The sequence below is a fragment of the Phacochoerus africanus genome, chromosome 3, assembly GCF_016906955.1.
Source record: "Phacochoerus africanus isolate WHEZ1 chromosome 3, ROS_Pafr_v1, whole genome shotgun sequence".
In the NCBI taxonomy this organism is placed as follows: domain Eukaryota; kingdom Metazoa; phylum Chordata; class Mammalia; order Artiodactyla; family Suidae; genus Phacochoerus; species Phacochoerus africanus.
The window spans coordinates 29810710-29954484 of NC_062546.1; the positions used below are offsets into that span (position 1 = coordinate 29810710).

General features: G+C 48.7%; 1 protein-coding gene across 1 annotated transcript; it reads left to right on the plus strand.

Moving 5' to 3' along the window:
* The first annotated feature begins 35354 nt into the window (after positions 1–35354).
* STK35 (serine/threonine kinase 35) lies at positions 35355–81793 on the plus strand. The gene is made up of 4 exons (XM_047771453.1): positions 35355–35793; positions 36379–36979; positions 51214–51963; positions 77429–81793. Exons 1-3 carry the CDS (start codon positions 35488–35490, stop codon positions 51924–51926), a joined length of 1620 nt encoding a protein of 539 aa, XP_047627409.1. The 5' UTR covers positions 35355–35487; the 3' UTR covers positions 51927–51963; positions 77429–81793.
* Positions 81794–143775: the final 61982 nt, after the last annotated feature.

Sequence of the window (143775 nt, forward strand, 5' to 3'; positions counted from 1 at the left end):
CGTGTTGCCGTGAGCTGTGGTGTAGGTCACAGACACGGCTCGGATCCTGAGTTGCTGTGGCTCTGGCGTAGGCTGGCAGCTACAGCTCTGATTAGATCCCTAGCCTGGGAACCTCCATATGCCGTGGGTGTGGCCCTAGAAAAGACAAAAACAAAGCTCTTACCTAATAAATTCTGCCCAATCCCAACCAGTTGCCTGCCTTATATGACCCATTTTCAAACGATCCAGTGCAGCCTTTATTTTTTATTTTTTTGCTTTTTGTTTTTAGGGCTGCATCTGCAGCATACGGAGGATCCCAGACAAGGGGTTGAATTGGAGCTGCAGCTGCCAGCCTACACCACAGCCACAGCAACACCAGATCCAAGCCGAATCTGTGACATCACAGCTCATGGCAATGCTGGATCCTTAATCCACTGAGAGAGGCCAGGGATCACACCTGCATCCTCATGAGTACTGGTTGGGCTCATTACTGCTGAGCCACAGCGGGAACTCCCCAGTTCAGCCTGTAAAACCCTGTAAGCATCCTTCCTTTATGTCTCCCCTTGGAGATACTACCAAGACATTTTCCAAGGGGTTGTAGTCTCCCTTTCTGCAGAACATTTGACATACTTAGCGTTGCTTGATCGTCAAGTTTTCTGGCAGTCTTCGAGGGAATCCGTGATCAATAACTATAATAATTTAACCAGCACTAAGAACCATGCTGATTGTTTTACACACCAGTCCTGCTCTGAGAGATTTTTTAAATCACTATTTCCAATTTCCAGATGAAGAAATTGAGGATTTGAACTTGAGCAACTTGCCAAATAAAGTCACAGGGAAGACATGATAGATATCACCTTGAGAAACCAAGAAATCTGGTTCCGGAGCCTGAGAGCATAACCCCCTAATGTCTGCCTCTATTCTAGTTATAACTATAGAAAAATTACTCAGACAAACACAATATTTGATGTGCTCACAAACCTTCCACCTGGGCGGGGCTCGGCGGGGCCCTGTGCCTTGGCTCCGTCCCCTGTGTCCGCTGAGGTGGCTCTGAGCCTGGAAGCTGAGATCAGCTGGAGGCTCATTCTTTCACTTTCCCGGTGATTCATGCGGATGGTCAGCTGGGACCTCAAGCTGGCAATCAGCCAGAACACAGGCACATGGCCTCTTCATGTGCCCTGGGCTTCCGCACACTGGGGTGGCGGGGTTCCCATGGTGAGCATCCCCAGGGAAAGAGATTCCTGGGTGAATCCATCTTGCCTTTTATGACCTGGCCTTGGAGGCCCGGCAGCACCGCTTCTGCCGCATCCCCTCCGTCAAGGCAATCACAAGGCCCTCCCCGGGTTCAAAGGGAGGGCATGTAGATTAACCTTGTGATGAGGAGTGTCAATATCAGAAAACCATCATGCAAGACCAGAAATACCACGGTGGTCATTTTTGGAAATACAATCGTTCACAGACCCACATATTCAGCGCACCTGTGTATAAAATCTGCAGTAGTATATAACAAAAAAGCTATCGCTATTCCTGGGGATCACAGGGAGTCTTTAATATTCTGTGGGGTTTGGATTTTTGTAATACGTGTGTAAAAAAAGTTATGGCAACAGGAGTTCCCACTGTGACTCAGCGGTAATGAACCCATGAGGACGCAGTTTCGATCCCTGGCCTCGCTCAGTGGGTTAAGGATCTGGCATTGCCCCAAGCTGCAGTGTAGATCACAGATGAGGTATGGATATGGTGTTGCTGTGGCTGTGGTGTAGGCTGGCAGCTGTATCTCCAATTTGACCCCTAGCCTGGGAAACTCCATAGGCCACAGGTGTGGCTCTAAAAGGACACACACACCAAAAAACTACGGCAACATTATTTTTCAGAGCCTTAGTGTCCATTCTCAGGAGGCTTATGCTGAAAGTGAGTATACAGAGCATTATCTATTTCTTCTCCTATATCCATTTTCTGCCTCTTGCTGCTCTGTGTCGTGCTCAGGAGGCAGACCTCCACAGACTGCATCACCTGCACTCCTTTGCCTTCCATCTTCTGGTTGAGCTGATCCAATGGGAGCTGAAGATCCTCAGAGGGTGGGGTATTTATTCTCCCCTCCCCACTTGCTCATGGTTCTCCTGATGGCCATGTTCCCCTATAGCCATAGCATCTGTTGGACAGCCCCCTCCTCCACAGCCACAAGGCCAGTGTTCCAGTAAGAGTTCCTTCACCTTGACTCTTCACACCTAAGACTGGCAAAGCCTGCCTCTGAGGCTAGTCCCTGGGGTGCCTCATCATCCCTTATGGATTTCCTTAATCCTGTCCATCCTTTGTAATTGTCTCTTCATTAAAATCTCTTCAACTAAGCCCTTGAGTGCACCCTCTGTTCCCTGATTAGTAAGGCACCCCATGGAGACAAACATGCAAACAGTGACACTACAGTGTAATAATTGCTTTGAAAGACATGCGTAGAAAAAAAAAAAAAAATGTCCAGGTTTGACTGGAAGAATCCGAGAAGACTTCCCAAAGAAAGTGATCCTTAAATTCAGACCAAAACAATGAGTCAGTATTCATTTGTTTGTGAAAAAGAGAACTACCCAACCCTTTCCAAGGATAAAGAAATAAGCCTAGAGAGGTTAGGTGACTTAGTGGTCACACGGGAGTGGCATAGATTCAGGCCTTCCTGCTTAATCCATCACACTGCAGGGCAAGTTTGCTCTATCAGTTGAGATGATTTTAGCTGCAAGTAACCGGAAAATCAATGCCTGAAGCAATAAGGGAAGGTACAATCTTGTTACATAATTAGACTAGGGTAAGATAATTCCAGGGTGGATTAAATAAAATCAGATATTCAACAATCCATCAGAAGACCCAAATAAATGGATTAGAAGACTCAATATTGTTAAGTCAATCCTCCTTACATTGATTAATCCTTATGGATTTAATAAAGTCACAATCAAATTCCTATGAAGTTTTTTTCTTTTTTTATCTTTTCAAAAAATTTAGAAAAAAATTTTATTATAGTTGATTTACAAAGTTCTGTCAGTTTCTGCTGTACACCAAAGTGACCCAGTTTTACATACATATATATATATATATATATATATATACACACACACATACATGCTTTTTTTCACATTATTCTCCATCATGTTCCATCACAAGTGATCCAGTACAGTTCCTTGGGCTATACAGCAGAATCTCATTGCTTATCCATCCCAAATGCAATAGTTTGCATCTACTAACCCCAGACTGCCAGTTCCTCCCCCTCCCTCCCCTCCTTCAAATTCCTATGAAGTTTATGTGTAGAAATTATCAAGTCAATTCTAAAGTTTATATGGAAATACAAAGGACCTAGAGCAACCTAGAAAATCTGGAGGAAGAATATACGATCTCAATACTTAATATCAAGCTACAGTAATTAAGGTAAGGTGGTATTGATACCAGGATAGATAAATGGAACAAAATTGGGAGGAATGGACTGAAACACATGTGTTCATTTGATTTACAACAAGGGTGCTGCTGTACTTCCATGGTGCTGGAGAAATTGGATGTCCATACGGAAAATGATCTGTATGGGAAAGATGAATCTTACCTCACACCATACCTAAAAAACTAATGTGGCATGAATCACAGACCTAAATGTAAATGGTGAAAGAGAATTGGGTTTATAAAGGAAAAGATATCTCCATGATCTTGAGGGTAAGCAAATATCTCTGAAACTGAACACACACACAAAAAACACCATACTGAAAACACTGATAAATTGGACTTCATTAAATATAAGCTCTTATGCTCACCAGAGACATTATTATGCTAGTGAAGACGAAATCTACAAACTGGGAGAAGATATTTGCATTTCATGTATCTGGTCAAGGACTTAAATCCAGAACATAAATAAACTCCTACAAATCAATAAGCAAGACAAAACAGCCCACTTTAAAGAAGGAAAAAATAATTGAACAAGCACTTCTTAGAAGAGGTAATGGCCCAAAAGCACACGAAAAGGTCTTCAGAGAAATGCAAACTAAAACAACAGTAAGATACCACACCTCACCCACCAGAAGGGACAAAATATAAAGACTGACAATACCAAGTGCTGGTGAGAAGGTGGAACAACTGAAAATCTCACACTTCTGATAGGAGCATAAATTGGTTAAACCACTTTGGAGAACCATTTCGCAGTATCTACTAAAGCTAAAGAAATAGCTGTTCGCCCTAGGACCTAGCAATTTCAGTCCTAGGTACATGCACAGAGAAAGGAAGACACATATCCTCCCAAAGACAGGTGTATAGAATGTTCATATCACCTTTAAAAAAAAAATTGGCCCCAAACTGGAAATAACTCAAATGTTTATCAACAGGAAATGGATAAATAAATTGTGGTATCAATGAAACACTACGCAGTGGTTTGATAAACTACTGATATTCATAAAAACACGAATGAATCTCAAAGAAAACATGCTGAGCAAAAAAGCCCAATTCAGAACAGTATGTACTGTATGAATACATTCATATGAAGTTCAAGAACAGTTAAATAATTTATGGAGATAAGAATCAGAACAGTGGATATCAGCTCTTGACAGGGAAGGGCCATGAGAGAGCCCTCTGGAGGGCTGGAAATGCTCTGTACCCTGATCCAGTCGTGGTTACTTGAGTGGGTACATACATTAAAAATTTGCCAAGTGGAGTTCCCGTTGTGGCGCAGCTGAAACAAATCCAACTATGAACCATGAGGTTGCACGTTCGATCCCTGGCCTTGCTCAGTGGGTTAAAGATGTGGCGTTGCCGTGAGCTGTGGTTTAGGTCGCAGACGTGGCTCGGATCCCGCGTTGCTACGGCTGTGGTGTAGGCTGGCAGCTGCAGCTCTGATTTGACCCCGAGCCTAGAAACCTCCATATGTCATGGGTGCAGCTCTAAAAAGAAAAAGAAAAAGAAAAAAATTGCCAAGCTATAAACTTAAGATTTTTGTACTTTATTGTAAGGAAATTATACTTCAGACTGGAAAACATGTTACCCAAGGATTTTCACTCCACCATCCTCAGCGTGCAGACTCTTTTCCCATATCATTAGATGACAGCTATAATATTCAGGTAGCGTGTATAGTCAAGACTATATCTGAGGGAAGAGGAGACTGTTTCCTGAGTCTCCTTGGAAAGTAAAAACAAACAAATAAAAAGAGAAAAGTAAAGAAGCATTTCCCAGAAACACACACTATACTCCCAGCAGATGCCTCTTGACAGTTTATTGGCCACAATTAGATCACATGTCCTGGCTTAACCCAATCACTGGCAAGGGAAATGGGACTGTCTGGGTCCGAGTTTCCCTTTTCCTGGTCAGATGGGAAATCGAGGAACACTTGCTGAGTCAATAATAAATTCTAAGCTCATAGCAACAAATTCCTGAACAAGGAACTGGGCTTGCCCCACAGGGGTTATCCGCCAGGGATAAAGCAGTTTTTTATCCCTTACGACTTCTTTTTTAAAAATCTTTTTTCCCCCAAATGCATCTATCTCCATTGCTTTTCGGATTATGTGATTAATATTCACTAATATTCATTGTAAACATTCAACTAATAAGTGAAAATCAGCTATAATGAATTCTTCCCCTCCCCACACCATGATAGCCACTATTAAAAGTTTGATGCATGAATTTTTTTCTTGGTATATATGTTAGTTAATTTCTATATTTATATAACTGTTAGCCTAATGAAATAGGAGTGCACCGTATACATCAAAACACTATCATTTGCCTGCACAACAAACACTTTCCATCATTTTCTCTGCTAACAAACTCCATATTCTTCAGGTGTCTGGTATCCGAGTGCTTCAGGGAGAATAGCCCCTTCTTAGCTCCAGGAGATGAATCATGATTGGTATCAAAGAGTGGTTCTGACCCCCTGCTGCCCATCAAAAATACCTAGGGAATCAAAAATATACACAAAGCCCACCCCCAGAGATGTTGCTCACAATTGGTCTGCTGTGAGCTCCAGCATCAAGACTGAAGGTTTTGGGAGTTCCCTGGTGGTCTAGTGGTTAGGATTTGGTGCTCTCACTGCAGCGGCCAGGATTTAATCCTTGGTATCGGAACTGAGATTCAACATCAGGCCACTGTACTCAGTGGCAAAAAAAAAAAAAAAAAAAAAAAAAAGACTGCAGATTTTGTTAATAGGCAGAAGGGATTGAGAACTACTGGTCTGAACTCTTTTTTCTGGCTTTTTGCCTTTTTGCCTTTTCTAGGGCTGCTCCTGCAGCATATGGAGGTTCTCAGGCTAGGGGGCGAATCGGAGCTGTAGCCACAGCAACACAAGATCCGAGCCATGCCTGCGACCTACACCACAGCTCACGGCAACGCCGGATCCTTAACCCACTGAGCAAGGCCAGGGATCGAACCCGCAACCTCACGGTTCCTAGTCGGATTCGTTAACCACTGCACCACAGTGGGAGCTCCATGGTCTGAACTCTTGATGATGCTGCCACTCCTCTCTCCACTTACTGGCTTAAGAATGGAGCACACAGAGGAGTTCCCATTGTGGCTCAGCAGTAACAAACCCGACTAATACCCATGAAGACTCAGGTTTGATCCCTGACCTCCCTCAGAGGGTTAAGGATCCGGCATTGCTGTGAGCTGTGGTGTAGGCCAGCAGCTGCAGCTCTGATTCAGTCCCTAGGCTGGGAGCTTCCAGGAGCATCTCTGAAAAGTGGAAAAAAAAAAAAAAAAAGAATGGGGCACTTGGGGGTTCCCATTGTAGCTCAGTGGGTTAAAGACCTGATGTTGTCTCTGTGAGGATGCAGGTTCAATCTCTGGACTCTCTCAGTGAGTTAAGGATCTGGCGTTGCCACAAACTGTAGTGTAGGTGAAAGACGCCACTTGGAAACGGTGTTGCCATGGCCATGGCATAGGCTGCAGCTGCACCTCTGATTCGACCCCTATCCTGGGAACTTCTGTATGCCACAGGTGCAGCTATACAAAAAAAAAAAAAAAAAGAATGGGGCACACAACCCAGCTCTTGCCAGGAGCAATGAGGGGAAATCTGACGGAGGTTCTGGGAAAGTTTTCCTCGGTCACAGACATGGACATGCTTCCTGTCTTTTCTGCCTCCACACAGTGACAGCAGCATGTCATCCCTGGAACTGACATCTACGGTCATCTTGGGACCCTGAGGGGGATGAGACTGAGGGGATGAGACTGAGGGGATGAGCTGAAGAACTAGAGATGGCAGAGCAGGAATATGGAAAGGAATTGAGTTCCTTCCAAGTCAGGAAATCGAAGTAGCCAACTCGGAAAATCCTCTACTTCTCAACTTCTTGAGTGAAATAATAAGATTTCATTAATGTTTTCAGCACTTTGAGTTATGTTCAGCCATAAGTTTCCTAACAGTATAAAAATTGTTTATACTCTGCTTTTTAACTTAACCTCTTTTTTGAAACTTTTATTGCAGGTTTGCATTTCTTGCTCATTTGCTTCCAGCCCCCCATTCTGGGGATTCCCTGTTATTTATTTATTTATTTTGTCTTTTCTAGGGCCGCACCCACAGCATATGGAGGTTCCCAGGCTAAGGTCCAAGTGGAGCTGTAGCTGCCAGCCTACACCACAGCCACAGCAATGCTGGATCCGAGCCATGTCTGCGACCTACACCACCGCTCATGGCAACGCTGGATCCTTAACCCATTGGCAAGGTCAGGGGTCGAACCCACAACCTCATGAATGCTAGTTGAGTTTGTTAAGCGCTGAGCCACGATAGGAACTCCGGGATCCTCTGTTAGAAAGGAGGATTCAGAACTGGTCAGGCAGTTGCAGGGCTCCAGCTAGGATTCTGGAGAGCAGCTAATCTCCCCAGATTGGGAGTGTTGGGGCGCAGAAGGGGAAGAGCCTAGAAGGGGGAAGGCCCAGCTCAGCTGTAGGAACAAGGGGGTCCAGGGGTTGGGCCAGATGTGGTCAGGGTCTAGAGCCCCTGCAAAGGCCAGCAGGTAGGCAGGTCCTGGGCCCTGGGGGAGGGAAAGTGTCAAATGGAACTGGGGACCAGAGAGCCCATGGAGATAGGAACTGGCTTTCGGAAGCAGGGTCCTCTTTCAGTCCTGGCATATCTCACTTAGTATCAGTAATGGATGTTCTTAATGAAAATGCCAAAAGGAAACCTACTCCCATTATATTAAATGGGAAAAATCATGCACACATTAGCGCAAAACCCTCAACCAATTCCCCGAAATTTTACTAATGTTCAGTAAAATGTGTACATACACAAACCACATATGTGTTCATATATGTGTGTGTGTTTTTTAAAAATTCTATTTGTCAGGATGTAAGATGCTTAGCCTCACTTCCAGAGCATCATCAATTAAATGAACTGCAAAACATCCGCTTAGGGTAAAGTGACATGACCTCCCTCTCTCTGCTGACAAGAGCCGAGGTGCAGGAAGCTCTTGTTATCACTCAGTTGATTTTTTAAACTATATATTCTTTTATTTGATTCATCCAGGTGTATTTATTGGTGTGTAATTTTTATCACTTGCTTTTAGAAAAAGGAAAATGAAAACACTGTATCAGGATTGTATTTGGAAGCTTAGAGCAGAAGACATGAGAAAAGAGGCACGAACAACTAAAAAGGCTCTTACGTCTCATGTAACAAGGAGCCCTGGGTGTGCCTCCTCTTTCCTTCCTTTCTCTCTGTCAGAGTGCAAAGACTTTCATCTTCAGCTTTGCAAGCCCCAGAACTGTCTGATGTTTGCTGTAGCTCTAGGCAACACATCGATGTTTCAGGCAGAAAACATGGACTAGGGGTAAAAAGGCCAGAGAGGCCAAGTGAGTGAGGTCTGTTCATCTATGAAAGCCTTCCTGGGAGCCTCACCCAGTGACCTCGTCAGCCAGCATCCCTTGGTCCTAGAGGGTCTGGGTCACTTGGTTGCTTTTTCAATATTTCTACATGTAACTCCGATTTATCTATTTCATGTGGGTTAAAATGTGAAACTTGTTTTAGTCCCAAGTAATTTGGTTTAAAATAGTCTATTGAGGGAGTTCCCATTGTGGCTCAGGGGGTTAAGGATTCAATGTTGTCTCTGCAAAGATGCAAGTTCCATCCCTGGCCTCGCTCAGTGGGTTGAGGATCCAGCGTTGCCGCAAGCTGTGGTGTAGGTGGCAGATGTGGCTCGGATCTGGTGTTATTGTGGCTGTGGCATGGGCTAGCAGCTGCAGCTCTGTTTTGACCCCGAGCCCAAGAATGTACATATGGTGCAGGTGCAGGGGTTAGAAAAAAGAAAAACTCTCTCTCCATAGATAGATAGATACATAGATACATAGAGAGGTACATAGATATAGATATTTTCTATTGAGGTTTAGGGGTGTATTTTTATATGCTTTCCTATATAAAAATTTGCAAAAAAAAAAACATTGCTATTAAGAGACATATGTATATACCATTAAGTTTTCACATTGTAAATGAACAGTCATTTTAACTGGGGCAACATTAACTAGAGAAACATCCTGCAGGATATGCCTTAATACTGGGGAGGTTTTCCCTACATACAGTTCTACTTCATCTTTGGCAAGAGCTACCTAATAAAGAAGCTGTTGTGTGTGCCATATTTGATGTAAACTTCCCTCTATTTTTGGACATTTAGAGTGTCTCCAATTTTTCACAGTTATAAACAAAGCTGTATTGAACATCTTTGTACAAACATCCTTACCCATTTGTCCAATTGCTTTTGAGATAAATCAAATCCTTGAAATGAAATGGCTGGGCTGAAGTTTCTACAAATTAGAAATTTTGGTACCTATGGCCAAATTGCCCTCCAGAAAGGTTGTACCAATTCCACTACGTTGCCATTACTGGAGCAATGAACATGCATCACGGTGGTACGCTGGCCCACCTAGAGGGAGAGAAGGATGGATGCCTCGCTTAACACAGCCTTTGGAAGCAGAGAGCTTCATAATTCAGGCACCAATTACATTTGGAAATGAGGTTAGCACATGGAACTGACCCACTCATCTCTCTGGAGTTTCAAGGTTCCATTCCTGGGCAGATGAGACAATAAAACAAAACTGGTGAAACGAAGTTAATGTGGATCCAGGACACTTACACTGATGAATGATTCCATTTAGGACAGACTTTCAGGGCAGTTGCTCAGCTCTGACTTGACGGAGCATCAGCATCACGCTCAGTCCCAATGTTCCCAGGCCCCAATGTCTCCTTCCTGAAACACACACACTGATCCCATCAGCTCCCTTCTTAAAAGTATGTTATGATGCCCGACCCCAAACATGGTCTTGAGAATAATGTCTACCATCGTAATAGAACAACTGCAGTTATTCAGTACCTAATAATAACAGCATCAATAATAATAATATAAAAGTTAGCCCTTTTTTATATTAGTTAGTAAAACGTTAGGAATGGAGAGTTTAATGAAAACAGTATCAGTTTGAGATGATGAGAAAGTTCTGAAGGTTAGTGGGGATGGTTGCACAACCATGTGACTGTACTTAAGCCCTCTGAATTGGGGAGAGTTAAAATGATCAATTTTATTTACACATATTTTACTACAGTGAAAAAAATGTAAAAAAAAAAAAACCAAACCAAACAAAAAAAAACACTGACTTCCAGTTTCCAGGCCAGCATGTAGGAACTTAGAAATTGTCAGTCAAACAAGTAAAAAGCTGAGAAAAATCAACTAAAAACAACTCTTCTTAGATCTATAAGAGAACTGAGGTCACAGAGCAAACTTCAGTCCCCTGAACAGGAGAGACGGACAGATACAGAGAATCAGACTTACTGGAGCAGAAACCTCCAGAGAACCAGTGCCAGGGTACGAAAACCTGAACCGTAATCAGGGGATTCCAGGTAAGAGAGAGAAAAATTCTAGGGGAACCTAGTCATTAGGAGCATCCATGCTTCTGTGAGTCTCACCCCTGGGAGGTCGACCAGGTCCTCGCAGTGCATATTGGAATTTCAATGAATATGAGAGAGCAATCCCTTCATGCTTTGGACAGGAAGAGAGGAAATATGCCGTATTTTATTTATTTATTTATTTATTTATTTTTGTCTTTTTGCCATTTCTTGGGCCGCTCCGGCGGCATATGGAAGTTCCCAGGCTGGGGGTCGAATCGGAGCCATAGCCGCTGGCCCATGCCAGAGCCACAGCAACGCCAGATCTGAGCCGCATCTGCGACCTACACTGTAGTGCACAGCAACGCTGGATCCTTAACCCACTGAGCAAGGCCAGGGATCAAACCCGCAACCTCATGTTTCCTAGTCAGATTCGTTAACCACTGCGCCACGATGGGAACTCCTATACCATATTTTAAAATATGCCAGGAGTTCCTATCATAGCTCAGCAGAAATCTGACTAGTATCTATGAGGACGCAGGTTTGATCCCTGGCCTCACTCAGTGGGTTAAGGATCTCGTGTTGCTGTGAGCGGTGGTGTAGGTCTCAGAGGCGGCTCAGATCTGACATTGCTATGGCTGTGGCTAGGCTGACAGTTGTAACTCCGATTCGAACCCTAGCCTGGGAACCTCCATATGCCATGGGTGAGCCCCTAAAAAGACAAAAATAACATAAGAAAATAAAATAAAATAAATAAACAAGACCCCCCCCTTCAGGAAAAACTATTTTACCAGAGCCCAACCTATTAGGGTTTTCTCAGAGCCTACTTGGCCTGGGGTAAGTGAAATACAGAACTCAAGCCTTCTCAACCCATTCCACCCCATCTAGGGGAGGGAAAAACCTGAGGGGTCCTTGTGAAGGTCACAGCCCAGAGAAACAGGCTCACTAAAGACTGAAACCTAATCATGGGGCTGTACTGCTTTCCCTCCCCCTCCCCTCCACCATCACATCATTAAAAATCTGTTTACCAGAGTTCCTTTCATCCAGCCTGGCTTTCAACAAAAAGTTACAAGGCATACTAAAAGGCAAAAACACGGTTTGATGAGACAGACAAAACATCTGAACCAGACCCAGAAGGAGCAGGGATGTTGGAATGACCAGACTGAGAATATAAAAAAACCTTGATTAATGAGCTAAGGGCTCTAGTAGAAACAGTAGACAACAAGGAAGAACAGATGGGCAATGTAAGCCAAAAGATAGAAATCCTAAGAAAGAATGAAAAAGAAATGTTAGGGATTAAAAACTGTCACAGACGTGGAGAACAGACGTATGGTTGCCAAGGGGGAGGAAGGAGGGAGTGGGATGGACGGGGAGTTTGGGGTCAGTAGATGCAAACTCTTATATTTAGAATGGAGAAGCATGAGGTCCTGCTGTATAGCACTGGGAACTACATATAATCTCCTGCAATAGGGCATGATGGAAAATAATATTTTTTTACAAAAAGAGGCACTCCCCATGTGGGTCAGTAGGTTAAGAACCCAACTTAGTATCTGTGAGGATGTGGGTTCAATCCCTGGCCTTGCACAGTGGGTTAAAGATCCAGTGTTCTGACAAGTTGAGGTGTAGGATGAACAGTTAAAGATCCAGTGTTCTGGAGTTCCCGTCGTGGCGCAGTGGTTAACGAATCCAACTAGGAACCATGAGGTTGCGGGTTTGATCCCTGGCCTCGCTCGGTGGGTTAAGGATCCAGCGTTGCCGTGAGCTGTGGTGTAGGTTGCAGACACGGCTCGGATCCCATGTTGCTGTGGCTCTGGCATAGGCCAGCAGCTACAGCTCCGATTCGACCCCTAGCCTGGGAACCTCCATATGCCACGGGAGCGGCCCAAGAAATGGCAAAAAAGACAAAAAAAAAAAAAAAAAGATCCAGTGTTCCGACAAGCCGGGGCATAGGTTGAACACGTGGCTCGGATACAGTGTTGCCATAGCTGCAGTGTAGGCCTCAGCTGCAGCTCCAGTTTGGTCCCTAGCCCAGAACTTCCATAAGTCATGCAGGTGCACCCATTAAAAAAATAATAAATAAATAGATAAATAAATAAAACATATATGTATGTATAACTGAGTCACTTTGCTGTACAGCAGAAGTTGGCATAACATGGCAAATGAACTATACTTTAATAAAAAAAATTTTTAGGGAGTTCCTGTTGTGGCTCAGTGGTAATGAACCCAACTAGGATCCATGAGGATGCAGGCTCGATCCCTGGCCTGGCTCAGTGGGTTGGGGACCTTGAGCTGTGGTGTCGGTCACAGACATGACTTGGATCCTGCATTGCTGTGGTATAGGACAGAATCAGTAGCTCTGATTCTACCCCTAGCTGGGAACTTCCATATGCTGCAGGTGCAGCCCTAAAAAGAAAAAAAAAAAATTTTTTTTTAAACTCAGGCAGCTCTTCAGAAATGAAGTGCTCCCAGACTTCCATGAAGACTCATAATGTGAAAAATTCTCCAAATACAGCAAAAATGTTCAGATGTAGGGAGGCCTCCAAGTAATATGTCTCTTCCACATTTCACGTGGGTTGGGGCTGGACCGACTCAGACACTTGACACCATTCTCCTGACAGATGCTATCATCTGGTGCTGAATCAGAGGATTGGAGGTGTTGCCTTGACCTCAACTTCCCTTTTCCAACTTTAAGTTCATGTTCACAGTATTCCCAAAAGCCTCAGTAAGCCCAGCCCTAGGAAGGTAACCTAAGGACAGAGGCGAAAGAGTTTTAATAATTGCCCTGTCTTCTCCTGTTTCTTTCTCCAGTCAGCTCACTCTGCCGTCTGCTGGGCTTTGAAGTGTAACTCAAAGGCCTGAGCTGATTGACTCCTGAGCACCGATCCAGTCCAGCTCTCAGCCCAATTAGCAAGTGCTTTATCCTGAGACGGGGCAAGTGGGTCACTCAGCTCTCCAGCCAAGCTGTTGGGAGAGGAGGGGCTTTTGCACCCAGAGAGAGCAGGCATATCCTTCCACAGGAGGCTGAGTGAGGTGTACAGAGGGCTGAGGAAGCACCGAGCAGTCACCCAACCTGAAGGGAGGCTGGGGGTCAGGGAAAACTTCCTAGAAAACCCAATAGTTCGGATCAGTCTGGAAGGAAGTGTAGGAATTAACTCTACTACACAGGAGAAGGTGCTGCAGTCAAAATATCTGTGCAGGCAGAGTTCCCAAGGTGTGAGAGTTCAAAAGATACTCAGGGAACAAGCCCAGGAAGAGAGCTTAGAAATCAGTCAATAAGTGGCTCATCATTGCTCAGGGCATCAGACCCCCGGGGGATCTGATAGGTTCTACTGCAGACTCCAGCCCATATGCACACAAGCAGAAACGGACACCTGCTGTCCAGGGATCCCCGGATAAGGGTCCTTCACAGAAGTCAATTCTTCATTCACAGGTGCCCAAACAGGCTAAGAGAATGTCAAAGGGGCACTGGCAGCAAAGCATGGCCTCTGGAGCAATATTTTCTTTGGTCTCTCTTGTGCAGACTGGAAATTTACCTCCAGTGACTAATGGTCTTTATTTCAAAGTGAAGCAAGTGAACGCTGACTGAAAGCTTTACAAGTGTGGAGAAGGCTTGACAACTGATGTGTTTCACTGTAGGGCAACTGAGTGCCCAGCCAGATTTTTCTGAGAAGTCCCAAATGTCACAACAGCCCATCTTTTCTTTTCCCTGGGGTAGCTGGGTTTCTTCATAAAGGGAAGCTTCAATCTGCTGCTCGCAGCGGGGAAGGGGTGGCGGAGGATGGGTGGAGGGTGGGTAGGGGCTGTTGCTTAAAGAGCCTCGGTATAAATATTCTGGAGCTCTGCTGGGAACAGACTGGGGTGTCATCCTTCAGGGGGCAGCTTTTTAGTCAACCTCTATGTCTAGTCCAGTGCCCCCCCAACACACACACACCCTTTTCCCTATGCTGGACTGTGACCACTAAACCTGGAACCACTCAAGTTCGAAGTCTCCAGAGATCTGATCCCAGGTATTCTCCGAGGGGTGAATGCCTGACTGCAAGGAGTCAAAATGCCCCACGACAGAGACTTTGACTCAGTCCTCCTGCTTCACCTCCACTTGCTGTGCTACCTGGTTCTCCCAGCTCCTGAACCTCTGGGATTCCGGGGTGAATGGGCTGCTCCTTCATACACGTCCCTCCTTAGACGGGAGGATTGACCCCCCTCCATTTTGCAAAATCATTTGCCACACCTTAATCCAGATCCCGTCTTCACTTCCGATGTTTCAGGGTTGGAGATGTCTCCTGGTTTCATAAAGGCAGAGCAGGTGTTTGCATGTTCTCCTTGTTGTCTGGACTGGCTTTTTTGAGAAGAGAACAGGAGAGAAACAAGGCTCAGCGACTTCTGAATAAGCTTAACAATATCGAACTGCAGGAGTTCCCATGGTGGCTCAGCAGGTTAAGAACCCGAGGATGCGGGTTTGATCCCTGGCCTTGCTCAGTGGGTTAAGGATCCAGGATTGCCACAAGCTGAGGCGTAGGTCTCAGAGATGCAGTTTGGATCTGTTGTTGCTATGGCTGCTGCGTAGGCATTAGGCTACAGCTCCAATTTGACCCCTAGCCTGGGAACTTCCATATGCTTCAGGTGCGGTCCTAAAAACACAAACAAGCAAAAATATCGAATTGCACACTTCAGAATGGGGAAGATGCTAAATTTAATGTTATTTTTGTCAAAATTAAAACACAAAACAAAACTCAGCCATCTTGAAACCAGAAATACCCCGATTGAGTTTTCTGTGAATTTTGCACAACAAATACAAGCCATTTCCTTGAAAATCTATTTACCGGTAGAATGTGGATATTTGATTCCTCCTATACAATTTATTGAGACAATTATTGGGAATATCTGAAACAGTGGTTCTGGGAGTTCCCTGGCGGCCTAGTGGTTAAGGAGTTGGCATTTTTATTGCTGTGGCTCAAGTTGCCCCTATGGCCTAGAACTTCTGTATGCTGCAGGCTTGGCCAAAAACAAACAAAACAGCGATTCTCAAAATGCGGTCTTCACACCAACAGCATCAACATCACCTGGAAACTTGTTAGAAAAGCAAACTCCTGGGTCCTACCTTAGACCTACTAAATCAGAAGTTTTGCAATCAAAGTTTTAAAAGGCTCTCCACAACTAAATGTTGAGTATCAGCTTTGAGATGGTTGATTCGTAGCTAAAATTTAAGAATCACTCATCTGGAGCAATAAGGGGGTATGCGGAGAATGAAATCAAGCATAGGCTGAACATCAAAGGGAGGCTCCAACTCCATCCCAAGGAGAAAAGGTAAAGGGAACCAGAAAGGGGGAGGGGAGGTAATTCATCGACTGACCACCATGTGGCAGGTGCCGTGCTTGCCTGTCTACACACTTATGTCATTTAAATCCTCAGTCTCATCGAAAAATAAAGAATTTTCCCCCATTTTACAGATAAGAAAACTGAGACTTAGGGAAGGTGACTTATCTGGTTAAGGATTTCAATCAAGGAATTCGTAGATCCTTCTCTTTATTTTCCACACCTCCCTCTTTTAAAATTAACCCCAGAGTTCCCATCGTGGCTCAGTGGTTAACGAATCCGACTAGGAACCATGAAGTTGCGGGTTCGATCCCCGGCCTTGCTCAGTGGGTTCAGGATCCGGTGTTGCCGTGAGCTGTGGTGTAGGTCGCAGACACGGCTCAGATCCGGCATTGCTGTGGCTGTGGCGTAGGCCGGCGGCTATAGTTCTGATTCGACCTCTAGCCTGGGAACTTCCATATATGCCACAGCTGCGGCCCTAAAAAGACAAAAAGCAAAAAATAAAAAAAAATTGGATGTAAAATGTTACAATACAAAATTTTAGAGAAAAATAGGAGAGTTCTTCGACATAAGAACAAAAGCATGATGCATAAAGCGGAAAAAAAAGATAAACTGGGTCACTCAAAATGAAAATCTTTGGCTCTGAGAAAGAGCCTGTGAAAAAGACAAAAACACTAAGAGAAAATATTTGTGAACCACGTACATGGCAAGGGTCTGTTGTCCAGAATACATATAGAACCCTCAAAACTCAAGAGGGAAAAAAAAAATCTCATCAATTGGAAAAGGGCAAAAGACATCAACAGACATTGCACTGAAAAGGATACCGTCAGCAAATAAGCATATGAAAATATTTTCAACATCATTATCCCGAGACATCACTACACGACTATTAGAATGACTAAAATAGAATATACTAACACCAAATGCTGGTGAGGATGCAGAGAAACCAGAGATCATCCATAAATTTCTGGTAGAAATGTAAAATGGTAGAGCCACTCGGGAAAAGGTACCCTGACTTTAAGCATGAGCTTACTATACTAACCAGCAATTGCTTTGGGGGCATTTATCCCAGAGACGTGAAAACTTGGATTCACACAAAAACATGCATGAATGTTCATAGCAACTTTATTCATGATAGCCAGGAATCAGAAACAATCCTAATGTCCTTCCCCAGGAGAACAATTAAACAAATGCTGGGGCATCCATTCCAGGGATATCCCCCTCAGCCCCAGCAGGAAACACACACGCAACAACGTGGATGGATCTCAAGGGAATTATGCTGAGAAAGCCAACCTCATAAGTTTACATATATTCCCTTTATATAATATTATAATATATAATGACAAAATTACAGAGCAGGAGAACAGAGGTTTAGAGAGGGGAAGTGAAAGGAGGTGGCTGTGGCCTCAAAAGTTGTTGCATGAGGGATCCCTGGGATGGATCTTGATGCTGAGGGTGGTCACACAAGTCGACACATGTGATGGAGTTGCACAGGATTAAACACACATGCATGCATGCAAATACATGTAAAATTGCTGAAATCCAGATAAGACGGGCAGGTCGTATCACTGCCACTTTCCTGTTTGTGATAGTGTACTGAAGTTATGCAAGATGTTACCACTGGGTAAAACCACGGAAAGGGCACTCAGATTGCTCCATATTATTTCTTATAACTTCATGTGAATCAACAATGATCTCAAAGTGAAATGTTTAAAAAAGAATTGAGGATCACAAAGAGATTTTTTGTTAATGTGGGCTGTATCAACTGGTATTTACTGTATTCAAAACCAAAATGGAGATTTTTTTTTTTCATTTTTGAAAGATTTATTGAAGTAGAAGTGATTTACAAGGTTGTGATAATTTCTTCTGTACAACAAAGTAATTCAGTTATACATGTACACACATCTAAAATGGAGACTTTTTTAAGTATTTATTTATTGGAGTTCCCATTGTGGCACAGCAGAAATGAATCCGACTGGTAACCATGAAGTTGCGGGTTCGATCCCTGGCCTCACTCAGTGGGTTAAGGATCTGGCGTTGCCATGAGCTGCGATGTAGGTTGCAGATGCGGCTCAGATCCCACGAGGCTGTGGCTGTGGCTGGCAGCTATATCTCTGATTAGACCCCAGCTTGGGAACTTCCATATACTGCGGGTGCAGCCTCAAAAAAGCAAAAGAAAAAGTATTTATTTATTGACTTATCTTTAAGACAATAATAAACAAATTTGTTAATATAAACAAAACTTTTTTATGACAAATAAGCATGTTTTCAAAAAACAGTGAGAAGTAGGACATTTTACAAATGTACAAATTTCTTGAATGGCTGGATTCACAATGGGATTCTCATGCCCGCTTCTGTGCCCACATATTGTGATATCACCCCTTGTGCCGCTTCTGGAAAATTCCACTGTATGCCTGAGGAAAACTGAGAGTAAAAGATGCAAATAATGTCCGTATTCTTATGAAAAGACCATTATAAAATGGTCTCAGGGACCTGGCCCCAGAAGTCCTGGGACCACCCTTCGGAAACTCCTGCACCGTGATCATTTGTCCGCGCATGTGCTCCCGCACTGAGTCAGGACAAGGACACCTGCGTATCCAAGTGCCCTGTACAGTGCCGGGCAGGAAGCTGACACTGAAGAAATATTTGATGAACCAATGGAATATTAAAAGTGTGTTAGCCCTGCAGGGGAGGGGGTAGTGAAACAGAGAGAGAAGGAGGAGGGAGGGAAGGGCAAGGAGAACGGGGAGGGAGGGAGGAAGGGAGGGAGAGATCACCAGTCTGGCCAACAGTCTATTACTGTAGACTTGGAGTTGAGTCACGAAAGGTCAGCGTGTTCTGGCGTAGCTTGGCCTGTGGAACAAACATTGCTCTGAGAAGCCAGGCAGCTCCCGGAGCATGAAACATGGGTTGCTCAACGACCAAGTGGCCTTTTGAGAAAGGTCTCGCTGTGTCCATCTCTTGCAAGCTTGACCTTGAGGTCTTTCCGCCCCATTCAGTCCAAACGCAGGGAGGAGGGGCTTAGTGGGCTGGGCAGACACCTCATCAGCTTTCTCTCCTGACCTCTTATCCTCATGCCCCTAACTCCCTAGGTCACCCCCAGCACCCTCCGTGGCCCGTGTCGGTAGCTGCTCTGGGAAGAGGCAACAGCTTCTAGCGACCAGTCCAGACTACGAATTTCTTCTCAGCTTTCACCCAAGGTATCCAGCAAAGCACAGTTTAGTAGGGAGCACAGAAAAATGCAGAGGCTGGCTTAAAATTGCCACTGAAAAATGTTGGTCTCCACTTTGCATCAGACACTGAATCAGATGGGAGAAGATTCCGGGACAATGACGCTTGGCCCCATCTCAAGGAGCCCCAGGTCCCCTGGGAAAATGACTGGACCCCACAGTGGCTGGCAACAGGGACACTGGAGTGAAACGCATGCCCAGTGAGGAGAAATCACCTTTCCCTGGATCAGGGACAGAGGTGCATTTGATTGTGTCCTTGAGAGGAAGGAGAAGGCTGTTGCCAGGCAAGCAGAGGAATAGCACACCTGAAGGCACCCCGGATTAGGGACGTGATCATGCAGACCCCAGGTAACAGTGGAAGTTTATTTCTATTAGCACAGTCTAGGCTGAAGTGGTCTTCTGGCTCCTATGGTGACCCCACACCTATCCTTCCTGATGCTCCCCCACACCTGAGGCCCTGCTGCCATCTGTCTTCGTGGTTCAGGACCATCCCACCTGCCTTCCAGCCAGAGGGAGCCAGCAAGCAGAAGACTAGACGTGCTCCTTCCTCGTGAGGGCACAGTCCGGAAGTTGCACCCTTCGCTTCCACTCACATCCCATTTGCCAGAACAGAGTTGCCAAGGAGGCTGGGAAATGCAATTTTATTTAATATTTTTACAGTATTATCATTTTTATAAAAATCAAAAACAGAAAATAATAATTTTAGGAATATAGATATGTAGTAAAATTAATATTTTTTCCGCTCATTTTTTTATTGAAGTATTACAGTTTTATGAGAAATGCAATTTTAAAGGGTGAGCATCTACTGCTTTATAAGAAACTGGGGAACAACTAGAGGTTTCTGACCCCGCAGAGAGATGAGAAAGTGAAGGCAGTTTCGAGAAGCTGGAAGCTAGGTGTGTTTAGAAGTCATGGGATGGAGAAGGAAATATAATAGGAAAGGTGGGTTGGAGCCACATGGTGAAAAGGGGCCACTTCATTTCGTAAGTCAGTGGTGTCAAACTTGAGCACAGAATACCTTCCCACGAGGATCTGTGAAAGCCCCATTGCCGAGCTCCCACCCCCATGTCTGATTCAGTAGGTCTGAAAATATACATTTCCAACCAGTTTGAGGGGATGCCGGTGCTCCTGGCCCAGGAACTTTGAGAAATGTGGAGCCACAGAACGTTTTGGAGAGAGCAAGATGACAAGGTCTGTATCTCAGAAAGCCGATTCTATTACAGCAACGGGGAACGAGCTGTCCTCCGGCTGCCCAGCGCACTAGAGCTTCTCACCCTCTTGAACCTTAATGTTCCTGAGAAATTTCACTCAAGAAAAACAGGGATGATAAAGAGCTTACGAAGCAGAGTTCATGGAAGCCCACTGCCTGAGGGCCGCTCTCACACCTGAGTTTTTCCATCAGTAGGTAATAATGAGGACTATTTACCCACCTAGGGTGCCAAGGATGAAAAAGTCGGACACAAGGCGGTGGGGACTCATGCACTCACCTACACCACGGCTTGGAGAGAAAATCAGCGCAACCCCTGGAAGGCAATGCGACAGGCAAACCAGAATTTTAAATGTCCATACCCTTTGACCCAGTGGTTCCATTTCTAGGAATTGAAACTACAGATACACTCATGTTTACGTGCAGAAGACAGGTTATTCAATGCTCATTGTACTGGCAAGAGATGGGAAACAACTTAAATATCACCCGCAGTGGGCTGGTTAAATAATCATGCTGCATCTGAAAATGGAATAATGAGCAGCTCTTAAAAACAAGTTAGATATGAGCCAGTTTAGAATAATCATAGATAGATACATAGATGTCTCTCTCACTTTCTCTTGAGTGTATGTGTGTGTGTCAAGAGGTAGAACACTGTTGTGACATGCTGCCATTTTAAAAATATACATTTATGGAGTTCCCGTCGTGGCACAGTGGAAACGAATCTGACCAGCATCCCTGAGGACGCAGGTTCGATCCCTGGCCTCGCTCAGTGGGTCAAGGATCTGGTGTTTCCATGAGCTGTGGTGTAGGTCACAGATGTGGCTCAGATCTGGCATTACTATGGCTATGGCGTAGGCCCGAAACTACTGTTCTGATTAGACCCCTAGCCTGGGAACTTCCAGATGCTGTGGGTGCAGCCCTAGAAAGACAAAAGACATATATATATATATATATAAAAATGCAGAGCATATCTCTGAAAGGATTCAGAAAAACAATCTGCCTTTTGGAATAGGAGTTAAAATGGAGGTCCAGGTTGAGAAGGAAACTTACTTTTCACTGTAACCCTTTTGGTTTGCTTTTCTCCAACCCTGTAGATGCATTACTTATCTAAATAAATAAACATAGAAGCAGTGCTGTGTGCTTTACATGCTTTATCTCACTAAATCTTCAGAATAACCTACAGGGAAGTACTCACTATTCACAACGCACAGGGACACCAAGTCATTTGGGGCAGGGGCAGAAGGGGGTGGAAGGAGCCTCGATCCCTAGGGTTTGCCAATTTCCATGGTGTAAATATTCCCTTCCTGGCTGATTTCAAGCTGCCACTGCGATGTCGTTGAGCAGAGGTGGGGAGAGGTGGGCACCAAAAGCTTTCATGAGCCCAGGGGAAGTAACTCCAGCACAGCCATGGAGAGAACCTTGCACCCCCAGCCAAGGTACCATTGATTCCTCCCACCTTGGCCTGAAAGGGTTGTTTATCAAGAACAAAACAAATGTAAGCAAATATACCACTTCAGGACTCAAGAACAGCTTCTGGGGATCTTTATAGATGCTGGGGCATTTATTTATGGTATAAACAACCTGCCTGGCTTTATAATAAATTTGAAACAGAAACCCAGAAATTAAAATTAAGCATCTGGGTTTTACATTTGCAAATTACTTTGCCATTCTCTTTATGAAATACTGCACACAGCTATATAACCATAAGGCAATAAAAGAACAATAAATTAATCAAAGTTAGCATTCTGTCAGCACAGCCCCACGTTCTTACCCCAGGCTGGCTATCTAAATAGGAAAGTGGTTTAGAAATTTTCCCAGTGCTTTACTGGGAGAGGTGGGGTGAGAGGATCAAAAGACTTGGATCGGGGTTGTGGTCTAGTTCTGCCACTTGTGAGGTAGTCAGAGTTCCCGCCGTGGCTCTGAGGGTTAATGACCTGACATCTCTGTGAGGATGCGGGTTCAATCCCTGGCCAGGCTCAGTGGGTTAAGGATCTGGCATTGCCGTGGCATAGGCGCAGCTGCAGCTCTGATTCAACCCCTGGCCTGGGAACTTCATGTTGCAGGCGTCGCCATGAAAAGAAAAAAAATAAATAAATAAAGAGAGAGAGAGAGACAGGATAGTGCCCTCTACATAGATTTGTACAGAAAGGTTTGCCAAGTTTAACAGATGAGGTAAACGTGTGGTCTACACCTGGATATAAAGCTGGATGGTTTTCCTCCAAAACTATCCCTCAGAAAGAAGTAAGCAGGAGTTGCCATATATTCAAGTTCTTACAAAGCTTCAGAGTCTTTCTTATTCCGCAGATTCTCTCAGTTAAAAAATACTGTTTGCAGTTTATAGATGTCATCTGAAGGAAGGGATTTCAAAAAAAAGTTTTGGACACAGATGTAGTCATTACACTGGGAGTTGACCTCATATCCCTTGCAAAGATATAATCCAGGGAGTTCCCATTGTGGCTCAGCGGAAACCAATCTGACCAAGAACCATGAGACTGTGGGTTTTATCTCTGGCCTTGCTCAGTGGGTTAAGGATCTGGCGTGGCCCTGAGCTGTGGTGTAGTTCACAGATGTGGCTCCAACCCTGTGTTGCTATGGCTGTGGTATAGACCGGCAGCTGTAGCTCCAATTCAGTCCCTAGTCTGGGAACTTCCATTATGTTGCGGGTGAGGGCCTTAAAAGCAAAAAAAAAAAAAAAATTAATTTTTAAAAATGTAATCCATTAAATGTTAAGATGTGATCATAAATATAAACCATCAGGCCCAACAGAAAAATGATAACTGATTAAGACTGAGTGAACTGGGACTTTAAGGATCAAATATTTTAGCAACAGCATCAGGTAAAGGCTCAAAAAGTACTGGATCACAAGCTAATTAGATAGGAGTGAAATGCATGTGATCTAGAAAGTGAGCTGGGTGGTTCAGAAACCATCCCCAGCAGGAGTTTCTGTGGTGGCTCAGCGGTTAAGGAAACCGACTAGGAACCATGAGGCTGCGGGTTCGATCCCTGGCTTTGCTCAGTGGATTAATGATCCAGCATTGCTGAGAGCTGTGGTGTAGGTCACAGACTCGGCTTGGATCCCCTGTTGCTGTGGCTCTGGCGCAGGCCGGTGGCTGCAGCTCCGATTCGACCCCTAGCCAGGGAACCTCCATATGCCACAGGAGCGGCCCAAGAAATGGCAAAAAAGATAAAAAAAAAAAAAAAAAGAAAGAAAGAAAAGAAACCATCCCAGCAATAATAAATATATGAGATAAAAGATGCACAGGAAGAGATGGAACAAACTGTTTTGTAAAATGTCAAAGTGGGGGAAAAACCTAATGTTTCCAAATTAATAAATGATTATTAATATCTATTTAAATAATATGTCAATAACCACGAGTATGTGCATACCTAAAATCATAAATTAAATATTATAGACATTTGATGATTTCACCTAGAGCCTTAAGAATTTATATACTCAAGATGGCCCGCCAAACATTTTCTCTTTTGCAACCTTCCCATTGTGAAAAATGGGAGAGTCATTATATGTTTGAGGTCAACTAACACTGGGACATGTTAAGTATAAGCACTTACAACTCACTAAGGTCTGAGTGGTTTGGGACAAGTACTGTCAGGGTCATTCGTACTATTTTTATCATGACTGTTCTCACAGACTGGGCTCTTTGGTTGTGCTCCTGTAATCACTTACTGGGATTAGATTTCCTGATCTGCCATTTTCTAGCTGTGTGATCTTGGGCAAATTACTAAGCTCTCTGTGCCTCCGTTTTCTCATCTGTAAAACAGAGATAGTATCTCAAAAGGTTAAGAAGTCAATAATTTAGTATATGCAAGAAGTGTATGAATCAGTGCTTAGTAAATGCTTCTTTTTTGTCTGTGTGTATCTTTTCCTTTTTTTTTTTTTTTTAGGGCTGCTCCTGCACCATATGGATGTTCCCAGACTAGGGGGTCCAATCTGAGCTGTAGCTGCTGGCCTACACCACAGCCACAGCAACCCCTGATCCGAGCCGCATCTGCAACCTACACTGCCAGCTCATGGCAACACCGGATCTTTAATCCACTGAGCGAAGCCAGGGATCGAACCTGTGTCCTCATGGATACCAGTCAGATTCGTTTCCTCTGAGCCATGATGGGAACGCCTAGTAAATACTTCTTAAATATTAGTTGTTATGATTTTCATCAACAGAGAACTGTAACTGTTTAGAAACAGCAGTTTTCCTCACAACAGTGGATTTTGCTAGCAGAAAACTTGTTTCCACCTTAGGATCTCCAGCTCACGCACAGGGCCCAAGGCCCAGCAAATGCTAGTTGAACCAATAAATAAATTCTACAGAGAAATAAAGACAGTGGAGTTCAGGGCCCTGCACAGCACCTGGTTCCCATTCGCTGCAAGAGGCAACATTCTGAGCGTTGATACCTATGTCGAAGCCTCATTTCCCTCTGGCCACAGTGCGGTAAAGCCGGCAGACTGTGGACAGATTGCTCCCTTTTGCATCCTCACAAGACTGTATGTTCCTTCGGACAGCAACTTGGTCTCATTCATCTCAGTCCCTAATCCAGCAAACGCTAGGAGCTTAATCAGTACTCACAGTGCAAACAAGAGGTGCAGGGTGGTCTGCATTATTGCATGTTCTTTTTAAACTGAATTTTATTTTTCTTTTTACATCTACAAAAAGGAAAAAATTAATACCAAAAGCACATCCATAAAAAAGTTCAAATCTTACAGAAGGGTTGAAAGGATCACTTAGGGAGAATTCTTGGCATTGAGAAGATTATATATCCAAATATTTCCTTTATATATTCAGAAACTAACATGTAAGCACATGTAACACGCAAGTTCCATAAGTTTTTTTTTCTTTTGTCTTTGTAGGGCCGCACCCACGCCATATGGAGGTTCCCAGCTAGGGGTTGAATCCAAACTGTGCTGACCTACCCCACAGCCACAGCAACGGTGGATCCGAGCCATGTCTGTGACCGACACCACAGCTCACAGCAGCACCAGATCCTTAACCCACTGAGCGAGGCCAGAGATCAAACCCGCAACCTCATGGTTCCTAGTCGGATTTGTTAACCACTGAGCCACAACAGGAACTCCCTATTTATTTTTTTTTTTTGCACAGAGATAACTATTACTTAATTTTGGATTATCTGCTTCTATTGTTTTTTCTTTATGCATAAATACACATATATTTTAAATTAAATTGGGATCATACTGTTTTTTCCACTTAACAGTAGAATTAAATCATTTTATCATATCATTAAATATTTTTCTGCAACAGAATTTTCTTTTCATTACTCAATGAATTTATCGCACCTGTAGTTGTACAATGCTATATGTATGTATCTAAATAAAATTTGAGGTCATACCCTAGATCCTAGTTTACATCCGATTTTCCTTTAACAACGTGGTCCACACATGTCCTGTCATAGCACAGACAGAGCAAATCCCTTTTATATTCAAGTTGGTGGTATGTGAGTGTCTCTAATATTTTACTATTAAAAATGACCACCATAAAAATCCTTCTAGCACATATATTGTGCCACACTTGGGTAAGTACTTCTATAGGATAAATTGTAAAAACGAAATCACTGATTCAAAGGGTATGAATTTTAAAATATATTAATAAACAATGAATTAGCAAATTGCCTTCCTAAAAGGCTGTGTGTTTCCTACTTTGATCTCCAAGTGTGCTTTGGTGCCGTATGGTTGTGTACATGTCAACCAGATTCCCCAACAGTTTATTTTCAATGTCTCAGTACTTAACGGAATCGAGGACTTGGCCCTGCTCGCTCACTGTATTCCTTTATCCTTCTAAAAATCAGAAGCAACTCCTAAGAACTCAGCAACCAATTTTCTGCAGCAAATGCTCGGAGAAGAGCCTAACAAAGAATCTCTATGCCATTCCCAGAAGGGAGAGGAGGAAAGGTTGGAATTTCTGAGCCCCGAAGTGGCTGATGGGAAGAACATCTGAAATTAGAACAATCCCTCAAGTTTGGGAAACAGAGTGGCTGTCTCCGCTTCCATCTTTGCGTTCTGTGACTCAGACACTAATTAAATAGACAAAAGGCCATCTCTGTTGGAGTCTCACTGGGTGCACTGTCTCTAGTGTAGTGTCCCCGGGGTCTGATTTGGATACTTACTACTTGTAGCCCTCCAGAAGCTTCTAGGTAATAGAAAGAACCACAAACGGATGTCCTGGCCAGAAGCTGAACAGCGCCACCCAGCTGTCAGCCTCGTCCATGATGGCCCGGGCCCACTTTTAATTTCAATTTTAATCCAAGTAATAAATATACATGATTTTTTTAAGTTGCATTGAAGTATGGTTGATTTTCAAGGCTAGGATAATTTCTGCTGTAGAACAAAGTGATGTGGTGGTTCCTGGACCAGCAATATTATCACCAGCATCACCTGGGACCTATTCACACATCCATTCTCTCTGATTCTTTTCTCACATAGATTATCACAGAATATTGGGTAGAGGTTTTTTGTTTTTTGGGTTTTTTTTAAATCTTTTGCCTTTTTAGGGCAGCACCCTTGGCATATGGAGGTTTCCAGGTTAGGGGTCCAGTTGGAGCTGTAGCCACTGGCCTACACCACAGCCACAGCTACACAGGATCCTAGCCGTCTTCAACCTACACCACAGCTCATGGCAACGCTGGATCCTTAACCCACTGAGCAAGGCCAGGGATTGAACCCAAGTCCTCATGGATGCCAGTCAGGTTTGTTTCTGCTCAGCCACGATGGGAACTCCTAGAGTTCTCGTACTATACAGCAGGTACCCATTGGCCAATCATTCCATATACCTCAGAATGCATATGCCAATCCCAAACCCCCAGGCCATCCCTCCCCACCTGGATAATGTTTAAGAGTTAGTTACTGCCAAGAGTTAGATTCTACTAAGAGGCTTATAGCAAAAACCCCCTTCTCACCACCAAGTCCCATCCCATGAAGGAATAACTCATTCTATGGTTACTTCTCTGTACCTGATTTATGGTGTCACGCCAAGATTTTTAAATGTTAGCTCCCCCTGACCCTGACCTTTTTGTTTGTTTGTTTGTTTAGGGCCACACCCATGGCATATCAAGGCCAGGGGTCGAATCAGAGCTGTAGCTGCCAGCCTACACCATAGCCACGGCAAGGCAGGATCCAAGCTACATCTGCAACACATACCACAGCTCGCGACAACACCGGATTCTTCAGCCCCTGAGCAAGGCCAGGGATCGAACCCACATCCTCATGAATACTAGTTGGGTTCATTACCGCTGAGCCACGATGGGAACTCCTCCCCCACCACCTTTTTTATGGCCATACATGCAGCATATGGAAGTTCCCAGGCCAGGAATCAAATACAAGCCACAGCTGTGACCTAGGCAGAGCTGCAAAGACTCTGGATCCTTTAACCCACTGCACCTGGGATAAAACCTGTGCTTCCACAGTGACCTGAGCCTCTGCAGTTGGATCCTTAACCCACTGTGACACAGTGGGAATTTCCATTTTAGCCCTTTTCAATTAACTTACAGCTATGGAAAATAAAGATTCAGTTTTCTCTCTCTCTGTCTCTGCGCGCACGCGTGTGCGCGCGCACACACACACACACCCTCTCCAATTTTCCCCAAATAATTATATCATAATTTCTGGTTAAATCAATGTACTGTTGTTACATTACAATGACAATGTAATATTATTTCCAGCTGAGCATTGTAGTTTATGATGATTACAATGTTTTTCTTATAAATTGTTTTTGTTTTCTTGGCTTTGATAATCACCTCGTGTCTTATTTGCTTAGTTTTCTATTTAACAGCTCCAATCCATCCCCAAAAATCTTTGCCAGAACTCCCATCCTTTACAGTCACCTCAGCTTTGTGCTCAGTCTAGAGGCAGTACAGCCTAATGTGGTGGTGCCTGGACCAGCAATGTTATCACCAGCATCACCTGGGACCTAAGGAGCAATGCGAATGCTCAAGCCTGACCCAGGACTTGCTGGTCAGCCACTCTGGGGGTGGAGCCCAGCAAGCTGAGTGATGCTGAGATGCCCTCAAGCTGGAGAACACGGTTTGCATAACTGTTAAAGCCTGCACATCAAAACCCTAAGGCTCCTGGGGGGTCAGATTTTGGCTCTTCCAATTGTTTGTGATTACATCTGTGATATAACAGCCTCTGAGGCTCCATCTTCCTATTAATAAGGTGGGGACAAGCGTCTCTCCCTGTAAGTGATGTGAGCCCAGCGTGTTGTGTGAGGGAGCATAGCAGGCTCTAGTTTTTCTTGGAGGCAGCCCTCCTGCAGCCTAGATGTAACAAGCAAGGGGAGTTCAAGCAAAGCCTTTCCCTGGCCCTTCCCAGTATCCCCCGTGCAGACGACAGCCTCCATCCAGGCACCCACCCCAAGCTTCTGTCCTTCGGCACCGCCACAGCCCTTCGGAAGACCTCCTCCCATACCCGGCATCAGCTTCTCTTCCCCTAACCCCTTCCCATCCTCGGCTCCCCCGCTACAAATATTTCAAACCCCCTGATTTTCTGCCAGTCCCCTGCCACCTGCAGCCCACAGCCCTCAACCCCCCTCCCCACTCCCACTACCCTCTAGCAGCCCCCTCTCCCACTGTCCATGCCTTCCACACTCCCTGCTATTTTCCCACAGAACCCCCACCCCGCCCCTGCCTCCAGGCTGGCTGCCCCTTGAGTGTCCTCAGCCCCTGCAGCTCCGGGGATGGGACCGGAGCATCACCACTCTGCTTCCCACTGCCCTTCCTTGATCCCAGCACCCCAGGCACACCACCTCCTCGCGTGATCCCACCTCAGGGCCTTTGCACCTGCTCCTCCCTTGACATGAAATGTCCTGGGCGGTATGCATCCAGCTGATTCTTTTACTTCCATCAGGTCTCTGCTCAACAAGTCACCTCCTTAGGGAGGTTCTCCCAAACCCTCCATCCCCAAATAGCACCTGCTTTATTATCACCTGCTTTAGTGTCCTTTGCAGGGCTAATGTTATTTGAATCACATGATTCCACAATATCTTTTTTTTTTTTTGCCTTTTCTAGGGCTGCTCCCGTGGCATGTGGAGGTTCCCAGGCTAGAGGTCCAATCAGAGCTGTAGCCACCGGCCTACACCAGAGCCACAGCAACGTGGGATCCAAGCCGCATCTGCAACCTACACCACAGCTCACGGCAACGCTGAATCCTTAACCCACTGAGCAAGGCCAGGGATCAAACCCGCAACCACATGATTCCTAGTCGGATTCGTTAACCACTGAGCCACGACGGGAACTCCCCCACAATGTCTTATTTTCTATGTCAGCCCCTCAAAGGCCGGGGCCTACGGGAAGGGCCTAGAGCCTCCCTGCTGCTCCTGCCCTTTTCTTCCATGTCTCCTGCAACTATTATGTTCCAGTCATGTCCAGCGCATGTGAGGCTCCAGGGAACCGGGCATAGGCATGTTTGCTGACAGGGAAGCCGAGAAAGAAGGTCCTACATGTTCACATAAATGCCCCCATTAGGGAGGGCTGAGGGGGGTAAGACAGTGTGAAGAGCCTGGGGTCTCAGTTCAAATCCCAGCTAATCAAGCTCCTCCCTTTAGCCTCTTCATCTGTAAAATGGGGCTAAGGACAGTACCTCACAGGCATGAGAATTCTTTGTTACCTTCTGTGCCTGACAGAAAACTTTAATGAATGTTGGCTATTGATCATAAGAATAAGAACAGATTACCACTGTAACTTAAGAAAAACCAGGAGTTCCCATCGTGGCTCAGTGTTTAACGAATCAGACTAGTATCCATGAGGACCTGGGTTCGATCCCTGGCCTCACTCAGTGGGTTAAGGATCCGGTGTCGCTGTGAACTGTGGTGTAGGTGGAAGACTCGGCTCAGATCCCGATTGGACCCCTAGCCTGGGAACCTCCATATGCCGTGGGTGCAGCCCTAAAAAGACCAAAAAAAAAAACCCTACAAAATACACACACAAAAAAATTGTCCAGGAGTTCCTGTTGTGGCTGGTAGAAACCAACCCGACTAGTATACCTGAGGATGTGGGTTTGATCCCTACCTCACTCACTGCATTAAGGATCGGGTGTGTGTGAGCTGTGGTGTAGGTTGCAAACATGGCTCTGATCCAGCATTGCTGTGGCTGTGGCATAGGCTGCAGCTATGATTCAACTCCTGGCCTAGGAACTTCCATACGCCATGGATACGGCCCTAAGAAGGAAAAAAAAAAAGAAAGAAAGAAAGAAAAGAAAAAAAAAACAGTTGTCCAGCCATTAACATTTTTTCAAGTAGCCTGGCCCGTCTCACAGCACACAAAAGGATGCATTCCTCATGGCTCTCCCACAACTTCAGATCTAATCTTATTTTTTTGTCTTTTGTCTTTTTAGGGCTGCGCCTGAGGCATATGGTGGTTCCCCCGCTATGGGTCGAATCAGAGCTGTAGGTGCGGGCAACACTTGATTCGAGCGGCATTTGCGACTTAACCCACAGCTCACGGCAACGCAGGATCCTTAACCCACTGAGTGAGACCAGGGATGAACCTGTGTCCTCATGGATACTAGTCGGGTTCGTTAATCACTGAGCCAGGATGGGAACTCCAGATCCAATCTCTTTACAATTCATGTGGGGAAAGAGCTGGAAGGGAGGCTCTGCGGGCCTCATTCAGCCCATGGGGCCAGTGAGGACAGGAATGGAGCCAGGGCCCTGCCTGAGCGCGATGCAGCCTTCAGTCCTTGGAAGCACTAAGTGAAGACATGATACGGGTGTGGATGGCAGCATGGTCTTTTTCATCTTTTAATTCAACTTTATTGCCATATAATTTATACACAATAAAATTCTATCACCTTGTGCCCCTTAGCAGTCAATTTCCACCCAAAGATGACCACTGACAGGATTTGATGAGTGTAGCTTCTTGACTTAATGGAATCAAATAATATGTATTCTTTTTCTCTCATTATTTTTTCACAGCTTTATGTCAATAAAGCTGTGAAACTGAGGTCCAAAAATTGTACTTATTTAAAGTGTACAATTTGAAGTATTTTTATTTTATTATTTTTAAAAACTCTTTTAGGGAGTTCCCATCATGGTACAGCGGTTAACGAATCCGACTAGGAACCATGAGGTTGTGGGTTCAATCCCTGGCCTCGCTCAGTGGGTTAAGGATCCAGCGTTACTGTGAGCTGTGGTGTAGGTCACAGACACAGCCTGGATCTGGCATTGCTGTGGCTGTGGCGTAGGTCATCGGCTAAAGCTCCATTTGGACTCCTGCCCTGGGAACCTCCATATGCCCCGGGTGTGGCCCTAGAAAAGACAAAAAAAAAAGACAAAAAATAAACAAATAAATAATCTTTTAGTCTTTTTTTGGGGGGGAGGAGCGGGGTACACCTGAGGCATGTGGAGTTTTCCCAGCCAGAGACTGAACCTGTCCATGGCAGTGACAATGCCAGATCCTTAACCCTCTGAGCCACCAGGGAACTCCTGAAGTATTTTTAACATGTTCTTTCCTCTCCCCCAAAGTATCACAGGATAATTTCAAGATAATGAACATATCCGTCCTCTCAAAAAAGTCTCTCATGTGCCTTAGGGAATTCCATCCCCCCACCCCACCCTATTAACCTGCTTTCATCGTTATAAATTCATTCCATTTTCAAGAATTGTAGTAGAATCATCCACTGTATACCCTTTTGTGCCTGACTTCTTTCACTTAGCATAATTATTTTGATTCATCCTTGTTGTAACAATGGCTCATTCCCTTTTTCCCCACCAAACAGCATTTCTTGGTACAATACCCCAACTTGGTTATCCATTCATTTACTGATGAACACTGGAGTGTTTTCCAGTTGGGAACTTTTACAGAAACAGCCACTACGAACATTTTGATGCAAAGTTTTATGTGTCTTAGTGAACACACACGTTTTCATTTTGCTGGGCCATAGGGTAGATATATATTTAACTTTATAAGAAACTGCCAAACTTTTTTTTTCCAAGGTGGTTGTACCATTTCCCATTCTCACCCATTGGCTTACTTGACATCAATCATGTTCCTGTCTCACAACATCTGTACTTATTCCCTTTTCTTGAAATGCATTTCCACTAGTTTTAGCATGCCTGGCCTGAGGTCTTGGCTCACATGTCACTGTTAATAGACTTAACTGTGTCATTCCCCCCCCCCACCACCACCAAATTCATACTTGGAATTCACAATCCCCAGTACCTCAGAATGTAACTATTTGGAGATAAAGTCTTTAAAGAGGTGATTACGTTAAAATGAGCCAGTTAGGGGAGGCTCTAATCCAATATGACTGTGTCCTTATAAGAGGAAAAGATGCCCACACAGAGAAAAGGTCTTGTGAGGACACAGCCAGGAGGCAGCCATCTGCAAACCAAAGACAGAGGCCTCCAGGAGAAACCAAGCCTCCCAACACTTTGATCTTGGACTTCTAGCCTCCACAACTAAGAGAAAATACACTTCTGTTAAGCCACCCAATCTGTGGCATTTTGTCAGGGCAGCCCTAGCAAACTAATACAGAGGCCTTCGAATCACCATTCTGTAAACCATTAAAATAAATGACCCAGGCAAGAATCATCAATGCATGCTAAAAACGCTGGCTGAGGGTCTGATGAAGAACAGGATAGTTTCAAAACAACTTCCCACAAGATACTTAATCATTACAAAGGGAAAATAGTTAACTTTTCAGGGGAGTACCTAGGCAGACACCACCTCAATCAAACGGTCACAGTTAACACCATCAGTTATTATGGCCTCCTGATGTGCACACAACTTCTTTCAGTGCCATCACCTGCCAAAAATGCATAACCTGATTCTGATCATGAGGAAAAAAAAAAAATCCAAATTTAGGGACCTTACAAAGTAACTCACCAACACTCTTCAAAAATGTGAAGGTCCTGGGAGTTCCCGTCGTGGCGCAGTGGTTAACGAATCTGACTAGGAACCATGAGGTTGGGTGTTCGGTCCCTGGCCTTGCTCAGTGGGTTAACGATCCAGCGTTGCCGTGAGCTGTGGTGTAGGTTGCAGACGCGGCTCGGATCCCGAGTTGCTGTGGCTCTGGTGTAGACTGGCGGCTACAGCTCCGATTTGACCCCTAGCCTGGGAACCTCCATATGCCTCGGGAGCGGCCCAAAGAAATAGCAAAAAAAAAAAAAAAAAAGTTAAGGTCCTGTACAGCAGAAATTGGTAGGACATTGTGAGTCAACTATACTTTAATTTACAAAAATTTTTTTAAATGTTAAGGTCATGAAAGACAAAGAGAAGCTGAGTTAATGAACGGGCTTTCTAGATTAAAGGAAACTAAAGAGACATGACAACTAAATGCAACATGTGTTCCTCTTTGGCTCCTAGAGGGCAGCTATATTACTGGGACAATAGCAAAATTTAACTATGGAAGTTGTATTAAATCATATTATTGTTAAAGTTCTTGATGTTGATCATTGTACTGAAATTTTGCAACAGAATATCCCTGTTTTTAGGTAATACACACAGAAGTAGTTAGGAATTAAAGAGCATGATGTCTGAAACTTAAAGTTGTTTTGGGGGGAAAAAGTACATATACATATTGCATATAATATATGCACAAACATATACACAAGATAGAATGTGATAATGCAAGTAGTGAAATATAACAAATTATTATGACAATTTTAAAAGTATATGAGGGCGTTCCCGTGGCTCAGCAGTATTGACCCCAACTAGTATTCATGAGGACGCAGGTTGGATCCCTGGCCTCACTCAGTGGGTTAAGGATCCGGTGTTGCCGTGAGCTGTAGTGTTGGTCACAGATGTGACTTGGTTCCCGAGTTGCTGGGGTTGTGGCATAGGCCAGCAGCTGCAGCTCTGATTCAACCCCTAGCCTGGGAACCTCCATATGCTGCGAGTGCAGCCCTAAGCAGCAAAAAAAAGTTTTTCAGTGACCACACTAACAAGTGGCTTGACCGCAACCCTCAGGCACTGTTTAGCTTATTCTTCTCCTTCGTTACACACTAATATTGTCAAAAAAGACCCTGGGTATTAGTTTATTTAATAGTATCTGATAGTTAATGTGTGCAAAGCCTGTCCTAAGTGCTTTAACCATCTACCCTCAGTGAATTCTCCAACTACTACTCTTCTCATATTACAGATGAGGACTAGAGACACCATAACGTTAATTAATGGTGTTCCCTGGTGGTATAGCAGTTAAGGACTCAGAGTTGTCACTGCTGTAGCTGGGGTCATTCCTGTGGCCAAAAAAGTTTACTTGTGCGAGGTCACCCATATGATTCCATGAGGCACAGAACCTCAACTAAGGTAGAGACTGTCTTGTTCACAGCTCTTTCCCTGGCAATTTAGAACAAAAACGGTGCCTAGCATATTATAAGCACTCAATATCTAGATTCAGTTAACAGATATAGGGCATCTAGGAGACAATGGAGTACAAAGCAGTGAAAAAATATTTTAAAATTCATGCCTAAATGGAGCTTATATTGAACGCTCTCAGGCCTGCACCCAATTAGCCACCTTAGATATAAATATGTACGTGTATGTACATTTCATTTGGCGCTATCAACCCTGAAAATTAGGGCCTACCCATTTTGCAGAAGAGTAAACTGAGGGTCCAAGTGGGGCAATGTTTTGCCCAGGATCCGGGGGCTTAACAGGAGGCAGGGCGTAGATTCCAACCCAGCCCGGGCGGTTCCCAGGCAATCCTTATGCATTAATCAAACCGACCAATCCAATCACCCAATCAGTATTTATTTGGGCCTACTGCGTGCAGCTCCTCTTCCAGCGCAGGCCAGGAAGGGAGGAGGTTGTGCTGCGCAGGCGGCTTCGGAGACCGGGGAGTTACAGCCAGATCGCGGGAATTTGGCGCCCATTTTCTGCTGGTTAGGTGTTCTAGCCTGTGATTGGGCCTCGGCGCGGCGTGAGTACGCCCGGCTGCGGCTGGTCGGCCGACCTTGGCAGGGCCCAGGCGGCGCGGTACTCTTCCGGCCTCCCGGGGGATGGGCCACCAGGAGCCCCCGCTGGCCCGAGTGCGGGCCGGACGTGAGGCTTATATAAAAGGGTTACGTAAAGGGCTCAGCTGGCGCGAACACGTGGAGAGCCGCGGGAGCCCGGACGCTCAGTTCTCCCCCGAGAGCGCCGCTGCCATCACCCGTGCAGCCACAAGCTCCATTGCACGCTCGGCCCGGGCCAACGCCTCTCACGCCGCTCCGTACCGGAGGCAGCCCTGGCCCGGAGCGGACCATCCCCAACCCGGGGCCTTAGAGGGGAAACGGGCTGCCCGGAAGTGGAAAGGAGCCAGCCAGGTAAGGGTGCGGTCCGCGGAGTAAAAGCCAGCAGCCAGCCGGCGCGACCCCGGAGACTCCTGGGCAGAGCAGGGGGGCCCCCACATTAGCGCGCTCAGGAACGCCGAACTTTTAAGGCGACTCTTTCCACCCGCAGCCTTTCGGGACTTGGGTCGGTCCGCGGGGATCCGCTCGAGCTTAATTCAATGGACTGTTTACACCCGGGAGAACACAGGGAGGGACGCGGGGAGGGGCATCCCAGAGGGAGCCAAGCGGGGGAACAAGATCTCCACAGGCCGACTGGGCGCTTAAGGCGATTTTCTTAAGTCACGACCGCTGCAGGTCCTTGTTTTTCGTATTGTTATAGGATAAATCAACTGAACAGACGGGGAGGTTTTGCTTTTCTTTCCGGCTCCCCCTCTGAGCCATTGCCCCGTGGTTTCGTCTTTCCCGCTTTCCCCTCCCTTCCCCCGTTCAGTCAGCCGCCGTGGCTTCCGTCTTAAAGGGGCCGTGGCGGCCGGAGGAGGAGGAGGTGGGACGCCTTGCGGCCTACGCTCCTTGCCTCCCCGCCTCGGCCTGCGCGTTTAACCGGTCTTTCGCCCACAGGTCACAATCCAAGGTCCCGATCCTCCGCGTCCCGGGGCCGGACGGAGGGATGAGGCAGGGGGGGCCCGGGCAGCGCCGTTGCTGCTCCCCCCGCCGCTCGCAGCCATGGAAACGGGGGAAGAGGACGGCGCCCGCAGAGGTACACAAAGCCCCGAGCGGAAAAGGCGAAGCCCAGTGCCGCGGGCGCTCAGCGCGAAGCTGAGGCCGGCGGCGGCGGCCCAGGCCATGGATCCGGTGGCGGTCGAGGCCCCGGGCGAGGCCTACCTGGCGAGGCGGCGGCCGGAGGGCGGCGGCGGGTCGGCGCGGCCGCGCTACAGCCTGCTGGCGGAGATCGGGCGCGGCAGTTACGGCGTGGTGTACGAGGCAGTGGCCGGGCGCAGCGGGGCCCGGGTGGCGGTCAAGAAGATCCGCTGCGACGCCCCCGAGAACGTGGAGCTGGCGCTGGCCGAATTCTGGGCCCTGACCAGCCTCAAGCGGCGCCACCAGAACGTCGTGCAGTTTGAGGAGTGCGTCCTGCAGCGCAACGGGCTAGCTCAGCGCATGAGCCACGGCAACAAGAACTCGCAGCTTTACCTGCGCCTGGTGGAGACTTCGCTCAAAGGTAGGGGCGTCTCGGGCCGCCTTGGCTACTCAGGGCCTGGACCCACGAATCCGGTGGGCTCTGCTCAAAGTGACCCCGGGACCTCTTACCTAGACCCTGGTCTAGGCCATGTCACCCTGAACCAGACACACCCTCCTTTCTAAGCCAGGCATTTGGGCTGTCCTCTCAGCTCAGGATCCAGGATCCGTTCTCAGCACTGTCGTTAGCCGGTATTTTCATAACAAATGTTCATTAAGCGCTAACCATTGTCTCGGTAAGTGCTCAATAAGTGTGAGCCATTATTATGAAACGTGTAGCACTTTTAAGGTCGGATTTGAGAGTGGAGGGGGTTGGGTTCAGACTTGGTGGAAGAACTAACAGAGCCCCCCTTATACTCCGGGGCCTTTTCTCTTTTCCCTCCTAAAACAAACAAAAGTTTGCTGGACCCACCCATACCCCTTTCTTCTCTGGCTCCCAAAAGCCTGATACCCTCTAGCCCCGCCCTGCAGATTCTTGCTTCCTGGTCTTCCTTTGCCTCAGAGACCCCCAGCTCTTCATCCCAGGGCAGTCAAGCGAACTGGCGGTTTTCGGGCTAAGTCCTCTTGGGACTTGAAAAATAATAACCCCACAGGTGGGCCTAGAGCGGTCACGCAACAACTTCTAACATCTTTTTCCTCTGCTTATTCTCAGCCCTCTGAGGCTGGCTTGCAAGTGGCTTTATACATAGGGAAGGTGGAGCTCGGTTTGACAAGGGGGTTTTGCAGTCCCGGGAGGCTTAGTCCTAGTTTCAGGGTTTTAGCTGCAGTTAGGCAGTGGGTACATCCTGAGTGCTTGGTACTCACGTGTCTTGTTCAGACTACAAGTAAGTAGCCAAGGGTCTATTCAGAGAGGAAGGAGCCAGTGGGCTAGGAACGCTTGCGCTTGCTAATCTGAGCCGCTATGCCCTAGATAGCTTATCGAGTGACTTGAAGTAATAACTTTAAAAGTAAATCCTCTCCTCTTTCTATAAATGGAGAAACAAAGGATTAAAGGGGAAGAAGTTGATGAAGGTTAATCAGCTTGTAAGGAAAGTTGGGTTGTGCTCTTGGTTTCTTTTACAGTTTTTCGTAGCTTAAGCGATGTGAACCCAGACCTGCCATGATTCAAGGTCTTGATCCTTCTAAAAGGGGTGATGGTGTCCATCCTACCCCGAGGATGAACTGGACCTGACCTTACTAAGAAGGGGTAGGATTTGGGGTAGGGTTGGATAAGGCGTTGTGTTTGGAGCTTTGGCCTGACTTTAAGATCCTACAAGCCCATCCCTGTTTCAAGTCAGTCGTTTGAAACAGATTGAGGGACATGCTCTCTGTTATTCCCTGGGGTCCTTTTTCAAACTAGGCTTCTACTTTTTATGCCAATCCCTGCCTCATCCATCCTGAAAGCCCACCCTTTCTCCAGGGTGAGTATATTCGTTTTGAAAAGACTTTCCAGGAGGTTCTTTGGGCTCACCTGTATTCTGCAAGCTCTTCGCTTCATTCTCAGACTGTCTTCTCTGTGGTTAATGAGTGGTCTGGACTTTGATATTACACAGCTGTCTTGGGATGGAGGAATTTGCTTTGCCACAGGATCCCCTTCTACTCGACGTTCATTGATGCCAGTCTTGAAATGTCAAGCTGAGTTGGAAGTCTTTGCTTCATCTCTTTACGCAAAAATACTGCGCACGCTTTCCTCACCTGTGGAATCTGTCAAGACTCCACAGTCAGCAGTGGCAGCGTAGCATAGTGACTAATACCATGGGCTCTGGGGTTAGCCTCGCTTTTAGCCATGGCTTCTCTGAACTGACTGCATGGGACATGGGGCAACTTGTTAAAAACCTGTGGGGAGCATTCCTTTAACCGTGGGGTACAGTACCTCTGTCGTAGGGTTGCTGTGAAGCCTGGGAGTATCAACAAGTGCTCCAGATGAAAAGTTCACTGCTTCAGTTAAGTTCAGGCTGCATTTTGAATCTTCTCCCACTGACAGTTCCCTTTAAGATTCAGTGTTCCTGGGAGATCCCTTCGTGGCTCAGCGAGTAACAAACTCAGCTAGGATCCATGAGGATGCAGGTTCGATCCCTGGCCTCGCTCATCACAGCTCATGGACCTGGTGTTGCCATGAGCTGTGGTGTAGGACACAGATGCGGCTCAGATCCCGCGTTGCTGTGGCTGTGGTGTAGCGCAGCAGCTGTAGCTCCGATTCCACCCCTCGCATGGGAACCTCCACATGGCATGGATGCGTCCCTAAAAAGACCCAAAAAAAAAAAAAAGATTCGGTGTTCCCCGTTCAAGTTTCCCAAATTCATTTGACCGTGGAACACATTCCGTTTCCTGTGTTGTCGGCAGCGCCAAGTTGACAGAAACCCTGGGATTTTTCTTCCTCCCTTTGTGAACTAAAACTGAGGCCTAAAAATAATTTGCTTTAGGCTGCATACTTAATATGTCCCTTTTAGTTATTTGGAGTCTTACATGAATGAGCCTCTACTCTGGGTCAGTTCATGTCATGGGCTCCGGGAGTGGAGCAGTAAAGACAGTGCACGTGGCCTCTGCTTATAAACTCAGGTTCAGATTTACTTGTCAAGTGTTAATTTAACAAGCTGTAAATAGAGCTTTTTGCTCTCAATGTTCAAGTGGAGAACAAAGACCCAAGTTACTCCAGGTTAAGTTTTCCTGACTTCAGCTTCCACAATGTAGCAGTCCTGGTCTGCCTCCCCCCCTCCCCGCCTGGGAAGATTCCTTTTGGCTTGCAGATAATCTAGTTCAGCTCTGTCTTCAAACAGAATGTCCTTTGCAGTCACCTCTTCCCCAGTCTCCTGCAATCCAGGATAATTTTGTTTATTTATTTATTTTTTGTCTTTTTGTCTTTTCTAGGGCCAGTCCCTCGGTATATGGAGGTTCCCAGGCTAGGGGTCGAATCAGAGCTGTAGCCGACGGCCTACACCGGAGCCACAGCAACGCGGGATCCGAGCCTTGTCTGCAACCTACACCACAGCTCACGGCAACGCCACATCTTTAACCCACTGAGCAAGGCCAGGGATCGAACCCCCAATTTCATGGTTCCTAGTCGGATTCATTAACCACTGAGCCACCACGGGAACTCCAGGATAATTTTGAATAGACTGTAAAAGTGTTAAACTGCTTTAAAGTCTCAATGAACCAAATCCACAAACTTTTACTGAGTCCCTATAGTGGTATTTGCAGGAGAAAAAAAAAAAAAAAACCTCTTTGCCCCAAAGGAACTTAATTTGAGAAGTCTGAGGAGCTGTGGAAGACTCAGATGCTCATCAGGGTCACAGGAGGAAAAGGCAAGTTGGCTCATTAACACGTGCTTTGTACTGCTTTATACAAACTAACACAAGTGAGAATCCAGAGTCAACCAGAAGTTAGCAGAGAGGGTGGGCTTTTGATGAAGGGGGCCTAGGAAGTACTTGAATAGGTAAAGAAGAAAGTCAGTTTATTTCACAGTTGGGCCAAAGAGAGAACGTTTGTTTTTCCTCCTCTTAAGTATCAACTCTGCCAGAAGGCGTTTCTATAGTTTTTTGTTTTTTGGTTTTGGGCTTTTTTTTTTTTTTTTTGTCTTTTTGCCTTTTCTAGGGCCGCTCCCATGGCATATGAAGGTTCCCAGGCTAGGGGTCTAATTAGAGCTGTAGCCGCCGGCCTACGCCAGAGCCACAGCAATGCGGGATCCAAGCCTTGTCTGCAACCTACACCACAGCTCACGGCGATGCCAGATCTTTAACCCACTGAGCAAGGCCAGGGATCGAACCCACAGTGTCATGGTTCCTAGTCGGATTCGTTAACCACTGCGCCACGACAGGAACTCCGGGAACTCCTGTTTTTGTTTTTGTTTTTTTTTTAATCCTGTCTGGACATTCTCTTGTGGCACAGCGGGTTAAGGATGCACCATTGTTACTGCAACGGCTCAGGTTGCTGCTATGGTGCAGGTTCCGTCCCTGGCCAGGAACTTCTCTATGCTGCGAGCACAGCAAAAAAAAAAAAAAAAAAATCTGTATAAATAGACCGATATCAAAGAAAAAAACGGTAAGGGACCTCTTAATGCAGTTCTTAGTCTTCTTCAACTTTGATAGACTTCTGTGTCTTATGTCCTTCATTTCTCTCCGGGCATAAATGGACCAAGCAGGTCTGCCCAGAGCATTACGTAGAGAACAGAAATTTGAGGCAGAGTGCCCTTTGTGATTCAGCAGTAACGAACCCAACTAGTATCCATGAGGACTCTATTCAACCCCAGGCCTTTCTCAGTGTGTGAAGGATTCGGCGTTGTCGTGAGCTGTGGTGTAGGTCACAGATGGGGCTTGGACCCCCCTTTGCTATGGCTGTGGTGTAGGTCGGTGGCTGCAGCCCTGATTCAACCCTAGCCTAGGAACTTCCATATGCCTCGGGTTTGGCCCTAAAAAGAAAAAAGGGAAAAAAAAGTTTGAAACAGACAGTACTGAGCTGTCTTAGATGTCTTATCTGACCTGTTTCACAGGGAAGGAAATTGAAGCCCAGGAAAGGGACAGGCCTTGCCCCAGTTGAGTTAGTGGTAGCTTTCAAACCAGCCTCCCAGGCTTTTTTAAACCAAATTAATAGTCCTGTAAATTTGGTTGATGGGTTGGTGGCTTTGTTTAACTTTTAAGTACTTTTCATTAAAAAAGGGTTAAGCCCTCAGCAGTTTGCTTTTATACTCTTGTTTTTCATCGCCAAAGAACCCTGTCCTGATTGCACCTAAAATGGAGTTACTGCCACTTAAGCTCAGCTCATTGTCAAACTCAGAAATTAAGCCTGAGCTCATTGTCAAACTCAGAAATTCTGGAGTTCTGTGGTGCACACCACCGATCCTTCTGATAAGTAGCAGCAAATAAGGGCTCCCCAAAATTGAGGACAAACGCTCAAGGCTCATAAAACGGAATGATTAGAAGTTTGGGAGAGCTAGAAGCCTAGCATATCCCACCTTGGTAAAGCTTGTATGTTTTGCTAATTATTTGATGTTTGCTGCTCTCAAGGTACCTTAAGGTGACTTGACATGGGTGGGCATCTCGGCCCTTGGAGGTGGTCTTATCTGCACCCCAATGCCCGGGGTGACTGTGAGCCACATACTGTGTAAGAGGCCACAGCTTCCTTCGTGAGACATGTACGAGATGTACCCAGTGTCCATAGTGCAAGGTCGAGGGGGGTGGGTGCCCTGGAAAATGGGAGCACAGAGGCCTGGGGAAGCAGGGAAGGAAGCAGACCTCGGAAAGCTGAGGGGAGTCAGTGTGAGGAGGGACCAGAGTCTTGCTTGGTGGCTGGGGCGTCAGCCTGCAGACTCCTCTCGGCCCACTGAGAGCCTCGGGAGACCTTGGGCTCAGGGCCAGGCCGCCCCCTCCCAGGCCCCTAGAAAGTAACTCTGAATGCTCTCCTGCCGCACCTTGGGGCCTCATTAAGGATGAGGGTGAGGTAGAGGCATCGAGGTGAATGGTGATTTTTGGCCACCCTGACATATATAATATGTATCAAGGAGGCATTCAGAGCCCTAGAAATGAATGGGATAGAGTAGAATGTTGGTATTGACTGGGGGTTAAAAGATCTTTGTCTCACTTTGACTCTAAATAAAAGCTCCTACTCACTGATTGTTCCGGGCCAGGAGCTGTTCTAAAGGCTCCTCACCTGTTAAGTGATCGAGTCCTCACAACCCCGTCTTGAAGTCACTGCTGTCATCATCCCCGTCTTCCAGATGAGGCAGCTGAGGCACTGATGATAGTGAAATTGCCTGATGTGAAACAGCTCGCAGCCCCGCGTCCTGGATGGGCCTCACGTTCCTTGACAGCTGTGCTGCTCTCTTGGTGGCTTGAGTTCTGGACGCTCCTGTCTTGCTTGGGCATGATCGTATTGCACTCGGAAGCTAATGGCTACTATTTAGTTTTCATTATGTGTTAAGCGGTACTTGCGGCCCTGCTAATTTCTGCCGGTGCCACCCACCCCTGTGTCTCAGCTGCCAGGGACCCTTCTGCCTCCTCTCTGGTCTACTCCTGATTGTCTTGGGACAAACCACACAGACTTCTCTCTTGCTGCTGACAGGCTGCCTTCCTTGTGTGTGCACTGGGGGTTTTAGATACCAGCCCCAGGAGATGGAAGCAACCCTTACTTAATTGAGAGCTTTGATTAATTGAGGTTGCTTTGGGTAGGGCTTTTTATAATGTAAATAAACTCTCCGGGAGAGCTTAGCTTCCCAATAGAATGTCCATTTATTTTCAGCTTGCATTTGGTTTTTGGTGGTGTTTAGCCAGGGGCCCTCCTTGGATTCTGGATGCTCACCTAGTTGTCTTAATTTACACATATTCTACATGCTCTATACTCACATGTTCCCTGTTATTTCTCCATTTTAAGCCTCTCCAGCTAGCAGATCTCATCTGGATTCATTTCACCCAGCTATCAATCGCCTGCTCAGTATGTGTGTGGGGCGTTACAGGAGCCCAGAGACTTGGTCTCTGGGTACCCAGACCCGCTGTGATGCCCAGTCTAAGGGAGGAGAGTGTAGCCGAGGCTGCTTCGCTGCAGCCTGGGAGAGGTGCTCCAGGGAGAGCAGCGGGCAGGAATGTAGCTAAGTGGAGGGGACGGAAGGATGAGTTGTAAAAGGTAAGTCAGAAGTGAGCCTGGCGAGGAGTTCCCATCGTGGAGCAGTGGTTAACGAATCCAACTAGGAACCATGAGGTTGCGGGTTCCATCCCTGGCCTCACTCAGTGGGTTAAGGATCCGGCGTTGCCATGAGCTGTGGTGTAGGTCGCAGATGTGGCTCGGATCCCGCGTTGCCGTGGCTGTGGCGTAGGCCGGTGGCTACAGCTCTGATTAGACCCCTAACCTGGGAATCTCCATATGCCACAGGAGCGGCCCCAGAAAAAGCAAAAAGACAAAAGAAGAAGTGAGCCTGGTGAGTGGCAGGCCCGTTGCACAGGAGAGAGAAGCGAGCCAGGGCTGCCTGGCCGGTGGCATCTGCATTTTTTTTAACAAGATCCCTGCAACATTTCCAAGTGCTATTGGTTAAGCTTTCATAGATTTTCGTGGTTCATCCTCTCGTCTTAATCCTCTCCACTTGAGGTTGGAGTTTTTGTAATCTGGTCATACAAGAAAATCAGGATCCATCAGGTTGAGTAACTGGTTCAGTACCACAGGGGTGAAGGGTCAGGGTCTAGGTTTATATCTGACGTTCTTTCCAATTTCCATGTTCTTTACATGCTGCTTTATGACCGTCCAGACTCATTAACACGATACATACCCAGTAGGTGTCTGCCCTGGGGTCCAGGCACCTTGCAAAGATGCTTCGTATGTTACAGCTAAGCCCGTGGAGGTGGATGTCTCTTCCCAGTTTGTGGGAAATGAAATATTTGTGGGGACTTAAGAAGTTTGCCCAGGGTCACATAGCCATGTAAGCATGGGAGTAGGTGATCTTGACCCCACACCTGGCTGGCTCCTTTCCACTGGGGCCGAGTTCCTAGTTGGCCTCCTGGCCTCTGTAGGACATATTTTGCCCTGGCAGCCACCCTTAGGGGTCTGTTCTCTGGTGCGCAGTGACATTTGATTAATGAAGTGCTTTGAAGTGAACACACCCTGTGGTGTTGACACTGGACCCAGCCTCTTTATAGTGACGCAGCTCAAGGTCGTTGAAACTGGGGCCAGGGCTTGGTCTGTGTCCTCATCTTGGAAGAAGCTGCCGAATGGGCCTCATCTTCAGCATCTTCTTAGGATCGTCTCCCAAACCACTTCTTTAGTTAAATGTTAATATTAAAATTTTTAGCTAATCCAAAGCAGGGATGGCTATGGTCATATCAAATTCAAACCTCATTTCTGGGTTCCTTTATAATATTTTCTTAAACGTAACTTTGAAATTTTATGTTTTTTTCCACTTCACATTAAGCATGCTTATGGCATGTCATGTAATCTCTTGCAGCTTTTTTTTTTTTTCTTGGCGGCACCCACAGCATGTGGAAGTTCTCAGACCAGGGATCAAATCCCAGCTGCAGTTGTGACCGAGCTGCTAGAGACAACGCTAGATCTTTAACCTGCTGTGCCGCAGGGGGAACTCCTGTTTTGGCTTTTAAAGTAAATTGTGTCCAAGTAAAACGTGGCCCTTTAAAGCAGTCAACTAAGTGGCAATGCCCTTGTTAACAGATAAGTACTTGTAGACAGTTAAGTTGCTTCTATTCCTCACTTTTACTGTGCTGTATGAAATAGGAGTTCTGCGTTTGTTTTTTTTTAGTGCTTGGTGTGCCTTTCTGTTGCTGACGGTGGTAAGTTTTGTTTTTTAGTTTTTGTTTTTGTCCTTTTGGTACTCTTAGAATAAATTCCGAGAGTGGGATTTTTATGTCAAATTGACTGAGCATTTTGAAGACTTGTGATAAATATTGAATTGTTTATCTCAACACACTTGTCAAAAAATCATGATTCCTCCTCTTGTGAAAAATGAATCTGTATTTTGTGTGGCTGGTCTGTCAATTCTAGGGACTTGGTGAAGGTTAAGCTCCTGGGGGTGGGGGCGCACAGGCCAGTACTTCCAGGGACCTGTGTCCCAGTGCGAGGGGATGAAAGGTCTACACATTAACCTCTGCTGCTGTGCTGGTGCCAAGAGGCAGTGGTAAAGCAGCACGGCTAGGAATCCAGACTGGAAACCGGGGCCTGCCTCTAACCGTCAGACCATTGGCAAGTTAGTTAGTCCTTCAAGCCTCAGTTTCGAAAGTTCAAGTGTACTTTCCTACACTTGTGAAAGTAGATGCACATTTGGAGTGGGAAGAAAGGGTTGGCTGCCTCTCTCCATCACAGTGTGACAAGTTACTAAGTTCTGTTGATGCTTAACCTCCAAGGCCTTTCTCCCCTCCCCTTCTTGTGGCGCCACCTCCTTTGCCAGCCCTCAGACCCTCCTGGGGGCCCCTGCTGGCTGCTAGTCTGTTTCGGCTGCTGGTCTGTCCTGCCCTTTCTAGCTCCTCCTGCCTCCGGAGGGAACCTGTTTCGTGGACTCTCAGACATGCTCTTTGACATGTTAACATCTCTGAAATCAGTACTTAGTGGCAAACCAGAGTGTTGTCAGCAGCCTGGATGTTTTAACCTAAATAGTATGTCTCACTGAGCGGTGGTGACTTCTCAGTTCCAATAAGCAGCTTCTCTACAGAATACTTAGAATTTCTAGTCACTTCCCATTTCTTAGAGTTCAAATGCTTTTAGTCCACCAGACACTGTTCCTTATGTGACCTTGACTCCAGCTTCATCCCTAGCCAGGTTCCTGCACCCTTCCTACCACGACTCTTGTGTGACTGCCCCAGATGACCTGCGTCCCTTGGTCTAAGTTTGCACCCCGCCACAGGCAGCGTGCTCACTCTTCACCCTGGAAGAGAAGCTTCATGGCCGCTGGCTCTCAACCTGCCTTTCTCATCCCGACCCTCTTTCCCTGCTCCTCAGACAGAACTGTGCCCTGGTCCTTGTGCTCACAGCTGTAGCCATTCTTGTACTGACCAGAAACATTCATGAGGGCAGGGACTGCTGCTTATCTCTGGTGTCTGGCAGGCAGTGTGTGCGCTCAGGAAGTGACGAGAGCATCGAAGTCTAATTTCTGGAAGATGCTTAGAAGTAGACTTACAAAATCCTGGGTATTTTGTATCCCTTTCTAGGAAGTGTCTTCCTCTCCACAGTTCCTACTGACTTTATCCTCAGGCTGAGCCCGCCGGTCCCCAGTTTCTGAGGAAAGCCCATTTTGTTGGGAGACTTCAACACTGCTTATGCCCAAGAGTGATGAGATGCAAGCCCCTGCTTGATTTTTTTGTTTGTTTGTTGTTTGTTTTTTAGGGCCACACCCAAGGCGTATAGAAGTTTCCAGGCTAGGGGTCTAATCAGAGCTGTAGCTGCCAGCCTACACCACAGCCACAGCAATGCCAGATCTGAGCTGCGTCTGCAACCTACACCACAACTCACGGCAACACTGAATCCTTAACCCACTGAGAGGGGCCAGGGATCAAATCTGCATCCTCATGGTTGGTTGAATTTGCTTCCACTGAGCCAAGATGGGAACTCTTTTTAATTTTCTTTCCTTGTGAACTGTGGCCTAGGATATGTTTTGAAACAGAGTTTATTTTGTGGTCTTCTGACTACTGGACTTGGGAAAGATAATAAAACACCCCTGAAGGTGGGCCTGCCTCTAATCAAAGTGCATTTCTTCGCCACCACCCCCCGGGACCGAGGAGTTGGCACATTCTGGTGGGGGCACTTGGCTGTGCGGGCTCACACCCTCCCAACCACTTGTGGGTACTGATGGCACCAATCTTGGGCAAATAACTACTTCGCCTTTCTCAGCTTTATTTCCCCCACCTATAAAAGAGTGTCCAGTGAGACGAGACAGCCTAGCTCATGTAACAAGCCTGTAAGTAGTTCCTGGGATCCCATAGGCTCTCAAAGGTTAATTTACCACAAAACCTTATCACCTCCAAATAACACCCTCCCTCTTTTCTCCAGTGCTGGGCAGCTCAATGTTTAACCTCTTTTCCTTTCAACTCAGAGAACTGTCAGATTTATACCAAACAAGGGAATTATAAAACTTAAGTAAAGTTTGTTTCTTTCAGCTTGAAAAGCCTTATTTCCTGTGGGGATTCTGCTAGTTGCTGGGTGTGTTTGGTCCAATTTTACATCCTGAAACGGGAGAAGCCGCCACAGGGTGACTTCAGGGACCCACTGAGCTCATTGTGAGAGGAACCTGAGCTAAAACGCCACTGGTCACCCGACCTCCATCAGCCCCACCCGGTTGTGGGGACCCCCATGACATTTTGAGTCTCAGGATAAGTGTCAGCTCCGAACCAGGGCTCGCTCATCCCTGAGAGGCTGACCGCCTTCTCTTCCCGGTGCACAGACTCCGGCCTTGGCTGGTTGGAAGAGGAAGTCACCTGAGAAATCAGGCGCAGGTCAAGTAGGTTGGCATTCAGGCTGGGCCCAAAGGTACACACTCTCAGATGCACCTGCAGAGATTTGGGGAGAAGGGTCATTTTTTCCACGGAGAGGTCACCTCAGATACAAGCAGCCTGCTCTGGCTAGAACACAGGTTTTAGCCATCACAGCCTGAGAAATGTAATCGGCTCGTCCACGTTCTTGTTCTGATCTCGGTTTCATTTTTGGCCTACCACGCGAGCTGTCTTCTCTGGCCCACGGCACTGGGAGCATTGAGATCCGGGACTTGCTAGGACCTGGCTGAGGTCCAGTGGGCATGATGCCTTTGGTGATGTGAGTCCCCCCAGAGTACCTAATGCTCTGCCAGCGGTGACTTAACTCACAGTACCACGTGGTGTGAGTGTCTGTCTGATGGGTGAGAAGACAGAGGCTGAGAGGTCTGAGGACCTGCCTGCCCCAGGTTCTAGCTGTCTTGGCCATCATCCTCACAGCCAGTAAACCTGTGGGCAGAATTGGAGTCTAAACCTAGACCCCTCGTCTTGCAGTCTGTGCTCTCCTGTTACTTGCCTCTCACAGAACTGTACCCAGAGCATCACGGGCCACATCACGGTGTGGGGTCACTGAGAGGCCCAGGTAGGCAGTCTGTCTGAAGGAAAGGCCTGGAATTCTTACCCGCCTCTCGTGTATGTTGCAGCCAGCTGGGGCTCCTGTATGCAAACACATGCTGTGGCTTCTCCTGAAACAAGCCCCAGGCCCTTGCCTGTGCGAAGAAGTGCTGTTTGTCTCTGGGACAAGTAGCCGCAAAGTCGCCCGGTTTCCATCCTGTCCCGCTCGCGGAGCGGGTCTGACTCTGAGGCTGCCTCCTGTGCAGCACCGTCATCCCCACACACAGCCCCCTCCTTCAGCATCTCCTGAGCCTCGCTCGCTCCGCAGAGCAAGCTCCCCAGGCCTGGGTCTCGTACCCCCCCACTCGCTGAGTGAGGGAAGTTTTTTACCTTTTTTCTTCCCTGGCTTCTCATAACCTGGACTTAATGTTGTATGCAGTCTGTTTTGCAGAGTTGTTTTTCTTTTGGCTGAGGTTGCCATAGTTACCAACTTTGTATCTAAAATAGTCCTCATTCCCCACCCTTTCTTTCCCCACCAGAAGTTTCACTGTTTTCTGATGTGGCCTTTGCAGAAGGAATTTGATGGCTTTTTAATAGTTTCCTTTCTGGCTCTACCACCAGCAAGCATTTCTTGCTCCCCTTTCTGTGGGTCTTTACTCCAGAGTCTGGATTGATCAGGTCTCAGATCACCGCTTCATTTTGCAGCCTTTTTAAATAGCCTCAGCCCAGTAGAGCCGATGACCTAGAAAGAGGATTATGAGATGAGAAACAACTCAAAATAAATATTAAAAAAATAAACAAACCTATCTGCAAACCTATCTGCCCTAAACTGGCTTTGCCTTTATTACTTTTGATTGTGAGCGATGTAAGCAAATAATATAATTACCAGGAAAACGTGGTCTGTCAGATGGTGGTCAGAAACCTAAAGCTTTGCCTTGTTCATCTAAGTTGTCGTCTTGTATCAACCTACAACTCCCAGACCACTGGCTTTGGTAGACTGGCTCCCTTGGTAATTTCAGGGCCTTTTGGCTTAGCAGGATCTCCTCCAGATCGCTGGTTCTGCTAATGACTGGTAAAAGAAACCGTCTGGCTAAAGCTCTCTGAGGAGGTGTAGCCTTTACTCTCAGCACAAGGGAGACACTATACAGGAGATCAGAGGCTTCGTCTTGGGGGTCTGGCTCAATCACGAATGGCCCATGCCTGCACCCTGGGCAGGGCCAGCCTCCTCATCAGCACCATGAGACACCTGCTTACATAGGCTCAAGCTTTTTTGGACACTTGCAGCCATCGAATGAATGACTTCATTCTGGGGGTTCAGTGTACCACTAATTGCTTTCTTTCTTTCTTTTTTTTTTTTTTTTTTTTTTTTAAGTCTTTTCTAGGGCCGCACCTGCGGTATATGGAGGTTCCCAGGCTAGGGGTCTAATCGGAGCTATAGCCACTGGCCTATGCCACAGCCACAGCAATACGGGATCTGAGCCTCGTCTGTGACCTATACCACAGCTCACAGCAACCCGGATCCTTAACCCACTGAGCGAGACCAGGGATCGAACCCTCAACCTCATGGTTCCTAATCAGATTCGTTAACCACTGAGCCATGCACGACAGGAACTCCTTAATTGCTTTATAAAATATTATGGGGTTTGTTTGGAGGTGCCGGATCATGGGGTTTCCATGGGTCGCTTGTGGAAGGGCAGACCTGGAGTTTCAGGCTCATACACCTTGATTCCATCTTAGATCTGTGCTTCATGCTTCCTCTTTCCACCTCTATGAGCCATTTGTTCCCGTGCTTCTGTTGTCCAGCCCATCTCAGCCCAGAGCTGCCTCTGGCTTCTTCTCCCTGCTGATCTACAGCATGTCTCTTAGGGGTCACTCAAGTCCTGCCCCTTCACACTGCTTTAGATTTGGTGACTCCTACCCACCCTTCACTGCGCATAAAACTTGACCTTGATACAGATGCATAACTTAGGATGCGTGCTGTTTTACGTACTTGTTATCACCTTGAAACTAAACTTCAAGGAGACGGGCCTTTCCTGTACGTAACTTGTGCTCAGCCTAGGGCAGGCTACCAGGAAACAGGGATGAGTTGGAGTGTGTCTGAAATAAAACCGCGGTGCCATTCTAGATGCAGTGACAGGAATCACTGTCCAAGGCAGAGAGGAAGCGGGGCTAGGTCTTTGGCCTGCATAGAATAAACAGAAATTTGTGGTCTTTTTCACACGTTTCCCTGTGTCTCAGCAGCAGCCCTGGGAGGTGCAGGTGCCATCACAGGATGTCCTGCCTGTGGGGGGCCAGTATAATGAGCACAGGGGCTTTGTGTTTCTTAAGCCTCTATGAGCCTCGGGTTCTTCACTTTATGAGGCGGGACTATTTCTTCCTACTTCCTAGGGTGGTAATAAGTATGAAATTGAACATCAGGTGCCAGTGTTGCTGTTCTGTAAGTTACACGTGGCCATTTACAGGTGAAGAAGCCAAAGTGGCGACTGGCAAAGCTGAACTACGTCGCCTCCTGGCCATTCAGCAATAACACAGAGTTCCCCAATCTCGTTATCCCTTGGCTCACCCTGTGTGAGTAGAGACGGGCCTTCTGGTGCAGAGTTGGCTCCTTGCCACTTGTGCTGGTCCCCTTGGCTTGGAGCACCTGTCACCACTGTCGCTCCTGCTCTAAGATGCTGCCCAAAAAAAGTGGTGCGAGCGTGTCCTCACCCAGGCTCTTTCTGGTCTTCCTCTGATTTAGGAGAAAGGATCCTGGGCTACGCGGAGGAGCCCTGCTATCTCTGGTTCGTCATGGAGTTCTGCGAAGGTGGAGACCTGAATCATTACGTCCTGTCCCGGAGGCCGGACCCCGCCACCAACAAGAGCTTCATGCTGCAGCTCACGAGCGCCATTGCCTTCCTGCACAAAAACCACATCGTGCACAGGGACCTCAAGCCAGACAACATCCTCATCACGGAGCGGTCTGGCACCCCCATCCTCAAGGTGGCAGACTTTGGACTCAGCAAGGTGTGTGCCGGGCTAGCGCCCCGAGGGAAAGAGGGCAATCAAGACAACAAAAATGTGAATGTGAATAAATACTGGCTGTCCTCAGCCTGCGGCTCAGACTTCTACATGGCCCCTGAAGTCTGGGAGGGACACTACACCGCCAAGGCCGACATCTTTGCCCTGGGCATTATCATCTGGGCAATGATTGAGAGAATCACTTTCATTGACTCTGAGACCAAGAAGGAGCTCCTGGGGACCTATATCAAACAGGGGACTGAGATCGTCCCTGTTGGTGAGGCGCTGCTAGAAAACCCAAAGATGGAGTTGCACATCCCCCAGAAACGCAGGACTTCCATGTCTGAGGGGATCAAGCAGCTCTTGAAAGATATGTTAGCTGCTAACCCACAGGACCGGCCCGATGCCTTTGAACTTGAAACCAGAATGGACCAGGTCACATGTGCTGCTTAAAATTCAGGGCAAAGCATCTTGGGTGTTTTTAAACTAGGTGAGTGTCCCCTTCGTGTTCCGCATGCACGCTTCCTGGACTGCTGGCTTCTTTAGCCTGGGCCCCGGGGAGGGCCCTGTGGAGTTGGGGGGAAATGCAGGTTGAGGAGAACTAAAGGCCTGTGGTCAGAGATTCCCCCCGACCTGGGGTCTCTAAGAGGAGACGTGGGATGATGTGAGTACAGATTGGAAGGTCTAGAGAGGTTTGCTGAGTGGGTGTTGCATTTGAGCTGAGCCTCTTAAGTTTTTTAGAACGTTTTTCCGCATTAGTAAATGCTTGCTGTGGAAAGCGTGCGGAAGAGGTACAGACAATTTCTTTCAGATTAAACACTATCCTGAAATTGTATCCTTCTCCTCACGCATCCAGTTCTGCATAGTTTAGCTCCTGCTGTAGTTAGGTTTGGTTTTGTTTCCTGCTCTTTCAACACGGATCTGAGCATTTCCCCATGTTATACTTAAAAGCATGGCTTTCAGTAATTGACATTTCCAGCATAGGTACCATAATGTCACCATTCTCCCACTTTAGAGGTCAGATGGTTTCTCCATTTTAGTTACTATAAACTGTGTGAGTGAATATTCTTTGGGGAGGGGGAGGGAAAGGGGCTCACCCATAGCACATGGAAGGAAGTTCCTGGGCCAGAGACCAAACCTGTGCCACAGCCACAGCCTGAGCTGCTGCAGTGACATCAGAGATCTTTAACCTGCTATGCCACAAGGGAACTCCATGAATATTCTTGTAGAGAAAATCTTTCCTTATTGTTTTGAATTTTTTATTATACTTGATTTATAATGTTCTGTCAATTTCTGCTGTACAGCAAAGTGACCCAGTTATACACACATATATACACTCTTTTTCTCACATTATCCTCCATCACGTTCCATCACAAGTGACTGGATATAGTTCCCTGTGCTGTACAGCAGGATCTCATGAAGTCTTTGCTTGTTTAACAGGTTTATTTGGGGCTTTTCATTTGTCAGGTACCACGCTAGGCTCTGGGGTAACGACGGTAAGCAAAATCAGAAACTTGGTCCCACCCTCCTGAATTCTGCAGCATGGTCGGGAAGAGAAACATTAAATCAGAATTTATCAGAGTTGCTTTACAATGTAAGGAAAATGGAGCTTTTGGGGAATCGTGCCCAGAGACAAGAGTAGGAAATCGGGAGCAGAGGGGAGCAGTCCACATAGAAGGATAACCTCTGCCAAGCACCCGAAGCCAGGGGGAGCCCAGCACCTTTGAGAGCCTCTAGCAGTTTGAGGAGTGAGGGATGGAGACAGGTGGTGGTTGGGAAGGACAGTGGCCTGCCAGGAGCATGGACAGAGCTGACCAATGATTGTTCCCTTGGACCAGGGTCTGAGATGTGAGCAAGGGAAATGAGATTAGAGATAAGATGAAACATGGGACCCTGGTCTGTGACCTTGAGTTAGGCACTTGGGAGCCATCTGCGAGCCAGAGCACAACAGTGTAGCATGACGAACCTCTCAGTATGTGCGAGCTGATTTGAACTGGAGATTGGGGGACCAGTTGGACCAATTACTTCATTACTCACACTAGTAAGAGATGCTATTGAACTTGAAATGGGGTTGCCCTGAGGGAAGAGGAGTGCCTGGGTCTTTGAGGCAGAGGACAGGCAAGACAGCTGGCCCGTGTGGAAGTGGCAGGAAGTAAGAGATACTGGGAGATTCGTGTCAGCACACTCACATGCTGGCTAGTGTGTTGGTCAGATTTGATTTCTTTTCCTTAAACCCGCAGCCTTGTTATGTGGGAATGGAGAACATTGACCACCATAAATGCTAGGTATTTTCACATGTACCATTTTATTTCACCTTTGCAGGCCTGCAAGGGGTCCGGGCATTTACCAGCTAATATAGGGGCAGGCATATCTTCCTTGTGTCCCTGCTCCCCAGGCCACCCCCGCCTACACCTTTTTGTTCTTAATACGGCAAGCTGAAAATAAGCTACTCACAGATTTTGCCGAAGCCTTGAGAGGAGGTGATGAGGATGGAAGCTGATCCCAGTGGTCACCAAAAAGGAGCCTCAACACCCCAGGCTCAGAGCCCTCCATTACCTGGGTCAGTTTTTCAGTCCCTTCGTCACCCTCAGATTTCTGGTCAAAGCTGGTTACTACTGAGTTGAGCCTGTTCTCAATGAACCTCTCAAATGAGTCACCCCAGGTTTAATTCTTCCATTCCGCAAATGTTTATTATCTAACACGTGCCAGGCCAGTTTGTCCTGCTGCCCAGTGAGTAAGAGAACAGCATCCCATAAAGCTCGCTTTTTGGGTAGTACCATGTTTGAACCTAAGTAGGTTTGGCTAGACAGTGTTTTAATTGTATTTCATGCTGTCACTTCCCATTTCCGTCTCATCTTTTCCACTTTTTAAAAAAAACCTCTTAAAATTCAAGGTTGCCAGGGTAAGAAGAAGGTTTGTCATTGGAAGAGGGACCTGAATTTGGGTTAGGATTACGGGGTTGTCACAGCTCATTGAGATGACCCGGCTCCCGTGCGGACATCCACACTTGGGATTTGTGCTGTGTCTCAGGACAGAGTTAAAGCTAATTAGGAGTGATTGTTTCAGGAACAAGAAATAGGTGACCTTGAGATGAGAAAAGATCAGGAACATAGTTAGGGCCAAGTGGCTCAGATTCTGTCACCCAATGAGGAGAGGGCGTGGTCTGTTGTTGCCTGTCCTGCCCTGTCCTAGCTAGCACTTAGAATGGTGGGCTGGGTCTCTGTGACGAGGAGCTGAGCCCTATGGTACCAAAGGTTCAGATCAGTTGTGATGTAAATGAGGAGGATCATATGGCTTGTTAGAGAATCAGAGGCTTGAGCTGGGAAGAACTATATTCAGTCCAGACTCCCCTCTGTCCCAATCAAGCTTTATAGATGCAGAAGCTAATTCCATATAGTCATTTTTTTTTTTTTAATTTTCCCACTGTACAGCAAGGGGGTCAGGTTATCCTTACATGTATACATTACAATTACATTTTTCCCCCACCCTTTCTTCTGTTGCAACATGAGTATCTAGACAAAGTTCTCAATGCTATTCAGCAGGATCTCCTTGTAAATCTATGCTAAGTTGCGTCTCATAAGCCCAAGCTCCCTATCCCTCCCACTCCCTCCCCCTCCCATCAGGCAGCCACAAGTCTCTTCTCCAAGTCCATGATTTTCTTTTCTAAGGAGATGTTCATTTGTGCTGGATATTAGATTCCAGTTATAAGTGATATCATATGGTATTTGTCTTTGTCTTTCTGGCTCATTTCACTCAGTATGAGAGTCTCTAGCTCCATCCATGTTGCTGCAAATGGCATGATGTCATTCTTTTTTATGGCTGAGTAGTATTCCATTGTGTATATATACCACATCTTCCGAATCCAATCATCTGTCGATGGACATTTGGGTTGTTTCCATGTCTTGGCTATTGTGAATAGTGCTGCAGTGAACATGCGGGTGCACATGTCTCTTTTAAGTAGAGTTTTGTCCGGATAGATGCCCAAGAGTGGGATTGCGGGGTCATATGGAAGTTCTATGTATAGATTTCTAAGGTATCTCCAAACTGTTCTCCATAGTGGCTGTACCAGTTTACATTCCCACCAACAGTGTAGGAGGGTTCCCTTTTCTCCACACCCCCTCCAGCACTTATTTGTGGATTTATTAATGATGGCCATTCTGACTGGTGTGAGGTGGTATCTCATGGTAGTTTTGATTTGCATTTCTCTTATAACCAGCGATGTTGAACATTTTTTCATGTGTTTGCCATCTGTACATATAGTCATTTTTATTTATCGAGAAACTGTTTGCCAGGGACTCTGTCAGGCACAGAAGATGCATTGGTGAACAAAACCAACAAAAATTCTTGCAGCTGTGGAGCTTACATCCTACTGGGGAGACAGAGAAGCACAACTATTAGCTGTGAGTTGGGGTTGGGGGGACTTTAGACCAGGATAAGGGAGAGTGGGATGCAGGGAGGTGAGGGATGGGTGGAGGTCTGCTTCCAAGTGGAAGGGATCAGGGTGGGTCTCCTTAAGACAGGGACCTTTGAGCAAAGGTTAGAAGGAGTTGAGGATTTCTGGAGGAAGAACAGCATCCAGTTAGAGTCAGCAACAGCAAGCGGTATAACAGCCTGAAGGCTGGATCATGTGAGCAGGGAGGAGAATATAGGAAAAGAGGCTAGAGGGGCAACTAGGCGTCAACTAGAATAGCCCTTGTCAGGAATTTTGGCAAGATGGAGCGTCATTGGTATGTGCTCCAGCTATGTGATATCTGATCTTTTGAAAGGATCACTGCAACTGCTGAGCAAGTGAGGGGATGATACAGGATATGATAACCCAGGTGACGAAGAATTGTGGCTTCTGGTGGCTTTGAACAGTGGAGCAGGGGAGGTGATGATTGGATTTGGGGTGAATTTTGAAGTCAGTCAATAGGATTTCGTGCTAGATTGACGTGAGATGTGAGAGAAAGGCGTTTCAGATGACTCTTGGCCTCCAAGCCATTGGAGAGGCTCCAGTGAGACTGAGGAGAGACATTAGGAAGAACAGGTTTGGCTGGAGAAAGTTGGGTGTTAGTCATCTGAAAGTCTGGAATGCCTGTTCCGAAGCCAAGTATAGAGGTAGAGTGGGGGGAGTTGAGTTCAGGGGAGAGGTCTGGTCTGGAGGTACGCATTTGGAGATGGCCAAGGTACTAGAGTGGGCGTAGACAAGAGAGCCAGAGGTAAAGGAGACCTGGGCATGGCGTCCTTGGAAGCCAGGTGGAGAAAAGATGTCGGGAGGAGGAGGGACTCGGCCACGGCACATGGGCAGGTTGGGTGAGATGAGACTGGCCGTTGGGCCTTGACCATTGGGTTTAGCCGCTGGAAAGTCAGTGCTGATGAGCAGTTTTGGTGGCACATAATGAAGGGAACCCCTAATTAGAATGGGAGAGAGAGAAGGCAGGAGAGGAATTGGAGACCATTGAGAGAATAGACCACGGATTCTTTCAAGGTTTTGGTCTGAAGGCCCTGTTGTACTCCTGAAATTGAGGACTCCACAGTTTTAGGTTATATCTATGGATATTTGCTGCATTAGAAATTAAAACTAAAAATGTTTTAAATGTTCCTTTCAATGAATAATAATAATTGTTACGTATTAACTTGGATATCATCATTTATGAAAAATAACTTTTCAGAAACTTTAGTGAGTAGAGTGGCACTGTTTTATATCTTTTTAGCAGTCTTAATATCTGTCTTGATAGTCAGCTGGATTCTCATTTGCTGTTGCTTTCAACCTGGTGCCATGTCACTCATCATGTAACTTCTGGAAAACTTCACCCAACACTTAGGAGAGAATGAAAGTGAAAAAGGCAAAGAACCATGAAAAGGCTTGTCTCCAGGGACTCCCAAGGTACAAACCACATTTTTTGATGACTCGCAAAGGGCTGCTGAGAAGGAGCAGGAGACCTAGGAAGCGAAGGATTATCCAAGGTCTGAATTGGAGGGACAAAAGTGTGTGTGCTAATTCCTTGCCAGCCTTCCTCCTAAACCTGTGGTCATGGGGCAGACTCAGTGAGCTAGGATTGCAGGTTTCAGAGTAGTGCCTAGATTGGGACGAAATGGTTTTCGTGTTTTTGCAACCAGGAGTGGAAATACACTTCGGGTTGGAAACATGGAATTCCTCCCGAAGGGGTGTTGCCTAGTGGACTGGCCAGGCCTGAGTCCCATTTCTGTGACCGCAGGCAGGTTATTTACCTCTCTGGGTTTTGTCATGCGTAAAATGGAGTCGATCCTACCTGTTTATCTGAGGTTGGAAGGGCCCTGTATAAACCGTCTAAATGCAATGCTAAATGGTAGTTTTCAATACACACTTGGGCTTGAGGTGGAAGCGTTGCCTTGTCTTCCATTCCGATGCAGACAATGGTCTTTGGTTGCCTTGCTTCTGAGTGTTATCAAATAGCTTTCTTTTTGGAAACAATGCTATACTCAGGGCAACTCCATCCATTTGCTTGTTCCAGAAAAATGTATCTTTTTAAAGATTCCTCAGTGATTCTCCTTATTTGTCAACTTTTGGAATACATTTAATAATTGCTAATGGTTCCTACCAGCCAGCCACAAACCTTACCCAAAGCAGGAAGCCAACCAAACTGATGTTCCAGGTGCCACCGCCCACATGGTACCAGGGAGGGTGTTGTGGGGTGAGGGACTCTGCATTCACGGCCAAGTTTACTGTCTAATATACAAACCTTAGTTACTAGGGCCTTGTGAAACCAGAGCCTTGAATGACGTCTCCTTGCAGTAGGCAGCTCAGGCCTGCCGAAGGAAATCCGATTTCGGCGTGACCTGAGGGGTCATAGAAAATAGTTTTTGCACCATATGCGATCTTGGTAGCAGCCCAGCATGAGAAGGAAATCAGGGCTAAAGAAATCAGGTTTTCCCTGGCCTGGGGTCCAAAGACGTGGCTCTGGGCTAACATGCTGGATGTACTGGGTTGGCCCCCTGACCTGGGCTTCCAATTTTGCTTCTGTTTTATGAGGAGAAATTTTTTAAGGTGGAGGTTCCTAAACCTCTACTTGAACCCCTCGGCTGGACTTTTTTCGTTTCACGTCACAGGCAGCAGGACACATGCTCACGCTGAAGCCGTAGAAGGCAATTCAGATCATTTGCTTCCTTGTGGCTGCAGTTGTACCCAAATTGTATCATAAGTATCAAGTTAATCAAAAGTAAGATGAGGAGTTCCCAGTGAGGCTTAGCGGGTTAAGAACCTGATGTAGTGTCTGTGAGGATGCCAATTTGATCTCTGGCCTTGCTAAGACTACAAACTTTAAAGTGGGAAAATGCTTACTGTGGTCTGTTGTAAATAGCAAAGTCTTCGAAACAGAGTTCCGGGGTGGCAGTGGGGAGGGTAAATTTTAAAAAGGTTTAAGTGAGAAATTGGGAACCCAGGGCTAGATAGGTCTCCCAGCCCCTTGTCTGGTGAGTGATTTCCTGGCCCAGCCATGGGACAGCCCAGGAACACATAAGACAGCCTTTCTCTTAGGACCACCTCTGTGTGGGACAGGCGGGAGGAGACCATGGATGAGACTTAGCTTCAGGGGGTGTAAGACCCCCCCACCCCGAGCCTTGCCCCCTGAGTCTAGAAGGCTCAGGGCTTTGATGGAGGGCGGCAGCAGCACCAAAGATGAGGCTGACTGATGGACCTCTCTGGCCTGGGTGCTTTATGCCCATTAGTTCTCTTCTTTTCAAGTACCTTCCTAAAGCTCACAGAGCTAGTAGGGTCAAAGCCTAGATTTGAACCCAGGCCTAAGTGCATGGCTTTAACCAATATCATGTATCACCTCATTGAATTGCCTGTAACTCTCCGGTGTTTTCAAAATTCAGCAAACAATTGAGCATCCTGTAGATTGCATTTCCTGTCCTCTTAGCACTGCACATTCTGAGATTGAGTAACCGGCCCACCCCAAATGCCTGGCCCTTGGTCAATTTCTAGTTGGGAAGGTGTTTCTTCTACTCTGAGAAAGTTCAGAGGGTGCTGGTGAACAACCTTGTAGCCCCGAGGACAGTGAGCCGGGACAGTGAGGCTGTGACTGCTGAAGGGACCCCGTCAGAGGTGTGATTCTCACAGCCCAGAGGCCCCCCCCTCGGTGCTTGGTGGGGCCTTGAACAGCCCAAAGGGAGGATGGGGGGAGCAGAAGAGGGAAGTGGCTGATTAGGTCCTTGGAAAGAATGCAAGGGTGCATTAGTAGAGAGATCCTTTGGAGGGGGGCGGGTATTTAGCCAGTGACTGTTCATTCTTAGATCCAAGCAGATTGGGGGGGGGCAGTCCGGGCACCCACTGGCCTTGGCCCTCCATCACCCCCACCCCTCTACTGCTCCTACTGTGTCAACTAAGGGAGGAAGCTGAGCTGTCTGTTTTGTAACAGAGTGGTTCCCCCCAAGGATAATCTGCAGGATATTGAGAGGGGACAGGCCTGCCCTGGGGCTGTTGTTGCTCACATTCCCCCTCCTCCCTGGCATCCTGGGCTCCTCCTGGCCTGGGCAGCATCCCTTTGGGCAAATCAGAATAGCTCTTGTAATCCTCCAGCTGTGAGCAGAGCTGGGGTCCTTCCAACTCCCATTTCCTCTTACTCTGCTCTTACGGACAGCCCCACCAGCAAGAACAGCTCTCTTGCAAAAGCCTGTTGTGAGGGGCCCTCAGACTTGGAGGAGAGCAGAGGCCCCGCCCTGTTACCTCCAGCCTTATCACACTTCATCTGCATAACTGTTTGTTATCTGCCATCCTTCTGCCAATGAGGAAGTGGAGACTCACTCTGCTGCAGTTTTGAGAGTCAGGATTTGAAACCTGGTGTTTGACTGGAAATTCCATCCTGCCTCCTACTCCCTCTAAAAGCAGCTTTTGATGGGTTTGTGTCTTGAGGTGGATGGTAGGTCCCCCAACTTGAGTTCCACACGAGAGGCCGCTGGCATTAGTGTCGGTGCCGCCTGTGTCTTTGAGAGCCTGACCAGGATCTCTGCGGCAGGGCCACCTTCTGCTCTGTCAGGCGAGAGCATGGGTGCCATGACTCCTCTGTGTCACTGATACAGCCCCACAGGGCAGGCGAGGCATCTCCACAACCAGGGGCCGGGCAGCAATAGGCAGATGCCACACAAGTAGGCAGAGGTTAAAGTTTCCAGAAGGTTGGAAAGCAGGAGACCCAAAGCATGCCCCACGCGGCGGTGGCAGGAAAGCACTGGCGTGGAAGGGGTGCTGACAGGACAGTCTACGCACCAGGCCAAGGAAGGGCTCTGATGTGACAGGAGCCTGTTCTAAGTGAGCTTGGCCTGGATGCTGGAGGTGGAGGCGGATCCTAAGCAAAATGGCAGGGTGTGCCCAGTGTCCCCTGACCCCTCTCCAGCTCCTTACTGAACCTTGACTGGTGATTAGCCCCTGTCAGTGGGGCTGCCTGCAGCCCTGTACTGAATGATTCGGAGGCCAGGTAGGATTTGATGAGCCAGACAGCTCGCCTCTTAGGGCAGGCCCTTCCTGGCGGAGGTCTTGGTGGTGTGGACCAATGCTGCCCTCTAGGAGGTCACGGCTGAGCCAGGGCCCGGAGACGGGGAGGCTTAGTTATAGTCGGTGTGGCTCGGCAGAGGTACAGGAAGCCTGGAGAGTGGAGGGAAAGCATCCTGGAAGAAGGGGTACCTTGGGCTAGTTCTTAAAGGTGGGTTTAGGGGCACCTTGTAGTAAGTGACGAGGCCATGTCTCAGGCTTGCCCTAAACTCATCGTGGCATACTGAGGCTTTTTTGGGGACAGGACGCCGCTGGCAAGGGGAGAGGGGACTGCTGTGGCAGTAACATGCCCACCCGGAGGAGCATTCAGGACCAGGACCCAGAGAGAACGCCCGCGGTTCGGCCGCCGTAAGCCAGGGCGGCCACGTATAAGCTCCCAGCCCCTCTTTTCAATTTCCACTAGAGAGTCTTCTGTGATTTTACAAAATCAAAGGAAATGGAAACCTCCTCCAGCATTTCTAGGATTCAGAGACACGGCGGGCCTTAAAACAGCCAGCCAAGTTTAAAATAAATCAATACCGTAAAATACTGCAATGAATTCCCCAACTTTAAAGGAATTTCACTTTCAGTTAGAGGTGCCAGGGGGAAGCTATAACTCGGCCTGCGTCGTACACAGGTCAGAATTCTGTAGTTTGTTTCTCTGTAAAAGAAAAGTGATGTCTGGGGACTCGGGAGGAATGGATTAGGGCCACCCAGGCACGCTGTGGGGCGTAATGAGAAAGATGAAAATGCTTCTGTTCTCCTGGGCTGCAGAAAGGATCGAGGCGTGGGCAGGTCATCTTATGAATGGTGGGTAACCTTGGCTTTGTGTAACCCCGAGGCATGGTGATGGTGCTGGCGGCGCGGTGGAAAGCAGGTGGAAGGCAGGATTTAGGTTTTGACTCTGTGTTCCAGTGGGAAAGTCACAGGTGATGAGCCCAGTGACTCATTCTGCATTTACTTCCATCCTTTTGAAAAAGGAAAACCCTTGCATATCACATATGGCTCCCTTTTGTTTTTTTCCTTTTCTGGTTTTTTCGGACATGTCTAAGACATGTCCTCCCAGAAAGTTCCAGTCTAGGGCAAATCTAAGGCATGGGCTGGAAGGGTAGTGCTGTCAGATCTTGGCAGAGTGCAGTGGGCCTTTCCAGCACAGCCCGGCCTTGTCCCAGACATAAGGAGAGCTGGAGTCACAAGTAAAGACTCATTTGTTGTTAGTAACCAGATTGCAGGCTTGGATGTGACGAATGTTTGGAAGGAGCCCTGGGTGTGCATGGGACAGCAGAAATATACCACACCCGAGACCAAACAACAGGGCAACTTGTACCTTCAAAAAAAAATTTTTTTTTTTTTTTTGCTTGGGCATTCAGGCCAGTTGCCTAAACTGAAATCCAGATGTCGCCACTGACGCCATCCAGAGATCCTCCTCCCTGCCCCCACCCTGAGCATCTCAGGGCTGGGGACCCAACCAGGTGTAGCCCAGAGAGCCTTCGGAGAGCCTGTCCCTCCAGCGCAGTGTTTAGGAAGTCCTGCAGCAGGGGGACAACTGTCCCTGGAACTCTGATTCCCCACCTCCTCTTGTATGTCCATCTCAGTGGAAGTCTGCTGGTGATGCCGTAGGCAGGCCCGGAAAAGCTTCTTCAGACTCTGCAGCCTAATAGTAGGGGGCTGGGTAAGGTTTAGAAAGATTGTTCCCACTTGATCAGTGGAAGGAACTGAAGATACGAGGAGTAAGACGTGTTCTACCTAATAGATCCAGAGTCTGTCCTTGTGAACTTGACTCGAAATCAACAAGCTCTTGCCACATTCCTCCCTGGCTCCTCCTCACCAGCTCCCACTCCCCACCACACACGCAGTGTCCACGACAAACCTTAGTACCAGTGGTTTTCAGAGTGTGGTCCCCAGGCTGGCAGCATCTCCTAGAAACTTCTTAGAATGCATGCTTTTTTTTTTTTTTTTTTTTCCCCTATTTTGGCTGCACCTACAGCATGTGGAAGGTCCCCACCAGGGCCAGGGGTCAAACCCATGCCACAGCAGCTATCCAGGCTGCTGCAGTAACAATGCCAGATATTTAACCTGCTACACCACAAGGGAATTCCCAGAAATGTCTATGTTTGGCACCACCTCAGACCTGCAGAGCTGGACACTGGGGAACAGGTGTTTGAATAAGAACCTCCAGGTGATGCTTGATACACGCTCAGGTCAGAGAACTAGCCTGGCAGAAGAGGGTAAAGGCACCATCTGCTCAGCATCTTACCATGCTGTTTTCAGAAAGCTTGGATCTAGGCCTGAGAACAAGGAGGGCCTGCCGGGTTCTGAGCCAGACCTCTCTTCTTCTCTCCTTCTGTACCTAGCATGGGGCTGTGGACTGGTCGCTGTTGGCAGTGCTTTCCTCACCTGGAAAGCCAGATTACAAAAGGACCCCTCTGGCCCACTTCCCCCTGCTCCCTCAGGCCTGAGTTTCACAGTAGGTGTGGTTCTAGGAGGTGACTCCTAATTGTTGCTTGCTTTCCCCCAGGCATTTGACTTGAGGAAGAGGTGAGATCTTGCGGGCTGCCTGCTCCGTGGGGGAAGAGGAGGAGGAAAACAATTGAACCTCTCTGGGGCTTGCCTAGCCCTGGGGAAGTGGGCTTTGGAGCAGGCCAAGTCTGGATGCTTGGGGGAAGTCCCAGCAGGGGAATAACAGGCCCCTGGGAGTCCACTGTGGTAGGGTGGGAGGTCCCTCTTAGCAGAAGGTGGCAGTGGGGTATAGGAAAGGGGGAAGCAGCAGGATGGGAGGTCAGGCTGACGTCTGTCTCCAAGTGGAGCCTCAGACGTGGCTTTGAACTGGACAGAGAAACTTCACTTATTTGTCCCACAGGCGATGTATTGAGCACCTGCTGTGTGCCTGGCTAGGGCCGTGGAGATGGCCTTAGTCCCTCTAAACCTTAGGCCTCTCTGAGCCTAGGAGTCTTCGTGTACAAAGTGGGGGTGCTAACACCCACAGGCTTGTCATGAGTGAATGGAAAATTCATGTCGAAGTAGCCCAGGGGTGCTGGGCGCGCAGTAGGTGCTCCACAGGTGTTGAATCCTGCCGTGCTGGTAACAGCTAGGCAGACGTAGTACCTCAGAATGTGTGCAGGTTCTCGTTCTTCCACCCCGTCTTGGATAGAAAGGAAACCACGCACCTCAGAAAGGCCTGTTCATTTTTTATTGGTTGCCCATGTGTGTTCCAGGCACCGTGGAAGGTGCTTGTGATACATCAGTGCAAATCCAGACCTGGTCCCTACTCTTGGCACCCTTACACATACTCAGCTTGAAAGGAAAGTCCTCACAGGAAAGACTGTCTTACAGGTAGAATTTCAGGCATGTCTGGAGGGAGGGAATAGCAGAAAATAGGGGACCTGCCCAAGAGGTCAGGAAAAGCCTTTTTTGTGAGGAGGCGACATTGCCATTGAGATCCGAAGGATGAGGCCTCTGCCAAGCAGAGGGGCCAGGAGCTGGGAGGAGTGAGGTGGGCAAGGCCGAGACTTGTGCCTGATCTGTAGGTCCTTGGAAACAGCCACACGGTAACTTTCACCATCCAATTCACGTGTTTCCAGAGCTGGCTCTGGCCAGTGGGACTGAGAGAGGAGCGTGGAAGCAGGCAGCCCAGTTAGGAAGCTGGTTCTCCCGGTCAAGTGGATGGTACAGCAGGCAGAGAAGACTGAATCCAGGGTGTGTTTTGGCAATTTCTGAAGGGCTCACAGGTGGATGGACTGAATGAGGAGGTTGAAGGAAGGGGTGGCTCAAGGGTGACTGTTGTCGGTAGCTTGAGTCACTGGGCAGGGGAGCAGAGCCCCACGCGAGAGAGTGAGCACTTAGAGCAGAGGGGTTTTTTTGCGGAGGAGGAACACACAAATGCATCTTGCCTGTTTCGGCAACCCACCCTCTCTCCTCTAGCCGGGTATCTAGTTGTGGCAAGTTGTGAGTCATTGTCTGGGTCCTCTCAAGGCTGTTGACTCTCACGTTTGGGGCCGAACATAAAGCACCTTCCTGGGCATGGAGTGACCTCCGGAGACCCCGATCTGCCCTCACTGCCTTTATTGGTAGCTGAATCTCGATGTGTTTTGTTCTTGCCCTTTGTGATCAGTTTCTCATTAGTTGACTGATGTGTCTGGCTCTTCTGAGTCTTTATTTGCATGTTCACTCTGCTATAATCATATCTTAAGAACATCACCTTTTATTTTTTACATGACTTTTGCTTTGATAGAGCTGAAAACCTTTGCAGTGTCCTGTCACCTGGGCAGGCTGGCAGTTCTGTCAAAGAGCAGCTTTCTAGCCATGGCATTTCACGGGGGGTGGGGTGGGGGGTGGGGGGGGGTGGTTCACGTGCGCGTGTGTGTGTGTGTGTGTGTGTGTGTGTGTGTGTGTGTGTGTGTGTGTGTGTGTGTGTGTGTTTTTAATAGTTATGTAACACCAGAACCATGATTACTGGCTATGAAATTGATTTTAAGAGCCACTTTCATTTGTACATTAGGAAGTACTTTCTATATGGGGTTAAGGAGAGGGTTACAGGGGAAGGGGGCGGGGGAAGTCTCTGGTCTCAGTTGCCTTCAGGTTTCTAAGTGCAAATACCAGGAGCAGAGGGGTTTAACCTGACGTCAGGCCAGTGGGGTGGGGGCTTCAAGGCAGTCCTTCAGCTCTCCTGTTATATTCTTGCCTTAGTTTGAATTCTCTATGGGCCTTGGGGTGTCTGCTGGCCACCCCCTACCTCCTGACAGCCCTCCTTCCCGGGAACCTGGGAGAGCCTTTTTTGCACTAGTTTATTAGCAAATTCTTACAGAGATGCGCCTTGCTAGCCCATGCTAGCGGTCCTGTATGTGCCATATTTATTTCTGTTTAAGAATGAGTGTGGTGCAGCCTGGAGCCGTTACCATCTGTAAGGCACAAAGGTGGAGAGGGGCTGGGGAGGCACCTTCTCTTTAATTTCCCATTGTTCCCCCTTTGTGTTTCTAATCAAAAATAATGTTTATTTTTCTACTTTGACTTACTTTACTGGACATACTATTTTTAAAAAATATTGGACTCAGAATTGTACTTAAGGTACAGTATCAATATCTTAATAAATTTCATGATATCATGTGGACTTGTAAATATATATTACCGAGCATGTGCACTTTGCCCCATTCATACTCTGTTTACTGTCCTATTAAATCATCACGTGCATCCTATATAATGGTGTCTGCCTCGCTCCCACTCCAGAGAGTAAGTGATTTGCTCCACTGGCCACACAGTTGGCACGTGCCAGCTCCATAGCCAGAGCTTCCAGAGATGTGGTGGCAGCAGTCCTGTCTCAGGGCTCCCAGGAGCTCAGAGCATCAGCTGCTGGCTCTTTGTTAGGAGGTAAATAATGGCAACACCTAGAATCTGTGACTTCAGATGGCCCTTGAAGAAAGGAGGACAGACGCAGGTCTTCTAAGCAGGGGACACCATGTGAGCAAAGGCAGAACACTGGGAATTTGTGGAAAGAGCAGATCTTTGGGCTGGTTCATGCAAGAGGCTCAAGTTGGACAGTGAAGGCAGCACCAAGGTGCCAAGCGTCTCAAGTGTCAGCCTAAGGAGGGTGAACTTGGTCTTGCAGCAAAGGTGCTGGGTGGTGTACAAGGCTGGCTTTTTGGCAGATGAGTCAGTCACAGTGAGGGGAGAGCTTGAGATGCCGTACCTGACAGCGCAGGTCTACCAAAGGTGCACGACTTCGGAAGGTTCAAGACTGGCACCTCCCCGAGCAAAGGAGGGGAGACGGGGCCACTGCTGACGAGGTGACTAGAGACCCTCTGTGTCCCTTTTTGCTTCTCAACCTGATAATGCTGGTAAACCTTGGTTTGAATCGCAGCTCTGCGTCTTACCGGCGGGGTGCTTTGGGCAAAGTCACCTAACTTCTCAGGACCCCCATTTCCTTATCTATTAAATGAGGCTCATTTAACACAAAACTCACTGGACGCTGTTGTGAGGACTGAATGCGCGGAAAACAAAGTATCCAGCACAGTTCCTAGCACACCGGAGTCCAGTAAATGGTGGCTTTGGGTCGTCCCTCTCCTGTTTTTGCCAAAGCTCATAGGCTCATCATTTGTTTTTATTTCACTTCTCACAAACAATTTGCAGTGCCCTTTTTTTCCCTTAAGAGAGCACTAAGCCCTTTAGCAAGTGCCCCCAGTGAGTTCCCCCCGGCACACCAGGCCTTGAACTGCTTGCTGTCATCAAAGTCCATATGGTCTTCTTTGGCCCAGACCACTCTGGACATGACCTTATCTGATCCGTGCCGTTCCTAACCACAAATTAATTGTCCCATCCCCGTGTGTATGTGGGGGAGGGGGGTCGCCCCTTGAGCTCTGACAGCTAGCTCCTTGGCCATCTTCCTCCTGACTGGGGGCCCTGAGGAGACCTCTTCTAGGACCCAGCCTCTCCCCTGAGCCCTTTCTCTGCTAATCACAGCAGCTGCAGCTGAACCCCGGTCTCTTGGGGGGCCCATTGAGGCCGTTGGCAGCTTTCATTTCATCCCTGCACTTAATAAGTTAGGGGGGGATTAGTTAGGGTATCCCCACAGCTGACTGCCAATTACCCAGTCTGTTTTTGGTGACAAAAATCCCCCCTTAGTTTGTCTTGAGTGAGCTCCACCCAGTGAGTACCCGCTGAGTTGGCTAAGGGAAATCACCAACTGCCAGGCCCAGCCCGCCTGGTGACTTCCCAAGGCCAAAAAGAGTGGGTTTAACTGGGTCTGTGTGCAGATCCCCAGAGACCTCCAGACAAACCTCAGAATCTAGGTCTTGCCTGGTGATTCTTCTTTTGTGCACTTGGCAAACTCTACTAAAAATTAAATTAAAAATACTGAAGTTGGAGTTCCCGTCGTGGCGCAGTGGTTAACGAATCCGACTAGGAACCATGAGGTTGCGGGTTCGGTCCCTGCCCTTGCTCAGTGGGTTAACGATCCGGCGTTGCCGTGAGCTGTGGTGTAGGTTGCAGACACGGCTCGGATCCCGCGTTGCTGTGGCTCTGGCGTAGGCCGGTGGCTACAGCTCTGATTCAACCCCTAGCCTGGGAACCTCCATATGCCATGGGAGCGGCCCAAGAAATAGCAACAACAACAACAAAAGACAAAAAAATACTGAAGTTACCATCATGGCTTAGCGGTTAGTGAACCCAACTAACATGGGTTCAATCCCTGGCTTCGCTCAGTGGGTTAAGGATCTGGTGTTGCCATGAGCTGTGGTGTAGGTCGCAGACATGGCTCAGATCCCATGTCGCTGTGGCTGCAGTGTAGGCCGGCACCTGTAGCTCCAATTGGACCTCTAGCCTGGGAACCACCATATGCTGTAGGTGCAGCCCTAAAAGACAAAAAGACAAAAAAAAAAAAAAAAAACCCTAGCATTTGGGGCAGTACACTTCAAGGAATCAGAAGGTTTAAGACACTATCAAGCAAGTCAGCAGTGGTGACACCATCACTGCTGTTTCTAGGAGCTTCACGGTAACTACTTGCTGCAGTTTGCATAGAAGCCAGCCCTTCCCTGCTTGAAAGACTTTTGGGGGGGCGGGGCACACCCACAGCATGCGGAAGTTCCTGGGCCAGGGATCAAACCCACACCACAGCAGTGACAACACTGAATCCTTTAACTGCTAGGCAGCTAGACTCCAGGCATTCTTGATATAAAGCTGCCTTGTGTTCGCACTGTCTAGCTTTAAGCTCTGTTCCTCCCTGTCTCAGCTGCACCCTGCTGTATACCAGGCCTCCAGTTGCTGCCCTGAGAGCATGTGTCCTCCTGCTGAGTGGGCCACAGGTTTGACTCAGCTCCCATCTCCTCTTGGTGACATTTGTCCGTGCCATGGGCATCACAGGTTCTGCTTGAAAACCTGTAGGAGAGAGGCCTCACTTTCCCTCTTGTTCGGAAGGGCTTTGGCGCAAGAGCTAGAGCCGCCCTGCAGCACTGCCCTCCCAGCCTGCTCCTCTTCTGTAGCACTCCTGCCCTGCCTTCTGATGGGAAGTGTTCAATCCAGAGAAAGCCTACAAAGGTTCTCTGGGTTCTCAGTACTCCCTGGGACTCTTCTCAGAATCTGAATACTGAGGCTTCCCCCCCCAGAAAAATCCACACAGTTTACACACACTGTGGTGCTTGCTGTGCCTTCAGGCGGGTTGTTGCCCATCCTTGGAGTTAGAAGGACCCCTGGGTTAAGGACCTCTGGTCCCAATCCCCTGGGCAGAGGATCCAGCATCGAGGTCCCCAGGGAAGAATGGGGAGAGGCAGGTGAGCCCGGAAGCCAGGTTCCCCCCAGACGAGATCCTTCTTCCCTTTCCTGCATTTTGCTTCAGCCTCTCCATGGGCGGCCACGTGGGGGAACTTTGCTCAGCTTGTGTTTGTGCTGTCAGGGCCTGGGCGCCAGTCTGTGTCTCGGAGCACTCATGAGGCGCTTTCTCTGGGCACGCGTGAGTAAGTGAGAAGGATGTGAAAGATGGGAGGGGTGGCTTCTCAGGCCAGGAGTAGACCCCCGGCTGCCCCAGGGCAGGTGCTTACTTCCTCGTGGAGCTGCCCTGAGCTACCGCCTGTGTCCACAGTTCGTGCGCTTTGAGTGTGGAGATGGGGAGCCATCGTACCTGGCCAGAACCCCATCACCCCTTGAGCCGCTTGTCAGCTAAGGAGAGCGGCTGGGCATGGTTGCTGTTTTGCAGGTGGCTGGGCCTGGAAGGAGGCCACAGTGGGCCTTTAGGACCTGGGACGAGCACAGAGTTGAGGCCAAACCCAAGGCTTTGGGTCCTTACCCTGCCCTTCTCATCAGCCTCTTACCATGACTGACTCAGGCAGGGGGCGCCCTCTGGGCCAGGCCAGCCCCCACTAGCCACACCCGGATTTCAAGCCCCCTCCGGATGCAGCAGGCTGTGTTTGCAGGCAGCGCCATTTCCTCTCCCCGTGAGGGCCGGCCTGCCCCCCTGCGGCAGGTCACGAAGGCGAGTCATCGTGGAGGAGCCTCGTGGTTCTGTACCTGACAGTCTGCGTCGTGTCAGGAAACCCTTGCTCCCTTGCCCATTTCTCCGACAGCCCTGGGCAGTGGGGGGAATCGAGGGAGGAAAACAGTGCCAGCAAAGCCCCAACTCCTCCCGGCACCTGGCTAGTTGGGGTGCTTGGCAGGAACTCAACCTAGGGCAGGGGTTCTATAGCCCTATTTTTATATGGAACTCCTGTTGTGCTGAGTGAATGAGTCCGCGAAGTTGGTAAATTAACTTTTTGCCGTGGTGCACTAGCTCCCAGTTCCTATCAGTCACCCGGTATTCTAGTTCCTTCTGGGCCTGGCAACCTGAGCAGCTTCAGAGAAGCCCTGTCCCCAAGGAAGCCTGTAGTTCGGGCATGGGAGGAGGACACGGGCATGGTCGGTGGCAGGTGGGGTCCTTCTGAGCCTGCTCACCAGAGTCCCTGCAGAGGCTGGGCCCCTGGGAACGCGTCCTGGAGGAGGCTTGCACAAGGGCCAGGTGGGGCGGGCAGCCAGACCCGCAGTTCCTGAGACCCAGAGCAGAAAGGAAGCATCACCTCAGGGAGGACGGACACAGGGCCGTTTTGTCTTGTCTGGAGCTTTTGCCTGAGCCAGTGACTGCTGTGGGGTTTTTATTTGGGGGTGTGACTTTAAGGCTGCCATCACGGCTGGCTAACTGAGTACCTCCTGTGTGTCTCACTGTGCCCATGACAAATACCATTACTGGGCATCACACCCTGCAAGATAGAATTTGCACATTTTAAGTTGAGAAAGCTGAGATTTGGTAAAGACGAGCACTAGTAATTGGCTGGGCTGGGGTGTACATTTTAGGTCTTCCTGCTCCAAAGCCCGCTTGCTCTCCAGAGCACCAGCTGTTTGCCGTCCTGTCAACTGTGCTCTTTGAATGGCACTCCCGCCACATTGGGGACCTGTGCGCAGACTTGTGCTATGTTTTGGTCCTCTGGTCAGGGCTCAGACTGTAAAGCAGGGCAGGTGGTCATGTTTGCCATGAAGCAGCTGTTGGATAAGCTTTGATGACCTGACCTCTGTTCCCTTTCCCTGACACTGTGGCCCTTCTGTAGACCTGGAGACTGGAAACACCAGTCTTCCGTTTGTAGTGTCCCCTCTGTTTCCTTTTACCCTGATGGCTGGACCTCGTCCGCTGTGCTGTGAGCTGCCCACAGCACGGCTGTCCCTGGTTTTGCCCTACTCTGAGCACCGCTGTGGCTTAGCTAAGCCTTAGAGGAATGACGCACCAGAAAGCTCGGCTCCCTGGGCTCGGCCCCTCTGATGGATCAGAAGAGACAGTGGTGCCAGGGCTGCTGACCCTCCCACCCCCACCCCCGGGACTAGCATGTTGGTATCTGAGTGTGAAGAGCCAGCTGTCTTGGTTACAAAACAAATGAAAATGACTCATTTTGAAGCTAATCCTGCTTTGAAGGAGAGGCCTGCCCTCTGTGACCCTGAGATTACCCTGCCTCTGGGCCTCCCCAGCATGAGATGCTAAAAATGAGTACCTTGAGCCTCGGTTCGCTCATCTGTAAAATGGGGATGATTCCTGCGTGGCTCTTTGCTTGGACAAAGCCGGCTTTGCCTATCAGGCCTTGCGCCATGTCTCGTTTGTCACAGGTGTCATTAGCTTCGGTGGTGAGACCGGCAGGCAGGACATTAGGGGGCTTTAGGGAGGGGTGAGTTCTTGGCTTCCACCCGGTAACACCGTAACTTGTGTGCCAGTCAGATGACTTTCTTTCCTGTTAAGTAGATGAGAGGCAGAGAGGAATAGAGAACACTAGACCGTAGATTTGAGACCCCGTTAACTATTTACTAGCCGTTTGACCTTGCCAATGGAGACGGCTTTCCCATGGACAGGTGATGAGACTGTGTAAAGTAGTGGGACTCTGAGGACTTTGGCTTCACGTCCCTGCCTCCCTGGTAGCATGGAGCGCTGGTTCAGGTGCCACCCCTGAAGCCCACAGGCTGGTCGGGAGCCCTCCTGACAAGTGCCAGTGCTCCCGGGGGCACTGACCACCCTTTGAATGAGTAGCTGTGACCATTTTGTGTGAAGCCATGGAAAGTTGGTCTGCCCAAACAGCCAGGTGGTGTTTTAGATCTCTAGGTCCCAGGACTTCAGAAATCCACCTGCAGGCCTGAGGAGGTAGAAAGATGCCACCATCTGGCCGTCCTTGGGGCCTCATGGAGAAGGTGTGGCGGAGACTCAAATCCTTCCCCATGGGGATCAGAGAGCTGCCCTCCCGCCGCCTCCACCACCACCTCCACTGCCCTCCTCCTGAAAACCATTTTGAAAACACAGGAGCAAAAGGTCCTGAATTAAGCTTTGACTTTAGATCAGTCATAGATAGTTGAGTGTGTGACACCCTAAGAACCAAAAAGGCCATCAGCGTCACTGACCAGCAAGGTAGATATCCCTGCCCCCTCCACCCCCACCCCCCCACCCCCAGCCGCTGCTGGCAGTCTTCCCGGCCCACCCCAGAGGGGAAGTAGCTGCCTCCGCCTCTGCCAGAGGGAAAAGGAGGTGGGATAATGTAAACAGCAGAGCCGCCAGCTTCCCTGATAGGGGGCTAGAGTGCTGAGGTAAAACATAGCTGTGGCTCCCTGAGCTTTTCAAATCCCGTGGTTGCCAAACTTACACATTTCAAAGGACCTTATAGTTTAAAGGCCAGCCGGTAAGGGGTGGGGTAGGAGATGGAAGAGTTTTTATTTTTTTGGTCTTTTTAGGGCCCCACCCGTGGCATATGGAAGTTTCCCAGGCTAGGGGTCTAATTGGAGCTGCAGCCGCAGGCGTACACCACAGCCACAGCCACGCCAAATCTGAGCCACGTCTGCGACCTACACCATAGCTCACGGCAATGATGGATCCTTAACCCACTGAGCAAGGCTAGGGATCGAACCCACAACCTCATGGTTCCTAGTTGGATTCGTTTCTGCTGCGCCATGACAGGAACTCCGACATGGAAGAGTTTTTGAACCACTCCCATTTACTTTCATTGTCGTCTCACCAAAGAAAGGGCATTTTGACACCAGCAAAGTAGGAAGGCCACACTTTTAGGATAAAGGGTAACCTTTTATTCGCCCTGCCATTCCTAGTCTACAAGTTCAGGACTAGGGGAGGGGGGTAACCTGTGAGCCCAGTCAGTCCCCACCCCCATCACTGCCAGCCCCTCCTCCGCTTCCACCAGCTTCTGTTGGTCTTCATGGGAGCAGGTTGGTTCCCCAGTCTCCTTGGACAGACCAGCCAAGTGCCTGGCTGGCGGAGGAACTTGCCAGAAGGCTGCTCACAGCCTGGTTGGCAGCGCATCCCCCTTTGGTGCTCTGGACCCCAGACCTGTGCGGAGGTACCTCAGCCAAGCCTTCCACAAGCCTTTTCTGAGTGAATCTGTTTACAGATGAAGGGATTAAATGGGTTTTAAACCCTTCTTAGGCTCTTCTTGTTGCTCTAGGAAGGGCTGTTACATTACAAAGTTACACATTAAAAGCAGGAGCCTTGGAGTGAGACAGCCCTAGTTCAGCTCTTTCTCTACCACTTATTAGCCGTGCAGATCCTGTCTGTGGACTTCAGTTTCCCGTCTCTGAAGCTGGGGCGACAGCAGCTCCTACCTCGTAGGGTGGCTGGGTGAAGCGAGCCAGGAGATGGTACAACCCCGACCGTGACCCTAGTCAGTGGGAAGCAGTGGAGGAGGGTAGACAGCCTTGCGGTTATTACATGTAAACGAGTCCGACCTTTAAACGTAAGAGAACACGCCTGGCACATACTAAGCGCGGAGTCAGTGGTTGCTGTTACGATTGTGGAGAAATAAGTCAGATGTGCTGAGGGAATGTAGTCCTAAGAGCCAAAGTAAGAAAGAGAAACGTTAGCCAGCACCTTCCCGGATCGCCGACACCTTTCCCGGAGGAGACCAAGTCAGATGCAGGCTGTCAGAGCCCCTGGCAGAGCTGGCTCTGGAAGCACTACCGGAAGGGCTTTGGCCAGTGCCCGAGCACACTTCTGCTGCTCCACAGCCCTGACCTGGGGGGGGGGGGGGCGGGCAGCTCCATCTCTGAGCCTCTTGCCTCCTTAAGTCCTCACTCTGAGCTGATTTAGGCAGGTGCCGGCCAGGCGTGCCCTATTAACATCACCTACAGGTTAATCACATCACCCTTTTTCATGGTGCTCAGAGGGGTGCCTTTGCCTTCTGAGAGGGCTCTGTGGTCTGAAGTCAGAGTTCCAACTGAGAGGGACCAGGCAAGGCTGGCTGAAGCCGGTAATCGGGCAGTCGAGCCACAGCCCGGGGCCTGGGAGTGGAGGTGTGGCACCTGCTAGGATGAAGGGTAAGGGCCCACCGGGCTGGGACCTGGGCCATTTGTTGTTCCAACAGGTGCCTGGGAGGCCTGCTGCTTGACCCCAGGGCCATGTGGTCTGAGCCCTTCCTGCTCATGACTGAGGAAAGTCCCCCACTGTCTTGCAGGGAGGTGGCTGCCATTGGCTCCTGGGGAAGAGGCACCTTCTCTAATGGGAGACGGGAGAGGAAGCCACAGTTAGGTCTCCTGTGGAAGAAACAGCTCTGTTTCTCTTTCCCCTGCCGACCGGGGAGAAGCAGGCAGGCCTGTGGACTGAGACATCCTGCCGGGAGGGCCGGAGCCAGCGCCGAAGCTGGAGGGAGGGTGGAGGAGCCTGGGGGAAATGTCAGTCGTGCGTCCTGGCAGGGGACCCCGGTGATCACAGCGTCATGACGCTGGTGTGTCGGGCAGTCTCGCAGAGTGCTGGGCGCTTGGTTTGACCTTCTACAGGCACACTCTGTCCCACTAGTTTATTATGTAAGAGATTGCTGGCTTCTGAATCTCTGCCTCCCTGATTGAGCTGCAGCAGCCATGGGCCCCCTTCCTGCTGTGATGGTCATCTGTTTGAGGTTGTCATCAGCTCGGGTCCTACCGAGGGAGGGAGGAAAAGCAGTGTTGAAAGGTCATAGCTGGTCCAAAAATTATCTTAGCACCTCACACATGAGCATACAACTACCAGGCTTTTCTGGTCGCATCTCGCACGGACTTCGTGTCTCAGATGGTAGGTCCCCCCCACCCCACCCCTCCCTGCCCCCATCTGGTGGCTCTGCTTCGCCTACTGAAAGCAGCAGGAAGAAGGCACTAGGTCTGCCAAATAAAGCTAGAGTTTGAGAGGAGCTCCTGCTGTGGCCCAACGGGATAGGCAGCATCTTGGGAGTGCTGGGACGTGGGTTCGATCCCTGGCCTGGCACAGTGGGTTAAAGACCTGGTGTTGCCACAGCCGTGGCTTAGGTTGTGACCGCGGCTCAGATTTGATCCCTCACCCAAAGCTCCACATGCTACAGGGCAGCCAGGAAAAGGGAGGAAAAAAAAAAAAAAAAAAGCCTAGCGTTTGGGACTGCTCACCACAGGATGTGCTCATGATGATTAAATTTTTCCAAGTCAAAAACTGGCATACAAGACCCACCAGTTGGACGTTTGCTGAGGGGAGTAAGAAGGCAGAGAAACAGGAGCAGCACCTCTTGTCCACCAGGTGTGGAAAAATCTCTGCTGTCCTCTGCATGAAGGAGCCTGGGCTCTGGGACCTTTTCTTGGTGCCAACTCTCTTATTCATTAAAGCACACTGCCTTTCCCATCAAAAAGGTAAAGGGTGACGATACAACATGTACTCAATACTGAACATACAGAGGGAACGCGGGGGAAGAAAGGCCACCCATGACAAGTCCTACGACATTTTGGTGTATTTCTTGCCAAATTAACTATGCGCAGTGGGTTTTGTTTTCTACATAGCTATGGTCATACTATGTCACACAACTCCATAGCCTCCTTGTTTCCCCACTTAATCCATGGAAGTGCTTCTGCCATAACGTTTAAAATGCCACCCAGCCTTCTCATTTCCTCTGTCATATATCATTGAGTAGATGGATCATTTGCTTCAGTCTATCTTATTTTTGGCTTTGCGGGTTATTGCCTCAATTTAAGTACTACTTCAGTGGACATCTTTATTCATGAAGTCATTTTCATATTTAGGATAAGCGTTTAAACTAAATTTCTAGAATTACAGGGTCTAAATACATCCAAAGCTCTGAAAATGCTGCTAGGTTGCTTCCAGAAGGCTTTGTTGGGGTCTTCCAGTGGCGAGCGTTCTGCATGGCACCTTCCTGTGGCCAGAAACAGTTTGGACGGTTCAGTGGCTGGGGACCATGGTCTCTTTAAACTTGACACACTCATCATCTCTGGTTGGGGACAAATGTCTAGAAGAAGATGGCCTCATCAAGGGGTGGGTTCCTCCCGTGGGCCGGGTCCTTGACAGTTATTCGGAAAAGAGCCCCTGTTTCCCAGAGGAGGGGATGAGGCTGACAGGTAGAAAGTAAATTGTCTAAAATCACCGTGTCCTGCTGCCTCTCGCGCAGACTAGCCAAGCGCCTCCCTGGGCCCCGAGGGTGACAGGCCAGTGTTGCCAGACTGTACAGGTGGCAGGTAATGGTGAGGCGGACACAGGGCTGGGTGGGCGCACCTGTCGGGCTACAGAGAGCTTACCGAGCCTTGAAGCCATTGGGCGGGGGGGTTTCAGGCACACGGGGAAAGGTCGGTCTTCTTCAGTCATTCAGGGCGAGGGTGGGCACTTAGAAACTCTTAGCTGACGCTCTCCGGGACAGGCGGCTCCCAGCTCAGGGCAGCTCAGACTGGGGCTGGCCCAGGGCTAATCTCTGTGGGCTCTTACATTCTAGGCCCTCTTTGAGATCAGGTCCCTGAGACATGGGCCCCTGGTCTTGTTGAGACCTGGCACCAAGGCCATTGCCAAAAAATAGCTGATGATAATCCAGTCAAACCCTGCTGTAAGTTTTCTATGTGTTAGTCCATCAGGCCCTCATAATAACCTGTGATGTGGTACAGGGGCCGAGACCAAGGAACCAGAGGACTGGGCCACGGTTCCTGCTCCAGAACCTTGTTCCTGCCCACGGCAGTATCAGTGAGAGTCAGCAGGAGCTCTGGGCACAGCCCTGCCCCCGCCTGCAGGCGTGGTCCCTCCTATGACCAGTGCAGGTTCTCAGGCCAAAGCCTCACTTTTCTTGTCACTGAAATGGGATAAGTAAACTCGAGAGGGTTGCTGTGAACTTTGAGTGCAACGTGATTAGTCCGAGAGGGTCCCGTGACCTCTTGTTCCTACCAGTGCAGGGAAGCCAGAGGGAGGGATGGGGTTCGCGCTGGGCTTTGTGTGGCCGGCTTTCCAGCCAGAGTCTTCTGCCCCTCAGTCAACATGACCTCGGGCGCAGCACTCGAGTTGACCTGAGGAAGGAGAATAGTGTGTATCTGGCACGGTGGTTGTAGTGAGGCCGGATTCACCCCATGTGGGGTGTTTAGGAGCCTCCTCCCCAGCCCCCAGCGCAGGTCCCTGAGTCCTTCTGGGTTGTGTGCTGGCACATGGTGGGGCTTCTGGAACTTGGAGGTGCCCCACACCCACTGACCCCCTGTCCACTCTCCCCGCCTTCTCTTTCAGGTTGATCCTCGGACCCACAGTCTCATCACGTCTCGCACAGAGGACAGCAGAGGGTACAGGTGGTGGCTTGGCCGGTTCACGATCTCCCAACAGCTGGATCTCCAGCAATGTGAAGCTTTTGTTTGGGTTTCCCCCTCCTTTTAGTTTTGCTTTTTTTTTGTCATCTTGGTCTTCCCCCCCCCCTTTTTTTTTTTTTTTTTTTTAATTTAAACGATTAAGACTTCAGAAGAGCAGAAAGCCATGCTGTGGACAGGCACCAGTTTCTTTAAAGAATTCAATATGGACAAAGCATATGTATAAATTTCATTTTTAATTTGTATAAGGGGTTAGGGAGCTCTTTTGGTTTTGTCCTTTGTTTTCCCTGCCTTTCTCTTATGTGAGCTCTTAGTGTAACACCCCACTTCCCCAGAGAAGGCCTGCCCCTCCAAGGAGAACGTGGGGATTTCTCCTGGAATCGGGGGTATAAAGCCAGGAGGCCTCCGTGCATCTCCCCACCAGAGGCAGGAACTGCTGGACCCCTGGTGGGCTGCTCCTGGCTGGCCCTTTGGCCTTGGTGATGCTCAGAGCCAAGAACCACTTGGAAGGGAAAGACCAGGGCTGGGCCCCGAGAACACAAGGAAGAAGATCCACATTTCGGGTTTGTTCTTTCAGCCATTGGAAGCCCCAGGCCACACCAGGACTTACAGTGGTGGGAATCCATTCTTGCCGCTGCCCTTGTAATAACTGGGAGTTCCGGGGAGGGGGGCAGACGGTGACTGTCTCGTCCTTCCTGGAGGCCGAGCGGCCCGCCCACCCCAGCTCTACAAGCCTACCTTTCTGTTAGTGATCTTCCTCCCAGAGGAGGGTCCCCAGGAAAAACGGTCGTGCCAAACCCTCTGCCCGGGACACAGCTGGGTCTTGGGCCAGCATCTGTCACTCCTGTGAGGTTAGCACCCATCACCTACTGCCTCCTGGATCATCGTCTTCCCAGATGTGCCCACCTGATGTCCGGGTTGCCGGAGACCACCTAAGCCCCTGAGATGCAGTTGTCACGTTGGCATGAGAACAGGGTGTCCTGAACTGGCTGCCACTGTCTCTCCTCCCAGGAGGATGTGCCCCGTGTGCCGGGCCCCAGGGTGTCACAGGTAGATGGTGACAGTGTTGGGTATCATCTCCCAGCCTCAGTGGAAACGTGTCTGATGGGAAAGGGCAGACCTGCCGCGTGCAGGGAGCTAACGGTAGACGCGGCCACTGGGCACCTGCGGGCTCGCCAGACGTGACCCCTCAGCCCCACCACCACCGTCTTTGTTCCGCTTTCCATCTGCACCCTTGCTGCCTCCCTACTCCTGGGCTTCTGAAGCGGAGTGTCCTCTTCTCTTGCGAGGAGAAGGGGAGCTGTGCCTGCGTCCCCCCTCACCTGGAAGCCCCTTTGGGTGCTCCAGAGGCATCTCATCCATTACGGCCAAGCAGGGAAGGAAAAGGAATTCTTATTTTGTGTTTGTGTTTTTCGTTTTCTCTAAACCAGCCTAGGATGCTTAGGGAAGGTGTTGGAAGGCATTTAAGTTGGTGTGTGTCCAAGGGGGCTTCCCTGCAAAGCCGCAGCCCTTGGGCGCTAGAGGCTGGGGAGGGACCAGCCCAGCATCAGCCCAGACCTGCAGACTCAGCAGTATGTGTGCGTGTGTGCTTTCCGCCTTTTCTCGAGCCCCTCAGATGCCAAGGCTGCTTCCTCCTGGGCAGACAGACTGCAGGCCGTGGTTAGCAGGACCTGAGTGTGCTCCGCGCCGCAGCTGGGAGGGCGACATCCCCTGACTGCAGGCGCTCCTTCTCTGCAGGGCAGCCCTCTCTGTACATGAGCACCCGAACCCAGTCCCCCACTCGGCACCCCCACCTCCCCCTGGCCGAAGCCCTCGCGCTGAGGTCCTAGTGAGGGTTCAAGTCTAACAGCTTATTTACCTTTTGCTTCTCGTTCCCTCCCACCCTCGCCGGGTCTCTTAGCTGTGACTGAGCGAGGTCTCAGAGCTGTGGGTCACAGGGAAGGCGGGTGGCCTTGGTCGGCGTGGCCAGCCTCCATGCACCCTTGTCTCGCAGGACCCCCAGCCCTTCCTTGCTTGGTGGCAAGACCTTCCCGAGCTCCTGAGGCCCGGCTTGTAACCCCAAGTGCCTGTCTCGTCTCCCTCCCCTGCTCTCTGCTTCATCCAGCCGGGGCGGCCAGGTGAAAGTCAGCCCAACTGTCCAGGCCGGCTCTGCCCAGTCGGCGGACTAGCCTGGGTTGGGCCAGGCAGCTGTCCCCTCCCCCGGCCACCCTTCACCTCTTCCCTCTGGGGCTCAGCCTCCTCACCTCTTCCTGCCTCTTCCCCGTCTCCACCCGGGGCTCGGGCCTGGCAGCCGTTCCTAGGCGCGTCATCTCAGCGCCACCAAGTTGGCTCACCCTGTTCAAGTCCTAGGAGTTCCCACCCCTTAAACTAGAAGTCAGTTGGTCTCTTCCCTTGGACCTGTGAAAAGGATAGGCTGTTGGAGGGAGGAGCTGGGCCTCAGCCCTGTGGACCTGAGCTTCGCGTCCCCCTCAGGGAGGCATCAGCAAGACGGATCGTACTAGTGCCTTATGCTATGGCCCTCCCCGGCCAGCCGCCCGGCTCCCTTGGAAGCACGTGGCTTCTCTCTCCCTGTCTGCGTCCATCGGTCCCTTAAACTCTCACACCCACTCACAGCCCCGCGGGAGGATGTCCCCCCACCCCTTGCAGAGAGTTGTAGCCAGGCAGGTGACTCCCCACCACAGGGCACTGGGGGCAGCTCCCACTGGGGACAGGTGTGCTTCAGACAGGTAGGCCCTGCCTCCTCCCACCCAGAGGGTCCCTGCCTCTTACCTCCAGCCAGGAGGATGCGCAGCCTCTCCCCGCGAGACCGGATCCATCTGACCCCCTCCTGGGCACCGCGACTAAGGTCACAGGCCTTGGCCTCTTCTCCTCGCAGAGTCCCCGGGGAAAGGTGGGGAACCCTTTCCCCTCACCAAGAGGTGGTTCACAGCCCCTGGCTGCCTTCCTGAGGGAGCGCGTTCAATGTTTACTTAAGAAATACCCTGTTTACAGCTGGAGGAGAAGCGTGCCCAGCACTGGGTAGAGATTTGACCCTGGCCTCCTTTGTGGCACTGCCGGTGGTGACCCCAGAGCGAATGAAGGCAGGGGGCACGGGCCCTGCACCCCCTCTGCCCCCGACCCCGCGGTGCTAAGACCACTCGCCACCTTCCTTCCTCGCAGCCTTCTTGGCCCTGGACATTCCCCACCTCCCTCCCTCCCTCCAAGATTCTCCTTAACATATCGGTTATGCCTAGAAAACCAGTGTTGGAGCAATAAGATAATTTTTTTGGCTTGAATCTTTTTCTAAGAAAAGGAAAAAAGCAGGCATCGTGGGCCTCTTCTTTCTTGTTCTGCTGTTGGCTGTCGACCTTTGTAGAAGACAGATCTTTCTTGGATGGCTACCTGGGTTCAGCCTGGGGTGTCTTTAGGAAGCTTGGGAAGGCGGGAGCAGGGCCTCCACCCCTTAACTCTCCGCCCCTGGGCTCCCCGCCCTGCCCCCCGAGGGTGCTGCCCACCTCTGCCCCTCACCTGCCGCTCCCTCCATGCCCACCTTGGGGGCTTAGCCTCTAAGTGGGGCTCTTGGGTTCTTGCTCCTTTCCCCAACCTGGGCCTGTCTGGCAGCCCAGTTGCTGGAGTCTCCTTGGACCTGGTGACCTGGGAGCTGCCAAGCTTGCCCTGCTCCGCTCCCCGGGCCCCCAGCTCGGGGCTGAGGCACAGCTTTTGGGACAGTGCAGGCCATCTCTGATCCTGCCCTGCCAGGCGTGGATGGCAGGGACTCCTGTCTGCAGAGGGGGAGCCAGGAGTGTGCCGTGAGGTTGGCTGATGTCATGATCCACAGCCAAGGGATGATTCCACTGCCATCAGAGCCCCCGAAGACTGCAGGGGTCATGGTCTTCCCTGAGAGGCCTCAGGAGGAAGGGAGTTTACTTGGGGACATGTAAAAAATTGTGCTGTGCTCCAGGCGCTTCTTTCAGTCAGCACAGGGGAGTGTGTTGCAATGATTGACATTCGCGTGGGGCCAACTTGGGTGTGAGGGAGGCTTTAACCCAGACACAAGGTTAGTTTCAAAGACTAGTTAATAAATCTATTTTTCTTTATTTTCTTTTTTTGCACAGAAGCTGGTAATCTAGGACCTACGTGTGAACAACTTTATATATGAATATTTTTTGTACTTGGTTTACTTGGGTTGGTATGATAACATTATATTTAAGTTCCTTGAACACTGTGGATCCCCCTAATGTGTATGAATGACTGAGGCTTTGTAAATTAAGGGACGTTTGTGTGAATAAAGTTATTTGATGGGGTCAAAGAAGCCATATGTGATTTGAAAAAGCGTACTTTGTGCTTTTGTCGCCTCCCGTGTTCGGGTCCTGGTGGAGGAGCAGCAGGAGACGAGGATGCCGGGCCTTGGATGAGAAGATGCCCTGTGGCCTTGAGTGGTCCTCCCACTCCACACCTGGGGCCGGAAGACCCCCCCAGGCCTGGTCTGCACCCCAGGGTCTGGGGCCCAGCCAGCTCTGCCAGCCCCTCCAGACTTTGAGCAGCCCCTCCTTTCGGCCCCAGCTCTGTGTTTCCGCAAGTTCCGCCCTCAAGGATTTTTAATGTAGAGATGAGAGGACTTTCCAAACCACAGCAGCAAGGGGAAGGGGTTGTTTTCGGAAAAAGCTCAGCAGTGAGGTGGGCTCTCAGAGGAGCAGGGTGGAGCTGGGCTGAAGAGGTAGCACCTGCTTCCAGAGAGCAGTGGTCGGCCTGGGGGAGGGAGAAAGGGCATATATATATATATATATATCCCATCTTTTTTTTTTTTTTGCTTTTTTTGTCTTTTGTCCTTTTCTCAGGGCCGCACCCACGGCATATGGAGGTTCCCAGGCTAGGGGTCTAATTGGAGCTGTAGCTGCTGGCCTACACCACAGCCACAGCAACACCGGATCCTTAACCCACTGAGCGAGGCCAGGGATTGAACCCACAACCTCATGGTTCCTAGTCGGATTCATCTCCGCTGCACCACGACAGGAACTCCTATATATAGCTCATCTTGATCTGCCTGATTCCATGAGGAGAGAGGACCGGCATTTCTTAAAAGCCATGCGCTTCTGTTACCTCCAGTGGTTTGTGTGGTATGTGCCCCTCTGCTGATGACAAAACCAAAGCTCAGAGGAATCCAAACTGCTGGGTGCATGCTTGGTGCACCAGGGGAAGCCACGTGTCATGTGGTGGCTGGGAGGGGAGATTCAGCCTCACTGCACGTCCCTGTCCTCGTGTACAGTGCAGGCAGTGGTAGCTACCTTCAGAGCACCTGAGGTTTCAGTAAGAACCTAGTATTGGGCCCAGCACCTAGTGGGCTCTCAACGAATGGTTCTGTAGTTTTCTTTTCCCAAAGAGACAGGTTTGGCATTCACCAGGCACCTGCTGCACGCCAAGCCCTGACTCCTGGCGCTGCACAGCCTCTGCCAAGCCTAAAACTGGACAGTTGGTGTTTGACATGGAACCCACCAACCTGGGCTCCTGAGGAGACTTGGGGAGCCCAGGAGGAACAGAGCTGCCGCAGGACAGAGTCAGGACTTTGGAATGTAGATTCAGAGGAAAAGATAAGACAGGCTTCCTGCCTAATCTGAGAGCCAGCGAGCCGCATTCCAGGCCAGACTTTGGTATCCAGTGGCCGCTGAGGATGAAGCTTCTGGCAAAGGGTACTTGCGTGCTTAGCCCAGGCACTAGCCTCAAGCTTGGAGAAGAACAACCCACAAGTATGTTTCTTCTTAATAACTGCTGAGATAATTTCACTCCTTTGAAGTGTACACATGAGTGGTTTTTAGTATATTCAGAGTTGTGCAACCATCACCACTATCTAATTCCAGAATATTTTTATCACCTCAAAAAAAAGAAAAACAACACAGGCTCATTTGCAGTCATCCCCTCCCAAATACACCTCCCCAGCCCCACCGTGCTAGGTGACCATTGATCTGCCTTTGTCTCTGGATTTGCCAGTTCTGGACATTCCAGATAAATGGAATCATGCAGTATGTGACACAAAAGTTTCTGTCTGGCTTCTTTTATCTCTAATGTTTCCAAAGCTCATCCATGTTGTTAGCATCTATGAGTGCTCTGTTCCTTTTTATTGCTGAATAGTATTCCATCATGTGGTAGTGCCCCATTGTATCTCCACTCACCAGTTGATGGACTTGTGGACTCTCCATTTGGGGGCTGTTGCTACTGTGAATATTGACATACAAGCATTTATGTGGCCTCTGTTTTTAATGCCCTTGGGCACATACGTATCTGGAAGTAGGATGGTTGGGTCATATGGTAACAGCATAATTATTGAGGACCTACCAAATTGTTTTCCAAAGAGGGCACACCAGCCGTGTGCAAGGGTTTCACTTTTTCAGCATCCTTGTCCACACTCATCACTGTCTTTCTTGTCATCCAAGTGGGTGTCACAGATGTCTACACCACAGTACTGCTAAGGTGGTTTCAGATCCAGTCACTGCTCCAGCAGGCGTGGGGCGTAGGCTTCAGAGGACACAAGACAGGCTCTGCTGTGTGTTGGTTCCTTGACCTTGAGGCAGATTGCCTTTCTGACTTCATTTTTCCCATCTGCAAAGTGATAAATACCCACTTCGCGTGGTGGTTGGCAGGACTGAAGGATTTCATGCCACATCCATGGGGGCCACTCCAGGGCTTTTCCTTCTCCCTGTATCCTGGGCCCTGGGGGTTAGCTAGGGCAGGGATCAGAAATGAAGCGACTTTGAGGGGCTCAGCTGTTGAGTCTGGGCATGGGTGACAAGGAACAGTGGGAGGACCTTGCTCAGGAGCCTACAGGGTAGAGGGCAGCCCCAGGACATGAACCAGGGCTCCCGAGCTGGCCCACTCTGCCTGCCGCCCCCTCCATCCCTGCGGTTAATTCATAGTCCATTTCATTCCCGCCAACCTCTGAGAAGGAGTGAAACCCACTACTTGAGAAGGAATCACCCCATGTGGATGATGATACTATTGGATTCCAATTTCTTTTATCAGGAAGAAGGATGAGCCAACTTTTTCAGTCAAGGACCAAAACGCCAGCACTTTACTCTGGGCGGGCCGTGGCCCCTGCCGCTGCCCCTCAGCTCTGCCGTTTTCCCACACGAGCAGCCCCAGACAGCGTGTGAGCGGCTGAGTGTGGCTGTGAGCCAGCTAGATTTTAGTTATGGACACTGAAATTTGGATTTCATAGAATTTGCACTAGAGTGTCAAGAAATAGAATTTTCCTTCAGCCGTTTGAAAAATGTAAGAACCACACACCCAGAACAGTCTAGAGCTGGGCCCATGGCGCACAGCCAGGATGGGGCTGTGTCCCCGGGCCTGTGTTGTTGGGTCCATAGCAGAGAATGAGGTCATGCAACACGTCGGTGATGGAGCAGGAAGCAGGCCCAGAGGCGCTGGTGCATCTCTCGCTGGCCTATTGGCCACAGCCCTGGGTGTCCGGGAGGGAAGGGCAGTGGAGGGAGACACCCGTCACCCACCATCTGACATATTTCCGTAATCTAGAAGCAGCAGAGTATGAAAAACAGTTGGAACGGGAGTCAAGAAACCTGAATCCAGATCCTGCAGGGCCTCCTACCAGCTGTGGGATGTGGCAAATTCTCTCTCAGCTCCGGGCCAAATAGTATGGTGGAGTCTGGAGTTAGAGAGGCTGGTCTCACTCCTTTGCCACTTAACGGTCTTGCCACCATGGCCTGGTACTCTCGGAGCCTCCGTTTCCTCACTTGTGAAATGGCAATAACACCATTACCCACTTCATAGATTTTTCTGAGAATTGATGATAGTGCATATATATTCCATTATTTAGTGCCTGACATGCAATGCAGCAAATTAGCCGTAAATGGTATCTTTATAATACTGTTTTAACTGGAAAATCATCCTTTAAGGTGCTCAAAAAAGGCAAGGGGTGCTCAAAGTTAAAGTACTGGGAGTTCCCCTCGTGGCTCAGTGGTGAACGAATCCAACTAGGAATTGATTGCGGGTTCGATCCCTGGCCTCGCTCGGTGGGTTAAGGATCCGGCGTTGCCGTGAGCTGTGGTGTAGATCATAGATGCAGCTCGGATCCCGCATCGCTGTGGCTGTGGCGTAGGCCGGCGGCTACAGCTCCAATTAGACCCCTAGCCTGGGAACCTCCATGTGCTGCCAGTGAGGCCCCAAAGAGACCAGAAACAAACAAACAAAAACAAAACAAAAAACAAAGTTCAGGTACTATTCGAGGAAGGCTGCATGTTTCATTCTCTCCAGGTCCCAATGCGTAATTAAAGCTCTGAGAAGTCCTGTAATGAGTCCTATTTCTCAAACGTCATGAATCATCAGTCACCAGTGCTTCTACACTGAACATCTATTAACACCTCCTGACACTAGTGCTCCAGGAAAATGCTATGAAGCCCACTTTGGGAGATGCTAAACAAGACCATTCATTCTCGCAGTTCTCAGATCCTTCCCCAGTCAGGGGACTTGAGCCGCCCCATCCTGTTCCGCATGGGGCTAGAATCACGACCCTGTTACAAAAGCCTCCAGTAATTGCCTCTGTTTGGTCTGCTGTTCCTTGAGGGCAGATCGGAATAGAAGGAATTTAATAACCGTGGTCTGGGTCCCCTGCCAAAATTCTGCAGGGCCCCAATTCAGACAACTCGAATGTGGTGAGAACAGAGAGCAGGGCCCCAGCCAGCAGGCCAAGGCCACTGCCAAAACCCTCTCACTCCTGGTTCCCACGTTGGCAGAGCCCAGCCGCCCTCCAGCTACTGTTTACCCAGCGCGATGAGCAATTAGCCTTCTGCTGGGAGGCACCTGTCTTTAGCGAGGCCACACACAAGCCTGCCGCGACACGGCCTGGGTCCCAACCAACCTGCTCTACTTCTTTAAGGACTCAGTTTCCTCAGATGTAAAATGGGGTCATAACTGCACCTGTGTCTGTGAGGATCGGTACAGCTGCCTGAAAAGAGACCCCCAAATAGGAGCAGCTGAAACGAGGGAAGCTGGTTTCTCTCTCACATAAAAGTGCGAGGTGTCAATCCAGGGCTAGGATGCACATTACACGACATCATCGGGGGGTCCATCTCCTTCTGGCTTCCTGTGGCAACATCTTCAGCATGTGGCTTCCATCTTTAAGTTCATCTCCCCTTCCAGGAAGCCTGCTGGAGCTCCAGGCATTTTCTCATCTCAGGCAATAGCAAAGGGGGAGGGGGGAAGAGAGCGTGCCCTCCAACCCCCCCGTTTTGACGGAGCCTTTCCTGAAGTCCCCCATCAGCCTTCCACTTACATCTCACTGGCTAAAACTTAGCACAGGGCCACATCTGGTGCCGAGGGGGACACCAAAGGGGCCTCTACCTAAGGTTGAGGGGAGACTGGGTGTTGGGTAGACAAGGAGTGACTGTGCCTCCAGCTCATTCTAATAAAGGTTAGGGATTCCCATTACTAATAGTAGTTGCAGGGAGTTCCCGTTGTGGCTCAGCGGTAACGAACCCAACTAATATCCATGAGGATGACGGTTCGATCCCTGGCCTCACTCAGTGGATTAAGGATCCGGTGTTGCTGTGAGCTGTGGGTGTAAGTTGCTGGCACGGCTTGGATCCTGTGTTCCTGTGGTGTAGGCCAGCAGCTGCAGCTCCAATTCAACCCCTAGCCTGGGAACTTCCATGTGCCATGGGTATAGCCCCACCTAAAATGCAAAAAAAAAAAAAAAAATTGTACTTGCAGACATGAGTTCAAAAAGAAAAGAATAACCAGATTAGCCAGAGGGGATCCAGGGCACCTTATTCAGAATGGGGACAGTGACCACCTGTGGGGCGATAGCAGGGGAGCTCCCTGATGCTCAATACATACGTATCGAGTGCCGTCTAGGTTTCAGCCCTCTTCTGGGGCTGGGGACAGACAAAAGGTGAATGAAAAGGCAGTATTCTTTGGGGACTAAGAGAGTGGGGTCTGAAATACAGTGCCAGGGTTAGAGTCCCAGGCCTGCCACTTCCTGTGTGATCCCGGGCAGTTTGCTTAACCTCTCTGGGCTTCATTATGAAGTTTCCAGCTAGGGGTCAAATCAGAGCTGCAGCTGCAGCTGCAGTCTACACCACAGCCATAGCAACATTGGATCCCAGCTGCATCTGCAACCTACACCCAGCTTGCAGCAACACCAGACCCTTCACCCACTGAGTGAGGCCAGGGATCGAACCCACTTCCTCACGGACACTGAGGCACAAGAAGACCTCCCGGGCTTTGTTGTCTTCACTTCTAAGATGGAGAAGATGATAAATACCATCACACAATTATTCTGAGAACTGAATGAATTGATGCAAGTAAAGTGCTTTGAGCCCTGCAAAAACCTCTGCTCTCTCTAGAAGACTCGCATTGCTCCCGACACCTGTTCTGCTTTCCTCCGCCGCCTTGCGTGTTCACTGAGCACCCACTCTGCTGGGCACTGCAGAGTCAAAGACGAACTACATCTGGACCCCAGGGATGCTCCTGCACTCCCACCTGTGCACCAGCTGACCGTCCGGAGGGAGACCAGGCAGAGGTGTGGAGTCAGGAGGGGACAGCCAGAGAACGTACCCTGAGGACGCCGATCCAGGCAGGATGGATCTAAGGGGCTCAGAGACTTGGGGTTAGTCCCAGGCTCTTGGCAGGAAGCAGCCTGTCCACATCTGTGTCCCATAGTTCTGGACAGGCAGCCAGGCCTGTGGACGGATGGACGGGACCCCGGGGGAGGAGGCCACCCAATTCCAGCACAGAAAATAGTCCTTTGTTGTCCTGGGTCATCAGATGAGCAGTAATCTGGGAACAAAAGGTGATTAGCCGTGGATGCCTGCAGAGCTGGGTCAGTCGCCCTCACCCCACTGCCCAGCCCATTCTCTCTGCTCTCAGGGCCCCAAACTCACTTTCCAGGACAGTTTCTCTGACCCCTTCCCCTCCTCCACACATAGACACAGACATGGCCTCTTCCTGAGACCCTTGCACGCCCTCCCCAGCCACCTCTGGACAGTGATTACAGCAGTGAGTCCTGCCCACCTGTGTCAGTTATTCATCTATCACCTCTCAGTTCTAAATATTCCTTCAGTATGTGCTCTGTGATAAGCAACAGAATTCCTCTAAGCATTTCTCCTTTAAAAAAAGCATGATTTTAACCTCTGAGGAGGAGATTCCAGAGGGCCATGGTGGGAGGAAACAGCTCCCTGCAAATTCCAGCTTGGGGCTGGAGACCTGCGGTGGATCCCTACCCGAGCCAAGGGCACAGAACTTGCCATCTGCCTGAGACTTTGCAGCTTCCACCCAGTGATAACCTTTCCATGGCACTCTTTTTTTTTTTTTGTCTTTTTATCTTTTTAGGGCCACACCTGAGGCATATGGAGGTTCCCAGGCTAGGGATCCAATCAGAACTGTAGCTGCCGGCCTGCACCACAGGGACAGCAATGCCAGACCCGAGCTGTGTCTGCAACCTACACCACAGCTCACGGCAACACCGGATGCTTAACCCACTGAGCAGGGCTAGGGATCAAACCCGTGTCCTCATGGATGCTAGTCAGTTTCGTTAACTGCTCAGCCACGGCAGGAACTCCTCCACAGCATTCTTTTTATTTTTTTTAATAGTTAATGAATTTTATTACATTTATAGGTGTACAACAATCATCTCAACCAAATTTTACAGCATGTCCATGCCTCAGTGCACCGCACCACCCCCCCAACCTGCCTCCTTTGGAAACCATAAGTTTTGCAAAGTCTGTGAGTCAGTATCTGTTCTGCAAAAAGTTCATTGTGTCCTTTTTTTTGATTCCACATGTCGGTGATAGCATTTGATGTTGGAACATATACACAGTGGACCATTATTCAGCCACTAAAAGGACAGAAATAACAGCATTTGTAACAATATGGATGGACCTAGAAATTATCATACTAGGTGAAGTCAGTCAGATAATGAGACACACCAACTCCACAACATTCTTGAAGCTGCAGCCTCTCCATGGCCTGCACACAGCTGCCTGTGGCCTGGAGAGTCTCACATACCCAGTAGGGCACCTTCTGCAAGCCTGTGTGTGGCCCGGATGGTCTGAAGATCACCTGTCCCATTTGCACCCAGGCTCCCACTGCCCAGGACACTGTTTGCTAAAGGCTTGCTGCCCCCACACTTATATACCCTGGAGGGTTGCCTATTGCTTTCCCAGAAATTCCAGACCAGCTGCAGCCTGGCTAAATCCTCTGACTGCTCTGCTCTCTGGGGGCTGCACCATACCTTTTCCAACAAGGTCTAAACCATTGCCAAGTTTGCCCTTCCTGGGGCATTTATGAAACAGCTACCACTGACGTCAAACTTAACGGTGAAAGACTGAATGCTTTCCCCCTAAGATCAGGAACAAGAAGGGCTGTCCACTCTTACCATTCAGCAGTGTGCTGGAGTTTCTAGCCAGTGCAAAGAGGCAAGAAATAGGATGAAAGAAAGAAAAAGAATGAGATTAGGAGGTCCCACTGTGGCTCAGTGGGTCAAGAACCCAACGTTGTCTCTGTGAGGATGCAGATTTGATCTCTGGCCTCACTAGGTGGGTTAAGGATCTGGTGTTGCCATGGCTGCAGCTCCAGTTCCACCCTTAACCTGGGAACTTCCATATGCCACAGGTGTGGGCTTAAAAAAATAAAAATAAAAACGTATGGGAGTTCCCATCGTGACTCACTGGTAACAAACCTGACTAGTATCCATGAGGACACGGGTTTGATCCTTGGCCTTGCTCAGCGAGTTAGAGATCCAGCATTGCCATGAGCTGTGGTGTAGATCGCAGATGCGGCTCAGATGCAGCGCTGCTGTGGCTGTGGTGTAGGCTGGTGGCCACAGCTACAGTTCGACCCCTAGACTAGGAACTTCCACATGCTGTTGGTGCGGCCCTAAAAAAAACAAAGTATGTAATTACGGGAGTTCCCATTGTGGCTCTTAACCCAATTATCATCCATGAGAATGAGGGATCAAGCCCTGGCCTTGCTCAGTGGGTTAAAGGACCCTGTGTTGCCATGAGCCTTGATGTAGGGTATAGACGGGGCTCAGGTCTGGTGTTGCTGTGGCTGTGGTGTAGGCCAGCAGCTGCAGCTGCAATTCAACTGCTAGCCCAGGAACTTCCCTATGCCATAAACTAAAAAATAAATAAATAAATAAAAAGTATGAGATTAGAAAGAAGTAAAGCTGTCTTTATTAGCACATGTAATTTATGTAGAAAAATCCAGTGGCATCTAAAAAAAAAAGCTACTAGAATTTGTTGTTTCGCAAGGTTCAGGCTACAAGATCAATATACAACAGTCAATTGTATTTCTCTATGCTAGCAATGAATAATCAGGAATTGAAATACAAACAAAAAAAAAAACCATTTACAATGTCATAAAAAAAACACGAATTACTTAGCGATGCCAGATAAGAAAGACTTGTACACTGAAAACTATAAAACTGAGAGAAATTACAGAAAACATACAAAATCGTGAGATAGTAGTTGATTTTCATTATTTGTAGATTCCTCATTTGCGAATTCACATACTCTCTAATGTTCATTCATGACCCCAAGATTCACAGGCTGCCCAGGGCAGCACAACGGCACTGTTCCCAGCACAGGTCAGCAAGGTGATGCTCTTCCTTCTCCTTTCAGACTCTCAGGAAGCGTCCTTTTCCAAGTCTGCTTAACGCGATGCTCTTCACATTTGTACTTTTTGTTGGTGATTTTTTTTTTTTTTGGTCTTTTTGCCTTTTCTGGGGCTGCTCCTGCGGCATATGGAGGGTCCCAGGCTAGGGGTCTAATCGGAGCTGTAGCCTCCGGCCTTCACCACAGCCACAGCAACATGGGATCCAAGCCGCGTCTGCGACCCACACCACAGCTCACGGCAACGCCGGATCCTTAACCCACGGAGCAAGGCCAGGGACCGAACCCGCAACCTCATGGTTCCTAATCAGATTCGTTAACCACTGAGCCACCACGGGAACTCCATGTTGGTGATTTTTAAGTGACCCCCAAGCATAGTGCTGCCGTGCTCCTTCATGCAAGAAGTCTGGGACGTGCCTTATTTCCAACACTTGAGGGTTAAGAAAACTTCATTCACACCTGAGTTATAATGCTGTTGGCTGTGAATTCAATGCTAATCAACAGTAAATGTAACAAAAAGTGCCTTTAAACAGAAACACACACAAAACAAGTTTATTTATTGATCACTTAACTTAAAAGAACCTAACCCTATATTTCCCCTAGGAGTGATGGCTCAGTGTTCACTAATTCAGTGTTCATGAAGATTGTATAGACTATAAGAACTGGGAATAATGAGACCCGACTATATTTGTTTCTAGGTCAGAAAATTCAATATTAAGATGGCAGTTCTTCCCACATTGATTTATAGATTCAATGTAATTCCAGTCAAAATCCCAGCAGGATTTTCTGTAGAAATTGATAAGCTGATTTTAAAATTCACATGGAGGGAGTTCCCTTTGTGGCTCAGTGGTTAACGAACCTGACTAGCATCCATGAGGATGCAGGTTCGATCCCTGGTCTCACTCAGTGGGTTAAGGATCGGCGTTGCCATGAGCTGTGGTGTAGGTTGGGAGCTGTAGCTCCGATTAGACCCCTAGCCTGAGAAGCTCTATATGCCACAGGCGCAGCCCTAAAAAGAAAAAAAAAAAAGCAAAATAAAGTAAAATTCACATGGAAACATAAAAGACCTAAAATGGTCAAAACAGATTTGAAAAAGAACAAAGGCTGACACTATCTGGTTTCAAGAATTATTATGAAGCTACAGTACAATTAGAACAGTATGGTATTGTCATAAAAATAGACATGTAGTTGAATATAACAGAATAGAGTCCAAAATTATACCCACACATATTTGGACAACTGATTTTTGACAAAATTATGTTGACAGTGCAGTGAAGAAAGGATAGCCTTTATAACAAATGGTGCTGGATAAATATATAAAAGAAAAACACTTTTAAATTATGCCCCACACTGTATACAAAATGTAACTCAAAATAGATCATAGACTTAAATATAAAACCTAAAACAACAAAATTTCCAGAAGAAAATGGAGGAGGAAAATCTTTGTGATCTGCAATTAGCTAGGCAAATAGCTCTTAGATATTTGCTCAATCCATTAAAAAAAAAAAAAACCAAATGGATTGAACTGCATCAAAATATAAAACTTCTTCATTTCAAGAGACACTTAAGATAATGAAAAGACAAAACACAGGCTGGGAGAAAATCTTTACAAACACATATTTAATAAATGACTTCTATCTGGAATATTAAAAAAACTCTCAAAACTGAACAATAAGGAAAAAAACAATCCTTGCAGTTCCCCAGTGATTCAGTGGGTTAAGGATCCATCATTGTCACACCTGTGGCACTGGTTTGATCCCTGGCCCAGGAACATGCTGCAGGCACAGTTCCCCCCTAAAAGATAACAAACAATCTGATTAAAAATTGGCAAAATACATGTAACAAGAGAAAATAAACAAAGGCAAACAGCGCATGAAAAGATGGTCAACATCATTAGTCATTAATTTAAAAATTAAATTGAAACCCCAATGAGGTAATCCCTACATATCTAACATAAGGGCTAAAATTAAAAAGACTGACCACGGTAATCTTGGTCGATGTGCAGAGGAACTAGAACACTTAGGCACTGCTGGAAGGTGTGGGAAATTGGTACAACCACCTAGGAAACACTTGGATAATTTCTTAAAAATTAACGTACATCTCCTATATGATCAAGCTATCCCACTCCTAGGTATTTATTTATCCAAAAGAAAAAGAAATGTATGTCCATACAAAGACTTACATGATTGTTCATAGAAGCTTTGTTTGTAATAGCAACAAACTGGAAACAACCCAAACAACCATCAGGGTATCAATATACAGATAAGCAAATTGCGACATATCCATGCAATGGAATGATCCTCAGTCATCAAGAGGAATGAACTCCAGACACACAAGAACAGGGAAGACTCTCAAAGCAGCTATGCTGCGGGAAAGGCACCAGACATAAAAAAGAGAATCGTATGAACGTATGATTCTATTTATATAAAACTCTGGAAACTCAGCCCAATCAATAGCAACTGAAAGCAGAGCTGTGGTTGCCTGGGGATGGTGAAGGGCTGGAGGGGAGGATTATGAAATGAAAAGGGGAATGAGGAGGCGGCTTTGGGAGTGACGGATGTGTTCCGTATCTTGAGTAGGGACACAGGGTCGCAGGTGTATGCATGCATCAGCCATTACTAAATGACACGCTTTAAACAAATAATGCCATTCGCAGCAACATGGATGTAACTAGGGAGCATCATCCTAAGTGAAATAAGTCAGAAAGAGAAATACCATATAATACTACTTATATGTGGAATCTAAACTATAACACAAATGAACCTATCTCCCAAACAAGCAACTTCACGGACACAGAGAACAGACCTGCGGTTGCCAAGGGGGAGGGCTTGGGGAGGGATGGGGTGGGAGGTTGGGGTTACAGATTTCAGCTATTATACATGGAGAGATAAACGACAAGAGCCTACTGTATAGCACAGAGAACAATAGTCAAAGTCCTATGACAAACCGTAATGAAAAAGAATATACATAAAAAGTTAATATATATACATACCTGAATCACTTTGCTGTAGAGCAGGAAATAACACAACATTGTAAATCAACTATGCTTCAGCATAAATTTTAAAATAGAATATAAAGGGACGTTCCCATTGTGGCGCAGGAGAAACAAATCTGGCCAGTATCCATGAGGATTCCGGAATGATCCCTGGCCTCACACAGTGGGTTGGGGATCCGGTGTTGCCCTGAGCTGTGGTGTAGGTTGCAGATGTGGCTCAGATCCGGTGTGGCTGTGGCTGTGGCCCTGGCTGGCACCTGTGGCTCCAATCTGACCCCTAATGGGGGAACTTCCAAATGCCTCAGGCGAGGTCCTAAAAAGAAAAAAAAAAAAAAAGAATATAAAGATAACATAAGAAATAAAGTATTTGAGAGTTCACATTGTGGCGCAGAGGAAAAAAAGAAAGAAAAGAAAATATTTATAACAAAAAATCGAACACTTATTTATTTATTTAGCTTTTTAGGGCTGCTCCTGTGGCATACGGAAGTTCCCAGGCTAGGGGTCTAATTGGAGCTACAGCTGCCGGCCTACACCACAGCCACAGCAACCCCAGATCTGAACCGTGTCTGCGACCTATACCACAGCTCACGGCAATGCTGGATCCTTAACCCACTGAGCGAGGCCAGGGGTCGAACCCGCAACCCCATGGTTCCTAGTCAGTTTCATTTCCACTGCACCACAATGGGAACCCCTGAATATTTTAAATATGTACAATTTACCCTATGTCACCTATGCCTCAATAAAATTGTTATTAAAAAAATGTTGGGGGACATAAGAGTCAGCTTGAAGGAACTTCCAGAGGTCAAACTTGGAACAACTTGACCATCAAAAAGAACAATGATGACAGAGTTCCCACTGTGGCTCAGTGGGTTAAAAACCAGACTAGTATCCATGAGGATGTGGGTTCCATCCCGGGCCTTGCTCAGTGGGCTAAGCCTCCAGCATTGCCACAAGCTCTGGTGTGGGTTGCAGACATGGCTCAGATCTGGCATTGCTGCGGCTATGGCATAGGCCTGAAGCTGCAGCTGCAATTCGACCCCTGGCCTGGGAACTCCCATGGGCCACAGGCGCGGCCCTTAAAAAAAAAAAAAAGATGGAATTTTTAACACATTGTACAGTGATAATAATAAAAGAATCCATAAGTGTGAGGTAATACTACCAAAAGGGGGAGGGGAGGGAGAGGAAAACTTTTCTTTGTAGAAGGGTGTAGAAAGAAAAAGAGAATTAGGAAAAGCCCCACATTGCAGCCACCAATGCAATAACTGATTCAGGCAAGCTACCAACCGCTGCTCAAATCGCTGAGTGAAAATCTGGGGAGAATTCACACAGGATGTTCACACAGTCTTATATACCATCCTTCATTGCACAGCTGAATTATTTACAAAGGGAAAGGCTCACTTCCCGGTGGAGAGATCTGCTTGAACCACTTTAATCCAGTGATCACACTGAGCGTCACTGGTGACAGGGCAAACCGGCAGGACGCCCTCCTTATATAACGCGCTGGGGAGAGGGCGACCTCACCTCCGCAGGGCTGTTGCCCAAAATGTTCCACCCGAATCTAATCACGAGGAAACAATCAGTTACGCGCAGATGGAGGGACATTCAACTTGACAACTGGGCTGTCTCTTTATAACATTTGTCGATGCCATGCAAGAAGAACTAGGCGGCGTGGGTGGTACCGTGGGCACGATTCATTCCAGGTCGGGCACTAAAGGAACAAGACAACCAAGTACATCTCTAATCTTTTTTTTTCTTTTTTTTTGGCTTTTGTCTTTTTGTTGTTGTTGTTGTTGCTATTTCTTGGGCCGCTCCCGAGGCATATGGAGGTTCCCAGGCCAGGGGTTGAATCGGAGCTGTAGCCACCGGCCTACGCCAGAGCCACAGCAACTCGGGATGCGAGCCGCGTCTGCAACCTACACCACAGCTCACGGCAACGCTGGATCGTTAACCCACTGAGCAAGGGCAGGGACCGAACCCTCAACCTCATGGTTCCTAGTCGGATTCGTTAACCACTGCGCCACGACGGGAACTCCTACATCTCTAATCTTGATGGAATCCTGGGCTGAGAAAAAGTCCAAACAAAACAGCTCTAGAGCTCATGGGGGGAATGCAGAATATGGGCTACAGGATGATCGATCCTAGGCTGATCTTATTGTCACAATGTATGATGACAGTGTATTGCAACCTGGTGAAAACTTTTGGTTATTTTGGTGCATGGCATTTTTGTATAGAATGACGCACTTGTTTCTGAGTGATACGTGAGAGGTATGTGCTGAAGCATTTAGGGGTAAAAGTTATGAGGGCTCTACCCATCTAGCTCCGGACTCTTCGCTCCCTCTCTCTCTCTCTCCAGGGGGAGGGGGAAGAAAGAAGGAAATGAAGAGAGGGAAGAGGAGGGGAGAGAGAGAGGGAGGGGTGGGAAGGGCTTGTGTGACCCTAAGTGAAGGGTAGAGTGAGTTCATTTCATGTTTTGTAACTTTCCTGCAGGTATGAGATTGGAGTTGAAGTTAAAATTTGGAGGAGAGGAGTTCCCTTCGTGGCACAGCAGAGGCAAATCCGCCTAGGAACCCTGAGGTTGCAGGTTTGATCCCTGGCCTGGCTCAGTGGGTTAAGGATCCAGCGTTGCCGTGAGCTGTGATGTAGGTCACAGATGCAGCTCGGATCCCGCGTTGCTGTGGCTCTGGCGTAGGCTGGTGGCTACAGCTCCGATTGGACCCCTAGCCTGAGAACCTCCATGTGCCACAAGAGCAGCCCTAGAAAAGACAAAAAAAAAAAAAAGTTGGAGGAGGGCAGGGAGAGGTAGCTGGCCCAGAGGGGGTCTCTCCTGCTTGGGAGCTGGCTTAGGGCTCCGACCTTTGAACCCCAGGCTGCAGCTGGGTCTCTCCTACCATCACCTCGCACTTCCTTTTCCTCTGAGCAGCCGCAACACTGCCTGGTCCCTGAGCCACTGAGGCGGGGTGCTTGTCCCCTCCTGCCCCTGGCTCCTTTTGCAGCACTTCCCCCTCCTGGACCCCCTGCGGTGACCCCCAGAATAGGCACTCGTCGGGGAGGGGCAGAGATGGAGAAGGAGCCCGGTGGCTGGGGGCATCTCTCCAGCTCCTGCCACGGCCTCAAGAGGTGCGAGGCTACCAGCTCTGCTTGTAGATGGTAAATTGCACATGCCTACAGCCTCGCTCGCCCTCAGAAACCCTGCCTGGCTTCCCTCAAGTCCCACTGTGGCACACAGGCCCTGAGTCTGCCACGGTCCCCTCCCCTCCTCCTGGCCTCACTCGCTGTTCCAGCCCCAGCCATCTCTGTGCTGTTTTGAGGGCACACATCAGGGACACCGACCTCAGGGCTTTTGCACATGTTGCTCCCCAGAAATGCCACCCCACCACCAACCCCAGCTCCCTCCCTCCCCTCCTGTTGTCCTTGGTGGCTTTTCTTCTGAGCATACCTCGCCACCTCATCTGCCATCTAGCTGTCCTGTCTCCCACTAAAATGCCACTGCCCTGTCACTGCTGTGTCCCCAGCTCCTAGAAGCATGCCTGCAACATAGTAAGTTTAATACGACTTCTTGAGTTTCTGATGCCAAAGCCAGTCCCTGCCCCCCTTGGCACAGTGGCTTGGGTGTGCGTGTGCATGTGTGTGCGAACGTGTGTGTGTGTTGGGCTGGCTGAGACCCCCCGCCTGGGTGTAGGCAGAGTTCTCCGAGGGCTGGGTGGGTGCCACGTGCAGCATCAACACGTTACATAATCTGGCAGCGGGCAGGCTGAGAGGAGCAGGCAGGGCCTTTATTAGGTGCTTGCTTCCCCAGCCACATCCCGAGCTGCCAACCCTTCAGCTTTGTGCTCCCTAATCGCCCCGACAGGCCCCACCGCCCATTCACTGTGCCCACTGGCTCTGAAAGGAGGCTGCACGGATGCCCAGGGCCTGGGAGGAGCTGGTATGTCCGGATGCTGCTGCCCGGGCCTCACCCCATCTGAGCACCGGTGACCCTGGAAGGCCAAGCCTGCCCATCCCCCTGCCTGCACATGCCTGGGCAGCAGGTGCTCACCCGAGACGCTACCTGTCTGCCCACTGACCTTTCCTGCACTGGGACTCATGTCCTGAGCTGCCAGGGAGGCCCAGCTCAGGCCTCAGGCCTCTGCTGCCCACAGAGTGACCCTGGGCAGGTCACAGGCCCTGCCAGCCTCAGCATCTCTTCCAGGGAGTGGTCCTGCTGACTGACCCCACAGTGCTATGGATGCACAACAGGGAATAAGCTCCCTCTCAGAGTCGGTGAGCAAGGGTCACAGTCACGGAGGGGCTGCTCTGAGCCAGGCCCAGGCCAGCTGCTGGGGACCCAGCATCACCCTTATGTTCCACCCACTATGGCCTTCTTGGCACTTAGAGCCCAGCGCAGGGAGACAGACGTAAATAAAGAAATGGAGGAGTGCCTGTAGTGGCGCATCGGAAATGAATCCGACTAGGAACCATGAGGTTGAGGGTTCCATCCCTGCCCTCGCTCAGTGAGTTAAGAATCCGGCGTTGCCGTGAACTGTGGTGGGTAGCAGACACAGCTTGGATCCTGTGTTGTTGTGGCTCTGGCATAGGCCAGCGGCTGTAGCTCCGATTAGACCCTCTAGCCTGGGAGGGCCCTAAAAACCAAAAATAAAATAAAATAAATAAAATATTAAAAAATAATAAAAAGGAAATGTATGCAGCTGTGCTTGGAAGGAGAGAAATCAGGGCAATGGAGCGGAGGGGTCAGTGTGGAGGGTAGGTGCCCTGCAGAGGTGACATCTGACCAAAGCCCTGGCTGAAGGGAAAGCAAGCCAGGCGGGTGGCAGGAAGGGGGGCAGCAAGTACAAAGACCCCGAGTCGGGGAGGGATCTGGCTACATGGGAGGCCACCAGCCTCTTCTCCCATCCCAGGTGAGGAGCCAGCGTCTCCCTCAGCCCTCGCTCCCCCCAGAGCATCTGCTCTACGAGGCAGGCACCAGGAGTAACCCCACTGTACAGATGAGAAAACCAAGGCACAAAGAACGAAGGGACTTGCCTGAAGTCCGCTGTCTGGGGAGTAGCAAAGGATTTGAACCCAGGCAGTCCTGCTCCAGAGCCTAAGCCTCCAGTCAGGATGGAGGGAGGCTGAGGCCCAAGGAACACAGAATATGCCTGACAAACGCCGGCTCCCTTGCCCTTGTCTTTGCACAGGGTACTGCCACCCGGATCGGCTTGTTAGGACACTGTTGTACCTGATTCAGTGATTGCTCTTATTGTGCCCATTTTACAGATGAGGAAACCGAGGTCAAGAGCTGTTGAGTCCTTAGCCAATTTCACACAATTAGAAAGAGGCAGAACAGGGATTGAACTTGGGCCTGTCTGCTGCCAGCGTTCATGCAGACCTAGAGGACCAGTCAGTACTGAGGGGGACGCAGGAACCCGGTGGGCGGCCCGGCCAGGCAGTGGGAGGGGAAACCAAATCCAAGCATTGTTTTACACAGGGTTTTCTTCTGGTGGGAAAAAAAGCAGTTCCCTATTGAGATGACCACTGCCTTCTGCCTGCTGAAACGTGGAGAGCCGGGGTAGGTGGGGGGCTCTGTCTGGCTGCTTGTCCAGGGAAAGTATCTTCAGGTAGATTTTAGCCAGAAGCTGGATTCTACTTAGAATGTAAAATGCATGTGTGAAGTATTTGCTCTGAAGTGGGACTAGGTAATTGATTTTTTAAAGAAGGTGACCTTTCCGGGCCCTGGGAAGCGCTTTCAGGTCCCTTTCTTATTTTTCTGTGCGTAAAGGCAATTATCTGGGGTCAACTCTCCACACAGGAAATGGGTCTCGCTAATTTTGCACAACAAATGTTTCACTGTAGCTTCTCCTTACTGCAAAGAGGATTATTGTATCAGCTTGTTTCACATCAGAGAGGAAAATCAGGCCCTGCCTTCACAGTGGATGGAGGTGAGAGACGGCAGGGAGCTGGACGATCCCCATGCTGCCCCTCGGCAGAGCTGCCGGGAGTCCCTCTCTGTGTGGCAGTTTCCTTGTTTGGACAACCGCCATCATCACAGCACCTGCTGCTAACAGTCCCCTCTAATGCCACACAGCACCCCTTCCTCCGTCCTGCTCTTCGGTATTTCCCCTTCACCTTGACTCCAGGAAGGGCCATGGGATTTGCTTTGGCCAACAGGACAACTGCAAGCGCAACACAAGCAGAGGCTTGAAAGGCACATGCTGCTCTTTGGGAAACTGAGACCACCCTCTAAAGAGCTGAGGTAGCCCCCCGGAGGATGGGGCCACGAGAGAGGTCCCAGCCAAGGCGCTGGACCCACCAACCCGTCAATGGCAGGACAGGTAAGGGAGGCCACTCTAGATCATCTTAGCCCTGGCAAGCTGGTTCAGATCAGAACTCCCCAGAAGTCCCACTGGATTGTGAGAAATAATTGCCTGTTTTCATCCACTAGATTTAGGGGGCTGTTTTGTTCCACAGCACCGGTAACTGATACATCACTCCTGGTCTTGTATCTGTTAGGTTCTTTGGTAGTTGGGTAAAAGGAGAATTTACTGGAAGCTCATCAGGGATCACAGAATTGAAGTGAAGGTTGGAGAGCCAGGCTTGGAATCAGGCAGCAACCAGAATCGTAGCTACCAGACTCTCAGGGACCAGCCCGCAGAAGAGAACATTCCACCAATGCTTCCATCCTTGTGCCATCGGCTCTGCAGTCAAGGGCCCATTGGCTGCATGTGGTCACAAGTCCAGCCTTGGCTCTACCGCATGGTAAGAAGCAGGGCCTGAGGAAAAGACCCACCGGGGCAGTGAGAAAGTGTGAAGCCTCCAGAGCTCGACCATCTCAGTTCAAATCCCAGTCCGTGTGCCCGAGCAAGTCCATCTTTGAGTTCACCCTGGCCCTGTGTAGATGCGCTGAGAGCCGCCTCTCTGTTCTGGGTTTGCTGTGAAGTTATGTAGAAACCACTCAGAAGAGCACCCACCGTTCAGAAAGCGCTCAATAAATGTTAGTCGGTCTGGATTATACCTGTAGTGGTTATTGCCCCACTTGTCCTCATGGGATTTCCTTGCAGAGTCTAAATCAATACAACAAATATAAAAGCTCCTTTATGGATAGCAAATGCTTTTCGCAAGTTACTCTTGAGAGTAACTCTTGCTATTAAAATTTGTTATTCATGATTTATGATACATTTAACATTTCTTTTCTACCAGTTGGATGCTGGGTTAACTGGCTTTGTTTTCAAAGAGCTCATAATGCACAAAGTCATACCTAAAATTATGTGTATGTATAATTGAAAAAAGTTTTTTTAAAAATTTTTACAGTTAGACCTGCAGCAAACGGACATTTCCAGGCTAGGGACTGAATTGGAACTGCAGCTTGCCGGCCTTCACCACCGCCGCAGCAACACCAGATCCAAGCCGTATCTGCAACCTATGCTGCAGCTTGCAGCAATACCGGATCCTTAACCCACAGTCTGAGGCCAGGAATTGAACCTGTATCTTCACAGACACTATGTTGGGTTCTTAACCTGCTGATCCACAACGGGAACTCCTGGAAAATATTTTGATAAGGTAAATTAAAGTACAGTGAAGTGGGAAAAATGTGAGTTGGTACAATAATGAATATGGTAATAACTATTATTCTTATATTCTGTAGTGGGAGAGGAGAACTACAGAAATTATCCTGTGACTTGTCAAATCACTAGGACTCCATACAATGTGGGAGAGAGAATTCCCGAAAAGGAAATCAGGGTTCGGTTAGGAAGCAGAGGATGGATACAAATGTCGTCACCGGAGATGTGGCGGCATCATTTCTGGTACTGAGCAGAGCGTTGCTCAGGGGGACAGACCTCGTCCCAGCCCCCTCAGCCCACCTTCTGGCTGTGGGGAGGCTGGCGCTGGATGAGCGTCGATAATAACAGGATGATTTCTGAGGACGCTAAATGCCAAGATGAATGGGAAACAAACGGACAGGGTGCTGCACAGACGATGTGATGAGATGAAAGAGAATGTCCCCGTGCAGGTGAAAAGAGCGCATTTAGCATCTTCTCTGATTTTGCAGCTCGGTGGATGCAAAGTCCCCGTGTGCTCCATCTGTGTCATTTCCCGCCCCCAAACCCTGGAAGCCCTGGGTGGGGGCTGGGGAGCCCTCGTCCCCAGTCCTTGCTGGGCTCCTTGGGCAAGCCCCTTCTCCTCTGCAAGCCTTGGTTTTTACACGGATGTGATTAAGATGCTCAATCAGTCAGCAATTCTACAGGAACATTTGAGCCTCCCTGTGTTCCTGGGGAGACCCAAATAAAGGGGATGAAAGTGGGGGAGGAGTCCCCCTTGTGAGTCAGCTTCTCTGTCACCTCCCCTCCAAGGCCACGAGACACTTCTGTAGGTAGACACCTGAGGCACCAAGGAGTCCCGCCTGCAAGCCACCATTGCACATAAAGGATGTCTTGGGACAGACAGGTGTGGCTGGAATCCTCGCTTTGCCCCCTACTTGCTGTGCAATCTTGGGTTGGCCACGTGACCTCTCTGGACGGTCTGCATCATCTCTCCAGTGGGGAGATAAATGAGAAGATAGATCTGGGCTCTAGAGCCCACACTCCACCATTGACTCGCTCTGCGTCTCGGCTCCTTCCCTTCACTGGGCCCCAAACGTGCTGGCAGCTTGGGATTCCTCACCCCCAGCTCCCCCACTCAGGTTTGCCTCTCAAGGGGCACAGCCACTGAAGGAGCCCCCAGAATACAGTCTGCCCCCTCCTTCCTCCCAGGCTCGATGGAGGAGAGACATCCAGGAGGCAGCAAGCACAGCCCAGAAATAGAAGGCCAGCTGGTGGGCAGCTGACCCCAAGGCACGGGGCCTGAGCTGAGTCCTGTTGCCTGGCAACAGGCACCATCCCACGCCATGGGTGGCCAAGGGTTCTTGGTGGCGGCCCATGTCACCCACTCAGACCAGACCTTGCCTGGGCACGGGAGAGGGCAGGTGGAGTGTCCCCTACAGGGACTTTGCATTAAGTGTGGCTTCTAGAAGTACACAGGCGCTACCGCATACTCCAGTTGTCTCTGATCCTGACCAGAACTCAGCAGCTAGGGACCATTCTCCCCTCTGGACGGGTGAGGGGGATGGAGGGGTCAGAGGTTGGGGAGAGGTTCAGAATGGGTTTGGTGGGAGAGGAGGAGATGGAGAGAGATGTGAACGTCCCTAGAGGGGATGTGGTCAAGGCCCAGAGCGACTTGGGGTGGGAGGGGCTCCCCTGGTCCCTGCGCTCCTGGGGTTCCGGGAGGCCAACCTTTCCGCAGATACACTCAGGTCATGGACCTAGACGCACTGAGCCTCTGGAAACGGACCCCTTTCTTCAGACAGCCCCTCAGCCCTTCCAGCCTAGCTTGGGTCTCTGGGGACTCCTTCGAGGCCTGGGACAGGGACCCAACACTACGCATGGCACAGGCCTCGGGCCAGGCTTCCACGTCTCCGCGCCCTATCTGTGCGACCCTCCACAGATGAGGCCACCCTTCTGGGTGTCACGAGTTTCTCCTGGGGAATATCTCATAATGGGTGTCCTTATCCTCAGATGAAAACACTGAGACTCAGAGGAGGAGTTTCTTCGTGGCACATTGGGTTAAGGATCCAGCGTTGTCACTGCTGTGGTTCCGGATAGAGCCATGGCGCAGGTTTGATCCCTGGCCCAGGAACTTGCACAGGCTACAGGCGCAGCCAAAACCAACCAACCAACCACCCCCACCCCCCCAAAAAAAACCCCACGGAGACTTAGAGAAGTTAAGCTACTTGCCCAAGCACACACAGCTAGTAAGGGCAGGGCTTGGATTCAAGGTGTTTTATCCCAGCCATCTCTTGCTGTGTGACAAACTACCCCACAACTAACAACTTAAAATAACAACTCTTCTTGTGTGCTTGAATGTGCAGTTTGGCAGGGCCTGGAAGAGACCGCTTGTCTCTGCTCCTGTTGGTCTGAGCCGGGTGGCTCAGGGGCTGGGGCTGGGGCTGGGGTCTCTCAAAGTTTTCCACTCCCGAATTGGGTGGTCACGGCTGGCTATGGACTGAGACTCTGGCTAAGCAGCTCTCACCACATGGTGCCTGGCTTCCAAGCGCCTGGGAGGGTCTGTCTCTCTGTCTCCAAAGCCCCCCCACCCCCCAAGGACTGGAAGTGTGGGTAATAAAGCTTAGGGGGACGCAGCTGCCCGGGGCTGACAGGTCCCTGCCTAGGATCCCATTGGAATGCTATCCCTGAAGCCTGGGTCAGCCTGGAGGGCAGGGCTGGAGCAGCTGGTCCCCAGCCTCCCCTAAAGGCCGAGGAGGTAGGAGGGGCTGGCCTGAGGAGGTCTGAGCTGGTCAGACAAGCTGGCCGGCCAGGGAGAAGCCTCAGGCAGAAACAGACCCTTAAAAGGCAAAGCAGGGAGTTCCCATTGTGGCGCAGTGGTTAGCGAATCTGACTAGGAACCATGAGGTCGCGGGTTCGATCCCTGGCCTTGCTCAGTGGGTTAAGGATCCGACGTTGCTGTGAGCTGTGGTGTAGGTTGCAGACGCGGCTCGGATGCAGCGTTGCTGTGGCTCTGGCGTAGGCTGGTGGCTATAGCTCCGATTCGACCCCTAGCCTGGGAACCTCCATATGCCACAGGATCGGCCCTAGAAAAGGCAAAAAGACAATAAATAAATAAATTTTAAAAAAGAATACAGTTATTAACACTGTGGTAATAGAATGATCTTAGAAGAGTTGAGATAATCAATGATACAATTGAAGAAAAAAATAAATAAAATAAAATGCAAAGCAGCCCCTGACACAGCTGCTCCCACTTCGAAGCCAGCCCAGTCCAGCCAGGAGTCCAGGAGTGCCCTTTGTCCCTGCTCTCGCTCACCTGCCTGCTGCCTCCAAAAGTCTGGGGTCCATGTCTTTCTCCTTGCCCCATGTTCATGCCAGAGCCTGACCACCAACCCCTCTTGCCTGGACCCTTGTAAGAGGGTCCTCGCTGTTTGCCCTGCCCAGTTCCCCATCATATTCCACTCAGCAGCCAGAGAGTTTTAAAAACATCACTCTCTGGGGTCCCCGTTGTGACTCAGTGGGTTAAGAAGAACCCAACATAATATCCGTGACGATGCAGGTTTGATCCCTGGCCTCGATCAGTGGGTTAAGGAGCCGACATCACCGTGAGCTGTGGTGCAGGTTGCAGAAGAGGCTCAGATCCTGGCCGCTGCAGCTACAATTCAGCCCCTAGCCTGGGATCTTCCATATGCTGCAAGGGTGGCTGTGAGGAGTTAAAAAAAAAAAAAAAATCACTCCCTGTTTAAAAAGTCTGAGAAGGAGTGGCTCAGCAGGTTAAGGATCCAGAATTGTCACTGCTTTGGCTTGGGTCACTACTGTGGCTCAGGCTGGACCCCTGGCCCAGAACTCCTGCAAGCCATGGGTGTGGCCAAAGAGATTTAAAAAACAAAAGGCCTAAGGACTTCCTATACTTAGAATAAAATTTAAGCTCTTCAAACTCAGACCTCCTGAGGCATGGCCGTCAGCCCTTTACCCTCCTCCTTTTGCCGAGAATGATCTCCGCATCTTTGCCTGGCTGATCCCTTCTTGTCCTTCTGGTCTCAGCTCCAGTGTCATCTCTGTGGGGAGGTGCTCTCTGCCCACCTGGTCTAAATGAGCCCTGACCCCCACCCAAGGTCATATTTACACCCTGTGACATCACTGATTTGTTGGTTGGCTTTTTGCTTTGTCTTCCTTCTATCCACCCTTGGCTGCATGAGATCAGGGACCACTTTTGTGGTGCTTGAACATGTGTCCTAGGTAGCTGAGCAGGGCTTGGTGGAGGATTAAGAAACACTTGCGGGTGTGCGACAGAGTTGAATGAATAAATGCATACCCGACACACACATTCTGAGGTAGGCACTCTGTCACATACTCAGAGCCTCTCCTACACTTGCGCGCACGTACACACACACACACACACACACACACACACACACACACACTCATCCACGCTTGGCTCACACATTCAGAAGCTCCCAGACACATCCTGTCAAGAAGCCCTGCGATACTCGGGTGCCTGTAACCAGGGATGCTGCCGCCCCCTCCTGGTTCAATCTGGGAAGTGCATCCAGATTGGGGATGAGGAGCAGAGGCTCACCCTAACTGCTTCCTTGCAGATAAGGGTGACTCCTGCCCGCCCCCTTCCAAGCGGGGTCTTCCTATCATTTCTTGGCCTTCCCCCCCTACCCTGGTGTACGGCCCCAGGCCTGAACCTCAGGACGTTCTAACCAGGTGTGCAGAAGGAAGACGGGAAAGGAGGAGCAGTGGGAAACTGTGACTCAGGAAGTCACCTCTCCAAGCCAAGCTTCAGGGTCATTGTCACAGGCCTGGCATGGTAGGAGGGAGTCAGCGTTTGACTTCATGGGTTTGGAATCCGATGTGAAAGGCTTTGAATGCCAGGATGAAGCCCTGGGTTTTAACCTGTGTTCCTAGGGAGCCGCCAGGAGTTTCTGAGCAAGGAAGGGACAGGATCTAGGAAAACTGACCAGACCACGTGCTTCCGTTTGTTCATTCAGTTTATCCAACCGTCCATGGGAATCCAGCAGCAGCCGGACAGACATGATATTGGCCTTCACGGAACATGGTCTGGGGTGACACGTGTCGGAGGAGGGATCTGGACACCGAGGGGCACCACCCCTGTCCTAAGCATGGTGAGTCCCGGGGTGAGAAGAGACTCACATTAAGAGCCCAGCTCCAGGAGTTCCCGTCGTGGCGCAGTGGTTAACGAATCCGACTAGGAACCATGAGGTTGCGGGTTCGGTCCCTGCCTTTGCTCAGTGGGTTAACGATCCGGCGTTGCTGTGAGCTGTGGTGTAGGTTGCAGACGCGGCTCGGATCCCGCGTTGCTGTGGCTCTGGTGTAGGCCGGCGGCTACAGCTCCGATTGGACCCCTGGCCTGGGAACCACCATGTGCAGCGGGAGCGGCCCAAGAAATAGCAACAGCAACAACAACAACAACTACAACAACAAAAAGACAAAAAAAAAAGACAAAAAAAAAAAGAGCCCAGGTAGCCCAGGGGGCAGAGCAGATGTGAGGGTCTGCTCAGCGTCTGATCAGTGCAGCCCTGGGCTCAAGGCCAAGCTGGGTGCTCCTCAGCCCCTTTCCAGCCTGCCTGACTCAAGAGCTGCAACCACTGATTTTTTTTCCCCTCAGTCCAATCAAATAGATGCAAATAGCATGCAAATATATGCAAGAGGTCCTAATTCAAGGTATGTTAAGTAAATGTACTATGGTCGGCCTGCTGCAATTATAGTCAAACTCAGCATTAAGGATGTGACCGACATGAGATGCTGAGCTGATTTTAGTATCAGGCCGCACAACCACATGGGAGACAAGACAAGTCCCAGAGTCCCAGACACGCCACGTGGGAGATGCACACACAGGCAGGTGTTTGTAGAAGATTCGCTGCTCTCAGGAGGTAAGAAAAGAGGAAGGGACATATTTCATTCTCGCCCAGGGCTGAAGCTCCAGTCCTTCCTTCAAAGGAACATGGACAAGGAGTTAGAAGTCCGGGATACTCACCCCTGCCCGGGCGCTAGGTAGTTCTGTAGCTTCCAACCAACCACTCCTCCAACCTGTTTTCTCATCCGTATAATGGGTACAGTGACAAGGAAGCATGAACAGGACTATGGCAGGTGTCTTAGGTTAGGGTCCCCAGAAGTTAACCCTAGGACAAGGATTCCAATGAAAACAAAGATTCCATATAGTAGAACAAGATATGCAGTTCCCTGGTGGCCCAGCAGGTTAAGCATCAAGCGTTGTCACTGCTGCAGCTTGGAGCTTGGGTTGCTGCTGCGGTGTGGGTTCCAGCCTTGGCCCTGGAACTTCCACATGCTGTGGGTGCAGCCAAAAAAAAAAAGAGAGACAAAATGCTATTCTATGATATGATATGATATGATATGATATGATATGATATGATATGATAGAGTATAATTACTGTGAGGCGTTCCCATGAAAGCTGGTAGAGGATGGAAAATCAAGAGAGAACGGTCACTAGCCAAGCAAGGTGTGTCATCTTAAAGACCCACTTTGGACTGATCCTACAACAGTGCTCAGAGATACACAGAGGTCATAGCTCAGAGTTGTCCCATTTGGAGGGTAAGGGAGCGGAGGTATTTATACTCCTGTCATTGGAGGAAGTGAATTCCTCCCAGGAAGGCATACATTTCCAGGCACCTCCCTCTCTGTAAATGCAGGCCAGGAGCAGTCCTCTGAGAGCCACAGATGCTGGCTGCTGGCAGGGAAATCACACTGGGAGCTGGCACCCAAGGGGTTGTCTGCTGTAGGAGGGACATGCTCTGCAAACTGTGAAGGGCTGTGCCAGGACCTCATTTTGACTCTCATCTGAACTCACCGGTTAGCCCCCTGTCAGTCATCTTACTTCTTCTGGGCAAATGAGAACAACGGCACATGTGGGTTGTCATGAAGGTAGGAGAAGTTGAGGGAGAGTATCACTGTTGGGGAGACCATGTGGAAGGAGCCCCCCCCCAAACGCTGCTGGGGGGAGGGCAAATTGGAGCAACAGCTGTGGAGGGCTATGTCGCTGGATCCATGTAAATGACAAATACATGGAGCCTTCATCCCGGCAGTTTGAGCTCCAGGATGTTGTCCAGCCTGTATCCTCACACACACGGGAAACGGCGTGTCCACAAGTTTATTCATTGCAGCTCTCTTTGTCATAGCAGAGAAATGAAAATAACAGAATTACGTGGACTCATATAATGGAATATCTGGCAAAAAAAACCAAGAAGAGAATGAAGTTCTCCCTGTGCTGTTATTGCATAATCCCCAAGCCCTATAGTCAAGTTATAAAAAACCAAGATGGATGAAAATCAGAATAAAGAACAAGGTGTAGGAGTCTCCATGTGGTTCAGCAGGTGAAGGATCCGACCTTGTCACTGCTGTGGCTTGGATTTAATCCACGGGCGTGGCCAAAAAAAAAAAAAAGAACAATGTGTATATATATTTAACAAACTCTGGTATTGCCTGGCATTGTCTTATGAGCTTTTAATTTTTAAATTTATTTTTATTTATTTATTTTTGGTCTTTTTAGGGCCGCATCCGTGGCATACGGAGGTTCCCAGGCTAGGGGTCCAATCGGAGCTGTAACTGCCAGCCTGCACCACAGCCACAGCAATGTTCGATCTGAGCTGCATCTGTGACCTACACCACAGCTCACGGCAACGCCAGATCCCTCACCCACTGAGCGAAGCCTGGGATCAAACCCACGTCCTCATGGATACTAGCCACAACGGGAACTCCTACCTTTTAAATATGAATTCACTTAGTCTTCTAACAATCCAGTGAGATGGGTATTATTATTATGCCCATTTTGCAGATGAAGAAACTGAGAAGCAGAGAGGTTGAGTAACTTGACCAAGGTCATGAAATAAGTGAAAGGCAGAGTCAGGATTTGAAGGGTGGAAGGGCTGGAGAATCTGTGCTTTTTATCACTAGGTTATATTTCCTCTCCATAGCTGGAGATTACTCATAACCATGCATAAGAACTCTGTTTTCCTGCCAGTGATTAATTTGAGACGCGTACGTGCCCCACTTCTGGCCAATGAGATGTGAGAGGAAGCCTGGGGAGACTCCTAGGAAAGGTGTTAAAAGAGATGTCCAGAAAAGAGTCTCCTCTCTTCCTGACGTTTTCATTGTGAAGCTGTCAGTGGAGGCAGCCACCTAGTGACCAGGAGGGGCCCAGCCTGAAGACAGGCCCAAGCGCAAAGGATGAAGGATTGGGTCCTTATAAAGCCATTAAGCCTTCAAGCCACTGAAATAACTGGGCCTGGGCCTCCTGCTTTGTGAGCTAACAAACATCCCTACTGCTTCAGGCAGTGGTTCTCAAATTTGAGCTGCACTGTATCACTGGTCAAAACACAGATGGCTGGACCCTTTGCAGTTTTTCTGATTTAATCTGCAAAGCCCAGAATTTGCATTGCTAACAAGTGCCCAGGAATGCTGCCCCTGGCTGGTCTGAGGACCACTCTTTGAGAACCACCGTTTAAAGCATTTTGAGGTAAGTTTTCTGCTCTACAAAGCCAAAGCATCTTGAGGCAGTCTGTGACCTGGAGCTGTGCACTTATCAAATCTGCAGGGGTCACAGGTCAGGGAGGCAGCAGGGAGGCAGCAGGAATGAGCACCAGAGTGGAGCCAGGAGTCTGGGACTCTCCATCCCGCCCTTGCAACCTCGAGCTACTGCAGGGTCGGCTTCCCCATCTATAAAGTGGGAAGGAAGCTGGATGGATGGGGTTATCCTAACCTTCCTTCTGGCTTTGACCAGGATTCATGAGAACAACCAGTCAGATCTTGGGGACTCAGGTGGTATCAAGCCAGACCCCCTTGTGGTGTCAACAGCTCCTCTGTCTCCCCTCTTCCCTGAGGGCTCTGCCTGCTCCTGCAGCATCAAGTCCTGGGAGGCAGGGGCGACTCCACAGTCGTCCTTCACATATTAAAGTTCCAGGCAATGGAGTTCCTGTTCCAGTAACGAACTGGACTAGGAAACATGAGGATGCAGGTCCAATCCCTGGCCTCACTCAGTGGGTTAAGGATCTAGGGTTGCTGTGAGCTGCAATGTAGGTTGCAGGCAGGGCTTAGATCTTGCGTTGCTGTGGCTGTGCTGTAGCTTGATTTGACCCCTAGCCTGGACACTTCCATATGCCACAATCTTGACCCTAAAAAGCAAAAAAAAAAAAAAAAGGCTCATTTGCAGCCTGGGTTTGAGCTGGGAGGAGAGGCCACCAGAGCCAAGTCTCTCCCCTTGGGGATCCATCTCCCCCACTTAAGCTGAGATGCATCACAAGCCAGCATCCAAGGGGCATGACGCCTGGGCCTGTGGGAGCCATTCCCCGGGGAATCTCACTGTGGAGGTGTTGGGTAAACACAGACTTTGGCACAATTTCTCCCTCCCTATCCAATCAGTTACTGAAAACTGGCTTCCATCTCCTAAATGTCATTCGAATCTGCCAGGTTCTCCCGGTCTCTCTGGCCTGGATCCTAGGACGCAGCTCTGACTGGGCTCTCAGCCTCTGGTCCTGCCCCTGAGCGCTCCTGGCCCACAGGGAACACCTCTGGGTGAAGTCCACACTCCAGAGCCTGGAACACCTGCGAGGCCCTTCCTATCTGGCCCCTACCCCTTCTCGGGCATCCCTGTGCCCTGTACACTCCAGCTGGACCAAAATGCTATAGTTTCTGGAATGTTCCAGGCTCTCTCTCACCTCTGAGCCTGGAACATAGGCTTCGCATCCCCCCCTCCCTCCGTGCAGCCTCTTACGTCTCAGGGTGGATCCTACACCAGCGAGGGCCAGATACAGGATTTCCTGGGCCTGGTGCAAAATGAAAACATAGGGCCCTGTTCAAAATGCATTAAGAATTTTTGGGAGTTCTCATTGTGGCTCAGGGGAAAAAATCCAACTAGGAACCATAAGGTTGCGAGTTTGATCCCTGGCCTTGATCAGTGGGTTAAGGATCCGACATTGCTGTGAGTTGTGGTATAGGTCACAGACAAGGCTCAGATCCTGTGTTGCTGTCAAGTAGGCTGGAAGCTACAGCTCCGATTGGACCCCTAGCCTGGGAACCTCCACATGCTGTGGGTGTGGCCATAAAAAGTAAAAATAAATAAATAAATTTAAAACAATGTATTAAGAATTTTGGAGTTCCCGCTGTGGCTCAGCGGGTTAAGAACCCCACTAGTATCCATGAAGATGTGGGTTCGATCCCTGGCCTCACTCAGTGGGTTAAAGATCCATCATTGCCACAAAGCTGCGGCACAGGTGGCAGATGCAGCTTGAATCCTGCATTGCTGCGGCTGTGGCATAGGCCGGCAGCTACAGCTCCGATTTGACCCCTAGCCTGGGAACTTTCCTACGTCATACCTGTGGGCCTAAAATATATACATAGTTTCAAGACACAAAGCAAAGCCTTAAACCAAGTTTGCAGCCCTGCTAAGCTAGGGCCCCTCGTGACTGTACACATTTTAGGCCCTTGAAGCCCACCCTGTTCCAGGCTATCACCCTGGTGTCACTACCCAGGGCCTCCTCTGTGCCCCAGGGCCCTCTGTGTGTCCCTGCCTCGGTAATGACCATCCACAGCAATTGTCTGTTTCTCTCCTCCCACCAGACTGTGAGCAGCAGCGGGCAGGACTTGTGTCTTATCTCGTTCCCGGAATGTCCCAGATGCCTGGCACGGAGCTTGGCAGAGTAGGCACGCAAAGATCTGTGGAGTTGTCATTCAATGCATAAACAATCTGTTCAACAAATATTTTTGCAGAGCCTCTGACGTGCCAGGCACGATTCTGTGGGTGGGGGCTGAATCCCTGAATCTGAGACCCTGGCTCTTGTGGAGTTTATGTTCTATCGACAGGGATGCACCCTGAGTGTCTTAGGTTGGTCCTGGCAAGAGCTAGAGACCCTGCGGCCAGGGATCGAGCCCTAACCCGGTGTTTGGGAGGGACAGGAGCCCTGGCAGGGGCCTGGGGAAGCGAAACAGGAAAGAGGAGAGAAGCCACATGAGAAAGTGAAGGGCAGGTGATGTGGACATGGGGTCCCCTCCAAGGGGACTCTGGGAAGTGGTCCCCTTGGGGGGGAGGATGATGGCCGCTGATCTACTACCTCTTATTCTTCAGCATCATCCAGATGCCCTGGCCTGGCCCGGCCCGCATGTGGGCTGGGTCTGGAGTCCTTGAGTCCCACCTCCTGCTGGTCAGCGTCCTGGGTGCCGCAGCTGCTGGAGGGAACAGGCTGGGAGAGCGGTGAGTACAAGCAAGAAACGACAGTTGCAACACGTAAGTAAAGGAGTCATTAGGAGACGTTGAGAAGAATGAAAGGCACAGAGCCAGAGGGGGGCTGCTTGGGGGGGAGGGGGACTGCAGAACCCATGGATTTGGAAAGGACCTCTCCACGCCATCAGCCCACCCGCGGCCTCAGCAGCAGCAGGTGCCCTCCCTCCCCAGAGTCATAATGTTTCTTTTAGCTCTTAATCTGGACCATATATCACAATTTCATAGGCACCAGTGCCATGAGACATGAAGACCTAAACTGCTAGAGACTTTTTAATTCGGCTTCAGACAACCCCCGCCCCACCCCCGCCACTGGCCTGCTGGCCTGGAGAGCCCGAGACATCTCCTCTGCCGCCCGCCGGTCCTGACATCCTGGAGCAAAGGTTCCCCGGCTCCCACCTTCTAGAAGCAGCTGTCATGAAGGGGGCAGGGGCTGGCCCACTTCCTGGTAGGAGGTGGGGAGCAAAGTCCTGCATCACCTACTGCAGCTGGAGGGAGAATGAGGCCAGTGCATGAGCCAGCCGGGTGCAGCAGTCAGCATCCACAGAGCACGCCCCCTACTGGCTGCCCCTGTGAAATCACATTTGTTTGATTTTTGTCTTGAGTTGCCACCCCCGGGGGCCAAAACAGGACTTTGAAGGCCAGGGCCAGACCTGGGTCTAATTTGCTTCTGGGAGGGGCTGGATCACCCATTCCTTTGTGAACCAGCGCCACGGCCCCTCCCACTCGGCTTGCCCAGAGTAATTCACAAAAGCAGAATTGCAAGCCCTGGCATAGGACGCACAGAACTCACATACCCAATCATCTTCAAATTCACTCACATCCATGATCATAGGGATTTAGCAGAAGTACGATTTCCTCTTTCAGAAAGAAGGCGGTGGACACTGAGGCTATGAGATGGTCTAGAACCTAAGTTCCTGCACCTCAGTTCAGCGTCTTGTCCATCACTCAGGCTGTGTCCCCCCTTCGTGAAGATCTTAGGGAAGCATATTTTTTTTAACCTTTTTTTTGATTTTTTTTGTTTTTTTTTTTTTTTTAGAATTGAAATACAGCATAGTTGAAAAACAAACACAAATGAGGGCACAATTCAGTGAATTTCCCAAAAATTTCTCTCTAGCTTCAAGATCCAGGTCAAGAAACAACATTTCCCCAGAAGTTCCAAAGTTTGGTGTCACGGCTCAGCCACCATCCCTGGAAAACACTTTTTACTTTCTGTTTGGCTTGTGGTGGCATTGTAACTGTTCTGGCAAGAATTTCCATTTTGGGGGAAAAAAACCCCAGAGTTTCCAGGGAGACAGTGTTTAAAGATATAAGAGCACCAGGCTGGGGGCTGGAGATTTGGGGTCTATGACTTTGGCTGTGTCACTTCTGTTCCCTGGACCTCAGTTTCCCCATCTAAAAAACTTGGTGATTTCCTCAAGAACAGGAGCTGAAACCCTCTCTGGGAGCCCAAGGTTGTCAGCATCCTTGATTTCAGGTTCTCTCTGGGATATTGGGGCTCTGCAGCAGCTGGCAGCAGAGAGCTACACTGACCCCTGATAACTGTCCTGTGGGGCCTGGGCTCAGCATATGTGTGTCCCCTTTGGTGGCTGCTAATAAAAGCCCATAATAGGTGTGTCTTGCATTTAGGATGTAAAATGATAACAACTTTTTTTCTTTCTTTTTAGGGCTGCACCAGAGCCACATGGGAGTTCCCAGGCTAGGGGTTGAATCAGAACTACAGCTGCTAGCCCACACCACAGCCATGGCAACACCAGATCTGAGCCGCATCTGCTACCTTTGCCAGATCCTTAACACACAGATTGAGGCCAGGGCTCAGACCACATCCTTACGGACACTATGTTGGGTTCTTAATCTGCTGAGTCACAATCAGAATGCCTCCTGATAATGCCTTATAATTGTCCATCCTTGCTAACTTTTACTATGTGCTTATAGCACCAGGATGGGTGATAGTTCCTGCCCTCAGGGAGGGCACCATCTCAGTGAACCTACACTGCCAGGCAGCTAGCAAATGCCAGATGAAAAGCCCAGATGAACAAGGCTGCAGGAGCTCAGAGGAGAGGGGACTGTAACAGTAATCCAAGAGTTTTTCCTGGAGGAGGCAGCTCCAGGATCTGGACCTAAAATATTATGAACTGGCCACAATGACTCTTGCTAATTTGTATAGAACAGGGTTTACACAGAGTAGTAGGTGGCTTACAGAATTGTTGGAAAGAGTGAAGAGACGACCCCAGGTTCACCTTCCAGAAGTGACTCCCAAAGCCACACTGCAGAACTGGGCCTCCAAGTGAGTTCTCGCCCCTACCACAATGAGGAAGCTGCCTGCAGAAGTGAGAAATAGCTGCTCTGCTTGCTGGCTCCAGAACCACACTGCATCTGCTGTGACCCACGTGGGCAAAGCCTGTGTCCTGCCTCCCTTCCCACCTCACTCAGTTCTACACTTAAGTTTTGCCCACATGCATCTGGTTGGTCAGATGATAGTACATTCAAATCCCTAGCTGCCCAGGAGTCTGAGAAATGTGTGCCTAGCTTTTCATACACTGCAGCAGAGAAAGTTACGCCTGGAAGTAGGTTCAAGTAGATATTGTTAGAATTCACCAGTGCAACTATTTGGGGTGTAGTGTTCTTTGTCAAAGAGTTTGTAGTAACGAACTCAATCTCTTTAACCGCTATAGAGCTGCTCATATCTTCTGTTTCATCTTGTGTCAGTTTTGCTGTTTTTGTTCATTTTGGAATGTGTTCCATCTAAATTGTGGAATTTGTTAACTAGTTTAGATTATCATCAAGCCAATCCACTCTGTCCTCTACACGTGAATAAGATTTGTTCTCCTCAGAAATGGGAGATGCTGGGATGGTTTTCACATGTTTGTGCAAGAGCTAGGTCAGCTGCTTAGAAGTTGACAAAGTATGGAGGGGTATGGGGACATAGGGCTTTTTATGGCCAGGCCAGTTCCTTAGGTGGGGATGAAACATCCCATGTCCATCCATCCACAACTACAGAAGCTAAATTATCTGATGTATTGGGATGGAGAAGGGGAGGGGTTTAGTGTTTCTTGAGTACAGAGGACACCTTAGGGAATGCCTTGCCTAACTTTCTCTGGAAACTGTTCAACCACCCAAACCATAGGGTAGGACCCAGCCCACCTCCCGTAGCTGATTGGACCAAGGGTAGACTCTTTATCTTGGCTGCACCAATCTCTTTCCTGGAAATAGAGATGTGGGACCAAGAATGTAGTTTGGGCTGATCTCTTGAATGGAAGAGGTCGAAAAACATGGTTCTTGGTGCCCAGCAGAGAAGTACAGCAGAGATGCAGTGAGTGACGGGGGAGAGATTTTCATGAAGGACTGGTTTCCAAATCTGCACTATACCTTTGTCCTTGGAGCTCCAGAAGAAAGATCTATATCCCTGTAATTCTTTTCCCTTAAGCTACCTCGGAGGTATTTACAACCAAGAATCCCAACTATTGTAATTGGATTCTCCAAGAAAACCTCCCTCGTCATCTCCCTTAATTCAGCTGATTAAAACAAAGTGGTATGAGAACGGCAGAGAGAGGAGAACTGTTTGTTGAACATATATATGTGTGTATATATGTATGTATATATATCTGTGCATGTGTTCATATATAGATATATACATATATATGAAAATGAATATACTTATTTATGCATGCTCATTGCATATAAGCCAACAGAAGTTGAAAATCTTCTATCATCTCACCCTGAGTAGGTGAGATGATATATATATATATATATATATATATATATGATACAATATAAAGAATGTCGTGACACAAAGACAAACATCATATGATATCACTTATATATGGAATCTAAAAGAAAAACAATGCAAATGAACTTATTTGCAGAACAGACACCAACTCACAAACGTTGAAAACCAACCCCTGGTTATCAAAGGGGACAGGTTTTGGGGAGGGATGGACTGGGGGTTTGGGACTGGCATATGCACACTGTGGTATATGGGATGGGTGGCCAACAGGACCTCTACCCGATGCTCTGTGACTATCTACGTGGGAAGAGAATCTAAGCGAGAAGGTGTGTGTGCGAACCACTTGGTTGTACAGCAGAAATGATCGCAACATCATACATCAATTATACGTCAATAAAACTTTAAAAAATGGGAAGTTCCTGATGTGGTTCTGTGGCAACGAGCCTGACTAGTATTCATGAGGATGCAGGTTCGATCCCTAGCCTTGCTCAGTGGGTTAAAAGATCTGGCACTTCTGTGAGCTGGATCTGGGGTTGCTGTGGCTGTGGTATAGGCCAGCAGCTGCAGCTCTGTTTCAACCCCCAGCCTAGGAACTGCCATATGCCGAGGGTGTGGCCCTAAAAAGCAAATAAGTAGGTAGGTAAATAAATAAATAAAACAAACTTTAAAAAATGAAAAAGAACATCGTGACAAAGGGAGGCATGATAAGCCTTTATGGTTAGCTGAGCTTTGCCCCAAATATCCGCTAAGAGAACCTAGTGAGTGATGTGAATCCAGGGAAGCCACTCCTTTCTCAAGGGAGTCAGAACAAAAAGCTTCAAACCAGTGCATTCTGATCTAGTCTCACCCCATCTCCATCAACTCTTCAATGTCAGTAATTAACTGAGCCTCCACCACCTCACAACTAAAGTTGTGTGTGTAACAAAGGAAAATTGCATTCATATTTGGCATCGGTATTTCTCTGGTGGGGAGTAAGAGTGGGGAAAAAACACCTTGAGGGAGTTCCCGTCGTGGCTCAATGGTTAACGAATCCGACTAGGAACCATGAGGTTGCGTGTTCAATCCCTGGCCTTGCTCAGTGGGTTAGGGATCCGGCATTGCCATGAGCTGTGGTGTAGGTCACAGATGCAGCTTGGATCCTGCGTTGCTGTGGCTCTGGCATAGGCTGGTAGCTACAGCTCCAATTTGACCCCTAACCTAGGAATCTCCATATGCTGCGGGAGCGGCCCAAGAAATGGCAAAAAGACAAAACAAAACAAAACAAAAAAAACCTTGAGAAATCACTAAAGTGAGGACCTAAGAGTTAGTTGGCAGGGTCAGGGCACCAATGAGGAAAAGTCAAACATCTATGCCTGAGATGCATGCTTTTCTCCAGGGACGGGGCCAAAAGGAGAGAGAAGAAAGCAGAGGCAGGAAAGGGATTCTCTTGCAGAGATGGGTGGCCCTGAACTGTGGAGGGCAAAGGACCTGGAAGAAACCCAGGGTGTTGGGAGACCAGGTGGATTTCGAGAAGAAGGCTGGGCACGGCAGTGTGATTTTGCTTACAGAATGGTGTATGATACAGCTCCTCCCTGTAACTCCCACAGTTTATTAAAGTCTGTTGTTTTCACAGATGCTTTGTGTGGGTTGGTTTTCTTTTCTTTGGCAGGGAATGGTGGTGGTGGAGAGGATGGAGCAGCAAGGGGACATTTGAAGGATGGAACCCAGAGTGGAACAGGAGCAACACTTGGGGAAATAGGAGTCCAAAGCTGAAATTGACATTGAGGAACCTCAGCCATACTCCTACTCCACCCTGGAAAATCACAGATACCTAAAAGGAACCTTTAACAGGGCTTCCTGGCCAAGGATTCTGGCCAATCTTATTAGGATCGCAAGAGGAAGGGAGGCCCAGGATTTGGATAAAAGTGTAAAAGATTGCAACTCCAAGCACAAGAAGCATGCTCCAAACACAACAACAGTAGCATCTGAAGGTTGAGGTAGACATACCCAGGAAGATTGTGTGCCCAGATCTATGGCATGGATTACAACCAGCCTAACCCAATCTCAACAGTCCTATTCCCTTCTTTTCAGCTAAGGGTGGCCTCATGCCCCAGTTCTGGCAAATGAGACCCAAACAAAAGTCACAGTGTGGGTTTGGGGGTTCTTAAAGCTTTTGCTTTCTCCTTCTACCCTGAACACAGACACAATGGTTGGTGTGGTGGCAGCCATCTTGTTACCATGAGGAAAAGGCCAAGAGAATTTGCAAAGGTGTGTGTCCTGACATAGTTAAGCTGCTGAACCAAAACCAACAGTCTCTGGTCTCATTATATTAGAAAAATAAACCTCGACTGGATTATAGTCTCTGGAGTCAGATTTTCTGTTTGCACTAAACACATTCCTAACTAGTACAGAGGTAGCTGAAGGAAATCATGCCCCAAATTACTTGATTTTACTCATGTTTGAGAATTAGAGACAAATTCAGAGGACGATTTAATCAGATGTCTGGAACCAACAGGCGCAGCTCCAGTCCCAGTGAGAACAGAAAAGAACTGCCAAATCTCATTACCGAAGGCTCAGAACAGCCCTCCAGTGAAGCATCAAAGTTAATAGTGTGTCTCAAACTCATCCACAGGCAAAGCCAAGGCAGCAAAATGAAACCAGTGATGGATGCTGCCATATCAGCTGTTAGTTTGCAATAGTTTTAGTCTCTTCATCATCAACAACTTCAGGATCCCACTGGAGGAAGGGATGACCAAACAAGAGCCTGGAAAGGATCTGCCATTTCTAGCTTGCAGGAACAGGTACAGGCATCGTGGGCAATAAAACTCAACCAAGAGTAGAGTCTCTCTTTTACATATGAGAAAACAGACAGAATGAGAGTTTAAGGGCTTTCTTTGGATTTAAATTAATTGACTTAGGAGTTCCATGGTGGCTCAGTAGGTTAAAGATTTGGTGTTTTCAGTGCAGTGGCTCGGGTCGCTGCTCAGGCACTGGTTTAATCCCTGGCCCCAGAACTTCTGCATGCCGTGGGCATGGCCAAAAGTAAGTATGATATTAAATTAATTGATTTGTTCATTAAGTACACATTAAGTACCTATTGCATACCAGGCCCCATGCTGCTTGTCAGCAAGATACTCTGAGTATAGTGGAGACAGTAAACCAAGGACAAATAACTACAACATACAGCAAAGGGATCTTGGGAATCTTTTTTTTTTTTTTTTTGGTTTTTAGGGCCACACAGCATATGGAAGTTTCTAGGCATGAGGAAGTTCCCAGGCTAGGGGTCAAATCAGAGCCACAGCTGCTGGCCTACACCACAGCCAGAGCAATACTATCGATACTTAACCCACTGAACAAGGCCAGGGATTGAACCCACATCCTCATGTTTACTAGTCAGATTAGTTTCCACTGTGCCACAGCAGGAACTCCTGATCTTGGGAATCTTGGTAGAGCAACAAAATGTGTTGGAGTCTTGGGGTGTAAGGTAACTTTGTATCCAATGCACAGGAGGAAGAGAGTCCGTTCAGCTGTGCTGTTTACTGTTGGGGCACATATGATATGAGCATATAGAAATAAAAGTAAAACAGAGGAAAAGGAATGGACTTATCCATGAGGCAGGGGCTCTGTTCCTGTTTGGTCCCCAGCAACCAAAACATGTTAAATGGGCACATTTCTTCATCACTTAGAGTGTTTGAGAGGTGCTTGCTGGGCAACTTTGGTACGTGGGTAAAAGGGTTACTGCCATTTTTCGAAAGAGGACTGAGACCCAGAAAGAAGATTTCAGTTTCTGAGGAGACCGAGACCCTCAAAGGCAATGAATACTATGTCAGGGTTTGAACCCAGATATAACCTGAATCCAAGTCCAGGCTCAATGCATAACATTACACTGACTCCTTCTACTGGTCAGGACACCTTTAGAAAATCCACCTGAATCTGTCTTAAACAGAAAAGAGTAACCAAAGAGTCTAGGTACAGATTCAGGTAAGGGTTGATCCAGCAGTTCAAATGATGTCATCAAAAGCCATCACTTTGCAGGAGTTCCCGTCGTGGAACAGTGGTTAATGAATCCGACTAGGAACCATGAGGATGCGGGTTCGATCCCTGGCCTTGCTCAGTGGGTTAAGGACCCGGTGTTGCTGTGAGCTGTGGTGTAGGTTGAAGACGCGACTCGGATCCCACGTTGCTGTGGCTCTGGCGTAGGCCGGCGGCTACAGCTCCCAATTCGATCCCTAGCCTGGGAACCTCCACATGCCGCAGGAGCGGCCCTAGAAAAGGCAAAAAGAAAAAAAAAAAGCCATCACTTTGCTCACTGTCCTGTGTTGTTTAGCTTTTCCTCTGGCTCCATACTTGCCTCATCACAAAATAGGTCCATGTTCTCCCGGAAGCATCATGGTCCCATTGTTCTAGACTTCTCATCATCCACACTCTCGACTAAGGGAAGAGAGAAGATATGCCCCGGTAGTCCTTACAGAAATGAGAAAAAAACAGCTTCGCCTTTCCAGAAATTTGGGCAAACATTTTCTCACATTTCATTGGCTCTGGTGGGTCATGTGCCCATTCCTGAAACATTAGTGCGGGTCCCTGAGGATGACTTTTATGCACAGAAATATACATTACATTTACATTTATTTTACATTTTAAATTGAACATTAAATATATTAAGATTAGAATTAAAAACTGAGTTCTTGGAGTATCTGCTGTGATGCAGTGGGTGAAGAATCTGACTGCAGTGGCTTGGTTCGCTGTGGAGGCTTCGGTTCGATCCCCAGCCCAGTGCAGTGGGTTAAAGAAGCTGGCATTGCTGCAGCTATGGCTTTGGTAGGTCCCAGCTGTGGCTTAGATTCAATCCTGGCCTTGAAACTTTCATTACTTGCAGATTCAGCCATAAAACTAAGAAACAAAAAAATGCCCAGTGCTTTAAACTGTTAAGTTCAACTTATAAATCTTTATTCTACTTCTAGATCTAGAAAACTTTTGTAAGTGGATTTAGGCGGCCTTTGCAATTAACTTAAACATTTTAAACTGTACTATGAAATTTAATACAGTTGACTTTATTTTTAAGCACTTTAATAAATAAAAAATTTTAAATATGTAAGTAATGTTTGCAGTCTGGTGACTTTTAAGGCTTCTTACATGTTTCAAATCATTTTACAAACTTAATAAAATCATTATACTTTTTAATGTAAAATTATAAATCTAAATCAAAATTATAAATCTAAATCAATTACATTTTTCAATTGTAATCATAAATTGACTTCTTAAATGGTCCAATATACCAAATAATCTTAAATATTACAAGTACTTTAAAAATACAAAATATACATAAATTATAGCCAAGCATGCATGAAATATTGAAATTGTGAGTGTGATTTACTTGACTGTTTCTGTTAACAATACTAAAATTTCTTTCTTTTTTTTTTTTTTGGTCTTTTGTCTTTTTAGGGCCACACCCAGGGCATATGGAGGTTCCCAGGCTAAGGGTCTAATCGGAGCTGTTGCCGCCGAACTACATCACAGCCACAGCAACACCAGATCCGAGCTGTGTCTGCAACCTACACCGCAGCTCATGGCAATGCCTGATCCTTAACCCACTGAGCAAGGCCAGGGATCAAACCCGAAACCTCATGGTTCCTAGTTGGATTCATTTCCTCTGTGCCGTGACAGAAACTCCAAACAATGCTAAAATTTCTTGTGTCAAGACTCTACCCCACTTAGGAAACATGTTGAATTGTTTATTTCTCCCTTCAATTCTGTCAGTTTTTGCTTCAAGTATTTTGTTGCTCTGTTGTTAGGTACATATATGTTTATAATTCTTATATGCCCACTATGTCTTATTAATGTCCTTTTTGTCTCTAGTAACATTTTTTATCTAAAGTCTATTTTGTTTCTTATTTTTACAACCACTCCAACTCTCTTTTTGTTACTGTTTGCACAGGGGATCTGTTTCCATCCTTTTACTTTATTTTTCTTTTTGTCTTTTTTGTTGTTGTTGTTGTTGCTATTTCTTGGGCGGCTCCCGCGGCATATGGAGGTTCCCAGGCTAGGGGTCGAATCGGTGCTGTAGCCACTGGCCTACACCAGAGCCACAGCAACACGAGATCCGAGCCGCGTCTGCAACCTACACCACAGCTCACGGCAACGCCGGATCGTTAAACCGATGAGCAAGGGCAGGGACCGAAACCGCAACCTCATAGTTCCTAGTCGGATTCGTTAACCACTGCGCCACGACGGGAACTCCCCATCCTTTTACTTTAACTTTGTTAATCTAAAGTGTATCTCTTGTAGTCAGCATGGAGTTGTTTCATGGAGTCAGCACTTTGTTCCATTTATCCATTCTACCATTCTCTGCCTTTTATTTGGAGTATTTAAATCTATTTGCATTTAATGTAATTGCTGATAAAGCAGGCTTTATTTCTGCCATTGCTTTGTTTTCTTCTATTTCTACATTTCTGTGTCTTTTTGTTTCTGCATTCCTCCATCTTTGCCTTCTTAATTATAACAGTGTTTTCTTTTTTTTTTGTCTTTTTACCATTTCTTTGGGCCGCTCCCGCGGCATATGGAGGTTCCCAGGCTAGGGGTCCAATCGGAGCTGTAGCTGCCGGCCTACGCCAGAGCCGCAGCAGCGGGGATCTGAGGCAGCGGGGATCTGAGCGTATCTGCGACCTACACCACAGCTCACAGCAACACCGGATCGTTAACCCACTGAGCAAGGGCAGGGATCGAACCTGCAACCTCATGGTTCCTAGTCAGATTCGTTAACCACTGCGCCACAATGGGAACTCCAACAGTGTTTTCTAATGTACCATTTTAATTCCTTTGTCTTTTACTGTATTTTAAAATTATTTTCTGGTCTCCCTAGAGAATACAATTAATATCTTAAATTAAAACAATCTACTTCAGATTAATGTCAACTTAAATAGTCTATAAATACTTTGCTCCTTTAGAGCTTCATTTCCTTTCTACCAATGTCCTTGTTATTGCTTTTAAGGAGCAATGACTTTTTTTTTTTTTTGAATTTTTATTGTATTTGAGAGCAACTTTAGGATTGAACTTCCCCTCATTCTGTTCCCAATAAAGTCAGTTCTTTGGGTTGGAACTTCAGAGAGTTCTCTCTCTCTCTCTCTTTCTTTCTTTTTTTTTCATATGGAAGTTCCCAAGCTAGGGGTCAAATCAGAGCTGTAGCCACCAGTCTACACCACAGCCACAGCAATGTAGGATCCAAACTGTGTCGGCAACCTACACCATAGCTCATGGCAATGCCGGATTCCCCAACCCACTGAACAAGGCCAGGGATTGAACCGGCATGCTCATGGATACCAGTCAAATTCATTTCTGCTGCACCACAATGGGAACTCCCAGAGAGTTCTCTGTTTAAAGCCTCCTTTCTTGCCCTGGGTAAAACCTGTATGCTACTCCTCCTGAAGCCTGCCCTTCTCACAGTAATATCCTTGTTTCTAAAAAATGGGGTAACTTCTGGTCTTTGTGGCTTGCATCTCCTGGTATGGAAACTCTGCCTTACGATCAAGAAGGACTCTAGTATTCTCAGCCTGTCACACCTGGGATAGGGTTCCATCCTATGTGTAGGGCTGAGGAGAGGAAAGTAGGCTTAGGCCTCCCAGCCACTCTTGCCTGGAATTAGCCTCTGCAACCTGGAATTGAGTGGGGTGAGAATTGCAAGCGACCTGTGCAATACTCTAAGCTTGAGCAGGAATCTGGGGAAGACAGAGTCCTGTGTTCTTCCTGTAACCACCCAGGGCAGAGCTTCATCATCCTGAACTGGGAGAGAGGGGAGCTAACAAACCATCATTCAAATGGCATAGACATATGCTCTTCTTGCTTACCATGAAATATTTATTTATTTGCTGTATATCTATAAGACAATTTCCAGAAGGTTTTAAGTGGCTTAAAAAAAAACCATTTAGGAGTTCCCATCATGGTGCAGCAGAAACGAATCCGACTAGGAACCATGAGGTTGCGGGTTCCATCCCTGGCCTTGCTCAGTGGGTTAAGGATCCTGTGTTGCTATGAGCTGTGGTGTAGGTCGAAGATGCAGCTCAGATCCAGTGTTGCCATTCCTCTGGCATAGGCCAGCAGCTACAGCTCCGATTCAACCCCTAGCCTGGGAACCTCCATATGCTGCAGGTGTGGCCCTAAAAAGACAACAAAACAAAAGAAAACAAAAATCATTTACTAGTTATGATGGTTCCACTTGAGAGATGGCCTGTAGAGGTCCTCACACTACCATCTGGAAGTTGTTTTAAAGAGGAAACTTGGATCTTTGCTTTAGTCAAATTGCCTGCCTACTAACGTCTTTGAATTTTTGTTATTGAGATTAAAAAAAAAAAAATCCTTATTGTTGTACATTTCTGTTACTTCTAGTCAATAGCATCCAGATTGGTCCCAAACTTTATGAAGGCTGAGCCAAGGCCAACAGAACTTTCTCTGTCCGTAAATGCGACATCAGGTGAGACTTAGCTTAAAAGACATTCAATCACAACATCTACACTTTCATGTAATTTTTTCCCTCCTGCTTACTGGCCTATCTCTTCCACTAGACTGTGATCTTGCTGTCTATAGGCATCCTACCCTGAATGTGCCTGATCTCATCTGATCTCAGAAGCCCAGCAGGGTCAGGCCTGGTTAGTACTCGGATGGGAGATGGTGATCTTGTTGAGTCAGCATCTATATTTTAACTTACTTCCGCATTCTCACTCTCCAGTACTGGGCCTGGTGCTTCGTATGTATTCAATTTGTGAAGAATGAATGGCTGTTGTCAAGGTAGCTTAATTACTTAAGACCGTTCACCCTTTAGTTGGTCTCCACGAATTTCCCAGATCCATTTTGGAACTTTGCTCCAAGAACTGATCACCCAGCCAGTCTTATTTATCTTGGCTGCTGGGATGTCTGATAATGTTGAGGTTAGACAGGGTTTGAGTTATGTTTCTATCACTTTGCCTAACAACATTGAGTGCCTGCTTTAATTTCTTTGTGCTGCAGTTTTTCCTCTGTTCGATGGGGATAACAATACTATCAGCATTAAATTTTACAATAAGAATCATAACTTCTATTACGGAGTGCATACTGTGAGTTAGACACTGTTCTAAGCTCTTTGTATGTTTCGGCTAATTTAATCCTCTCAACAACCCTATGAAGGAAATACTGATTATCACCCCCATCTGATGCAAAAGAAAACTGAGGCAGAGAGATTAAGTAATTTTCCCAAGGATACACAGGTAACGAGTGGTAAATCTCTGATTGGAACCAAAGCATCTAGCTCTACCCCATCATTTTTATTCACTGCTTATTTTATAAATAAATAGAGCATTTTGAGTTCAAAATATGTATTCAAATGGGTTGTCAGAGAGTTCTTTTTTAAAACAAAAATCTGATCATGCCACCCACACGCCCAAGGCCTACACAAGTTTAAAATGCCTCAGTGGTTCTGCATCATTCTTAGGATCAAGGCAAAATCCCGCATTGTGATCTCTAAGCTCCCATCCCGACTCCAGACTCTCTCAGCCACCCTCGCCATCATTCTCTCTGCTCCAGCCTCTCTGGCCTCCTTCTGTTCTCTCACGCTCACCAGGCTTCCCTCTTCTGCCACAGGACCTTTGTCCATGCTCCTCTCACCATCTAGAATGTTCTCCACCATCGTCCTTCCTCCTCTTAGCTCCTGCTCATTCTATATGTCCTCAGGGAAGCTCTCTTTATCCACCCAGACTCGACCGGGTCCTTCCACTAGAGGGATCCGGAGCACCAGGCACCTCTCCTTGTCGCACATTTATATTTTGTGTGTGTGATTATTCTACAGTATCTGGACTGTCAACTCTAGGATATCAAGTGCACTACTTGTCTTTGCTAATCACTGTATTGCGCTTGCCTACCTTAGCATCTTGTACCTAGGAGGGGCTTATTTATTTATTTTTTGCTTTTTAGGGCTGCACCTGTGGCATATGGAGGTTCCCAGGCTAGGGGTCCAATCAGAGCTACAGCTGCTGGCCTATATCACAGCCACAGCAATGCAGGATCCGAGCCACATCTGTGACCTACACCACAGCTCACGGCAACGCCAGATCCTTAACCCACTGAGCGAGGCCAGGGATTGAACCTGCAACCTCATGTTTCCTGCTCAATTCTTTTCCACTGCCCCATGATGGGAACTCCAAGTAGGGTCTTATTTAATATATATTTTGGAATATTAACAAATGAATGAATGAGAAACAGGTGCCTCTGACCTAAACTGTAGCCCCAGGCCTCATCCTTGGCTCAAGGGCAAGAATCTCAAAATTCTCAAAGAATCTCAAAATCTATGTAGCTGCTTTGGCCTAGGCTAAGGCTATCTTGACGTTCTCATTCATTCTTTCATCCAACAAAGGTTTATTCAGTGCTTAGAGGCTTGGTATTGTTCTATCAGCTGGGGTTTTAGTGGTAGACAAAAAAGTCTTCGCTTTCATGAAATTAATATTCTGGTTGAGATGGGTGGTCAATAATAAACAAATAAATATGCCGAATACTGCCCAGTGGAAGAAAACCAAAATAGGGTAAGTACAGTCAAATGGGGATGGGTGACCACTTTTGCAACAGTGGCCACGGAGGCTTCTCGGATGAGGCGGCCCTGGAACAGAGGTTGTTTAAAGTGACAGAGCCTGGAGGAAAGGATCCTGGGCAGAGGAAGTGCAGGGGCCACAATCCTGGAGCAAAGAGTAGGCTCCCCTCATCTGCGAACAGGCAGGGGGCCCATGGAGCTGGAGCATGGGTTGGGGGTCCCAGCAAAGATGGGCAGAGTGCCAGGGTTACACTCCAACTCCTAAGGGTAAGGATGTGGACAGCTACACGCCTTTGTTGCTGTACTTAATCTGTTCGAGGTCCTGCCACAAGCCTGCTGTTGGGGACAAAGGAGCCAGAAATGAATCTGCTTGAGGCCACTTAATGCCCACTCACCAACACCATCAGGCAAGTCAAGCAGACTCTCACCACGCTCACCTGGGATGTCTTACTGAGGAAGTACTTCTGGTCTTGGACTCACTGTTTTCAAAATGGAAGCATTTTTTTTTTTTAAATATTAACTAGCATTATTTATGACTACTTTTAGTTTTAGTTTTTGGATTTTTAGGGCCGCATCCTCAGCATATGGAGGTTCTCCGGCTAGGGGTTGAATCAGGAGCTGTAGCTGCCAGTCTACGCCACAGCAATGCCAGATCCGAGCCGTGTCTGTGACCCACACTACAGCTCAGAGCAACACAGGATCCTTCACCCACTGAGTGAGGTCAGGGATCGAACCTGTGTCCTCATGGATATCATCAGTCAGATTCGTTTCTGCTGCGCCATGACAGCAACTCCAGGAAGCACCTCGTGAATCCAGCCTTCCTCCCTCCCCACTCCCCTACGTCAACAGAGTGATTATGTGTGTGGAGTAAACTGGAGAAATCAAGCAGGAGACTAAGAAAAGGCCCCAGAAACCTCAAGGCCCCGAGGAAGGCCCCTCCGAGATGCTCTAGCTCAGAGGACCTCACGCTCATGCACAAACATCAGCATCCCCTGAAGATCGTGTTGAAGCAGGGGTCGGGGCCCCGCCCCCAGAGTTTCGGACCTGTTGGCTCCTCTCCAGCCCCACCCATGGCCATTCCCTTCTACACAGGCTCATACACATGGACGACCCCCTCCACCTGCCCAGGCCTCTGCAAGTGCCATGCGACTGTTCTAGTCTCTCTGTCTGCAGTGGCATCGCCGTGGTCGACTTCCGCTCTTAGGAGTCCTAGATGGTGTGTTTTTCCAAAGTGCTCCCTGACTGCCCTCTCCCCAGCCAGCATCCCAGGAAGCACCAGTCATTCCTCCTGGGCTCCTTCAGCAGTTGTGGAAGGCTGTTCAGTGTGGTGACTCAAAGGCCTGGTCCCACATGTCCAGAATCAGGCCTGGCCGTCCAAAGTTCTGTGGCATTAACCAAGTTATGTATCTCTGTGGGCTTGTTTCCTCATTTATAACATGTCAGAGAGGTCCTCCCCAACCTCAATTTGTCTTGCTCCCTTTCTTCATTTAGAATAGAATAGGATAGGATAGGATAGGATAGGATAGGATAGGATAGGATAGGATAGAATAGAATAGAATAGAATAGAATAGAATAGAATAGAATAGAATAGAATAGAATAGAATAGAATAGAATAGAATAGAATAGAATAGAATAGAATAGGAGGTAGAGATAATGATAACTCCTTCTTTGTGGATTTTCTAGGAGGAGTCAGGGAGTTAATCCACCCTCAGAACTATGCCTGGTACATAGTAAATGCTGAGCTAATCTCAGCTCCGGTTATTCTGGGCCATTCTGGTGAATGTTCCTTCTGGTAAACTCTCCTCATTTCTATCAAGACTGGACAGCTCTTTTTTGTTGTTGTTCGTTTGTTTTTATTACAGCTGATTTGCAATGTTGGGCCAATTTCTGCTGAACAGCATAGTGACCCAGTTATACATATAAATACATTCTTTCTCTCATATCTTCTATCATGTTCCATCATAAGTGATTAGACATAGTTCCCTGTGTGGATAGCTCTTATTGGAAGCAGCTGGGTACCTGTTTAAAAAAGAGGATTTCTTCTCTACCCCATAATTTTTGGATCATAATCTGAGGGGGTTGTTGGTGAGGCTCTGGATTCTGCATTTTTTACCAGCGCCTCTGGATGACCCCCCTCCCCACCCCAATACGCAGTGAGAACAAGAGCTTGGCCACGCATGGGTTTGAATCCACTTGAGGCATCTGTTACGGAGTGGCTTTGAGCAAGGCACTTTCTTGGGACCCCGGGAACCTCGTGTATTAAATGTGCAGACCCTGGGCTATTGAGACTGCTTGTGGAGCCCACAGACTGGGCCGGCGTGCCAGGAATGCTTGGGACTTGGCTGTGGGGGCTCCTGGCTGCTCTGTCTCCTCCAGAAAACCAGTCTCTGATCCAGCCAGCACCAGACCAGGCCCCTTGTCAGCACAGTCAGAGCCAGCCTTGGACTCAGCCAGGCTCTATCTACAGGGCTTGTTCCTTGCTGGGTTCCCCTCGGTCAGCGTGGCCCTCTCCTTTCTCTCTTCCTTCAGCCAGTTATCAGCATCCTGTGTGTGAGGACCCAGGCGGAGAGCCAGAATGGGTAGGGGAAGAGCTTTAGTGGAGGAGACAGGACTACACAAAAAATTTTACACATGTAACCTTGTAAGTTACAAGTGCCTCTTAAGAAAAAGCACACTGGCGTTCCTATTGTGGCTCAGCGGGTTAAGAACCTGACATAGAGTCCGTGAGGATGCGGGTTTGATCCCTGGCCTTGCTCAGTGGGTTAAGGATCGGACATTGCTGCAAGCTGCAGCCTAAGTCATCAATGCGGCTCAGATCCTGTGTTGCTGTGGCTGTGGCCCAGGCCTGCAGCTGCAGCTCTGATTCGATCCCTAGCTCAGGAACTTCCATATGCCACAGTGTGGCCGTAAAAAGAAAAAAAGAGGAAAGAAAAGACATACTTCCTTCACGTTTGAATGCTGCTTTCTCTTAAGCAGCATTCAAACTTTAAGTTGTTTGGGAGTGTAAACCGTTAATGCCAAGTGCTGGGTATTAGAGAGACGGCGTGGATGAAGGAAGGAAGGAGCCGTGGGTGACGAGCTGGTGGAGGCACAGGTGGGAATCCTCCAGCCCAGGAGGGAGAGCAGTCTCGCTGAGAGGTGGGGGCAGCAGTGCTCTGCACAGAAGCCCCACGTGGGCCTTGGAGGGGAGAACCACTCTTCCTTTTGCCTTCACCTACTTAACTGTCCATCAGGCTCAAAGGACTTTAAAAGGTGTGACCTGAAATCTGCCTTTGGCAAACTCTCTTTTTTCTCTGTTTTTTTTGGGGGGGTGTATTTTTCTTTAGTCTCCTAGTTGATATTCTATTTGAAAAATTCCAACCGAGTCTTCGGCTGCTCTAAGGAAAGGAAGCTCCTCACATTTCCGTAAAGCAGTAAGACTCACTTCATAATAGCTTATTTTCCTGTGGTGCCTTAGAGATTATGAAACCTGCCTCCACTAGCTCCCCAGGCCCACGTGTAAGGCATTGTGCTCCCTGTGTGCCTGGTACCAGGGCTGATCTGCAGCCCGAGCTCCGGCCATGGTGTTGAATGGTCGGATTTGAGCCTGGGACAATGATTTTATCCCTGGAAACTGAGTCTCAGAGGAATGAAGTGGCCTGTCCATCCAGCCCAGCCAGACACTGGCATAGCCTAGACCAGAACCAGATGTAGAATCGCATCTCGGATGATCCACCCTGGAGAACGGCCAAGGGGTGGGGGGTGGGAGGACCTGGCACTGGGAACACCAAGAGTGGCCATTTGCAGGAACATAATGCCATGGTCTGTGCACGCGGGTCAGAAAGAAGAATTTTCTAGATTCAAAGCAAGGTGAAGAAAAGACAAGTTTATTGAGGTGAGAGATGCTGTTAACGTAGAGGGCTGACTTCCTAATAATCAAGGAGAGCCAATGCCAAGGGTACGGTCAAGTGTTTTTATAGCCTAGGGAGAGGAGAGGTCTCAGGATACACCTGCTGACCTGCTAATTGGTTGGGGAAAGAGGGGTCTTAGGATACACTTGCTGGTTGGTTGAGGCATATAAGGCCCCTATAGGGGCCGAGTGAGGAGTGGGCCACATATGTTGTCTAGTAGGGGGCAGGAAGGAGTAGGCCAGTTGCTCAAAGTGGGGGAAGGGCATTGCAATGGGCCGGGTGGGGCAGTGAGAAGGGTCTGGTGATTTTTGTCTTAGCCAGAGGCTTTGCGTTCTATGTCCTTGCAAGGGCCTTGAAGTCCAACAAATAAGACAGCTTCGTTTCAAGGGACTTGCTTTGAATCTAAGCTCTGGCTTCTGGCTAAGACTTGTGACTGCCAAGCCTCTGTTTACCATCTGCAAAATGAGAAGAGGAGGGCTATAGCTACTAAGCAGGGTCAGTGGGATTAATAGGAGGCCACGTGTATAAAGCACTTGGCCCGCAGCAGGGACGAGTAAATGCGAGTGTTCCCCTTGTCCCCTACCCTGACGCCAAGAACAGCCCCCATCCTCACCCTCCTCCATCCCTGCCCTCCTCGGGCTCCAGCAGCTTTGCAGCAAGATGAACATTCTCCCCACTGTATTGAAGGCAGACATGAATCAAAGGGCCTGAAAAACAGCTTCTTTGTTCCCAAAAATGTTGCAAGAAAGAAACATCTTAAGTTCTCAGTTGCCATCTCCCTGGCACACCCTGACTGGTTTCCTGAAGAATGAATGACAAAGCTGATTGCTACTTCCCAGAAAGGAGGCAGAAAAGGAAAATAGGACACACATTTTGTGAAGGCTTTTCATCCTTCAGTAACTTAGCACGAGGGCGCTGCAAACTAGGGGGCCTATTGGGATTCTGCTTCCGGAGCCTCTGTGCCTTCATTTTGCTCCTTTAAATTCTTCATTTCCACCCACTCTGCTTCTATTGATCTGCTTCCGTCTTCCTTGCCTAATCTGAGCCACTCTAATTGGCCCAGAGGACTGCTGCAAGGTAGATATTCCCCAGGGTTGGCACACTTTGGGGACTTTAACCCAGACTGGCATGGAAAGACCACAGCTTTGGAGGCAGACAGGCAAGGGTCCTTCTCTTGGTTGCTCCATTTCCATTTCCCTGCCCATAAAATGGAGAGGGTGTGTGTAACTGCCTCAGACCCTTGTGGGGATAAACAAGGTCAGATGTGGTGACACAAAAAGGCAGAGGGTTTTTTTTTTTTTTTTTTTGACAATAAGCCACTGCATGCTTGCAAACAATTTTATTACGCCCAAGAAAATATACGAGCACTGAAATACCAGGTAGCACCAATGGCTCCATGACCAACACGGCGCGGGTGCCATCTGTTGTCAAATTTCAAAGATTCACAGCTTTCTCCAGGTCATTACGAATCCAGCCCTTGTTCCTGCAACCTGTGGTCTAAATTGAGAAAGTAAAATATGAACACAACGTGTGGAAAATGACTGTGAATTTCAGCACTTAGATTAGAAGACAGGTTCAATTCCCTGGCTTTAACTGTTGGCTTTTCTCTCGGTTATAACAAATAAACATGCGAAGAAGGCAAAACTGATCAACCGTTTCATTGCTTTTAAGAAACGACAAGATGAACAGCTTTCCTAAATCAGTGTGTCACTGCATTTAATTTGATGATGTCGTTTAGAAAGTCTGTGCACTGTTTTCTGGGCCCAAACATATCAACCATTCATGAGAAGAGAACTGAAAGACAAACGACCAATTCCTAGGAAGGAGTGGAAATTATGGTGCTGGTTGATTGTAAGCACAGACTCCATCCCCAGGGGAGCGGCCCGAGGCTCTTGCAGGATTAGGAAACAATAAAAAGAAAGCCCCGTTGGCCCCGCTGAAGGGGTGGGGGTTGGGGTGGGGGAGCCTGAGTCTGGAGCCTGAGCCCTGGCAGTGGAGACCCATTGCTGCTGGAGGTTGCAGGGCCTGGGGCAGGTCCCTCCCCTTCCTGCTGGGCCTCCCCATCCTCCAAGGGTGACTGTCATTCCTATGCCTCCCACTTCTGGGTGACGTGAGGCTCCACGGAGGGAGGCCTGCCAGTACCAGCACTTTAGTCCTCAGATGTCTTTTGATCGTCACAAAACCCGGTGAGGCTTGTGACGTGCCCAAGGTCTTGGAGCTAAGAAGAGAGGCCAGGATTAGCACACTAGTCTGTTTGCGGTCACTAGACACTGGCAGGAAACACAAACACATCATTGTAAGTATCATGACGGTCAGCACTGCCGTGAACTGTGCATGAGGGTTGGAAACGTAATTTTCCAGCCTAGTCGGGTGAAGAGAAAGAAGAGTTTATTGAGATATGAGATGCTGCTAGTGCAGCGGGATGACTTCCTGATTATCTGAGGGAGAGCTGACCCCGAGTGTGTGGTCCTGTGTGTTTTTATAGCCCAAGGAGAGAGGAGAGGCCTCAGGGTACACTTGCTGACCTGTTGCTTGGTTTGGGGAAAGAGGGGTCTTATGATGCGCTTGCTGGTTTGCTGGGGTGTATAAGGCCCTGTAGGGTGGGGTGAGGAGTGGGCCACAGAGCTTCCCTAGTAGGGGGCAGGCAGGGGGAGGCCAGGTTGCTCAAAGCGGGCAGAGGTGGCATTGCAACGAGATGAGTGGGGCAATGATACGGGTCTGGTGATTCTTGTCCTGGCCAGAGGCTTTGAGTTCTATCTCCTTGAAGAGGCCTTGAAGTCCCACAAGGGCCACCAGGAGGAGGGTGCAGCCACGAGAGAAAAATACTCATTCGTGAACAAGTATTTACGGTATAGTATCATCCGGGCAGTGTTCCAGGCATCAAGATTATGGTGGTTTATGAGCACAGTAGGGGGGATGTACAATAAAGCAAATAAATAAAATAATTTGGGATAGCGCTAAGCTATGCGGAAAGGAGAACATGGATTTTCAGTGATGAGAGGTGATGGGAGGGGTAGCAAATTTAAGCTGAGGTCGGGGAGCTGTGGGGAGTGGTCCCTGGAGGGCTGTCAGGAGGTCCTGGTACCGGGATCGGCAAGGGCAAAAGCCAGGGGGTGGGGGTGGGGGGTAAGGATGGGGAGGTGGGGATAGCTTGGCCTGTCGAAGTGCAAAAGGAGGCAGAGTGGCTGGGATTGGTAAGAAAATGCTGGAAGATGAGAGCAGAGGTGGGGCAGGTCCTGCTCTGAAGCTTTGTAGGGAAGGGTGAGAAGACAAGGTTTCCTAAGTGAGATGAAAGAGTTAAGTAAGTGATGCAGGCAAACGTTTTCATTGCTTTATTGTTGAATAGGAAATATGGTCATCTGATACCAAATGCAGACGTTATCAAAAAATAAACCATCTCCCCACCACCCTACCTCCTGCCTGTCCAGATCACATTTCTGGAGGCCATTCAGGAGCTGGTTTCTTGAGTGTGTTGAATAGCTCGGTAAGATGCCACACGCGCACAGTCACCCGCACACACCGTGCCCCTCAGCACTCCATTTCTCTTGCCAGTGGTGGCTTAATATTCGTATTTTGCTCTTCACTTCACATCCTGGAGACCCTTCCCTTTGCATCAGTACTGATAGAGCCCTCTTATCACTGTGGGGTTTGTCTGCAGGCATTCCGAGGGTGTATCAGCGTTTATTTAACTGGTTCCCTAGTGATAGTCACAGGCTATTTCACTTGAGTGCTTTAAGGGGAAGGAACACTCAGAGGTATATTCTAGACAGAGCCTTGCTGCGTGGAGGAGGGCTCGTGGGGACAATAGTGGAGGCCACCGTCTACCTGCCCAGTGAGGGAGGGCTGCCACGGTTCAGGAGAGAGACGATAATGGTTGGGACGAGGTGGAGACAGCTGGGCATGAGAAATAAGTGGATGTTGGATGTGTAGAAAACAGAGCTAACAGTGGTAGGTGATGGCTTAACTGTGGGGTCAAAGACAGCTTTGAGCTCTAGGAACTGGGGGATGGTGAGACCCCAGTTCTCTCAACAGCATCTCATGTCTGACTTCTGCAAATGGGGCAGGTGGTAAAGGCAGGAGAGCTGGCGGTAAAGGATGGCTCTTTGGCACGAGACAGACTTATGTGGCCAAAACCAAACGACCCCAAAAAAGCATGTATTATACCCACTAGATGTAACACAATGCTTATTGGGAACTTTCCACCTTCCACGTCTGAATGGAATATCCGCTCATCTCGCCAGCTGCTCTTTCTCAGTCACCTTGGCAGGGCCTCCTCCACCTGCTGTCTGAACAGCGGCACTCCTCAGGGACCAGCCCTGAGCCCTTCTCTTTTCCTGCCTGCATTTTCCTGACTCCGTGGAGGATCTCATTCTGCCCTGTGGTTTTTAAGGCATCTCTATGCTGAGTCACAGATGCCTATCTGTGGGTCTGGCCTCTTCCCTGCATTCTCCCTGGAAACTTGATGCCTCACTGCTTACTTGACATCTTCACCTGGATTTTTAATAGATGCATCACTACTTAACGTGTTCTGGAGTTCCCATTGTTGTGCAGCAGAGATGAATCTGACGAGGAACCATGAGGTTTGTGGGTTTGATCCCTGGCCTCACTCAGGGGGTTAAGGACCCGGCACTGCCATGAGCTGTGATGCAGGTCACAGACTCGGCTTGGATCGTGTGTTGCTGTGGCTGTGGTGGAGGCTGGCAGCTGAAGCTCCGATTAGACTCCTAGCCTGGGAACCTCCATATGCTGCAAGTGCAGCCCTAAAAAGCAAAACATAAAAAATAAAAAATAAAATAAAATAAAAAATAAATTAAACAGATACTTAACATGTTCTGTAAGAACCCTTGATACTCTGCTCACAACTCTGTCTTCCCAGGTCTGCCACAGATCAGTAAAGGGCCGCCCCATCCAGTAGCCACCCAGATGCACAAATTACGGTCTCAGGAGTCATAGTCAGTCTTCAATCTCCCTTTCAGCAGACCTCATCAGTACTAAGCAGATGCATCATCCCAAGTCCATCATTTCCCTTCAACCCCACCCCCCCCACCACCCCCACCTCTCACTTCCATCATCTTTCCCTGGATAACGTTACCCCAGGAGCCACGTCTGCCCTCGCTTCCTCCATTCTTGTCTTCCTGGAGTGATTCTCCACTCAGCAGGTAAGTCAGTTCATGCCAGTTCCCTATTAAAAACGTCAAAGTGTTCCTCTTACAGCTGAAATGATGTTCTTAAATAAAATTCGTTATAAACAAAGACTTCTTTTATGTATAAATCAATACAATTCTTTCCCATGGCTCCTGACCACCTCCCGAGTCCACTGACAGCACCCCAGGCTCTCTGTGCTCCCGCCTGGCAGCCTCCCTTCTCCTTCCCGAGCACCTGGGACCAGGGTGTTTGCCCTCACTGTCCCTCTGCCTGGATCACTCTTCTCTTGGTCGTCCCTGTGGCTGGCTCCTTCCTCACCTTCGGGTATTCCCAGCTTGAAAGTGCGCTTCCCAATTTGATCTAAAGCCCCTCCATTCCCACCTCACGCTGCCTCCATCAGTGTGAGTGGAACCACTTCACAGCTTGCCAACTCTGAGAAAATCCTGTGGGAAATTCACAAGCAACTGGCCCCATGTTTCCCATTTGTCCCTTTGATGTTTTAGTGCTGCGTATGTATTAGCGCTTTGGGCAGCTGTGCAGATAACCCACCCTTTGATCTGTCTCAGCCTGTCACATTGTACAATAAATGCCGTGATAAATGTCAGCCAGTATTACGGTGCTTCCTTTACCAACCCCAGCACAGAGGATGGCAATAAAGATTGTTCTGTTGATTCATTACCTTTCTCGAGTTCACTGCCATTTTGATCATTCGTGCCCTTTGTGCTTAAAAGTTTTGTGCATTTCATTTTGATCAATGAAGCAATTTCTCAGAAATCCACACAATCACTGGGGCAACCTGCCACATTCATTTCTCCACTTGGTAACTGCGCTTGTTCTCCTTTCTGGAAACTCCACCTTCAGCAGAAATAGTTAAAAGACTGGAAACCCGTATTTGGATGTAATGAGAGAATACTTATAAAATTCTTTTATCAAATTCAAGTGTTACAAAACAGACCATCTTCAAGGTAGAAGAACTACACAGACTCACAATGACTGTCAATACCTCCATTTCAAAGACTGTGATCTATCTTTCAGTTGAATGGTCACCCCGGACACAATTTTCTTCAAGGAATTGTACTTCTTTCCGGCTGGCCCCTTCGACTGCTTAATCAATGGCGCAGAGCGGGACAAGTGTTTCAGAAAGCCAGTGGGAAGCGTTCTGAGAGCTCATCAAAGTCCATCTTCCTCCTTTCTTAACAAAGAAAATAAATACCCGGTAGTGCTGCTGCCTCTTTTCCAAAAACAGTCGTGTTCTCGGAATCATACACAATGGATGTTTTCTACACACAATTGTATTCTAACTGCACCACCATGCTGTTCTGATGAAGCTTTGGTAGCGTGTTAGGTCCACACCACTGGTAGAGTGTTCTGTCTGCAGAGTTAGGAAAACACTGGTCTTCTCTCAAGTCGGGCACACGGGCCGCACAAGGTGCTCCATGGGGAGGGAAGAAGAGGATATTAGGATTTGTACTTAGGTTTACTTTATTTTAAAAAAATTTTTTACAGCCGTACCTGCAGCATGTGGAAGTTCCCGGGCTAGGGGTCAAATTGAAGCTGCAGTTGCTGGCCTATGCGACAGCCACGGCAACACCGGATCCAAGCTGCATCTGCAAGCTATGCTGCAGCTTGGAGCAATGCTGCATGCTTAACCCATGAGCGAGGCCAGGGATCAGACACCCACACCTGCACAGACACTATGGCAGGTTCTTAACCCACTGAGCCCAAACAGGAACTCCTGTACTTATGTTTATTTTAAAGTGAGATGGACATTAAGCTTTATTAGTATGTACTACGGGGTGTGACCCCAAAGGTCACATGTCATGGACACGTGGAGCACAGCGTGGGGGGCTGTGGCTCTCTTAGTCATTTATTGGCCTTCAGCACATTGTCATGTACTGCAGATTCCCTGCTACGGGAAATCACCAACAGGGACCATTTGACACAACTCAGATCTTTAAATGGTAGAATTTTTATAACACTTTTAAAGTTGGCTACATATGCTTCCAGATTTTTTTCCCTAAGCGTTCACTAACAAATGGTTCTATTAAAAAACAAAAATAGGTTCATAATCTGCATATATTTCTTCACATCTTTTCCTGTCAGTATTTATAGCTTTAGCTCATTTTTCCTACCTTATTCTTTTGAATATTTGCATAGAATAGTCCTCCCTCTAATTGTTCCTAAAAAAAAACCAGAGGGGGAATTTTCATAAGTGGAAAGGATAATTACTATTTAAACTGATGGTACACAACAATTACTGCAAGAGTTCATAAACAAAACATATGCTTGATTCTCAAAGCTATGAAATTTAAAAAAAAAAAGCAGAATAAAAGAGACAAAGGAAAGCAAGGGAAACAATGCAAGCGATGTCTGGGATGGACCCCGCTATAAAGTAGCACACCAGCTCGGCCACTACGGAGCTCAGAGCCCGGCAGCTGGTTCTGAGGCTCTGTACTGGTCCTTGCAAAGGCACTGGGATGCCTACAAGTCAAAGAAAGGATGGCCAAGAAACCCCCATGAGTCAAAATCTTGAATTTGGGCGTTCTCATTGTGGCACAGCGGAAAGGCATCTGGCTAGTATCCATGAGGATGTGGGTTTGATCCCTGGCCTCACTCAGTGGGTTAAGGATCCAGCATTGCCATGAGCTGTGGTGTAGGTCACAGGCGCGCCTCAGATCCTGCGTTGCTATGGCGGTGGCGTAGGCCGGTAGCTGTAGGTCAGATTTGACCCTAGCCTGGGAACCTCCATATGCCGCAAGTGCACTCCCCCCCACAAAAAAAAAGCAAAAAACAAACCCCAAAAAACTCTTGAATTTGCATGGGCATTCTTTGGGTAAGACTCTTCCATGATGAGATGCATCCCTGCTGCCCTATTATGTGGGCCCTTGGGTTTGTATTTGTCTGCCGGAGCTGTCCTAACAGGGCTGCTGCAGACTGGGTGGCTTAAGCAACAGAAATTTATTTTCTCCCCCCTCTAGATGGTGGAAGTCCGAGACAGGGGTGTGGGCAGGTTTGGTTTCTCCTGCGGCCTCCCTCTGTGGCTTGCAGATGGCTGCCTTCTCTCTCCATCCCTGTTGTCTCTTCTTCTTCTTAGAAGGACACCAGTCCTATCCGATTAGGGCTCACCCATTTAACCTTAATTATCTCCTTAAAGACCCTATCTCCAAATACAGTCACCTTCTAAGGGACTAGAGATTAGGACTTTAACATATGAATTTCGGGGGGACACCACTCCGTTCATAACAGGGTGGTTTCCACATCTCTTACTAGACATTCCCTCGCCATGCATGCTCCCCAGTCCACGCTGATCTCATTCCACCCGCAACACTGCTGAACACGTCCCTCCCCTGAGTCCCACCTGGTCCAAGTACCATCGTTTCTCCCTTGGACCACAAGTCTCTTTCAACTTGGCTTCATGGCATTTATTGCTTGCTCCCTCCAATCCATTCGCCACACATTGTAAACATGTGTTTCTCGTCGACTCATCTCACCCCGGTGGGGCTCTTCTCTAGCTTGTCACTTGCTTAAGTTAAAGTGCAAACTCCTTAGCATAGCAGACAAGGCCTTGCAGGACCAGACACCTGCCTCCTGACTTCATCCCCCAGCATCTTCCCCCAGTCCCCTTTATTCCGGCCACACTGGCCTCCTTTCATGCCCTCAAGAGAGCCAAGCCTTTTCTCATTTCAGGGCATGAGTTGGTTCCTCTGACAGGCACACCCTTCCAATCCATCCCTCACATCTCAGATGAAAAAAAATCACTGGAGTTCCCACTGTGGCTCAGTGGGGTAAGAACCTGACTAGTTTCCATAAGGATGTGGGTTCGATCCCTGGCCTCGCTCAGTGGGTGAAGGATCTGGCCCAGCCATGAGCTGTGGTATAGGTTGCAGACGCAGCTCAGATCTGGCGTTGCTGTGGCTGTGGTGTAGGCTGGCCACTGCAGCTCCGATTCGACCTCTGGTCTGGGAACTTCCATATGCTACAGGTGCGGCCCTAAAAAGAAAAAGAAAAAAGAATCACCGTCACAAAGAAGCCTTCCTCGAACCCCACTGGTCAGGGTGCCATTGTCCCAGCCTCCCACAGAACCCCGGGCTTTCTTTGCAGCAGTTATCAAACATCATAGCCATTGGTGTGATTGTTCAAATACATCTCTCCCACTAGACTGAGCGCTCTGGGAGGGCAGAGCCCCCACGGAACTGTTCAGCCCAGTTCCTGGCATGGAGCAGGCACTGAATATTTACCGAATGAATAAACTCTTTCTTTGGCTGTTCCCTCCATCTGGAAGGCCTTTTTCATTCTCATCCAATGGACAAACTGAGGCCAGCCAGGACCTCCGTCTCTCTGATTAGACTGTGAATTCCTTCGGGGCAAGGTCTGTGTTCCCAGTGCCCAGTAAGGGTATGGTGGCACATAGTAAAGCTGCCAGTTGGAGCAAAACATGTTTATGTTGCTGTGTATCCAAGTCTTACGAAATTGCCCTATTGATGGTTCTTGAGGCAAGAAGTAAATACAAATTATCAACCTCCTGTCCAGTTCAGAATGACCATCACTGGTAGAAACAAATAACACAAAATTAAACTGAGGATGGTTAAGATGCACCTGCTGAAATTGTTATTTTTTAAAAACTCAGGGGGCGTTCCCATGGTGACATCGCTGTAACAAACCAGACTAGCACCTTTGAGGACTAGGGGTCCATCTCCGGCCTTGCTCAGTGGGTTAAGTGTCCGTTGCTCCCATGAGCTGTGGTGTAGGTCTGTGTGGCTGTGGCTGTGGCTTAGGCTGGCAGCTGCAGCTCTGATTTGACCCCCAGACCGAGAACTCTCATATGCCGTGGGTGCTGCCCTAAAAAGAAAAAAAGCCCCCCAAAGTCAGAAGACTCCTATCTTGTGGATCACACTGAAAACTGCAAACGCTGGGGAAAATCAGATTTGGTTGAAATAATCTAACTAAAATAGATGGCCCATATGAAATTTGTTCTTTATTAAACATTTCTGGAGGATTGCCACTGACAAATTTTAGACGTGCAAAATTCTACCAAAGAAAATTGAACCTGCCAGTGGCAATGCCTTGGCTAGAAGCCAGAGATCCCCCTGAACACACCCGTAATCAGCTAAGGTGGGTTTATTACTTGTTGGAGCAAGGGAGCACACATGTCATGGGGAAACTATGGAGTAGCTCTGTAAAAGGGTTAGGAAGAAACTAGTACAGGGTTTGAGCTTTGTTGGTTCATTTGGGGAGGGTCTATGAAAGTGGGGTTTGCTTTAGATTGGATGATTCCAGAAAGCAGGTGCAATTCTACAACTGGGTATCTTGATAATTCTAATCTCTAAGGAAGGCGGACTCCAAGAAAAATAAAACTCTCATGGCAATGTAGCAGCCCTTCATTTTAGCCAAGAGAGGGGGATGTTTGGTATTTTGTGTGTGGGTGGGAACCATGTTTTTGTCAGTTGTTTAGACAAGATTATATGGTAGCCTAGCTCTGTCTCATTTCATCATGCTGTCACAGTAAGCTTGTCTGAGGTTAGTATTCTGTGATATTGTTTATGTTCGGTAGGAGGGTAACATAACCAAGCTGTGTCAAGTCACCTTCAGAGGACAAAGCTTGGGTTTTTGTTTTTCAATAAAATGATGTTGACATAGGAAACTTCATAATAAGAGAAAGTAAAACTCTACATAAAAATTATTAAATAAGTCAAGTGTTTATATGAACTGCCTATCTACACGCAAAAGAATCACTCAGAGAAGATAATTCCATAAAATAAAACGGGATTGGATTCTGTTTGACTATATTGTATTAAAAAAATTGATCAAAGAATTAAGTCAGTTTGATGGCACTGGCTCTGGAAAATTTCTTTCAGGGCAGCTGTTTATCACTGTTGATATAATCTCAATTAAAATGATTGGATTCTTGTTTTGTTGGGGGGTGTTGATTTGCTAGTGTCTTTGGAGAACAATTTGGCCATATCCATGCAAATTAAAATTGCATTTGTCTTTTGACACAGCAATTTTACTTTTGGAAATTCATTCTACATAGAAAACTGCACATTTACACAGAGATATATACGAAGATATTACTGCAGCATTGTTTCCAGAAACAAAAGACTTGGATAAAAATTAATGTCTTCCAGTAGAGGACTGCTTAAACACTCTTACGGCACATCCATGCCACTGAAAATTAGGCAGACTCTACACTGTTAGGCAGTCCTGCAGTGACAGGCGTTAGTCCACCCTTGTGCACCCTCATCTCGCGATGAGAAGCCAAGAGGCTCCAAGAAGCTATTGCCCAAAGCAGATCTCCACCTCGACAGTCCAGGGTCTTGCTGGGGCCCCGTCGCAGTCATTACTCATGGCAGGCGGGTGGTGGAAGTGGGGAGCGGACCCCGCGTCACTCGTGACCCGCAGCTTCCAAGCTGCCCGCATCACCATGGCAACTGGAGCTGACCCCGCACTGATAGAAGGAAAATGAGGGCCGGAGCTCGACTTCGGCCCCAACCACCCCTTCAATCTGAAGAGCCTGGGAGTCTCTGTGACCCCAGCTCCCGCTCTTCTTGCACAGCGATGTGGCTGCAGCCCCGCGCGGGAGCCGCAAAGCGCTTTCCCCCCTCCCCCGCCCCCGACTTCCAGGAGATGAAAGCGGCTAAGCGGGGGTGGAGGAAGGACTTCCGCAGCTGCGAGTCCCCGCGTGCCCAGGCAGCCGCCGGACCCCGCCCCTGGCGACCTGTCTCCCGGGTTCCATATCACCATGGCAACCCTGGAGCGCAGTGCCAGCTTTCCCTTCCTGGGCAGGTACCCGCAGCTCGGGACTCCGCCGCTTCCCGCGCTTCCCAGAGGTGCCGCATCACTGTGGCAACCTGGAGTCAGGCGCGTCGGGCTGGCCGGCGCTCTAGGGGGAGTCATCCCGGATGTGGCCTGGCATCCCTAGGAAAGGGACGGAAGGAGTGGCGGGCTCGAGGTGTGGGAGGGGAAGTGAGGGCGGGGAGAAGAGTGAAGAAAATGCAGGGCAGTCGAGGTCCTTTTGCTTTGGGTATGGGGAAGGTGGCTGCCCGATGTGGTGGTCACTGCTGCGAGGGGGGAGGGCGGAGGGCCGGGCAGCGGCGCGCCCTCACCTCCAGGCTCAGTTCTTCCCCAGGCCAAGATGGGCGGGGCCTGGGCTCCGGGTCAGGCGGACGGCAGGGGGCAGTAGCGGCTCGCCTGCGCTGAGCATCCTTGGCGTGGAAACCTCTTGGCTGGGGTGCCGAGATCGGGGGAGGCTAAGGGTCTTCATCACCTTTGAATCTGACCCCGACGAGACCCAGGTTTAGGACTCCATCGTGATGCACCGTGTTCTGGAGCGAACGAGTTTCTGCCCAGCGGTCCCCTCGGGCCCAGGATGTATCAGCTCTCCAGCCTTGCACGTAGCGACTTAGCTACGTGGTTAAAAGCACACACTCTGAGCTCAGACTGCTAGGACTAGTTACCCTTCCCAGCCCCACGACCTTCATCCGAAAGTGGTAGTAATGATAGTAATTATCTTGGGATTGCTTTTGAGTGTTAAACAAGATAAGGGGACGTGCACAGTTCCTGGCCTCAGTTTCTGGCACCCGGCAACTGCTCAATAAATGCTTATTCGGTGACCTTGAGAAAGTTA

Coding starts and splice junctions, on each gene's coding strand:
- STK35 (XM_047771453.1), top strand. CDS start 35,488: ATGGGCCACCAGGAGCCCCCGCTGGCCCGAGTGCGGGCCGGACGTGAG. Junction 35,794..36,378: donor AGTGGAAAGGAGCCAGCCAG/GTAAGGGTGCGG, acceptor TTTCGCCCACAG/GTCACAATCCAAGGTCCCGA. Junction 36,980..51,213: donor GGTGGAGACTTCGCTCAAAG/GTAGGGGCGTCT, acceptor CCTCTGATTTAG/GAGAAAGGATCCTGGGCTAC.